Source organism: Vespula pensylvanica, chromosome 2 (assembly GCF_014466175.1).
Source record: "Vespula pensylvanica isolate Volc-1 chromosome 2, ASM1446617v1, whole genome shotgun sequence".
Lineage (NCBI taxonomy): Eukaryota > Metazoa > Arthropoda > Insecta > Hymenoptera > Vespidae > Vespula > Vespula pensylvanica.
Genome location: NC_057686.1, coordinates 13,291,788 through 13,416,093, shown reverse-complemented (window position 1 = coordinate 13,416,093; position 124,306 = coordinate 13,291,788). Strand labels below are relative to the sequence as shown.

Sequence of the window (124,306 nt, the reverse complement as noted above, 5' to 3'; positions counted from 1 at the left end):
CGACGATGTTCGTTCAAAAGTACCGAAGAAAAATTATTCGGCTAATATATCGTTTGTTTTATGTATTTTGATTTCTTTTTTCTTTATCTATTTCTTCCTTTTTCTCTCTTTCGCATTTCAATTCCTCTTTTATTTCGAACTTTTAAGATACCTTGGATTTTACTATTCGAAAGTAAACGCTATTCTCTTTCTCTTTCATCTATCTATCTATTTGTCTTTCTCTCTCTCTCTCTCTCTCTCTCTCTCTCTCTCTCTCTCTCTCTCTCTTTCTCTCTATTTCATTCGCTTAGTTACTCCCACCAATTCGGCCACTTTTAGGGCTTGGTTAGCCAGAGAGCTTCTCGCTTCGGTAACATGATCGCCATTCCTGTCGTTCCATCTCCGAGATTCAGCCAACCCTTTCCAGTCGATCCTCTAGTCGAACTCTCGCAAATAGCCTCTTGTCTGACCGCCTCACTAATGCTAGGGATTTTGAAATGTAATACGTAGGAAATCGGCGCACCACTAATACTCGATACGATTGCCAGAATTCTCTCGGAACGCTAAAGGACGTTTCATTTTCGGCTGTTGAAGCTTATGGAAATCCCATAATACTCTTGCGAAATAATATAATCGTTCCTTTTAATGCATCATGAAATATCTTTTTAGTTTCTAAATGGATTCGATTAAATGTAGGTACGTACAATGAGATATTGATGATGTTAAAAGATCATTGTAAAGGGAGAAGATAAAATATGATTGACCTTCATTCATGGAATTAGTAACATCAAAATCGCATTTCTAAAATCCTCAGCTGGTAGGTATCATCTCAGGCGAATCATTCCTCTCTAAAGATTTCCTTCTTTTACATGAAGGTTGAGGGCAGATGCGCTAAATAGCCGAGAGGGAAAGCAAAGTTCCTTCTGGCTCAACATCGTGAATGTTGCCGGACTGTTGCGGGAGAGCCAGCCGAGATATTTTATGAAGCTCCAAGAGCATGGGTCGATCCTCTTTATGGAACGTAACCCTGCTTTTATTCAACCCTCATTACCAGAACTATCATCTCCGCGAATCAAATTCGCGTTTCTTCGATCTTTTCGAAAGTCTTTTCTTTCCTTCGACCTAATTATCGTTTCAATATTAGATCACTGCTAAAACTTTGTAATAAGAGATAGAGAGATAGAAAGAGAAAGAGACAAATCAAATTTATTGAGTCTGTGAACCAATCTCTCTAAGTGCAAAGATTACAAGGAAGGAATATCAAATTGAAATTAAAATAATAGAAAGTTATGTAAATAACACAATTAAAGTGCTTAGAATTTAATTAGGATCGAGCTTCAAATTAAAATCAAAATTCTTTAAAAAGAAATTATATTTAGATTTATAATAAAACCAGAGCTAGTATTTGTTCAAGGAAAAAATAGAAAAAGAAAAAAAATAGAGAGAGAAAGAGAGAGAGAGAGAGAGAGAGAGAGAGAGAGAGAGAGAGAGAGAGAGAGAGGAGTGAGAAACTAAAACTAGTAGAGTAAATTTGTGTTGGAATGCTGCTTCGTATCCATCTTCTATCTGAAAGTATGTTCATACCGATCGGTCAACTTACTCATAGCTCTAGTTACAGCAACCTCAGCTAAAACGGAATCCCTTTGATCTCACGTTTGATAGCACCAAGGCTAGTTTAAGGACGAAATCCATGCGATTATTATCCACAGTATTGAGAACGTTCTCTTGTTCCTTCGACTTGCTTCGCCATTGTAGAGGCATAGAGAAAACGAGGCCCACGTTATAATATAATTTATGCGTTCATAGATGTAATCGCATTTGAATATTCACAACGATGCGCGTCGCCGGTGCTGGTAACTTTATAATTACCAAATAAATTACCTTTCCTTTAGTCTACTTGCTCTTTATCGTTCTAACGTGTAGAATAGAAAGAGAGAGAATCAGGAGGACAACTCTGGCTCCTTCCTCGAAATGTTGCTCCCTCTTAACCTTCTCAACCTCTCTCCTCTCGTTCTATCCCTTCCACTTCTCTATCCTTACACACCACTGGGAAGGAATTTATTGAAAATTAAGTCTGATTTTATCGCGCGGAAACTTTCCAATTTTCCACGGTTACTTTCGCATTCTATTCTACCGAGCGACGGCTGGAATTACGCGACGAAAGAAGCAGGGCCACGGGTACTGATGTACGAGTCGGCTTCGTTTATTAGACAACGATCAACTGCATCTGAGTGGAAGACAACGCGTGCTGGTTGCTCCTAACTTTTGTCTTTTACCTTCTCTTTGCAGAAGAGTTTTCTGTTCTTACTTCGCCAAACAAAATAAATAAAAGTAATGGTAGTCATTTGAGTTAGGTAAATGTTATGTTCTCATGGATGACAAATCTTAAGAATACGTTAAAGGGAGAGAGAGAGAGAGAGAGAGAGAGAGAGAGAGAGAGAGAGAGAGAGAGAGAGAGAGAGAGAGAGAGGCAGAGAAAGAGAGAAGGTGAAAAAGTCAGAGAAAATGTAATTAAAAGTCGAGTAATTGTTTGATAATTTATCGTCAGATGCTTATCTGTACACTTTCAGATAATACGACTCAAATGAAATACTCTTCCCTTCTCAACTCTTAGTATAATTCGTGACACTCCCTCGCGTTTAGGATAAGGGAGCAAATAAACTTTCGCAGCTAATCTACGACGAGAAGGTGGCTTACGTAGCGATCGTAGATTTGAATTTTCACGAAATATTGCAGGATAGGTTTACGTACGCTCGAGATCTTTATGTCTGCCTTCTAGCAAAAGGACGAATGAACTAACATAAGCCTTACACTCGTACGAAGGGGGCAGTCGTGCGCGTTGTAATCCCACGTGAATGAAACCGTTCACGACTGTTTGCCAAACAGAGATCACGAGAGAGATAGAAAGAGGCAAAGATAGGACATGTTATGTTCGACGATCAAATATATTCACACGCGACGAACATCCCTTCGCCAGTTTGAAAAAAAAATGCATCTGCGCGTAATCACCGGCTTGCTTTTGTCGGCATCCACGTGATGAAAAAAAAAAAGAATTAAAGCTTCGGTCTGTGTAAAATAATCGTCCGGATTTTGCTTTAATCACGTGCCACCGGAAATATGAAATTTAAACCCTATTTATTTCACGAACCGTAGGAATAATGTAAAAAAATAGTAGACTTTCAAAAAAAAAAAAAAAAGAAATGAAAAAGTGAAAATATAATTATAGCCTGTAAAACTTCTGCATTTTCCGAACAGCTAACCGACGATGTAATCAACATGATAGATAATGTCTAAATTCCTGACTTCGTTAATAAGTGATATTGTTTCACGTGCTTAATTAGAGCTAATTAACGTCACTCTATTGTTTTCTCTTTCCTGAAATGTTCGACAATGAACGATACTTTTTACTTGACCAAGTATTCTTACTAATTTATATCGAATTTATAGATCTATTCGTTCCACTCGTTTTATACATTTATTCCATTTTTGAAAAGTAATTTTTGTAATGGTAATCGATCTAATACTTCGCCTTTAATTTCGAACTCGAATAATGAGGTAATCGAAATAATGAGGTCTATCTCAAACTATCGAGTGGAATTCAAAAACTTATGTAGTCCATAAATTCCTTAGTATAGTAGTTAATATCGAAAGCACACCTGTGATATGCCCATATTAATTTTGAAAACTAATTTAGATCCGAGATACCATCGTATGGCAAATATATATGAAAAGTGCACTTATTCGTTGAGGAATATAAAATATAAAGAACTCTAACACTTGTACTTTTAGCAAAAATGTGAAGCTATATTATATATATTAAATACTCTCGCTTTGAAACGGGTGACATGCTTCATTCTTTATAATTGTCTCAAAGTTTATAAAAATCATATCGATGATTTTTTAAGTACTATAGTTTATTTGAATAACTCCTTTGAAAAACGAAGCATTATTAATAGGAAGCATCAAAGCTGTATCGATAAGAGAAAGAGGGAGAGAGAAAAAGAGAAGAGAGAAAAAGAGAAGAGAGAGTGATAGATAGATAGATAGATAGATAGAGAGAGAGAGAGAGAGAGAGAGAGAGAGAGAGAGAGAGAGAAAGAGAGAGAGAGAGAGAGAGAGAGATCCCTTTTTCTAAGAACGAAGGGTGGAAAGGACTTATCTCAATTTCTTCGAATATAGTATCTTTCTTTGGTCTGGTGCGTGGCTGCTACCTATTCGTCTCTCGTAAATATCTAGAAAATCTTCCATCGTCTTCGTCGTCGTCATCTTTCTCGAGGTTTTCGTCGTAAGAAGAATTTCGGAGCTTTTCGTCGGCATCGCTTCTAAAGTCTTTAAAGGTACCATATCCCATTTCTTTTTCTGTTCCTTCTTACGCTAAATCTGCGTGAAAGCGTAAACGTATTTTAGACTTTCAAAAGCCGTCGTTTCTGGATACATACCACTATGAAAGAGAAAGAGAGACACGACAGATATATATATATATATATATATATATATATATATATATATATATATATACAGAGAGAGAGAGAGAGAGAGAGAGAGAGAGGAGGCCACGAGCGGCCAAATCGTTTCCTTTAACGTACGGATCGCTGCAAAGAGATTATCTTGGTAAGCAAGCCATGCGAAGCATTTGATCGTTCGTTCTTCTACTTTCCTCTCTTTCTTTCTTTCTTTCTCTCTGTTCATCCTCCATTTTCTGTAGACATCCGAAGATCTTGACTCGTGCACTTCGCAAAACGAGTTTCGGCCGAAGATCACAGTCTATGGGGAAAAGAGAGAAGGAGGGAAGGAAGAAGAAGAGGAGTCAATGTGGAAGAAGAAGATGATAGCACATCTTTTTCTTTTGCTTTTGATGCAGACGCCACTCCCCTATTTCTCCTTCTCCACCATCCTCATACGATCATTCTTCCATTTTCATTTCCTTTCGAGTACCTACCCCTCTGTGGTAGCATGCAATCGAATATCTTCGGGTCTACTCTCGGAAGGAAGAGATCCTTGAAATTATACGCGGGTTTTGTTAGGGTTGGTCGAGCTCTCTGAGTTCTTCGTGGTTTGCTATCATCGTTCTCGTTAACGTGTCCACGTTATAGCGAATCACAGTGAATGTTAGGCATTATACTAAAACCTAAAACCTACACCGGCAACGCGTAATTACTCTAACAAAGTAACGCTCTTTTTCGTGCCAACGTGTTCCGGTTTTCATCCGATCACTAGAGTGGAAAACCACAGAAACCACCTAGCTGTTCTAGCCTCGTTGCCTACTAGCATTTCTAGGGTTGCTACTATCCTTGCATGCTTCCCTCCGCAGTCCCATTGCTTGACTAGGATCGTGGACTGCCGCAATCCGCTCTTGCGCATAATGCGTGCATTCGACTTGTGTGTGCACCTGTCTATCTGTATATGTATGTATATATGTATGTATATGTATATATATATATATGTATATATATATATATATATATATATATAAACTTCAGAACATCATTCTATCCCTCTTTGCAATCTCTTTACCCTCCTCCACTTCAACCATTCGCTACTTTGTGACTTTGACTTAACGAAGTCGGAGAAAGATCAAGATTAACTTTTCGATTGGTCTCGTAATAGAATCGATCGAGAAACAATCTTCTGCGATCCACGGAAATGGTAATATCATCCAGTCGGGAAGTTCTTCTCATCGTTTAGTTTTTCTTTCTTTTTTATCTCTTTCTCTTTCTCTTATACATACACACACACTCACACACACAATCCCAAAAGGAACGAAATCTTACACGTAAGACAGCTAAAGTACAAGGATATTCGCAGAGATTAGTGACGAGAATGTCGTTCTGAAGTTCTGACTGTTAAGAGGGAAGAACTGGAGAAGAAAGAGAAATAAAGCTTGGTAGTAGGAGTAGAGTTAGTAGGAAGACGATAGAGATGTTAAGATCCGCGATGGAAGCTGACGACACCTGCGGGAGCTTACGGCAGCGAGATCGCTAGACATTTGAAAATCCGATCAAAACAAATGGACTGCGAACATTTTCTCTCTCTCTCTCTCTCTCTCTCTCTCTCTCTCTCTCTCTCTCTCTCTCTCTTACTTACTTTCTCTCACTGTCTTTATCTACTCTTACTTTTTCAAAACTTGAAACTTATATATACATATATATATATATATATATATGCATGTATGTGTCTATGCATATATATATGTACGTTTTCTGAAAATCGTATCTACTAAGCTTCGTTCAGATCCTCGCTAATCTCTTCTTTCCATCAGTCAGCTGATCTGAATATCTCGAAGAATGATCACTCTCTGATCGCAAAGTAATAGCCGTCCTCCAACTTCTACCTCCTATCTGTTTCTCCTCAAATCTACACGTACGAGAGAAACGAGCACATCTATGATAATGATTTGAAAAGTGGAAACGAAGAGATGAGAGAAAGAGAACAAGGGAGAGAGAGAGAGAAAGAGAGAGAGAGAAAGAGAAGAATCGTCGAGAGACTAGACCACGAAGTGTGATAATTACGAATTGAACGAGGAAAGAAACCATTATCACGTTTCCAATGAATTTAAGTACGAAGCTATCCCATACGAGATTTAAAGGGCAATAACTGCTGATACTCTGCTTCGAAATGCTGTGACCCATGAACGTGGGAAAAATTTTTTTCATAGGTTTTATGGAAATTCTTAATCGGTCACGTTCGTTCACCCACATCGCTATTTTCGTGATATTTAAAAAAGTTATTCGACCGACGTTAACTCGATTTCAATTCACGGTGGATGATATGGATGTACGCTTCGTGGAATAACTTTTTATTCATTCATTAAGTGTAGAGTATCAAAGATATGAACAAAATTAAAGGAATCGTGAATTTCTTCACGAATCTACTTAATAAATAAATACGTAAAATCTCGCAACGCTTAAATAAATATCTGAATGGAAATTTAATTTACTTTTTCATTCGTTATACATATATGCAGAATGTGACATAGCCAGTACATAAATTTGCATATAATGAATATCCTTGTTAGTTAGACGTAAAACGACGGCGACGAGTGTAGCCGAAAGGAAGAAGAGTGTCTTACTTTGGCCACGAAGTTTTATTCAAGTATCGAATTAAGATCCTTTTCAAACTCTTCAGCGTGAAATTTTAATTAGACGCTTACGATTATCACGACGCGACGTATGATCCCATGAAATTAACATAATTAGCAAGATTTCATTTCTCGCTCGTGTTACCTTCCAAATAAACGGCCAAACTTGGCGAATGTAGTTTATTAACGCGTCTTCAAAGCATCGTTAACCCTTTCGCTATGGTGTGCTTGTAAAATAATGTATTCTCTGTGGACGAAACGCATCGTTAATAATTTGATGCTAAAGTACGGATCGTTTATGATGTTCGATACACTCTAGGTATCTCCGCGTTCATTTTTCAAGGGCACATATATATGTCGTTCGGAATTAAAAGGTCAATGTCTAACTTCATAGAAGCAATTCACATAAAAGACTGAAATTCCTATCTATATAAAGATGTCTGCCTTTTTATTATTAAGATGCTTGACTTTATGCGAATGCTCGACTTTTATTTTTAAAAATGTTATATTTTTATAGATAGCTATAAAATCATAATAGTGTTAAATTTTTTAAATGTATTTATAATTATCTAAATATAAATAAGAAATAGAAAAAGGTTGATAACTCTGTTAGTAAAGTAGATTCCATTCTTTTTACTAATAAATTGCTCGATCAGTAATAGCAACTTCCTATATTATCAATTAAAACTTAATCGGTAAAGTAAAGTCTCGTTTAGCCGATCAATTGGTAGATTCCTGTTTTATCAATTGATGATAGAAGATTCCGAGCTTACCAACTTAATAAGTAATAGTAAATTGTTATGCTATAAATCCTTGCAAATCCTTTAATGAGCGTTATTTTCATTGATAGATATATAGGAATTTAATATTGTTACTCCAATGATATTTTCATCTTCAATTTTATATCATTGCATGATATAATATCGATTGCTTAGTTACTCGCATTCATTCCAAAATTAAAGCTGGGATGATAAAGATGTTTTTTGTTAGATCTTCTATCTTCGATCTTTTCTAAAAAATAATAATAAATAAGCATTGCTATCATCTGTTGATAAAAAAGTTTCTAATTTCCTTACGGATTTTAATGATATTTTATTGCTGAATCTATGATCGGTCAATAATTACTTTCCAGCTGCCAATACATAATATTTTAAAAGTATTCATTTCTACATCATATAATATTTTTATACATAAATAATTAAAATAAGAAAATATTCTATTCTTTAATCATTTCAATTCTTATTGATGCCAACTTAAAAACCAATTTTATATACGTGAAAGTGGGATATTATTAAAATAATTATACGTTTCATCAAATTCCCAGTTCCATTTTACGCATAATCGAAGCGGAACGATCTCAAACGACATGCTATACCCAGATGACGTGCTTTTTTTGGTATCGATGCTTCTTCCATCGGAGACACTGGAAGCGTATAATTAAAAGCAAACTCCGCCGGGCGAGTTACACGATCAATATATGCCATGCGTAGTACCTTTATTTACTCACATATACAGTGTATTATAAATTAGATACGTATTCGATTTTCGATTAAATAATATGCTTTAATAGGACGTTGAACCAAAAATTTACGGATATTTGGGTCAATGGAATCAGGAGTGCAGTGTGTTTATAAATCACAATGGCGTATTCAACGTTATATTATAAAAAAATTTGCGTTTTCATCGTTTCTCTTTTCTACAGCTCTTTCTTTCTCTCTTTGAAATCTTACAAACTATTTAATTTTAAAATGGAATCCTAAACTTCAAAGTATTTATAATCATATACAATTTTCTATTTAGGATCTATTCCATAGCTATATTTCATCATTTTACTTTCCCGAAGAATATAGTATAGGGCAGTTATAATACCGTGTTTCACAAATAAATGCTGTTTAGTTTAACCGTACCTATTTAGGAGCGTTTACTTATTTATCCTCATTTTTATATCATGAGTTCGTACCAGCATTAAACGAAAATGTTCTATGGAAGAAAGTTTATGATTATTAAAATATATGGATAATGACATTTCACAATAATAACAATGATAATGATCTTGTCCTGTTTTTGTTCATCTCATAATAATCTAGAGGATAACAAATATATAAAATCGAATTAAAACTTCTTAGGAAGGAAGATTCTTCTAGATTGTTATTTGCCATGCTAAAGATTAATTTGCGAATTAACGAGGACCGTAGGTTTTGTGTTATAATCACACATCCTTTGTCGCTTTATTCTCTCTCAGCGTAGAACTCCAGAGAGGTTGCTAATGAAATGGCGCACCAAGCATTAAGAGAGCTTCAGCTCTCGATGACTCTCACAAGTACCGAGTTATCAAAGCTTCTTCTTTCTTAAAGTTTCCTGGCCTCTCAGTCTTTCTAACTAAGTTTTTTATTCTTTCTACTTTTACTCACTTCTATCAAAATAAACATAATAATAATAATAATAATAATAATAATAATAATAATAATAATAATAATAATAATAAAAATAATAATAATAATAGAAAAGTAGAAAAGTTTTGTAAGAGATATTCTTTCCTAACATTCGCTTTCGAAGCATTCGAAGAAAATCTGTCTATTTTACGAGAATCAAATTCGTCACATTCTTCGTCGTAACGAAAAAGAAGAACGGAAATTACTCACACGTTAAGATAACGTCGTATTCCTATGCAAGAATAAAAATGATCTAACATTGTTTTCTATCTTCTGTATTCTCCCGTTGCATTATCTTTTTCGCAATAACCCAAAGAGTTAACGACACAATACTTACTTACGTTTCATCATTCGATGGTGGCTTAACCGAATGCTCGTGCTATCGTTTATTTTTATGTCAAATCCTGACTTGTTTTTATGTCAAATTTGTCGATGAACAGAAAATGGATTCGACGATGTTCTTGTTTTGTTAATCCAAATTGAACGATCGAGGAATATTCAAAAATGAGGATGTACCTAGCTCGACCATTAATCAAGGATTAATATCGATCTTACACCGACTAGGAATATCAGGAGATAGTACGGTCGAATGACGGTCCTTGAATCGATCAGAGGTTCCTCTTAATTAAAAGCCATTGTTCTCTCGATTGAAAGGCGGTTTCAAGCATAAAAACTAATCATAAAGTATCCCCTGATTCCGATCTCCTTATCATTTACATCGAGAAACGTTGAAAATTATCTGGGAAAGAATAGTCTGAGGGAGTAATAGAGATTATGTAGCAACACAGGGATGATTCAGGAAGGTCGATAGTCCCTTCAGACACAGAGAGGTCGAATATTTGATAGAGTTGCGCGCGCCTTGTGCAATGTTTTCAGCATTTTAACCGGCACGCAAACGCACAGTTTCAGTCGACGACGTGCGCTAGCCGCTACAGGGTGTCCTGGAAGAGACTTTCCTGGATTTTCGGCGCATGGCAACACACGCATTCAAGCTTTCAGGTGAGAACATTTATTCTATTGTTTCGACGATTTTTCAAAATAACAAAGAGACATTTTTTTACCGTGAATGTTTTTCTCTTTTTTTTTTTTTTTTTTTTTGAAAAATGTTTCCAATCCTTTTGACTTACTTTTGTTAGCAAAAAAAAAAATATTTCGTATGCACATGTTTGACAAACAAACAAAAATGTGGAAAAAACATTGGCAACTGTACTTATTTTATTAATTATTGTCAATTATATTGATAATTAATGTTAACAAATCATCAACATCGTCGAATGATGTTTGCGAATAGTAATATATATACGCGATATTTACGTGACGGCAGAGGATTGCCGCTGCAAGGTATGTTATATACATTCTTACATTTAACGTCGTCGAATCACTCAAGATGCATCATGCATTTTATTAGAACTTGTGCGTGAATGGAATGATTATGTAGACGATATGTTTTACATCGTCGATACGCGAAGGATCGTTGATTGCACTTCGGATGAGAAAAACAAATCACAGAGGATAGCTACCTTATAAATCACTCATTAAAATCGCCAGTTTAAATATGGATATTTTATTATATGTTTTATTTACGAGAAATGCTTCTTCGAAAGAAAAAAAAAAACATATTTCAAGGTTGTTAATAATTATCTTTCCGTACGGTTCCAATATTTTCGATCGGAAGTGATTTAAATTAATCATGGTATCGACTGATTTAATTTAAATCAATATTATTAGGAATAATAACGGTGCGGCAAAACAATTTACGATTCCATAAAAATACACTATAGATATAGTACGTAACGTGAGTGAAAGGCATAACCTAAATTCTTCATCGCGACGAAAGCATGTTTAGCGTGTGCAGAGCTCGCTTAAAACGCGTTACGTTTGCCATTCCAGACAAAGTTTTATTTGTTGATAATACAAATCGGCGTTAAAATCGTTTTAATTTCGCGGCTCGAAAGAGAGAGATTGCGGTAAAGTGATTTGTATTATTTATTCCTTGATGCACTTCATAATAAAAAGAAATTAAAGAAAAACAGACAGAAGGGCAGGAAAGGATAAAAAAAAAACTGAAGCGAAGAGGAAAACCGCGTAGTTTTTCAAACTTTATGATTGGAAAAACGTTGGGTCACTACCATAAAACGATCAACTTTTTCCATTAGCTTGCTACATACGGATAAGACGTAAGCGAGACAGCTTCAGATGGTCAAAGGATAGTTCATAAGGGGATCATCCTGGAATTGTATCTCGCGCGATTAAGGTCATAGAAGCGCTTTAAAGCTCTTCTCGCTCCGTTATCTCGTTCGGTCCTTAACTTTAGCACCGTCGACGTAACTTTGCGGAAATGCAGCGATGTCTCCTAAATAAATCAATATACTGTACGAGGCACGTACATATATGTATATATACATGCAAATTTATTTTTCGTACTTAATCACAATTTATATATATCATTAATTATTATGCGTACATATATTTTACAGAATTTTATATTACAATTTGTGTTTGCATGCTTCGTAATTTATTAAAAATCGATCTCTATACATGCTCCCATATATATATATATATATATATATATATATATATATATATATTGTATGTAAATGTATATATATTGTCTATGGATATATTTATAAATCACTATGTGTCATTAGAGTTGAGCTAAAAATTAATTATACGAAAATAGCAATAGTAGTGGTCCCAATTTGAATATTACAAAACCGACCAAACAGGTTTTTCGATAGTCACATCAACGGATATAACTTTAATAATAATTCTTCCTTTTTCCTTTATATTTTATTCGATTTATATGAAAAGAAAAAGGACAGTTACAATCTAATTGCAATAGTAATAAAAACGGGTTTGGATTGTCGTTAGATAAAAGGCACATTATTTTCATTGATTATCTTAAAAACATTGCTATCTACATTCGCGTTTATTCAAACGTATCGTGTATGCATTATAGAACGATGTAACATAAAATCCAAATGATTTTATCAAATGCAGTAAGCAATATACATCTATTAAGTTCCGGTGTTATGAGATGGGCAAGAGTGGCAAGAAAATATTTCCGTATATGATATAGTTCCGATCAAAAGTTCGAATTATAAGTCTTGAGTTAACATGATTTTATGAGATTGACGTGATGAGTTTATGATACTTTATCGCGAGATTATTTTTTGTGAAAAAAGAAACGATAATAAGAAAACTTCAATTCGTTGAATAGAATTTATAATATAAGCGTAGATCAAGATGCAATTAACTTTCGTTCAATTTGTCTTTTTCGTCTTTATCGGTCACTTGATCAAGAGTGACTTCGTAAGTGTCGACATAATCGTGCTTTCTATCGCCAAGGCAGGTGGTGAAGCACGTGTCGTGTTTACCGAAGTTCTCACCGTCCTCGATTGTCTCCGGCATCGGCTGATTTACGGTTTCCGGTAGATAAAGAGCTAAGAAGCCAGAGGCCAAGGCTACTAGACCGAACAACGTGGCTGGTACTTTCGGATCTAGAAAATCTAAGAGCATGATCAACGGCGTTAAGGCGCCGCTGAGACGAGCGCACATGGAGCCAATACCAAGGGCCGTGTTCCTCACCACCGTGGGAAATAGTTCGGCTGTGTAATTATAGATCACTGCGAAGGATGCCGCGATACAGGCTTTACCGAACAATACTATAACAGCTGTCGCTGTTGCTCCAGTATTGTCCTCTTTTGGGACGAAAGTTGCGCATATACAGCAAAGTCCGCCGATCAACATGAATGTACTAACTAGACACCTTCTACCGGTACGATCCATCAGGAATATCAACATAATATACGATGGCAGCTCGACGAGGCCGCTCAGGAAGAGCATTAAATAAGGATTGCCTACGAGATTTCCGGAATTCAAAGATAAGCCGTAGTAAACAATCGAATTGGCGAACCAATTGAGGCATACGTTCAAGGTTTTCTTTCGAAGATTCGGAGTTTTCAATAAATCGATTCCGCTATGAGTTTGATCTTCCTCGGAACTTTGCTGTATCTTCGATCTCGAGAGAAATTTTCCGCTATTCAAGTCCACGTTATTCCCGTTCATCTTTAATGCCTTCCTCACGATTTCCACGGCCTCCTTAGTTCGGCCTTGAGCCCATAACCATCTTGGGGATTCATCCATGAGCCACCAGTGTCCTAGCATTAGCGCACTGTGTAGTCCATAAATGATTTGTAACCAGGTTCGATCCTTTATCAGGGCACCCCAAGCAGCGACTAACATAAAACCAGTTGCGAAAGCGAATTGGAACATTATACCGCAGATGGTTCTCTTCGAAGCGCCCACTAGTTCCATCGTCAGTACAAATCCTGTTATGTAAGACCCAGCTGAGCCAAAGACACCGTAGAGGAATCTCACGAGAAGGAAGGTGTAATACTCGTTGACCAAAGCGACCATGGTACCGAGTATCAGTTGCAATACCGCGGAGACGTAGAAGATTATCTTCCTTCCGTATTTATCGGCGAGACTGCCCAAGGTCACGGCACCAATGAACACACCGAACATATACGCCGACTGAGCCATTGCACCCATCCATCTACGCGAACAAACAAAATTCCACTCCATACCACGTGATGATTTGAAATATTCCGTGTCATATGTCCAAGATTCGCATTTCTTCGTCACGTTAAATTCATCCAAATAATTACAAGTGTCCAATGGCTCTGATTCAGTGATCGTGTTAGTTATGTTCGTTACTACCAACGAATCGTTGAATACATCTATAAGAGTGGACTTAATAACTGGTACAACGCATTTGTGAGCAGGTACTGCAGCAACAGTCAATAAAGTTAACATGTGTAATCCGGCAGTCAAAGCTCCAACGATGTGTAAAGAGAATTGCCAGAATTGATATTTTCCAAATTCTCCGAGATGTCCCATTAGCTCCTCCAAATCATTATCAACGCTCGCCATCTCGTTGAAAGTAAAATCGATAGTAAGCGAACCGATCACGGAGAGACGTTTCGAAACCGTCTCCTTCTACTGTTGGCGTATAACTGATCAGCTTGACGAGCTAGAGACTCTATCGAGATATCTTTCTTCTTCTTAAATAAAGAAAAGGACCGCCGTCCTTGTACGCACGTATCGATCACTTTACGTCGTACGTATCGATGATTTTTCTTCGAGTACAACCATTCTACAAAAAAGACATACGTAGATTAATGAGATACAATATACTTCACTTTGAAGAATTTATCTGATTACTTTTTCGTCTTATCGGCTAATGTTGCTTTGGTGAAAAATTGGTGTGTACATTATTATAACATGCTTTTTTATAATAACATGATAATTTATCTGTATACGTACCGAAATATTCCAAAATATTTAACGAGTGTAGTCAATAATTCTATGGTAAAAAAGTACAATAATCGAATCCTTATTAACAGAATGTCAAATAATATGAATATTCAATTCTGAAAAAAAGAAGAAATAATTCGTATTAGCATAAATCTGAGTGTGATTTACCTTTAATATATCTTTCTTTTTATAAATTTTATACAGATATAGATGAGAGACGATTCTTATAAAATATTCTCTAAGCGAATAATTTTTCTATTTATAAAAGTTGAATAAGTGACGAGAATTAATTTTTCGCGGTAATAGATTAAATTTGTATACGCGTAGGAAGTTGATTACGGATACGATTTCGAAAGGCGTATAGCCAATACTGTCTTCGAAGACAGCTGTTTTTACATCTTGATATTAAAATGTAGCGGTAATTGAGGCAGTTCAAGCGTAACAATGTCATGCATTAAAACGAATGCTCGATCGCGAGGTGTGCAAACATTCCTTTCTATTTCATAGCTTGACGATTAAAGAGAAAACGCGCAACGTTCGAACGAGGCATTGAACGAGTTAGATAATCGACGAAAGTTTTTATAGAAACCTGGTTATCGCCGTTTTTTCGTCGAGATACAAAAAAGAGAAGGGAACGAGGAAAAAGATAAAAAGACTACGGGTTCAACGCCCGTCGTCATTGTGTTGTAATACTTTGGTTAGAAGAGATTTTCATTTAATGACAGGCCTCGATTTATTTGAACATAGTTCGTGACACCAAATAGAACGACACCGTCGTGAATCAGCTTGACGAGTGAATTCAAGTAGATCGTTTCGTTGTGAAAATGATTTAGTTGTTATCATTGATAGGTTTCATTGACGTCGTTTAGATAAATAACTCAAGTCGCCTCAACCTCAAAGATGTTTTCTTTTCTCGAAAAACAAAGCAGAGATAAAAAAAATGAATCTGAATGTCTGTTTTTTAAAATATTCGTAGTTTTGAGAAAAGTGTTCGATCGAGTCACTGAATACACTTGAAATTAATTAATACGTCACACTACTATTTATAAGAACGATTATAAATTTGATTCTTATTCAGCTCGCTATCGAAGAGTCGAGGTTAAACGTCCGAACCAGTTTTCTTACACGATCTCGTCCATTTATTCGCTCGATTCAACATTTTTCACGCACTTGGTATTCCTGTCAAACGTGTATACACCGGTAGTAACTCCAATGGTAGCAACGAGTCTCAAGCGAGGTTTACTCCGATCCGTTACTCCGTGGAAGAACGGATGTACATTTACTGATGCACATATTTCTCAAGAGTCTGCAGCAAAACTGGCTTTAAATGTCAATGAACTTATGTTGTAGAGAAGTGGAAAATGTGATGTATACGACTCGTTTGCTGACCTCTTTCTTCCTCAGTTCTTCTCTTTCTGTCTATATTGCGAACAACTGGTTAGTAGTTATACATATTTCTCTATTGTTCCGTACAGTAATTGCCGAGGCAATGATAATTTTGTTTGTCAACGTAAGCGTGCTCATGCATATGTATCATATTTGAACCTACACGCGTGTACGTGATTAGAGAAATTTGATAAACGAACCGCGAAACCGCTAGTCGTCTTAAATAACTCGAACGGTCGACCTTTCTTGATTATTAACATCTTTCAAAATTCGACCTTGACATTAGACATCAGTAATTGCGCTTTTAAACGATGGCTCTTTTCAACTTGATACACGTGCCTGCTGTCAGTTTCACCAGCATAAAACGCTTTGAGCGACGAGATGACTACTGTCAGATAACTCGCGTTCGGCGGGGAGGGACGGCAGGTGCACGAGTGTATTCAATGATTATGTTGCTCGATATAGTTATGCAGAGCGAGTGCGTGCTGCCTCGATATCGGTCATTGCTCGATAATTCGAGATTAACTGAAACGGTTTTTGAATCTTTGCAAAATAAACAATCTACATAAAAGAAATGGAAAATTATCAGAAAACATAATAAAGTTAAAAATATTTGAAAGCTATTTTATTTAGATATTAGAGAGGAAAAGAGAAACTTGCTTTTAAGATAGATCGAGTTCGTGAAATGAAAGTGAAAGTATACGCCGAATGTTTCAGGTTCGAAAATATCGAGGAATGAATCATTTTTAAAATCGTCAGGATTTTCGTCGAAAATACGAGAGAGAAAAGGGAAAAAATCGACAATGGACGTAAAACGTGGCAGGTTGACATTAAGGAGCAACCGTTGTCCGATATTCGTGTAAAATATGTCGTGAGAGCGTCGAAGTTACGATTTTCTGCTTCCATAAAGTCTTCTCATAAACGAGGCGATTATCGCATCGTTGGCAAGGTATATACATATATATATGTATGTATGTGTGTATATATATAGTATATACCTTCGCAAAAGCCCGAAGATGGGCGTCGGACGACGATACTAAGCGGTTATACGTCCATTCGTGCTGAGAGCTCGAAATTGCCAGGATAAAAGAGAACCGAGAGGACATTTAACGGTAAACAATGCGATTCCATTTGCTCCGTTGCTTAGTCGATTCTATTAGTTCAAGGATTTCGATTCTGGACGAGTGGTTCTCATTATTAATTATCCGAATAAAAGAAACTTGCTCGTTTGTTCGCTTTTAGTTAGGTTCTTAACATTGAGAGAAAAGAGAGAACGTTTACAATGTAATAAAAGTTCATTGAAATTAAAACGATCGAAATTGAAGGGTTGGGGAGATGCTTTTAATCGTACTGTTAGGTAAAAGAGAAAAAGTAGATCGATCCCATTAACCGAATTTACGAAGGATCTTTTCTGTTTGCCTTTCTCTTCCTTTCTCTCTCTCTCTCTCTCTCTCTCTCTCTCTCTCTCTCTCTCTCTCTCTCTTTATTTCTATTTTCTTTGTCTCTGTCCCTCGAAAGCCATTAGAACGTTTACTCGATAATTACGAACGCCACAAGGAAAACGTTCCGCATCAACGATAATAGTTTTTTCTCGGAAAGTTATCGTCGATGTGAATCGATGAGATTGAATATTTCTGCCGTTTAAACTTTAAACAGCGAATCGAAAAGTCTGAGTAAATTATTCCGTTTGAAATGGAAGAAGTACGAATGAAGTTTCGAAACGAGTTCTTGCTCATCAGACAAACGATTGAAGGCGAATGAATCAGTCGGTAACGAGAGGACGCTCGTTGTCGTTACGTCGTCGCCGTAGTAATAGTAAGGGAGAAGGGCGGGAAATCGAAGGAATATTGGATTTTTAAAAGGGGGGACCACCTGCAGACTCGCTAACACCAAGCAGAGCCTAGTGATCCAATATGCTTAAATGGATTTCGTCTTTCCTTTTGGTGTATTCGTAGGTAATACACACACACATACACACACATACGTACACATACGCACACACACACACACACACACATACAGATACATAAGTACGTACGTGCGAAGAAGCGCAAACTGTTGTGTGCTGTTCGTCCCGAGCTATCCGGTTTGCCGACTGCCTGGCGCCGGAGAAACACGACTGAGGAAAAACATTTAATGCTACTATCGAATAGCGAAGAGCTCTAAGAACTAGCGAGAACGGGAAGCTTTGGCTCCTACCATCGTGATAAAATGCGGAAACCTTCTTTTTCCTTCCTTTCATACGATTACGTCTCCGTTTCGTATTATTATCGCACCGTTTTATCGAATTCTCGCGATACGATAATGTAGTCATTGGTGAAGAAGAAATGTTCTATTTTATTTCTCTCCGGAAAGAAAAGACGTTTTCATGATGGACGAATAATGACAGACTGATTTATTATTCGGAAGTGAAAAAGAAGAGAGAATTTTACTTACCATGTTTGGGTGTCCCGGATATCACGATGGATTTGTGTGATTGTGTTACGTAAGAAGAAAGAAAATGAAGATGAAGTTAAAAAAGAAGAAGACGAAAGACGTATCGTTAAAAGCTCGACATCGTTCTGCAGACACTTGGAGCTTTCGGAGCTTCGAAGCTTTCGAGCACTCTGGTGAACGATTTTAGTACTGCATTCCAATGTTTCCGAAAGAACAGGAAAGTAGCGCTTTCCGCGGACGAATACTTCCTTGACGAGTTACTTTTCTCTACTAGTTCGACGAAAAACAGCATTTTCTGGATTGTAATTATTTATACTCTGTCACGTATGACCTCTTGTATATATGTACGTATACATATCTGTTTGACGATCGTACGTATTTATCAGTTTATTTATGATATTGTTCTCTTTCTTCAGCTCGTTATCGCGTATATTTATCATTTTGATTTAAAAGCGATCATATTTTAATTTCAAAATAGGAAGGTAGTTCTTGTCCGAATAAAATTATTACATATGAAAAATACATTTAATTTGAATAAAGAAGAAAGAAGCGTTCCGACATAGTAAATATTCTATTTGATCTCTTTCCTGTTTTGTCATCTAAGAGTAAAAGAAAAACGACTAGTTAAATAAACAATGATTCAGTAGAACGCTGAAGTCAAACATAACTCAGTACGGTCAGGTTTATTCGAATTAAGGATTTATACTCTAAGGTAGATAGGATGGTTTGCATATTATGCAAATTCTCAGGTGCAAGATTAGAAAAGAACGATGAAGCAAAAATAATTGAGGAAGTAGGGCTTTGTAGGTTAAATCGAATGCAATCGTGATGAAACATGGATGAATATTTTGAAGATAGATGCCATCGAAGCAAATCTAAATTATTTCACGATTCGTTAAGCCGAACGCGTTCAGCTCGAAAGTACCGTGTGAATACATTAATTACTGCATACCGGTTACTGCACGCACTCCCTACAGAAACGGTATTACGTAGATTTTTATCTCGCTTATCATCGGGAAAATTGAGATGAAAAAATTCTCTTTTAACGGTACGTAAAACTGTTCCGAATACAACCTCTTATCTGCGAAGGTTATAATCGTGTTCTATTAAAATACGTATCAATGAACCGTTTGACGAGAAGCAATAGAGAAAGAAATAAAAGTTCGATTTCTGAAACGGGCTCGTTCCTGAAAGTGATTAGAACCCGTCGGCACACATAGAAGATCGAGTTATTCGTTCAAGGGACGAGTTGACACAAGAGGTAACTCATTCGTCATCCAATTATACGATTTAGTTTACGAGCATATATGAGGCGCAAGGAGGAAGTCAGCGTGCGTGTGCCAAGTGGATAATGATACGAGCTAGTAGCAGATACAAGCTGAGTTTACCGTTTGTCTGGCGGTGAAATAATACCCATAGAGATAATTGATATTTCGTATCTTAATTTTTCTAATCGACTACGGGAGAATTATCTCTCACTTGCAAATCTCGAGAAAAAGGAGATTTTAAGCTTTATCCTTTTCTTTTCGAAAGAATTATGTTTACTCGACACATTGATGCACATATACGAGTGGTTACGTCCGTTTCCCTTCTCGTACGCACGAACGATTGGCGAACGGAATGAATGGTGGTGTTTCGTGTTCGGTAAGGGTACACCACAATGATGGAACTCGATCCGATCGTAATGTGGACGGAACACGTCCGCGTTCCTTTTGGTATCGGATTACACGCGACGAGGATTTTCGAGTCGCCCCTATCCAGATTTCGAGAGCTTCCCGAAGAAATTCGATTACCGTCTTACCCATCGAAACGATAAAAGCGATCCTTTCGCTCTACCCATTCGATATTCTTCGAAATAATTGTTTCGAGAACGCCTCTAGAATAATCGTAGACATCGATTATATACATAATAGAAAAAGCCAGAGAAAAAATTTGGATAATACAATCACGGTCATTACCATAATCGAATTCGTTTCTTCTCTCGCAATTTTCTCTTTCTTTCTCTCTCACTCCTCTGGACGTGTCACAAATTCCTACGAGATTCAATAACGTTGCTCTCCTGCATGACGAGTCGCATATCACAAGTCCTCGCGGCATCAATTGGCTAATTTAAAATGATTATCAGCTAACTTGAACGCACGCTTCTATCTAAACCCCTTAATCCTTCTAATTAAATTATCGAAGGCTTACAATATATTCTTACTTTCCAAGTTTTAAACTAATCATTAATCTTGCAATCATGTTATCATATCTTATCGCTAATATTGTTTATCGCGTAATGAATCTGTCTTTCTGAAACAATTTTATCATTATGAGTATCAGAGAATATATTTTTACAAATATTTTACAAAAAGCTGAATATAATTTCGTATTTGAAAGAATTTCAATAGAATTAGAAAATAGTTTTTAACTCGAAGCTTTCGCACACATTGTTACCGTCGAAATTTTTGAAACGTTTTTAGTTCGAAAAATTTCACGGATCCTTACGATTAAAACTACGAAGGTAATAAATGCAAAAAGATTCAATAGGAATTCTTTTTATATGTATTTTATTAGCATAAATTCATTTACGATTATTATAAAAATTATATCGAACGTAAAGATATACGATATACGAATAAGTACATATATGTATACATATATATATACATTTATTATACGAATGAATGATTATGGATCGAGGATTAGGACGATGTATCGATCCTTCCATCGTCGAAGTAATGACTTAACGCGCAAAATGATTTTTTGCGTATGACAAACATCGTTAATTATACGTGCATACACTGACTCATTCCTTCGTTCATAATAGTTTTTCTCCATAATGTAGGAAAAAATCGTCGTTCGTATTGAGACGCTTTTGTTCACTGGATATACGATGCTTTTATAATGAACTGGCGTCAGACCACAATGAATAATCGAAATTACCTATGACAATAGCGGATTATGAAACAATAAAATATTAAATATTTTCTTGGTACGTAAAATTGATGTATTTATCTATAATTAAATGAAGATTTTAGTCTCCATACGAAAATGATAGATCCTCTTTAAGAATATTCACTAGCTCTCGCTCGAATTGTGACTTTAGCGAAAAATATGGAAAAAAAAAAACTAAAAATATGTTAGGGGAAAATTGTCCTTTCCCTCGATTTATCGTATCGGTGTATATGCTTGGTTTAATATTCTATACCCTTCACATCGCACCATTTGCACGCGTTAATCGAAGAAGTAGCTGACAGCAGGCAATGTATGATCGTCGATTTTTACGAAATAGCTTGCATGAGAACTCAATATATACATATACCGTAACAGTAACGGAACATGCAATTTGTTGAGAGATCAGTTACACATATATTTTTGCATTTTCTTTGTAAAGAAATAAGAAATTATAAGTCAATATCATTCCATAGAAAGGTATAGCAGCTAAACAATGTTCTTCAATATATGACTTGTTTCTTGGTAAATAATTTATTATATATATTAAAAATATATAATTTTTGTATTAGTAAGAAAATCTCTTCGAAGCATAAATACTGATATTAATCTTGCATCCGCCTAAAATAATAAGTTTGTAACAACAAGATAACAATGATATCATCTGAACAAATAGTCAGTCCTTTGATTATAAAAATCAGATAAGAATTGTAACCAAGAAAATTTTTTTGCCTAAACCTTTATAAACGCATTGACCATTGAAAAGTTTTAATGTAATCGTAAGAAAAGAAATTATAATTTTACACATTGCTCGTCGATTTATATTCGGTCACGGTAAATTCATAAGAGGATAATAATTCCGAGACAGACTTGGTGAAATAGAACTAATTGAAATGCAATTAATTTGTCTTTTTAGTGATTATTACAGAACAGAATCAAAGGCAAAGCGACTAACTAGTCGTCGCTTTGTACGAAGTTAAACGTACATCTTCATTGTTTTCGATTCTGTCGATATTATTTAATCAATCGCCGTATATTTGATGAAAATGAAAATCAATGATTTCTCGAGTAATCCCTTTGAAATATTTGCTTTGATTAAATCAGCGAAACGATATGAAATTCCTCTATGATAAAGATATTTTCTATGAAAAATGAACGTTCGAAGGAATTGTTGGAAAGTACAAGGAAAACGTAGAGATTCTTAGTAGTAAAGAATATCGAACGAGATCGTATGCAATATCGCATCCTACAGGAAATCGATCGTAGGGCTTCTTACGGTTATCCGGAAGATGGTACGCAGGTGGAAGGATGCTAGGAACGGAAAGCGATACCGCGATGGGCAAGCAGGAAACTTGGATGGCAAGGAGAGGAAGGAGGAAGAAGTATGAAGCCGGATTACAGCTCCCGTCCTTGGCAGTTGCGCGCGGAGCTTCGAGCCGAGCGGAGGTGTTTTTCGCGTCTGATCCTGATTATCGTTCTCTCGATCATTGAAACGAATTCTTCTTGGACGGAACGAATTCGTGCCAGCCTCTCGTGGGAAGGAAGTGAGTCCTCTATATCGGAGTTCGTTTCCATTTTCGAAACGATCGAAAATCATCGAAATCGTTGTTTAACATTTTCGATCCTTTCGTGGGTCGAGCGAGAAATCCAGTGACTTTATCGTTCTACATTAAATAACGATACTCGTTTCATTCCAACGAAATGCCAACCAGCTTGGAGATTGTGATTCATTTCGAAGTGAAATAATAATTGATTGACTGTATACGATAAACAGTCAATGAATTATTTTAATTGTTCTCGTGTATTTATGTCTTTTCTGTGTTGCCTCGTCGATACACGTATATCTTACTTTCTGTTGTTGACATCGCCGGCAATTTGAAATGTCCTAGGATGATAGAAAAACAAAAGCAGGAAGAGAGGAAAGGAGGAAGTAAAGGAGAATGTTGTGAAGAGAGAGGAAAAAAAGAAGTACATATTACCATAGAATTTCTAGAACGTTGAAACGTCGTTAATTACTCATGAACGTGCATCATCGTCTATAGTATCTATTTATAAAATGACTCGTTTTCTTTACAAGAGATAAAGATGTACGAATCAACATCGTTTTCGCCATTTCGTCGGCTTAGTTCGTTAGCACGTACTCCTGGAAAATAGAGCGCTTATCGTGGAGTTTAACAATAAAATCATACGCATTAAATAGCAATTTCTTGATTAGTCTGTGACGGTATGAGAGCTTACAATATCTAATCTCTTTTCATAGCGCTTAAGTCATTTACTGCTTCTTCTATCGATTGTTGTTAATCAAAGGAAAACATATTTAATCTTCGTTAATCTTGCGTCATAACATTTTAATTTTAACGTTCTGTTAAAAAAATTAAAAAAAATAACTATGTTTTAGCATAGAAAAACATGCGGAACTCAAAACATGAATTAACATGACAACGAGTTGAAGTGCTTAAAGCAACCCAACCGTTTCCACTCTCTCTCTCTCTCTCTCTCTCTCTCTCTCTCTCTCTCTCTCTCTCTCTCTCTCTCTCTCTCTCTCTCTTTCTCTTTCTCTCTCACTCTTTCCTTCTCTATTTCTCTTACCCTATTTCGAATATGCAATCTTTGTTTGGTCGCTTGCAGTAATTTAATTACGCTATGTAATTCTGGCCGGAAGGGACGTTGAAGTTAACGTTAAATTCTCTGGCCAACGTGCGCTTCTCGCTCGACGGTTTTGCATCACGATTCATTCCCGAAAGTAAAGCTTTGAAGGGTTTCGCTTTGAATTGTAAGATCATAGAACGTATCGTTCTTTTAAATGTATCCCTTTGACTCGATGAGAAAACGATTTGCTCTTTTATCGGAAAAACTTTAAGGCCTTGTCGTCGAGTGGAAAATTTTATCGAGAGATACCGTATTTTTCTTTTGACTCGTGATGTAAAGTATCGCGTGCATGCTAGTATACACATAAGTTGATGTTTCCGGAGGATAAAATACCGTGAGAGATCATTAGCGACAAGAATATTGAACCAATAATATAATATTTTTATTCTTTCGATGAAAACTTCGCGATCGATCATAAGTTGTTAAGTAAATCCAGAAGTCAGTTGCATCGTAACTAAATGATCAACATACTTTTATCGATTACTCACGTCTCCGTTCTGTGAATCTCTGACGAATGAAAGCGACGAAGAACGCGAATCCTCCTTTCTTATGTTCCTTATCCTTGACACGTTCTCCGTAGCACGTGAAATTACTCATAATGATTGCTTACCTTAACCTCCTTTAAACGACGATCCAAAAAAGATAGTTTTATCGTCGAACCTTAAGAGTACCAATCAGCTATAATTATTTTTTACTTTTATGAGAAAAAAGAAAAAATACATTAGGTCGTATTGATTGCAAAATAAAATTTTTTCTTTCCTAAAATTTTCCCATTGTTAACGCGAAATAAATCGGGTATATATATATATTATATATATATATATATATATATAAACCTAATTACTACTGTGTTCAAAATTGCATTGTGTAGTTAAGGAAGGAATGACAAATCATCTTTCTCGTTCATAGGTCCACGCATGATATGACTCAGTCTCATGAGGTTTTGGCAATGATGGATGCACACACAACAACATTCGGACGAACGAAAGGCTGCACGATCTCTCGTTGCGGTGCTTTTCTTTTCGCTACCATCTTTCTCATTTCATTAGTGGTGACCGGGCTATTGGTCTATCATTACGCTCCCTGCTTCGAAGAAAAAATTCAATCGTGCGAGGCTCTTCGGGATAGTTTTGGTTTTCAAATTGAGAGGACGCTTCCCGGCAAATCGGCAACCGAAAAGAAAATCAACGTTAGATTACCGAAATCGATCATACCGGATTCTTACGAGTTACGACTAATACCTTTCATATGGGAAGGAAATTTCACTTTCAATGGTGAGGTACGTATACCATCGGTACTCGATTAAATTTACATATCAAAAGGAAAAACGACCCGGACGATCACCTAATACATAACTACGAGAGAAAACGTTAGAAAGGTCTTATGTTTCTTCTCCTTTTCGACTGATGGCGATGTAAATGTATACTATTACGTTCCTATCTTTTCTCCATCAAGATTATAAATTGATGTCGAACGTGTTAGACCCTCCAAAGAATTTTTCTACGTAGAATCCAAAGAGCTTTTTGACCGATCATTTTCCTAAGTTTGAACGTTTTACGACGTATTCCATGGAGACGTCATATTTTTACTTTGTCACGAACGAAGCCAAATCCATAGATAGATGGATAGATAGATAGATGGATGGATGGACGGATATATATCCCTCGATTCGCAAATTCAATTTCAACAGGCAATTGAATTTTCGCTCTCCCATTCGGCTTCGAACATTTCCCTCTACCCCTCCTTTTGTTATCCTCGTCCCTCATTTCTCCTTCTGTTTCTTTCTCTCTCTCTCTCTCTCTCTCTCTCTCTCTCTCTCTTTCCCTCTGCCTCTCTCTCTTTGTCTCTCTCTCTCTTTCTCTGTGTACATTGTAAAAGAAATTGTAATAGTAATGAAGACGAAAATGTGTAAAGTACAATAACTCCAAGGCCCAAAGGTGAAAGTACCTGTTCGAAACTGTCGGCTGGTCGATCACAATTAGAAAGTAAAGAATGTCGGTTCACTTCTCATCCAATAGTGCCAACAGTTATGAAATGAAAAAAGAGAAATGAAAAAAGAGAAGTATTATTGACCATTAGAAAGGCAAAAATTTTTTTCGACAGTTCCTTGGATCTTCTTTGATTCTTTTTTAATATTCGATCGATGATTTTAAAGAAAGAGAGAGAGAGAGAGAGAGAGAGAGAGAGAGAGAGAGAGAGAGAGAGAGAGAGAGAGAGAGAGAGAGAGAGAGTAAGAAAGAGAAGGAAAGTGATCTTATTAACTTATATATTACCGTGAGACCGTCCAAAGTAGGAAGTCTTTTATTGTAAAATCGTTGTGAAATGTTCTCATGTAGCTCAAAGTACTTTACTGAACTTGCTACATTCAATAACAAAAATTACTCCTTTGTCATTAATAATTATATCATTTTAAAACAGATTATGCTCGACTTTTATAATTATATTTAATAGATTTTTAAGCGAACAATATCGTCGATTATTATAAACTTACGCGAATGTTCGATAGTACTAAATTCCAAAAGAAAAAATTTGTATATTTTCAGGTGACTATCGTAGTGAACGTAACGAAAAGCACGAAAAATGTAACGCTTCATGCGATCGATATGAAGATCGACGAGTCCGTTACAAGTATACAAGAATTTTCTCTGACCAATAATAGAACAAAGCCGATCACAATCGTCGAGCAAAAAAACGACACCGAAAGGCAATTTCTTGTGATTAAAACGTCGGACACGTTGAAGGAGGGTAAGCAATACGTGGTGCATCTCAAGTTCGTTGGCCAGCTGAACGACTACCTTCAAGGTTTCTACAGAAGCTCCTATACCATCGGCAATCAAACGAGGTAATTTATACTAATTCCTTTCATTCGTTTCTATCGCAAACGAGTTTTACCTTTCTCCCTTTTCCTTTCTCGACCACTTAAAGGCGATCGATTCGATTAATCTTCGATATGTAAAGTGGTATATATGTAGTATATCGAACACATTGATATGACTCGCTCGATAAGAAACTTTTCTTACTATAATCCTCTCGTAAGATATCGAGTTAATATCATTTCATTCGATTTATACGATCGTTAAATATCTACCAAGATTAACCCTTTTAATATAAATACTCGTAGCAATAATAAAAATTTAATGATTCGAAATGGACGCGAAGAAATCTTCGAGTTACGAAAGGCAATGCTCGATCAGAAGTTTCATCGGTTTCACGTCGCAAATAGTATGCGTATATGTATGTCATACTTTCTCCGGTCGTAAGTAAAGGAGTCGAATGAAAAGGAAAATATCAGGTTCATTGACCTTATTTCTATTCGAAATGATCTCGTAAAAAATTAGTCAACTTCTGAGTTTGCTATAGTGCTATACTATCCTTTAGAATTTTTGAAAGAAGATCGTTTCGTTTTCGTTAAAAGAGTTTTAGCCGGAAGGAAGGAAGAGAAAGATTGCGTTTATTCGTGAAACGTTAAGAACGTCTTTTTCTTTTGATATATGTTTACCGAAGGTTTCATGATCCTTGAATTATAGATGGATTGCCACGACACAATTTCAAGCAACGGACGCTCGCCGTGCCTTTCCCTGTTTCGACGAGCCAGCCATGAAAGCCAAATTCCAAATCAGCATAGGTCGGCCTAGAAACATGACGTCTCTGTCAAATATGCCGAGAAAAGGACAACCCGAGCCAATGTGAGTTTCTTTCAGTTTGATGTTATACTTGGATTATTAGATAATTTATAAAAAGCAAGAAAATCGTTTCATTATTTATTATTGTTATCATTAGTCCTGGTCTTCCTACGTACGAGTGGGATCATTACGAGCAATCCGTACCAATGTCTACTTACTTGGTAGCTTTTATAGTTTCCGACTTCGAAATGTTAAAATCGGAATCTCGAAACTTTAGTGTCTGGGCGCGCAAGGAAGCCCTTAACCAATCTTATTACAGCTTGGATATCGGTCCAAAAATACTTGAATATTATGAGAATTATTTCAAGATAAAGTTCCCTCTTCCAAAAATGGACATGGTCGCGTTACCTGATTTTTCGGCTGGAGCTATGGAGAATTGGGGATTGATCACTTACAGGTAACCGACGTGGAAGTTTTTTTTGGGATATTGGTAATTCCAGAATTCTTTTAATAGTTTCTCTTTAATAGGAGAATCTCCATGATATAGATAATCATTTGGTAAATATGATTATAGAGAAACAGCAATGTTATATCAAGAACGAGTGTCAACGAGTAGCAATTTGCAAAGAGTAGCAACAGTGGTGGCTCACGAATTGGCCCATCAATGGTTTGGAAATTTGGTCACACCAAGTTGGTGGTCGGATCTTTGGCTGAACGAAGGCTTTGCCAGTTACGTCGAGTACATCGGAATGAACGCGGTCAGTTCCCAAAATGAATATATTTTTTTGATTTATTTCGTTGTTACGAAAGATTTCGTTATGATATTTCAGGTAGAACCAACGTGGAAAGTTTTAGAACAATTTGTAGTTAACGACTTGCATTCCGTCTTTGGATTAGACGCTTTACAATCTTCTCATCCTATATCGATAGAAGTTGAACATCCGGATGAGATCAGTGAAATTTTCGATAGAATCTCCTACGAGAAAGGTGCTCGACGATTGAAATACATTGTTCGAAAATTTCAAAAGTGATTACATTAATCATCACATTTACAGGTGCTTCTATACTAAGGATGATGGATCATTTTCTTACAACGGATGTTTTCAAGCGGGGACTCACAAATTATTTAACCGAAAAGTAAGTAAATATTTTCTTAAAGTTATTTGAAATAGAAAGAAAAGCTGAAAAATTCTTATCGATATTCCTTAGAGCTTATCAAAGTGCCGAACAAAATGATTTGTGGAACGCTCTTACAAAACAAGCTCACAAAGATAAGGTTTTGGATCCTTCTATTACGATCCAAGAAATTATGGATACGTGGACCCTTCAAACTGGTTTCCCTGTTGTTACCGTAACGCGAAATTATCTAAATGGTAGTGCCACACTCACACAGGTTGGTTTATTTATTTTTATGGAATCGTAAAGGTTTGTATTAACTTTGATATAATCTTTAGGAACGCTTCATGCTCCAAAATAATACTATGATTACCACGATGGAATCTAAACTACTCTGGTGGATTCCTATTACATACACGAACGAAAATGAATTAAATTTCAATCGAACTCGGCCTAATTATTGGATGAAAGCAGAACAATCGATCATTTTGCCAAATTTGAATGCCACTTCACATCAATGGGTGATTTTCAACGTCTTGGAAACTGGTAATTTTATAACTTTTTCTAACTTAATGCAATATCGATAGAACTTCAATGATAAAAGAGATAAACGAATTTTACAGGTTACTATCGTGTTAATTACGATAAGACGAACTGGCAATTGATCATAAAACAATTGAATAAGGATAACTTTAGGGATATATCAACGATTAATAGAGCTCAGTTGATCGACGATGCTCTTAATTTAGCTAGAGCAGGCAAACTCGATTACGCGATTGCTTTAGACGTTACTTCTTATTTGGCACACGAAAACGAGTATTTACCTTGGAAAGCTGCTCTGACTGCATTAAATTATTTAGACGATATGTTGATAATGCTACCTGGTTACGATAAATTCACAGTATGTAAATAGATATACAAAGTTAATAATTTTTGTCGATTTCTCTTCACCGAATAAATATCTTTAATGAAGTAATTCACTCTTTCAGGTTTACACTTTGAAGCTTTTGGACAATGTATACAAGCAAGTTGGCTTTACGGACAAGCCTGGCGATCCGCAACTAACAGTATTTACGAGGGTAGACGTTCTTAATTGGGCATGTACCTTTGGTCACGATGATTGCGTTGATAACGCAGTTAATCAATTCTACAACTGGCGTAAAATGCCTGATCCAGATACAAATAATCCGTAAGTAATAAACTCCTTGTTTTTTTCCTTTACTTTTTTAAGAAAGTAAAATCATCGTTCTTGAACTTAGAATATCACCAAATTTGAAGAGTGTCGTCTATTGTACCGCTATTCGAGTGGGTAGTCAAGTCGAATGGGAATTCGCCTGGCAAAGATACTTAAATACCAACGTGGGATCCGAGAAGGATTTACTTCTACAAGCCCTTGGATGTAGCCGAGAAGTTTGGATCTTGAGTAGATATTTAGATTGGGCGGTTACAGAGAACTCTGGAATTAGAAAACAAGATGCGACAAGAGTCTTTGGATCCGTAGCTAGAAACATTATTGGTCATCCTTTGGTCTTCAACTACCTCAGAAACAAATGGTCCCGTCTAAGAGAATAGTACGTTTTCGAATTGTCCGTCTTTACAATTTTTGTTTTATCGTCGATAGGATTATTTATTACGACTTTTCATCTTTCTTTTAGTTTCGGTACTTCTTTAACTTTGATAAACAATATCATCAAGTCAGCGACCAGAGGCATCAACACGAAGTCCGAACTTAAAGACGTAAGTCTCTTAATTCCTATTATTTATTTTCATATTATTTTGCGTTTCTAAATAATTTTTATGTTTTTCCTACAGTTAAAAGATTTCATAGCGATGAATAAAGATAAACTTGAGAGTGCGACCAGAACCGTTCAACAGGCTGTAGAGCAGGCTGAAGAAAACATAAAATGGTTAGACAATAATTACGCGACGATCCGCGATTGGTTGCAAAGAAACACGGCGTAATGTGGGTCAAATTATTATTAAAAGTATGATATATCGAATTTCATTCGATACCACGTTTAATATTGTGGATTTGCGAGATACGTTGTTAAATCTTTAGAACTGTAGAACGTTCTAAACATCTCCGCAACTCACATCTCTTTTATTCCGATTAAGCGTATGTTACTCAAAATAAAATTTGTCGAATTAAATAAGTTCGCAAGAGAGTATAATATGTAAGTGTTTTTATATGTATCTGTAAATATGTGCGCGATATTAATATGTATATTATACAAATAATATTTAGAATATACGTCAATGTGGATATGAAAGAGGCTGATGATTTATGGATAATAATGTGAAACATAATGTGAAATAAATAGTAAAACCATGAATGATTGTTGAAAATATATACACAATATATATCATTAGCCAGAGTATTTCTTCCTTCGTCTTTTTATACATCCTTTCGATACAATTCCAGATATTTTTATTTTCACGAATATACAGGTAATTTTATAGACAAATTCGCTGAATAAAGAAAATGGTGAGGATCTATAAATTTGAATAGAATGTATTGTCCTTGAATAACAAATAAATTTTTTATTGTTATTTTAATAGAAATATTTTTTTTTAAAGAAATCGATCTATAAATAACAAATAGTAACAATAAACACTCACGGATTTATTTTATACGTATAGATTTATATATTTATAAAAATAGCCAAGAAGCTAGATTCGATGTTATTATTATGAAACATTCGATTTAATTGTTGTAACATTACTTGGCTTTCGTTCTTTTGGAAATCTCATACAGGGAATTTTCGATATTAAACAAAATTATTTCTATTATCATATAAAAAGTAACATAAAAGACATGATAATAAGAAAAACGATGTTTAAATTTCGAGTCCCTGAATTAGTTTTGGAATGATGGTTGTTTTCAATTTTATGAAACATATCTTCCAATATCATTTGTATACGGAATCTGATACTTGTATTATCTATTATCTTATAGTCTGCTATGTTTACAGCTGCAAGCAGTTTGGTCGAAATTGGTTCAAGATTTTTTTGGTTGTTTTTTACAAAGAATTTAAACTGAAATAAAAGAATTCAAGTTCAGTTTTAAATTTACTATGTAAATAAAATAAGATAAAAACGATGAAAACATATATAAAGAGAATACCTTATCAAGTATATTATTATCTTTAATACGAAGTATGATTTCAATGAATAATTCTGCAACTTCGTCCCAATCACCCAATCTACAATAATACAAAATAAACAAATATCAAGTTATACGAAGTCAAATTTAAGTTCGATCGATCACTTACTCATCATAAATACTCAAATAATGATTCATTATATATTCGTAACATTCTTTCCATCCTTTTTCGCTAGATTTGTATATTGAAGCAAAGGCTCTTGGAATATCTTCTTTTCGTACGTATCCTAATCGATATTCGTTAAAGATGTAACTAAGGTAACTGTTATATATAAATAAAAAAGATGTTATAAAATGATCGATAATATAATAATTTTGTTATTAATTCGAATTATAAAACGATGTCACTTTGAACTTACGTGTTTATAGCATTAGAATTTTCCGTACATCCTAAAGCATCTAAGTATAGAATTTGTTCTGCACGTAGATTCTTCTTTTTATAGGCTGACCATAAATACATCCAAGTATTCTCATTGCCATTTTTTATGATTGTGCAAAGAACTGCAGGTTTGGCATTTGGTGGAATTCTAAATATATATTTTCATGTTTTTTACGTTATATTAATTTATTGTCTATTATATCTCATCGTAAAATATTAAGAAAAAATATTAAGGAAACATAAAAATTGTTATACATACTTTTTAGACTGTACAAAGTACTTATTCGATTGGGAGACGCAAACTTCACCTCCGAATTTACAATTTAACGAAAGTATTAATTCTCTGTTCAACTGGTCTTCCTTATTCAACTTATTAAACTCATCCGAAGTATCATTAAATCCAAGCCTTTTGACATGTTGATCAGTTAAATATAACACATATTTCTTAAAAGCTGTGTTATTTCCCAAATCTCTTATCTGTTCCCAGAGATTATTAATGTTTTTTCCGAACGCTTTCCAAGGTAAATGTGCACTTTCTTCACGCAAATAAAGTGACACTTCAAAAATTGTGGACAACCTTATCTTGTTCTTCTTGGCCAAATAGAAGGTATCGTCAATAATTTGTGCACGATTTATTACATGAATTAAGCCATAATCTTTGCTATTCAAAACATCTATTATTCTATTCATTAACTGAGTATCATATTTTACTCTATAATACCCACTTTGCTGAACATTTATTACGACCCAATTATTTCTCAAATTGGTTTGAATTGAACCTGATTTATTTTTCAACCAATATTGGGACGTAGTATTTTCGAAATTTGGATTGAGCTCGGTAGCCATACTAATGGGAATGTGAAAGTTGACGTTTGTACAAGTGATATACATACAGTTTTCCTACGACAATATATATTTTTAGATGATGTGGGAGGTAAAATGAAAATATTGAAAAAATTTTTACTAAAAATACTATTTTCTCTAATACTTTTCAACTTTTTTCATACCTGAATAAATTGAAGTAATCCTGACGACGAATTTAAATATACAGATACGATGGGATATCCAGATTTACCGATCCATTCATTCATTGTAGTTTCTAAAGAAACGTTTTTCATAAATGGTTGAAACGCTTCCCAAAGTTTACTGGGATTAACTATTCCGTTTTTATTCTTGATGACATAATTGTTAATAGCGGAATAAAAATTTACATTTCCAATGAGCATATGCAGCATACGGATAATGCTAGCGCCTATTGTAACATAAAGATACAACTAGTTAAATAAAAGTATTAAAAATAGGTAAATTTATTTTATATTGAAGCTTACCTTTTTTGTACGAAATTTTATCGAATGATTCCCTTAGATTTCTAGGAGCCGAAACGGGGTGACTTATAAATAATAAATCTTCGAAGTCTAACACATCGTGCATATCATTAACGACAAACATATTTTTAATATCGTTTCTATATATTTCCTGATTTAATATAAATATAATAATATTAAATAAAATCAAATATTTATTTTAATATTGTATAATTTAAATATAGATGATACCTCTGTGATTAACCATTGGAAATATTGGGCTAAACCTTCGTTCAACCAACTATAAGACCACCATTCGCAAGTAACTAAATTTCCAAAATATTCATGAGAAATTACGTGCGACATCGTAGTTAATATAGAATAATATTGCGACAAAGGTACGATATTGGGGTCGTAGAAGAGTTGAGATTCCCTTATAAAAGAAATCAATTATTGCGTGTGCTTTAGATAAATATATTTTAACATTCAATTAATCAATATTTACCTGAATATAAAAAGACCCCAATTTTCCATTGCCCTTACAGGGAAGTTTAGCAGTCCTACTATCTCTACTTTTTCTGATTTTTCCAACAGTGTTATAAGATTTCTAATATTTCTATATAACTTATAAATGGTATACTGTGCTTCATCGCCATATATAATGATATCTTTTCTCGCCCAAACATTAAGTCTTTCTTGCCCGTTTCTAACTGGTCCAAAATCAGAAATAACGAAAGCCAATAAATACGTAGACATGATTCGACTTTCTTTGTAAATATCCCACGTATAGTCCAAGCTAAAAGTAATATTTTCTTTTAAATTGATCTGTTTATCGACAATTACAGGTAAGTTCTATTTTTAACACTTACTCAGTAAAATTCAAGGATCTCTCAAGAGCCGTATTACTTAAACTTTTATATGAATTATGTCGTAAAATGTGAATTTTAAACTTTGCTTTGAAAGCTGGCTCGTCAAAGCAGGGAAATACCATTCTGGCATAATTTGGTTTGAAGTAAGTGGCTAAGTAATTGCTAGAAAAAAAAAAAAACATTAAAATTGCAATTCAGATATTTTCTACAATATTCACAAAATCCGGTGATCAAAATTTCAAGTGTAAAAATTGATAATATTTTTTATACGTACTAGGATTTGCTATACACATCGTTGTACCGATACAAGCCTTTCATTTGTGTATTAATTTCTCCAGTAAAATCCATTTCTACAGTTACTTTTGTTACCTCGATATAGGTTTTTAAGTAAATGATTAGCTTTTGACTTTTATCGAGTTGTACGACATCGAGGATCTCAAAGCGTTTCACATTTTTGTCAGAAGCATCATTAGGAGTTTCATAAACGACGACGTTCGAAATCTGGAGCTTATGGGCATTGAGAACTATTTGGAACGTTGGTTTATCGACTCGAATATTTATTTTAACCGATCCCGTAAAGTTTCTACTTTCTTTTATGGCAATCGAGAGATTGTAATTAAGCGGATAAAGTATTGTTGGTAAACGATTACTATTATTTGGATAAAGTTTCTCCAAATAATATGATATCTGTAGTTTATTCCTTTTATACCAATCCAATTCATAAAGCACGAGATCGTGATATGATTTCAAAAAATTGTTTAACGTTGGTTGTTTCGTTGCGATCAAATCCACCAAATTTGTATACTGGAATAACAATATGTTGGTTTAATTCATTTCAAATTCTACCATAAATAATGATAACATTTGTACCTGTTCATAAAGCTGTTTTGTTGATATTCTTTCCGCGAGTCCACTCATAATACTTTTGATTGCCGACTCATCGTTGTAACTACAATGAAATTTATTTTTTACAAAATTTATATTAGTTAATTAATTAGTAATTAATAAGGTATTCATGAAAAGTTATATGAAAGAGAAATTATATTAAAATAACATACTATTGATAAATATCATCAAAATTCATTTCCATAAACTTCATAACAGTTTCAACACCGGTTAAGGAGTTTTCATAAATGGAAGCGAATACCGCAGTGCTGTCTTTATATTGTATTTCAGAATTCTTCGTTGTTGCTTTAGATAATAACCTTCGAATAAAAAGATACGTCGTTTGTATTAATCTTAAAAATACAAAAAGAAGCAAGTAAGATTATCATAATTATTGTACTTGTTTAATTTATCAGTATTTTCGGAACAACCCAATGCATTAAGAATTACAAGCTTTTCCGACGTGATCGTGGAATTTAAATATGATTGCCAAAGAATATCCCAGCCAACTGATTTTGTAGCCCATACACAATATATAGCAGGTCGATCATTTACTGGTACCCTATATAATTATTAACATGATGATTAATAATTATGGTCATTGCGAGATTATTTCCTATGATTGTTGAATCTCTACTTACTTATGTTTTGGGTTCTTCAAATAAATTAAAGCTACTTCGAGGCAATAACCAATTTTATATTTACAGCTCCACTTATATCTTTCCATTTTTGAAAGATAATACGTATGGGACGAGAAAGTTTCCGATGATATTTTAGCAGTTAAGTCTATACTCATCTGAGTTATTTTCTTGACATGTTTCTGAAAACAACGAAATGCGATTATAAAGTACGTAGACAATAAAAAGAAAGTTAACAAATGCATGACAGGAAATTTACTTTCAAAAGCGCGAAGACTTCTTGTCCCTCGAATTTGTTATGCAAGTACGTCAACCCATTGAAAAATGCTCGCAACGGTAAATAATCGTTTTCGTATTGCAAATATTCTGTTGCTGAGAAAACGAGATCATAATCGACATATCCAGCCCTAGCAAGATTCATGAGATCGTCTATTAACGCGGCGCGATTCACCTTGTGTATCTTCTCGAATTTTCCTGTATTCAAAACGTCGATGATACGCTTCCAATTAGATCTATCATAATTTACACGATAGTAACCTAAAATGTAAATTTTTTACTTAACCGATAGATTAAAATTTTTAATTGGAGCATTGACTATACTTACCAGCTTGTTGAACATTAAAAATTTTCCAACCTACATTGTTGTCCGTCATTACGCGCATTTCAGCATAATTTAGCCAAAATTGTGGTTTCGTATTCTCAAAATTCGAATTTTTTTCGGACGTCCACGTGATCGGTATTTGCCAAATTTTGTCGACGGATTCACCTTTTTCATTTCTTAAGAAAAAGCGCTCTTGAGAAAGAGTCGCCCAACCTGATGAATCGATCGTAACGTTAACGACCGGATATCCAACTTGAGTTGTCCATGAATCCAGAAATTTATTTATTCTTTTTGCTGACGTTTGGTCGGGTAATTGGCTGGAGATAGCCGCATAGAGATCATCTGGTGTTGCTACATTGAATTTGCTAAATAGTTGGAAAGTGATATTAAAATTATAATTATCTTAGAAATTTTAACAAATCAAATATATGTACCGTGCTTCGAGATATTGGCGCAGAGCAGCGTAAAAGACATCACTGCCATAAGTCTTTTCGATCATTCTTATCACACTTGCAGCCTTGGCGTAAGAAATGCTATCGTAAATATTTTTTATTTCTGTAGGGCTTTGAACATTGTAAGTCATAGGATGACTGGATGCTAAAGCGTCGCTTTTAAAGGCAGAGTGAAGCTTGTCGACGACGAATTGCCATTCTAATTCCCATTCAGGTTTTTGCTATGGTATGAAAGGGAAGATTATGCATTTTGAAAACGTAACTATAACGACTGTTTCTCTTCGTATTTCGAATTTACTTACATAAGATATACCGAAGTATTCAAAATATGTAGCGAAGCCCTCGTTTAGCCAAATGTAGTTCCACCAAAGAGGACTCACTAAATTTCCGAACCACTGATGGGCAATTTCATGAGATAGCACAGTAGTTACAGTTTGCTTAACACGGACATTCGATACATTCGAATGAAAAAGCAGTTTGTCTTCTCTAAACGTAATAAGGCCCCAGTTTTCCATAGCACCGTAGGCTAGATCTGATAAAGCTATTATATCGAGTTTGTTCAATGTATAATTATGCTTCAAATGTTGTTCGTAAGTTTTTACAAAAGGTTCCATGAGAGAGAAAGCATAAGAAATTTCATTAAGTGCATTTGGACGGGTCCATGCGATATAATTTTTTTGGTTTATAGTATCATTCATGTAATCGAAATCGGTAATGGCTAATGCCAAAAGATATGTTGACATCAACTTTGTTTCTTCAAAAGTATACCAATATTTTTGAGTATCGCTAAAATCACAGTGTCAATAAAATTGGTCATCAATTGTTAAACATGTCTTACATAAAATTGTATGAAATACTTACGAATAATCTTTGATTCCTATGATCTTGGTATTACTAATAGCGTGATAATCATACGGTACGAGAACATCCACAGAAAAGATAGCTTTCATCGCGGGTTCATCAAAACATGGAAACATTCTTCTAGCTCCAATCGGTGCCAATTGAGTGGCAGCTAACCATCTATCCCAAATAAAAAATTAATATACAGTAAACATGATTTAAACAATGATAAAAATTAATGAGTTATCAATATTAAATGATTTAAAGCGCGTTCAACCTCTTTTTTCCATTTTTGTCGATGTAATAACTCCTGTAAAATCCTCTCATATCTTTATTCAGCTCGCCCGTAAATTGTATAACGATGTTCATTTCCGTTTTATCGTCGAACGTTTGTTCAAGCTTAATCACGAAGAAATCATTCTTGTCTGTATAGTATTTAATAACATTGACTTCCTTGTTACTAACCAAGACGTAAACATTGTATACGGTAATGTTGGAAGTGTGAAGAACAATTTGATTCGTTTTCTTAGTGGTCACCGCCAGAATCTGCACTTTACCACTGAACGTGAAATTGCTTGGGTCGAGGAAAGGTTCCAAAGAAAGAATATATTTCTTCGGAACTACATCTCCCGGTAGACGATATTCATTTCTATTTTGATTGTCTGTAAATTATTTAGAAATAAGTTTTGTTTTTAATTAAATATTACATTAATTATATATATAACAATGTCTTACCAGGCACTTTATTATTATCCTTTATCCATGAAACAATGTGATCAACATTTTTTTTATACCAAATTAATTCGTATTTAGCGAGTTCCAGAGAATTCACCAAAGATTTATAAATCTCCGTAAATTCCGAGTGGTTTTTGATCAAGCGTTCGAACTTGTTTATGAGTTCTTGCGTCGAGAGATATCGCGATGCACCTGACAATATGCTGGCGATCGTATTGTAACCACCATAACTGAGAATTGTAAGATAATAACGTTAACATCACGTTGGATGTTCTTTTTCATAAAAATAAGTATTTGAGTTACGACGAAAAGCTTAATTACTTACTACTCTGCCATTTTATTGTGATTTTTATCGACGAATTCGAGAACGCAGTTCACTCCGATTAAACTCGAACTATAAACGGTCGAAAAAACACTCGTGCTGTCCTGTTTGTGAATTTTGTGTTTTTCGTAAGGTGAAATGGCATATTCGAGATACCTAAAGAATAAAGAAACTTCTAAGAAAATGATCGTTTATCGCTTAAGAGTAAAAAAGGTATCTTGAATCTATCTCACTGTTTCAAAATATCGGTATTGTTGCTGCATCCAAGAGCACTTAGAACAACCAATTGTTCGGATACCACTTTCGAAGTTTTGTAATGATTCCACAAGTAGTTCCAATCGTCGACATTACCATAAAGTACACCCATACAATATGCTGCCGATCTTTGATTCGGTTCAATCCTTCGAACAAAAAGATTCGAACGATTATTACGAATAATAAAACCTATAATAATCGTCAACGAGCCGATATCGACGACCATCTTACCGGGAAGCTGCGTTTATCCAACCACGGAAATATTCCAAAGAACTAACAATGCATTCTTCGTGGCCGAATTTGCAAGCGAGGTCGTTCAATTCTTGTCGTAGCTGTACCGTTAATCGATCATCTTTTTTTCGATCTACATATCCGAGGGTCTGATAAACACCTTCGATGAGCGATAAAACGTGTTTCTATAGAAATCAATTGAAAAAGAGATATTAGTTTCACGTTCGTATTTATAAATTATCTTGTACTATTAGTCAACGAACCTTGTACAAAACGTAATTAACTTCATCACCGGAAAATCGTTGAGTGAGATAATCAAGCGCTCTGAATGCAGCTTTGAAAGGTAAGTAATTTTTCTCTTGTTGAAGATATTCAAGACCGTCGAGAGCCGTTCGATAATCTAATGATCCAGTTCTCGCGAGATTTAACAGATCATCGATGATGCCTGCTCGATTGTATACGTGTATTTTTGTAAAACTATCGCTTTTCAACACATCGATAATTCGATACCACGAAGCATTATCGTAATTTACTCGATAGAATCCTGCAATCAATGAATCGATTAAACTTGCTTTATTCAACAACTAACACATCTGTATTTTACTAACCAGCTTGTTGTATGTTGAACACTATCCAATCCGAATCAGAAACATCAATATTGATCGTTTTTTCTTCATCTTTCATCCAGTGTTTTATCTCGATCGATTTGAAATCTGTTTGCTTTTGCGTAGTATAAGTAATCGGTATCGACCATGTTTCATTTACAAATGTGGATTTGAGATTTCTTAAAAGAAAACGTTTTTGATGTAGCTTTGCTTTACCCTTTTCCATGGTAACTGTTAATACAGGAAATCCTGACTTCTTCGTCCAACTATTCATAATAGTTTCTATATCAATATGCGAAGAGTCGATGACTTTTTGCAACGCTATCCACAAGTTTTTAGGTTCGACGATACCCACGTTTTTGCTAAAAGAAAATTGATCGATCGTGTATATTTAAATAATATGACCGAATTTATAATAATTACTTTGACACTGTCATTATCGTTTTATCCTTACTTCTGACGAATGTATAAGCGTAAAGCCTCATAGAATTTGTCAATACCAACGATGTAACTCATCATACGAATGATGCTGGCCCCTTTGGAATAAGTGATGGAATCTCCACTTCCACTCACTTGCGATTGGTTAATAATTTCTCTTGTCAATGGTAATGATGTTTCTATTCCATCAAAACCCAAGGCAGCTTGATATTGTTCCACTAGGAATTGATCCTCCATACTCCAAGTTTTCTCTATCTACAATTATTTTTATAAAAACAGAGAAAGGAACAAAAATAATTTAAAATCTTACCTGTGCTGTACCGAAATATTGAAAGTATCTGGCGAAACCTTCGCTCAACCATAAGTAACTCCACCAAGATGGAGTAAGCAAATTACCGAACCACATGTGCGTAATCTCGTGAATAATAACAGAAGCTACATTTTGTTGAGAGACTATAGAAGATTCGTTCTCATTATAGAGCAATCGTGATTCTCGATACGTAATCAATCCCCAATTTTCCATAGCTCCTGCCGAAAAATCAGGTACTGCAACCATATCCATCTTCGGTAGTTCATATTGTTGTTGAAACAAATTTGTCATATAGGTCAATGTGTTAGAAGCGATCTTCGAAGCGTAATGAGCTTGATGGATCATATCTGGTCTTGTCCAAACTGCCAGCCTTCCTACTTCAAGGGAATGGAAATCGAATATGGCGAAGGCTACAAGATACGTGGACATAGGAACGGTTGTCTTGAAAGTGTCCAGGTACAAATTTGACGAACTGCAATAGCATTAACAATTTTCGTTACAAAAAGTTAAATGTAAAATATCTATTTTGCATGAAATGAAAATTTATTTTATACATTTGTTTGGTATTTTCCAAAGGCATGTTACTGATGCTGTTAAATTCTTTTGATCGTATTAAACTTATCTTGAATGTCGCTTTGAAACTCGGCTCGTCGAAGCATGGAAAAGCATGCCTCGCGTGTGTCGTTTGGAATTGAGTTATTGCTAACCACCTAAAAAATGTCCATTCTTTAAAAAAATCCCTCTCGTAATGCGACAAACAACGAATTACTCACCGAAGCTTATTGTCGTTGGTCATATAGGAGCTTTTGTAAAATCCAATCATATCGTCTCGAAGAAAACCATAGTAAATGAAATGCAATAGTATTTCATTTCCTACTTTGAGATTTTCTTTCAACTCAATATTATATTTTTCAGTTTTTACATCATAACGTTGTTCCGCGATTTCTAACCATTTATTCTCAGTACTAATCGACGTATTTATATTAAAGAGATTTCCTTGATGAAAAACAATGTATTTGGTAGGTGCATCAACTGTAATGTTGATTTTTACTTCACCGTAGAATGAAAAATTTCCCGTTAGATTAGGAAACAGAATAATTTCATATGAAGTTGGATGCATCGTTGTCGGTAATCGGTAATTTTCGGAAGTAAAGTCATCTTGAATGTTAAATTCATCTAAACGTATTAAAATCGAATTATATAACTTAAAAGGTTTTGTGCTTTACGAATCTTATATATTAAAATTTTATATCACTTAAAGATGTGTTACCTTCTAAAATATCCTTCGTGTGTCCACTTATTAGAAAAATCTCTAGACTTATAAATAAAAATAATATTCGACGGCAGTCCATTGTATTACAGTTTCAGTCTACAAAAAAGCTATATGAAATGAACAATAAAAGTCTATGTAAATACTGTGAGATAATGCCGTTTCTTCTTATCATTAATATGATGGATTTAATTTTTATTAAAAATTCCAAGAGTATCTTCATTAATTACATACCCTGTTGGATAAAGTTCCTAATTGGCATTAGATTTATCTTTAAACTACAATATTCCTGTTTACACTGGTACTACTTTACTGAATTCGTTCGTACACATAATCATCCGTATCACTGATTCATTGTTAAAACGAATAAATACTCAATACGTGAATGTATCTAAAGAATAAAACGTAGTTCTTTTATGGCTCCTGTTTCGAGTTCGAACCTGCCAAGTAAGATAATATATTTTATACTTATCCACAAGTAAATGACTGAATTATTATATCTTCGTTATCTTATCGGGTACTCCAACAATACCGTTATCACTTCTTCAATATATTATTATCATGCAAGAGTAAGTGACTAAAAATATATATACATTTTTTTATTATTCTTTATTTAGAGCGAAGAATGACCACAAACATTTGTTCGTATAACAAATTCAATTTTTTCTCAGGTAAATCAAATAAAATTTCTTCCAATCTATCTAGGACGTTCAGCTATCAAATATGATCGACTTTTCCAAGGCATCTAACTTCCGTTTCTATTGAACGATTTCTTATATTTGCGAGATAATCTAAAATGATTCTTTTGTGTTAATAAATACTTTGCACAAAATATCTCTTGAGATAATTCATTGTTACAAATCTTGCGTATAATTTTTGTGCAAAATTTTGTTCCGTATAAAATTGTGCATTGTCCTTTTAAAGAAAAAATATTAATCGATCGATTAATTATCATTCGCAAAAATCACGACGCAACAATTTGCATGTCATAAATTTCATCGACATTATACAATATTTTTGTAAATAATCTGATTTATGCTGTCACGCATTTAACATATAAATCAGATACAATTATGCGATTTTTTTTAGAAACAATATGTTTTGTATTTTTATATTTTAAGTTTTGCATTATATCTTATCGAAAATTCCCTTCTGTTAAATGTTATCTCCTTTCGTTACCGAGGCATTTCAGATACTTTCAACATTTTTTCACATCCTCTGTGTATCTAGTTAATAACAATGAAAAACGTTTATCGTTTAAAAAATTAAAGATAACGACAAAGTAGGAAAGTTTTACTTATAATATAAACTGTGTAATATAATTGAAATTTTTATAATTTCATTTATTTTGCACATCCGTAAAATGCAAATTTTCTAATTTTTCATCGATATTTTGTAACGAATTTTGCATTTTCATCCACCTAAAAATTTCAGATACATGTTTCTCTGCTTTTTTCAAAACCATTTCCACATCATCTATACTTCGCTTTCCATTCAGTTCGTTCGCTTTTATAAACAATTTTACCTATGTTACGAATATATATAATAATATTATTAAATTAATTCTTTTCTTATAATGATAAATTCAATATTTCTAGAATACCGAACCTTATGAAATTGATCCCAGGAAGTAATTTCACCCACGACATCATCAAGTATCTCATCTGCATCTTCGATTCTATAAAATATCAAATAAAAAACATAAATGTAGAAATGATGTTATCAATTCGCGAAAGAAACTTAATTACCTCGCACTTATTTTTTCCCAATTATCTGCAATAAAATCTATAGTAATGTTTACGTTGTTAATACTGGTGTACATGAGAGAACGGTAAACCTCTACTCGATCATCCTTCAAAATCGGTGAGTCATTGGTTAACGTTAATTTTAGTAATTTCTCAACTAACACGGGATCTTCGATACCACTTAAGTAGCGTAACGTTTGAAAGCTTGGATTACTCGTATACCTCTTGAGAAATTTATTAAATAGTACTTCGTCAGCTTCTCTCATTCCAGTAGTAAATACCCATGTATTTAAATTAGAAGGTATACTGAAAGAATTAATAATTGATATCCCTTCGTGTTAACTACTTAAGTTATAAACTATACATACGGATTTGAATCAGGATCCTCTATATATGCGATCAATTTGGCATTTGCAACCTTCCTACATTCCAAATGTCCAAGATCGCTAGCCAATTCAAGAACTTCGACTCTTTTCAATTTCGTTAAGTGATCATCGTCCGGATGTTCGTCGTAACCCACATTTTGTAAAAGACCATCGATCAATTTTAGAGCGTAAGGCTACGAATACAAATAATTTACTACTATTTAAATCGTTGTATAGATAATTAACCATCATTATGTACTTGCAAAGGATCATGACTCTGCGTTTATATTGCTGTACCTTCAGGAAGACAGCACTGTCCGGAAATGTGAAATAATCTTGAAACGTTCGAAAAGCTCTAAATGCCGAATACCATGGTATATAATCCGTTTCACGCGACAAATATTTTATAATTTCCAAGAAAATGATTGGTTTCAAACGTTTCGTTCGAACCATATAACATGAGTCATCGATAATCTGTGCGCGATTCAAAGGATGAATCTTTAAATAATTTTCCGAATCCAAATATTCAGCGATTTTTTTCCAATTATCCTCGTCGTAATTGACTCGATAATAACCTATTGTTAAAAATTGTGATCTCGATAAATGTCGTTATCTACAATTAAACCTATAAGTTTTTCAAATTTTATCGTATTTATTCATACCAGTTTGTTGCACATTAAGAACGAACCAATCGTTCGCATTAACGTTATCGATCGTCAAATTCTCGTCTTGTGGCTTCAACCAATGCATTGGTAAAGTTGAAGAATAATTTGCTTCGCTTCTGCTTATATAATTGATGGGTATCCACCATTTTCCGTCATCGTTATTATCATCATTGTTATCATCAATTTCATGATCTTCTTCGTCATCGCTATTAAATTGTTTAAAACGTTCTTGCGTTACAATTATGATACCGGTATTACAATCTCGTTTTGCCGTTACGAGAGGGTATCCTTTTTGTTTTACCCACGTATCCATCATTTCTTTGATATCAATTTTTTCAGGATTCATCGTTTCCTCGAATATTTTCCACAGTCGATCAGGTGTAGATGTGCCATACTGGCTAAAAAAAAAGGAATTTTAACTTCTAGAGAGAAGGAAATCTTGAAATAAGGTCGTTAAAAAATGTATTTGCATTTTAAATACGTGATACTGACAATGTATTGAGATACGTTACGATTCCTTTGTGAAATATTTCCTCGGAAATACAATGAGAGAGCATACGTAAAATACACGATCCTATAAAATATTTTATTGTAAAATAGAATGCATTTTAAAAGGAAAATTATTCAATTATTATTTTAAAATCGTATTCATTACCTTTACGACAGGCAATAGCATGAACGCCTAAATAAGGCTCTTGGTAAATACCTTTGAATGATTTTTTATGTTGTACAAATGAATAAAAATCTCCGAAAAGTGCACATGCCTGTTGAACAGCCACTACAAATATCTCTAACACTCTCGATTCTTGGTATATCTAATAGCGAATACGTGTTCAAATATTAGTTTAATTCATGGGGAAAGATAGGAAACTAAAGTTATTCCGTACATGTGTACCTTATCAACAAAGTAATACTGAAAATAGTGAGCAAAAGCTTCATTTAACCATAAATGATCCCACCAGGAAGGACCGACTAGATTTCCAAACCATTGATGAATTAAATCGTGTGTTACGAGTCTAGTTACGGTATCTACATTATACGTATCCGAAGGATCCTCCACATACGTTATATCGTCTTCGCTGATATATATCAAAAACATAGTATATAGTATATATTATTATTAGAATGAAGCTAAGGTAAAGTAATTAACGAAAATAATGTCTAGTAAAAATTATTACTTGTAAACGATGAGACCCCAATTTTCTGAAGATTTACTTGAATGATTAGAAATCAATACATGATCTATCTTTGGTATTGGTTTAATGATACCGGTATAATTTTCAAGCTGAATTTTTATCTTTTCCGTTACTTCATGGATCAATTTGGCGACTTTAGACCAATTTTTTCTACACCAAACGTTGACGGTACCATCATGATTAGAAATCCTTATACTATCGTGTGGTAACAAAACGATGCCTAACAAGTACGTGGACATAATCGGCGTTTTTTGAAAATGCGTCCATACGTTTCCCTTTTCGTCGATCAACGATTGTTTTTCGATTGGCATATTCGAAAGAACTATATATAATGCTTGATGCTTTATGGAAATGGAAAACGTTGCTTTCATATCGGGTTCATCGAAACAGGGAAAAATATAACGTGCAAATGTCGTTTTAAAATTCGTCACGGCGTACTTCCTGAAAAATTTTATTTTTAAAAAGTATCCCATTCTCTCTAATCAATTTCTGTTTCCTTTTTTCACAGTTTTCTCGATAAAATATCAAGGTAACGAGATAAGAGATAAAGATCATTTTGAAAATTACGAAATTTGTTACGTACGTGCAGCTACCTTGTCTTTCATCTGTACAAAATCTCCTATTAAAACCGTGTGTATCATCGTGGATAAAGCCGGTAAACTTGAAGTGAAGCTTGTAACAATCTGGTTGTAAAGCATTTGTAAAACGAACTACGAAAAATTCTTTCTCATAGATGTAATTTTGCTCTATCGGAAATAAACGTTCATTTTGAGAATTCGTCAACATCGTCATAGTTTCATCTATGACGATTTGTTTACAATGCAATGTTATGTCGAACGTTGATTTCCGAACTTCGAGATCAATGCATATTTCACCGTCGATGATTGAAAAGCTTGATGTCAATTTGATATTGTAATGTGTCGGTCGTACAACATCTGGCAGACGATAATTAATTTTCTCCGGCTTGTATCGATCAGCTTTCTGATTATTATTATCAACTGCAAACATCGTGATAGCTGTAAATAAGATAATAAAATTTGCGAAGATTTTTATTGAATTGGCGAATTTTATTACAAAAAGAATGACTGACTTTAATTCCACACTCGTAATTTATATTTTATTGCAATATTGTACGATTTGATTCTTATCCGATTCTGTGAATCGTGACAAATGATTATCGGAAAAAATTTATTTTATCGATAACATATGACTTTTTTCGAATACAAATATATCATCGATGTGATCTCTCACAAAAAGAAAAGATCAAAAAGGAATAATTAAAATAACATGTACAATAGATAGAGAAACTTCGCCAAGCGAATCCAAACAGTTCCCCCGCTATTTAAGTTTACAAGCCCTCGTTTCAAGCTTAAAAATAAAAGCCATGCAGCTCATGAGGCACGCCGATATCAAATAGTGTAAACGATCGTTTTCTCCTACCTTACCAGAGTAGGCAAGTAGGGGCGTGGGCCGTCAGTTGCCCACTTAAGACGTATAGCTTTTAATCTTTACCTCTACATAGAAAATACATATACGAATAAAAACTATAAACTTTGTGTTGAAAGAAGTACCAACGTTGCAAGATCAAATTAAAAAAAAAAAATCTGCTGTTAGAAAATTGACTGATCTCGTAAGAAACTTTCTTGCGATTTCGATCTACCATAAAAAATTGCTCGGATCGTATATCAAACAAATTTCTGTTAAATAATTCAAATATTAAACACGTAAGACGTCTCATTATCGTATAATTATCACATGATATCTGTAATATCTAATTAAATTAAGATAAAGAAGGATATGACTGTTTCCAAAAGATCGATAATGAATGCAGCGTGGTTATCTCTTTTGAATGAGATAAAACACTTGTCATCATGCGTCACCTACCTACCTTTCTTGGGCGTTCTCGCTTTTATACCACGCACTATACACCTCCCGAATAATTACTTTGATATTATAGCTTTTAAATAGAAAGAAAAAGAAAGGTTTGTGATAGGTAGATAGATGATGAAGAAGTAGGAGGACCAGAAAGTTAAGAAGCACACGTAACACGCGTCACCATAAAGTTCGTAGAAATCTCGTTCGATCGCTGTGACGACATTATCACGTGTATTACGAAGCTTCCCGAGCATTGCCGAGTATTCACGATCACGAATGCTTCTTTCATTCATTTCTACCGTAGCCTACCATTCACTTTTCTACACTTCTCTTTTTCTCACATATTCTCTCTCTTTCTCTCTCTCTCTCTCTCTCTCTCTCTTCCCTCTTTCTCTTTCTTTCACTCAGTAAGGACGCACGGCTGACTCATCGATGCATCATATCTATTACAATATTCTATATACTCTTCTTTTTTCGACGATTTCTTCCTATCAAGATGCTCCTTGATCAATGTAGCAAATATTGAATGATACGTAATCAAAATATAACGATGTAAAATTGAGGTAGATAGATATTCGATGGATTTATTTGTCGTAAGATCACTTTACATTAATTGGCTGCAGTTTGAGCGAACTCTTGCAAAATTGGTATAATGTCGTCAATGTGGGTCAACTTCGTTTCAAGATAATATATCATTTCGTTCAGTGACTTCCCTTTAGATGCAAATATAGCTATCATCTATAACAAAATATCATACCTGTTATATGCGTTCTGATATCAATTTCGAATAATAACAACGAAAACAGAAGGAACAGAATTGAAATTAATAAATGTCCGACCTTTTTCAGTTGTTCTCTCGTAGTAATTCTATATGAAATAGAATCAAGAATATCATCTATTCTATCCAATCTGAAAAATAATAAAAAAAATTAGAAGTAATAAACCGTATTAAGTTATCTTTTGTAAACGAAACTCTAAAGAACGTTTGCCATTACTTAGAAGATATTTCATTTGAATTCTTGCTAATGAAATCCACCAGTGTATCGAGGCTGATCTCCGATGTTACCATCATTTGGTGTAATACAACTTCGATATCATACTTAGAAATCGGAGAATCTTCAGAAAAGATCATAACCAAGTAGTTTTCTAGAATAGTCCGGTTCTCCGAGCACGTGAGATATATTAACAATTGTGTTTTTCGATCTTTCACGTAATTATTTAAAACTCCATTCCATATAGACTCGTTCGCATTTCGTAATCCATAACAGAAGACCCAATGTTGTGAATCTGGTGGTATACTACGAAATGTATGAAAATTTTCATCTTTCTAATAGACTTTTATCGGATCACTGAAAATGAATTCTCACATTATCGATTTTGGCTTTTCAAGATATTCAACTAATTGAGCTGTGGCATTTCCGTAACATTCAGGAATGTCGACTTTACAAGCGATGTATTTAATAATCTGTTTCATTCTTTTCGTCCAAGAATCTTCTTCTGGATTATCATTGTAATCCATATCTTTTAATTTATCATTAAGAAGATGTTGTAAATACGGCTGTAATTAAAGAAACATTTCATTAGTTAAACATTTTCATTAGTTACATATTTTCGAACTTGCCTTGAGAATAGCAGCAGTCCTAGGAGTCTGAATGAAATAATCAATCTTTGAAAATAATCGAAACGCAACTCTCCATACTATTGGATCGGTTTCTTGCGACAGATAATTTATTATCATTCTAAAGATAGAGATAGGCATATCCTTTGCCATTACGCTGTTATACGCATCGTCGATTATTTGAATGCGATTTAAAACATGTATATTTTTGTAATCATCGGAATTTAAATAGCGTGCTATTCTCTTCCAGTTCTCTTGATCATATTGCACGCGATAATAACCTATTGAAAATATAAATAGTAATATTACGAGGCACATTTTGTTTGAATTAATATTAGTTTCAAGTTTACCAGTTTGTTGAATATTAACAATAATCCAACCATCCTTAGGCAAACTTTTGATCGTTTTCGTGTCCTCCGATGGATTCAACCAGTGTGTCGGCAAGGTGGATGAAAAATTAGGATTAGTTTGGGTCGCAAAATTCAAAGGGACCCACCATTTGTTATAACACTCTTCATTAGATACATTCCATGATTTATTACTAAATTGTCGCACTTGTACCGTACCGGTATCGTAATCTCGATCCACGACGATCGTAGGATATCCTTCCTGTTCTGTCCAAGTAGCCATCATCGTTTTTATTTCGAAATCCTCGTGTGGCACATTTGATTGGTCCAAAACAATTTGCAAGGATCGCCACAAATCGTCTGGTACGGTAGTCTTGTACATACTGACATGAAAATACAAGATAAACGATTTTGTTCCCGTTTCAATGACATTTTCACCATTGTGTTACGTACTTTTCATAAATATATTTGAGAAGACCGGCTCTGAAGATTTCATCAGAAATACAATGCGACAACATTCGTAAAACAATCGGTGCTGAAAGAAGAGGCCAAAATTTATGTTATTCTTAAAAATATTTGATCAATCAACAAAGTAGACTTACCTTTACGATAAGTAATAATAGAATAGATGTAAGGAATATCAGAAGGGCTGCTAACATTGTTATTCATCGGAGATTGATTTGGACACTTATCTACGTGGAAGGCAATCTCTTGCATAGCTTCTAAGAGAAATTTATCCATCATTCGTGTGTCATTGAAGGCCTGTTCATAGAACAATATACTTTAATAATAAATTGTAAGAGAGAGAAAGGGAGAGAAATCAATAACATAATCGCAATATATTACATCACCTTATCCGTTATATAATATTGAAAATACGCAGCAAAACCCTCGCTCAGCCACATGTATTTCCACCAACGTGGACCAACCAGATTACCAAACCACTGATGCGCCAATTCATGAGCAATTAACATCAGAATCTTATCCATCTGATCCATGGTAGTTTCGTTTTCTTTATACACGAGTAATTCTTCTCTATGAGAAACAAGACACCTCATTTAATTTTTTCAAACGTATTCCTGTATCTTTAGATTTATTTTATATTTAAAATTTTTTAAATATTTCTTACCTATACGTGATAAGACCCCAATTTTCTGTGGCGTGACTGTTATAATCAGGAATAGCAACATGATCGATTTTGGGTACCGTTACAATGTTAGGCATGTATTTGTTCAGTTCATTATCTATTTTCTGAATAAGTTCGAGTAAAAAATGTATCGATGGAATGACTGATTTCCTCGCCCAGATCGTAATGTTCCTCTCGGGTATAGAAATATTTTCGAAGTCGGAGATTACAAAGGCCAAGATATTGGTTGCCATGATCGGAGTTCTTTCGAAACGAGTCCATACTCTATCATTATTCTCGTCAGTAAACGATCGTTCGAATACTGGCATATTTGAAAGGGCCGTATAATTGGCGTGATGTTTCAGGGAAATGTTAAAAGTTGTTTTAAATGCTGGCTCGTCCCAGCAGGGAAAAGCACGACGTGCACTGATAGGTTGAAAGTGAGTTACCGCTAGCCACCTAATCGACATTATACATCGTCAGTTCTTTCATTTATTTCGCGATAAATTAAACTTACGTTGTATCGCCGTTCTCGTTGATGTAAGAGGATCGGTAAAAGCCGTATAAGTCTGTCGAAAGGACGTCAGAGAATTCCAAATGTAAAGTGTACACCGCGGGATCGATGATTTTGTCAAAAACGAATGTTAACATTTCCCTATACGGTTCGTAACGATGCTCCCTCGGTGAAAGTAATTCGCCATTGTCCTTTTTCAAATGACTCTGCGTTTCGTTTATCATAAGATTTTTCCAATTTAGCACTATTAACTTCGTAGGCTCTCGAACCTCGATTTTAATGTCCGTCTCACCGGTAAAATTAAAATCACCCAGCATAATATCCGATTCCAATTTCAAGTCGTAATGTATCGGTATAACGTGCGCTGGTAATCGATAAACGATCGTATCATTTTCAATCGCATCATTCTTATAGTTTGCTGATGGGAAAGAAAATGCTTCGATGGTAACAAGTACGAAGAGTAACTTTATTAACTTTCTTAACATTCTATTCGATCGTTTTCTTAATAAATTTGGGATAGAATTAATTACGGAATTAACGAAAGACTGTTCGGTCATTTAACCTTCTAACAAAACACTGTCTAATCAGTTGGAGAATAGTGCAGAATATGAAAGACGCTTATATGGTAAGTATCGGTATTACCATGAAATGCTATATAAGGGTAGGGATGCTCGTTTTTATGTCGAAGAAAGCATTTATAATTAAATGCATTATTTACGCATATGACCTATAGCCCGTATGACGTACGTGACCATTATACACGCATTGTGTAGACATGTAAATGCATCGTGAAAAGCGAAAAGGAATCGGTATGATATTCTTTAAAATCACACTAAAAGAAAACTGGAAATAATACATTTCAGCAATGTTCTAATTAAAAATTCTCCGTTGCGATGATAAAATTTAAATCTTATTTCAAAAATTAAGGATTGCGATAATTCGAAAAGATTTATATATAAGATAATTAATTTTAAATAGAAATAATTTATAATAAAACTATCATTTAATTCTTTAATACTTAGGCAGAATTTATATTAATTTACAATTGAACTATGCATTCTTTTAATTTATATTTCCTTTACTCTTACGCCATGCACGAAACTCATTAAATATTTGCTCATACCTCGTAAGAATTTTTTCTCTTTCCTTTATAGATTTCGTCATATCCTTTTCTTTATTTTCCAGAAACGATTTTATCTGAAATAGAATAAGTTAACATATCAATATAAACGTTTTTCTTACATCTCGAGATTTACAGACCTCTTGTAACTTATTCTTGTGCGTAGCTGATAATATCATAAACTTAGACAGAGCAGTTTGTAAATTTGAACTGAAAATCATAACAGAGGTTTTTAAAAATAAAAGAGAAAATTGTTTCATCAAAACAAATTGTTTCACAAACTTTACCGAGAATTAAATACGTTCCAATTTTTCATAACGAAATCAGTCATTAAATCTGTCGTATATGATCCTTTGTAAAATAATGATTCAAAAATTTCGCAGTAATCTTCCGTGGTGAAGGACGAATTTTCCGCTATAATCATATTCAAATAATTTTCAATGATAGACATATTTTTGATACAAGCTAAAGAACGTCCAATCAACATAGTGTCGTCCCTGTGTATTTCTAATAACTTATTCCATGTAGATTCGTTTGCATTATTCATTCCGTAACAATAAACCGATTGTTTCAGATCAAACGGATAACTGAAAAATGTTTTTTCGATAATATCATCGATATTCTTCAATCTTTTCGAAAACTTACTCGCTTTCCTCAGAAGACCCCAAAAGTGCTATTAATTCGGTATTGGCTTTCATCATACATCCGATATGATCAAAATGACAAGCCCACTTTCTAACGCTTGTTTTTGTCAATCGAGTTATATAATCATCATCATCATCAAAATCAAAACCCACACTTTCGATAATGTTATTCATTAAATTCAAAATATATGGCTGTAAAAATAACAATCGACAGTTAAGGAATGAAAACGAATGGAAAACGAATAATATTGAAGTTATTAAAAATTTGTACCTTAATAAGTTTGCTACCCTCAGTGGTTTCTAATAAAAATTCTATAGATTCAATAAATATATCGAATATTGGACACCATACGATATAATCCACTTCGCGTGATAAATAATTGGACAACTCTAAGAATGTCGTTAAATTTATCTTCTTCTGAATCAACATGTTATAAGAATCTTGAATGATCTGTGCTCGGTTAATAACGTGTATCTTTTCGTAGTCAGGTGAATTTAGATATTCAGCCAACTTTATCCAATTTGTGTCATCATAATTAACACGATAGTGTCCTAAAAATACATTTATATTAAAATACATATATGCCATAGAAAATTATTTAATTCTTAATAGACTTTAATTTGGATACCAGTTTGTTGTACGTTTAATATTATCCAATCATCGGCATCGATACCGTTGATAGTAATGCTATCATTCTTTGGATCCAACCAGTAAACAGGTAGCGTAGACGAAAAGTTATTATTCGTCCTCGTTGCATAATTTATAGGTATCCACCATCTGTTGCGCTTACTTATATCACTTTCGTCAGTCGAAGTCACATTGTCGGTACTAACGTGATGTTTAACAATTTCTTGAGTGATCGTAACCTCGCCAGTGATATAATTTCTTTTTGCTGTTACAAGAGGATAACTGCTTTGATATATCCAAGTATCCATCATTTCTTTCACACGAAATTTACCGCGTGGTATTTCTGGTGTCTTATCTACACCATTTTGAATTTGATACCATAAGTCGTCGGGTTGAGCGTTGCTATATTGGCTGGAAATAGTTAAGAAAAATCTTATTGAAAAATCCGTTAAACGTAAACGATTAGCATATTTAGATTTTTATTTGTTATAATTTTTATATTGCCATAATTTTTCCACTTACTATTTTTGAAGATAATTAATGAGACTGGTATGAAAAACTTCGTCAGTGACAATGTGCAACAACATACGCAATAATGATGGTGCTATGAACGAAAGAATAAGCAATTTCTTTTGATCATTGGACAACAGACATCTCGTTATTTCGATTACTTACTCTTCATGTATTGTACACTGGAGAAATGATTCTCGATATCCTCAGGTTTGCTCACGTTCCGACCGATGGGGTCGTCGTAGGGATGCACGTCGATTCTAAAGCTATTTTGTTGCATACTTGACGCGAACGATTGCATCAATTTCCAACTTGGAAAGATCTGGAAAACAAGTACGTCACAATCACTATATCTTCTACGACTAATAGAATTTTCCCTGCGCACCTTGTCGGTGATATAATATTGAAAGAACGATGCGAAGCCCTCATTTAACCAAATGTGATCCCACCAAGTAGGACTGACAACATTACCGAACCACTGATGCGTCAATTCGTGACTAATGATCATTGCCGTCCAAGTTTTTTCTATCAGAGAATTTTCATTCGGATCGTATAGGAACTTCTCCTCGCTGAAACGATTGTAAAAAAGAACATTTAACGAAGCACAAAAGATATAGTTGCTCTTATTAATACATATTGAGAGTGGTTACGAGTAAGTTATGAGGCCCCAGTTCTCCATGGCTCCATGAAGAAAATCAGGAATAAGGACATGATCCATTTTTGGTACGCGCACCGAACTGTTCGTATATTCTTCGAGAAGGACAACAGCTTTTTGAACGAATTCATAACCGAAGTTGATCAAAGAAATGACGTCTTTTCTTGACCAAACATTAATCGTACCATCAGCATTCGAAATTTTAACAAAATCTGATACGACAAAAGCTAGGATGTAAGTGGACATCACGGGAGTTCTTTGAAAATGTGTCCAGACCTTTCCATCGTTTTCGTCTATCATCGATCGCTCGTAAGCCGGCATATTCGAGAGGGCTGTGTAGTTCGCTTGATGTTTTATGGAAACGTTGAACGTCGCTTTCAAAGAGGGCTCGTCCCAACATGGAAAAGCTCGTCGAGCGGACGTCGCTTGAAATTGTGTTGTTGCTAGCCATCTATAAAAATATTACATAAAATAAGATTCGATAATAATTAATAAGAATTTCAGAAATCTTTTTAACTCACATTCTTTCGCCATTATCGTTCGTGTAAGAGCTTCTGTAAAATCCCGATAATTTATCGTTGAGAATACCCGTGAACTTGATATGGAACGTGTACAGACCTTCTTGCAAAACTTTCTCGAAACTCATCGTCATGATTTCCGTTGCGTTGACATACGTGAAATCGATCGGTTTGTATTTCTGACCATCTTCCCTTTCTACATACGTCTCAGTTTCATCGAACGTTAATTCTTTAGTGTGGAAATCCAAAGTCTGGGTCACTTTTCGTAGATTAAGATGGATGTTTGTCTCTCCATCAAAGGTGAAGTTATCCTCCTCCAAATACGGTATTAATTTGATATCATAATGTATGGGCACCACGTTGCTACTTAAACGATATGAAGCTTCGGGTAGTTCCTCTTCCATATTTTCATTCTCCTTCGAACTTTCATCTTCGAGAGGAAGAGTCCTTGAATTTCTGGCCAGTAGTAAAAGCAAAGCAAGTAATGCTTTAAGTTTTGTCATCTTTGTAATTAAAAGAATACAAAGTAAATAATAATTTTTATAATTGAATTGAAAATTTTTGTCTACTACACGTATTGTACTAAAAATTTATTGAGAAACATTAATAACATTTCTAAAAGTAAATTGATTTAAAAATATTCCTTGAAATATCACCTTTCAATGCACTATCTGTGGTTCTTATCGAATAAATATTATCTTCTATGCAGTCGGAACTCAATAAGAAAACAAAGCTGTCGTTAGTGGTGGTCTCGTAGTAACTCGTGATAGCTGTAGTTTCCTTATTTACAATTCTCGATGTAACCTTCAACGCGAAAAATAGGAAATAAATGATGTTGTTCCGCATACACTAACCGATTGAATAATTCACAAGTTTGAACCCTGCCCTTTTTTATATAATCTCGCCTGCGCTTATAGATAAGTAACTAAACACAATTGTCTATTAAAATCATATTCATACTTTCATGAATCTTAAACCTTGCTCTATAATGTGATCTATAACGTTTTTACGTATGGTTATAGAATAGTTACGGGATTGTTAATCATAAAATTTATTTATATCCATCATTTCCTTACGAAGCTCATATACACACATATATCAATCGACATATATTTATAAAAATATCTAAAGAATAAAGTTGAGAATTAATTAAATCTGAATAAAATTAATATATTCCTGTAAGTAAAATAATAGTCATTTATTAAGTTAAATAATATAAATATAAATGCTTAACAAGCAGGTATTTACAATCATATTATGGAACTTCGTATACAACGTACATGCATTTATATGTACATATATACACATACCTATATGTGTACATACATATATTATGTCAATGCTTTATATAATAGATATAATTTTATATACCATTTGTTATTAATTTAATTAACTAGATAACTTTGTGCAGGTCTCTTCAGTTTATCTTTTTCAAAATAATTTTCAACATTAATAACTAGTAACATTTTCTTTCTTTACGTATGTATATACAAAAAAGGAATTAAGAAATTAAGAATCAAGAAATGAAAAGTAGCTAAAACGACAATACGTTTCGTATGTAGAATCGGCGAGCACACGATGAAGTGGTGTTTTTATTATCTCTTATATTTCGTGGAAATAATGCAAAAATTAAAAAGATTGTTAACGAAGTCTTACGATTAATAAAGATACAGCTATTAGAGCAATGCTAAAGCTAAGAGAATTAGCACTATTTGGTTTTGAAGTTGGTTTTGAATAATTGTTTTCTTCGAACAACGTCTGAAGGTTTTTATCATTGTATTTGTACCAAAAGTAGTTCCTATTTGCAATATCCAAAATTTCGTTTAATTCGGCCTCCGATGTTGCGTCCTTTAGTTGAGAGATAATATCTTTTAGCTGAAAAAGAGATATAGTATTAATAAATAAATAAATAAATGTTAAATACTCTAAAGACTTTAAAAAGAAGAAAAAATATAATTTTCTAACCATCTTGACATCTTCTTCAATAGCAATTTTCTTTGCAAGATCGGTAAGGTACTTCATTATATTCTCCTTATTGTCACTAGAAAATGAAACATTCGATTAATATATATTTACGTTAGTATCATTTTCTTCTATTTATCTTTTATATAATTCCCTATTGATCTTTTTGAACGACTTACTAGAGTTGCAACTTATTAAGATTCGTGTTAATGAAATTAAGAACAATTTTTGCGCCAATGGCACTGTTGGAGTATACTGTTCGGAAAACTTCCGGGAGGTATCCCTTGAAATTAGAATCTTTCTGAACAGCTATATGGAGAAATTTCTTCAAAATCTCTGGTGATGAGGAACATCCCAAGGATGAAAGATATACTGCCTTCTCTTCAGAATCCGTAGATAGTATATATTTGTTCAATATAGATGACCAACTACTTACGTTGGCTTTCTTTAAGGCCCCACAGAAAATTATTTTTTTCAAATCTCGAGAAATACTGAAAACAATTAGTAATTATGAATTAGATCGTTGAATATTCGGAATCTACAAATTTAATTTTACTGTAGGAAATAAAATATACATACGTATTAACATTTTTAGTTTCTTTTAACCACAGATTGAATTTTTCCGTAGCATGTGTTTTGAAAGGTTCATATTCAGTGTCACAAGCCCATTTTACGGCATCCACCCTGAGAAGCTTTGTTAGATGTGTATCATTTTTATTTTCAAGAAACTTCACAGTGTCCAATAATTTCTTAGTAATAGGATTAACAAATTTCTAAAATATTAAATGACACGGCGTTAAATTTTACTTCAATGAGTAATACAAACCAAAATATTATGTAATATAAAAGTGTACCAAAAATTCGTTGTTTAATTTTGTTCCCCCCAATAGGTTGTTCAACTTCGACAACCCGTTGAATGCTGCCTTCCATACGATGTAATCAGTTTCTTGTTCTAAGTACTTGATTAAATTCAAAGTGATTTTGATGTTCAAAAGATCAGCTTGTGCCAAATTAAAAGCGTCGTCGATCAATTGAGCACGGTTCAAGGGATGTATACGCGTGAAATTACGTTTCATGTAATCAATGATATTGTTCCATGTTTCCTCATCGTAATTGACGCGATAATATCCTTAATAAATATGAGGACATAAAAAAATAGACATAAAGCAAAATTATAATACCAAAAAGAAAAGAAATATTTACACAATTGCTTTTTGTATTATACTCACCGGTTTGTTGCACATTGAAGATAATCCAACTTTCGCTTTCGATATTATTTGTAATTTCTATCGACTTCTGGTCAGGTGTCAACCATAACATAACGGAAGTATCATCGAAATTCCCTTTTTCCTGTTGTACATAGTTCAGAGGAATATACCACTTCGTCTCTTTTTTTACAGGTTCTACCAAATAAAACTGTTTTTGTTCTATGGTGACCTTCTTTTCTTTTTTATCCTTAGTCACCGAAATTACTGGATATCCGGGTTGGGTGACCCAACTTTCAAGAATCTGCTGCAAGGTAACTTTATCTGGAAGAGTCTTCTTGTCTGCGACAAGCTCGAGATATTTGTAAAGTACTTCCGAAGTCACTACATCGCTTTTTCTAAAGTAAAAAATAGGAATTTCTAAATCGCGAATTCTACATTTCTTTTTACGACAATGATAAACATTAATGACTAAATAGACTTAATATACTTACTTAAGGTACTCTTGTAAACCCTCCTGAAACTTTTTCTTTCCAAGAACATGAGAGAACATGTGGATGACAGCAGCGGCTGAAATAAGTCAGTTTCATGTAATAATTAATTGATATAAAATATATTTTTCGATAGATAAATAACTACCTTTGTCGTAAGCAATATTGTCAAATAAATTTTCAATTTCATTTTCATTCTTTTCTTTGCTATTCATAGCTCGTGTCTTTTTTCCATTGGCATCATAAACAAATGCTCTACTTTGAAGAGATAGTACGTTAAATTGATCCATATAACGCCAGTCAGGATTGATCTGTAAAGCATCGTAATATATTATCTTCAACGTTTATCGATGTAATGAAAATTGTTTCTTTATCTTTTTAATCTTGTCAATTCTTTACTTGATCGACGATGAAGTATTGGAAATAAGTGGCAAAACCTTCGTTAAGCCAAATATCTTCCCACCATGCAGGAGTGACTAAATTTCCAAACCATTGATGTGCAAACTCATGAGCGATTATATCCGGTACTCGTTGCTTCTCGATAGTTGTATTTACATCCTTGTCATAGAGAATGGTGGTTTCTCTGTTAATAAAACTCATGAATTAATATTACAAAAAGGATCTTACAAAATATCGACAAAATTTTGCTTTTACTTGCCTGTACGTCACGAGACCCCAGTTTTCCATTGCACCCGGTGATAATAAAGGTAGAGCAATTTGGTCTATCTTTCCAATTGTAGATGAATAATCGATACCAGTATATTTTTCCAATTTTACCAACACTTCCTTACCAACTTCTACAGCGTATTTGGTCATATTTATTGCTTCAGGTCTTGAATAAACTGTTACCTTATCTTTCGGAGTCGATTCAAAATCAGTTATTGCGAATGCTACGAGATAGGTAGACATTTTTGGAGTTCTTTCGAAACTTGTCATTTGTTGATCATCTTCCACTGGGACCGTTTCTCCATTCATATTCGAGATCGCTTTGTATCCCTTATTATATATTATCGAAATATTGAAGGTTGCCTTTAAAGCTGGTTCATCGAAGCACGGGAATACACTTCGTGCACCGATTGGTTCAAAATGTGTTGCAACATACCATCTATATTGAATTGAAAAAATAATGGAATAAAAAATAGAAGCAATTAAAAAACGGTAATAAATTGCAAACATGAATTTAATCAGTCTAATAATGTCTCTTTTTTTTTATTTCTCACCTTATTTTGCCTTCAGAATTTAAGTAAGAGCCCTTATAAAATCCATAATTCTTATCGCTTAGTCTTCCTTCATATTCTAATTTTATAACGTATTTTTGTAACTTACTGAGTTCCTTCGTCGCTTCTAATGTCAGAATATTCGTATTATTTACTTTTTCTATTTTAATATCTATTTTCTTCTTTTCCTTTTCATCAAATAATTCTGTCTTTTTTATGTCCAACGTGAGGAATGATTTGTCAAAATGTAATTGGATGTTTTTCGTATTATTGTATCCACTTATAGTTATATTAACCTCTCCCTGGTATTTGAAATTCTTTTCACTTAAATTCGTTAAGTTTATTTTTAATCGAATGTCATAATGATCTGGTTGAAACTTATTATTCAATTTGTAAATTGTGTTTTCTGCATAATTAGAATTTTCTATATCAATAAAAGGCTTGAAATCCTTAGATTTTTTGCTTTCTTCAGAACTTGATTTACTTTCCTCATACTGGATAACTTCGTTATCCAGGAATGTATTCGGTGATGGATATTCAGCCAAAGTTATTACCACGAATAATGCCAACGGAACTAACACTCTCAAGAAAGCCATTTTGGCAAAAAGTAACGGTTCTTTCTTCTATAATGATCCAGTCTTCTTATTTCTATGATTTAATTAATTAATAATTAATGATATATAATGCGAAAAAAATAGCGAATTTACGAAAAACTTTTGAAAAATAAAATATAAAAGCTTAAGATAAATATATAATGCATATAAGTGATATAAGAAGGGACTCACCTTTAAGATAGACTGGAAATGAAGAGAGTTGTCGTTATGACCCTCGTATCGATGATTGCTTATTGAAAGCCTAATGGCAAAAATCTTCGTGCTTTATAAACCAGTATCGACGTCTCTGTCGTGTAAATTATGTCGATCCCTCTTCTAATCTTATCGTTCTGGTCCTTCGCAGTAAAAGATATTATATTCGTTGAGAGATGATCAGTAAGTGGTCTATTTTTTAGGAAACTCGCAAAAAAGTTCCCAAAAGGTTTCATCAGTGAGATAACGATTAAGCGATAATTCTGATACAAAAAAAATCCGACCAATGAAGAGCGGACGTATAGATAAGCGCGAAGCCCGGTAAGATTCGTTACCTTATCGACGACGTCGTTGAAATAATCATTAAATGTATATGTACAAAATGTTAAAAAGGACGTAATTTTTTACCTTCCTAAATAATAAATTTACCGTTACTTCTGCTTCGCCTATTTTACGTCTAATTATGGACATCCGTAAGAGAATTGTTTTTGCATAACAAATAATAAATGTTTAAAAAGAGTTAATAAAAAAAAAATTAAAAATACGATGGTTACAAATATCTATATAAATTATCGTTGTATACGTTGTCGACACACGATATTCCATGCTATAGTATTAAATTGTATTCTCTGATAACAATCATATACTTTTTTTATCTAAACCAGATTAAAGGCTGGTGTTCGCGTATGTTACTCAGTATCGAAAATTCATTTATCAGGTCTCATTTTAGACGTGATTCAACGAATATCGATGTCATTGCAACAATGACGATCATTAATATCTGTATATGTGTGCGCGTAAGTCTTAAATATTTTCTCTATAAATATAAATAGATAATGCATTGTCAAAGATATAATGCCAGACAAAAATTCAACTTATTTATTACGAACGATCCATTCTGTGTATATATAATAGAAATTCCATTTGTTACAATAGCTTTATCCGCTTTACTAAGTCAATCGATATCAACAAGTAGCGTTTCAACAGAGACTTCGAGTATCTAGTTAAGATGAAGGAGTGGAGAACGTTCAAATCGTTACACTCAAGGATGTACGTATAAATTAAAAGGAAAAAATTCACGAGGAAAAAATACTTTCCAAATATATTTTATTAAAACCTTTTCTATTCCTTGTAAATAAATTCCACAATCATTGAACTATAATAAGATTATCGTATAAAAGTGAAAACTTTTTACAAAATATGTATATACAGTTTACATTCACAAATTAAATCAAACATTTATAGCAATGAGAGGCGCATATTTTCCAACCCACTTAGCATTTTCAATAGCAGAATCAATTGCTTTCTTTGCTGCTTTCGAGGCTGATCCTAGACGTTTTATATTTTGATCGATGAAACGACGAAGCTATAAAAATTAAATGTATACAATTTAATTTGCATTCATTCATTCTTCACAGATATTCATCGTATTCGTGATATTAAGTAAATATTTCATTACCTTGTTTGTCTGTTCCATAGTTGTCATATGCTCTCCTATAGAAATAAACATCTTACCTAAAAAATCGTATCCTTGTCTGTTCGAAAAATAATAATAGTTATTTTATCGATCAAAAATATATCAACATACATTTTAATGCGTATACACGTTCGATACGTACGAATCAATAATGCTTCCGAGATTGTTTTCAACGAATTCTAAAGTATGATCGACGTTTTCTGGATTACCCTTCGTAACAGCAGTAACTATCGAAAATCTGTACTGCTTACGAATTCTCGAATTTCGAGTAATCGATACGTTCAGGTATCTGTCGACAAGTTACCATTTGTGAGTTTTCATTCGTACATACTTACTTGTCGCTATGAAACATACTTATTCAATAAAATAGGATTTCGACTACATCCGAGTGCAGACAGTAAAAGTTCTTGTTCGATATGTAAGTCTGTGTCGAATAATCTTTTCCACATTGTAAGCCAATCCTTGTCATTCCCTGTACGTATGCCAATGCAATAGACGAAACTTTTCAAATCAGGTAATATTCTAAATAAATCGATGAAAAAATATCAATTAAATAAATGAAAACATGCGTTACGTTTAAAATGGATTTATAAATGTTTTTTCTTTCTTACGTTTCATTCGATGACGATATCCACGAATTAAATAATATTTTCGATGTCTCGAGGCAGTGAGCGTTATTGAGCGCGCACGAGGCCGATAATATTATCTCCCGTTGAAGTTTCGTCCGGACGTTATCGGACGAATCCTCCATGAATCCCAATAACTCGTAAATAGGTAAAATCAGATTTTCCGCGTATTTCTAAAAAACAAAATTTACGATAAACCGATTTTTTGTTGAATCTCTTATGAATATCGAAAAAAATATCGACGCCTCTTAACCCTTTTTTTTACCTGGAACGCTGTATGAACCTTCGATACTTTATTCAAGATTCGATTGAGAAACATGAAATTATTAACGGCGGCGAGCCAAGGCTCGTAGTCCGTCTCTCTCTTAAGATACTTGGACAAGTCGAATGGAATCGAATAATCTATATATCCTGCTCTTGCCAGATTAAAAGCATCGTCGAGGAGAGCCGCACGGTTCACCGAGGGAATGGAGATAAACTCCTTTGATCTGAGGTGATCAATAAGCATCTTCCAATTGGTCTCATCGTAATTGACTCGGTAGAATCCGATTTGCTGGACGTTGAAGAGCACCCAATCGGTGTCGCGAAAGTTCGAAATCATCGTCCTCTTATCCCAAGGACATAGCCAGAGCTTCGGCCGAGTCCTTCGAAAATCGATAATAGACGAGCTCGTAGCGAAGGTCAGAGGTATCCACCATGTGTGTTCTTCGTCATTGTCGTTCAGTTTTCTCGTGTTTCGATTAAGATAAAATCGTTCTTGAGATACCAATGCCCAATGTTTTGTATAATTTCGCGTTATCGTTATCAAAGGATATCCCACTTGATTTGCCCAAGATTCGAAAACGTCCTTGACAAATTTACAGTTCTTAGTGCTATTCGATGACGAATCAATAGCTCTTTGCAAATAATTATACAAGTCGTATGGTCTGGCAACTCGATACGACCTAAAATGTTCGTTAAATATTATCATGATTAATTTCGTTCGATCGATTACCAAAACGTTTGCACCTCAATCACGTACATTTCACTTAAATAATGTCGCAATCCTTTCTGAAAGACATTCTCACCAATCGCATGTTTTATCATTCGAATTATGGACGCTCCTATAGAGAAGAATAAGCATTTTATTTCATTGAGATACTTTTGAAATAAAGCTTAGAGTTATAATATAAACCTTTTCTATAAGTAACAAAATCTAGCGTAGCCATGATACTGCTAGGACTTCCGACGTTTTTACCGTTCATGGATCTATTGTGATTCACAGAATCCAAGAGAAGAGTAGGTTGAACGTAATCAACGACAAACATATCCATCATTTTCCATGTTGGTTGTACCAAAGAGAGTCCTAAATATTGGAAATACGAGGCAAAACCCTCTTTTAACCAAGCGACATTCCAAAATTCTGGCGTTACCAAATTCCCGAACCACGTGTGCGAGTATTCATGTGCCATAGTAACCAAGCCATCAACCATTTTTCTCATTGGAATTGTTCCATTCTGAAATAGAACTACCGACTCACGATACGTTATCATACCCCAATTTTCCATAGCGTGAAAATTGAAATCAGCTATGGCAAATTGATCCATTTTTTTAATAGGATTTTCTACTTCCATCCAGTTTTGTAAAGCTGTATAAATTAACCAGCCTTGATTCAAAGCGAGGCTACCGTACGATAGCATGCTGTCTCTCGTCCAGATCTTAAAATCTTTTGAGGATTCTGAAATTTCGACTACATAATCATGTACCGACCATCCGACGAGATACGTCGACATCCGTGGAGTAGTCAGGAACGTTGTCAGACGATAAAATGTATCGCTGCAAATGTTCAAATTAAAGACCATGATTTAAAACATAAAAAAATGTTGTACCCATTGCATGAAATTATACTAACACTTCCTCAATCTTTTCTATATTGGTATTACTAGTGGCCGTTTGATTAGAATAATGACCAATGCTTATTGTAAATGTCGCTTTTAAATGTGGTTCGTCCATGCACGGAAACGCTTGTCGAGCGTATGTAGGTGAGAATTGAGTTATACCAATCCATCTGGAAACAATTGATGCAAATAAATAAAAGCTAATGATAAATAGCATATAATGAACTCACTTCTTTTGTCCATCCACTTCGTAGGAACTTCTATAAAATCCAAACACGTCATCCTGGATTTCTCCCACAAAAGAAAGAACCAAAGTATACCGTCCAACTTCGAAATATTTCATGCATTTGACGATATAGAATTGTCTATTTGTGTCGATATATTGATCGTGAATCAAAATTTTATCGGTTCCTCTGTATAGAAAAGATTTATCCTTATCTATTCTTAGCTTATGAGCATGTAATACTATCGTATTTGTCTTTTCCAATGCGTCGAGCGTTATCCGAACTTCGGCTTCATACAGAAAGTCGTTTGCAGCCAATTTTGTTAATATTCGTAGATCATAAGAAATCGGAACTATATTTTTTGGTAATCTGTATACCGACGCATCATCGATTTCATTCTTTGTTGTATTATTCGCGTTGTTGTTATTCGCGAAATTGAAATCAATTAAAATGATATAAAGAAGAAAACGTAAAATTTTTTTAAAATGTAAACTCATCGTATTTATTTGAAGCAAGTCGATCAAGCATGAATCAAGAAATCATAGAAAGATCGACTTACCGATGATTCGAGAAGATTAATCTACTTCGTCGTGGCTCAATTAGAAATGAAATTTATTTATTGTGCAACGTTTCTTTATCGCGATTCCTCTATCGCGATATCCGAGATTCGGATATCTACTTTGTCATTAATAAAGTTTCATAAAAAGTAGTTTATCGTAAGTTATTGATTGAAGGAATTCAGGACGACTACGAATGGAAACGTTCGTTTCTGATAAAAAGATAAACCAATTGTTTAAAACGAGATCTATGCGAATTGAGATACAGACAACTTCTCGAGGAAATTAACGCTTATGCAAAAGTTCGATTACGTTTCTCGAAAAAAATATAACAAAGTTCTCGTACATATGTACATACCATTAAGTGATTTCAATGAATTACAATACGTTATTATTAACAATTGGAAACTGATGAATTTATAAATAGTTTAATTATATTTATTTTATTCGATCATTCTTCCAGTTCTACAAAAATGTAATACATTCATTTATTTCGTATTAATCTATTATTTTTGGCAAATCAGATAAAATGATAAAATCCGATTATACGAGCGTTCAATTAAGTCATTGCTTTTCGGTTTTGTTATCGAGCAAAGTACAAAGTTTCTTTCATCGTATCGGTAATTTGTTTTTATCAAAAAAACTAAAGTAAAGTTTGTCGCTGGAACGAAAGAATATTTTAAAGAAAGATTTCTATGCCCGTCTTTTATCTGTTAACGAGTCATCTTCGATGACTCTTGCGAAAGATCTTAACTTGTTCTCACATCGTTTCTTTCGAAGTCTCTTACCGAACCTAATCGATGGCTTTCGGAGGTTAACGATGTTGAGGTTTTCGATGCAACTCGCAGAAATTTGCATATAATGGAGACAGAGACGAGCGTGTCGTAGCTTTAGCTTTCACAACCGAGTTTACTTACATTCCACATAGCTCGATATTGGAAGCTCTCTGGCGGACGTGCTACCTTTGCTCACGTGTTCTTATACAACAATGTGCCTTACCTAAGGCGTCGCGTCATCGTCATTGGCCTTTTTACATGAACATCGATCATTATTTTGGATCGTTTACCATTTCAATACGAATAATTGAAATTCTAGATAAGGACGACTAAAATTTGTTTAACCTCTATGTTCGACTGGAAACATTTTTAATTGTATAATAAATCAGACGAAAATGGATCCGAACTAAATATCGATATTTTTCGTCGTTACTTATCGCAATTTTATATATATTACACAATTTTGAGCAAATTCATTATATGAATACGACAGAGATAATCGACCGATAACAACCGACGGATAAAAAACAATTATCTCGCATAAATTGATAATACGGAATTTATAAAGATATATAATAAATGAAATGTAGAATATTAAATTTAGCAATGAATTTTAATCCTTCTAAGATTTTTGTTTTTTTATGAAATAGACACGTTCTGACAATATTTTTAAGAATACACCGTGTATCGAAATTCTGTAGACGAAGATCTTCACGGCAAATGATTCTCTCTTTTTTCGTTCCTTTCTTCTCTTTCTTTTCTCTCTCTCCCCCTCTTTCTCTCTCTCTCTTTCACTCTCTGTCTTTTAGTATCGTATGAGACAATAGAATCCTCTATGGATTGAGACAATGCTGCCAGACTTCAAGATGAATAATTACATGGATTTAACGAGCTAGCGCTACGACTATTTAATGAGTTTGGTTGACTTAATGAGCTGATCCATGTGTATGGACCTACCTCGAATCAAATGCTAAATGAGCTCGTATTTTTTAGTCCGTTGCTAGTACTTAACCGTTTGAATAAAACATAGTCAAACCATTGATATCTTTGCAGGTGTCAATGAATGATTTGTTTAAGAACTTGCTCGAAAGAACGTTTATTTTTTGAGTAGATTCAATCAATCGAGACGTTAATGAGACGAACAAAGAACTCCAAGGAAATTGCAACGATGATTGCTCTGCATAATGAAGAAGTCCTATCATTCCATTATATGGTACTGTAGTTTCATAGCGATATCTATAATCCATGACGGAGCAATCCCACATCGAAAACTTTCGAAGTTTACTCTATCTTACGTAGTCTTTGCACGGAGAATAAAAGAGAGTTCAGTACCTGCACGAATACTCCTTCGAGAAATTTGACTTTAGCGTAACCGCTTTTAACCCTTTAAGCGAATTTTCAGTTAACCACATAATTAACTTATAAGACGTTATAGAACTAAGAAGAATACAAGCACATGATCGAATAGTAATATATATGTTAAAATATTAAGATTAGATAAATAATAAATTAACGGGAGTTCTACTTTAATGTAATATTCAAAACGTAAATATACGTTTATTAAACACGAGTTAATGTATGTATACTGCAAAGAACTGAGTTTTTTTCAAAGAATGGACTTTTCTACGTAAAATATTTAATAAAGAAAACGAGTTATTTCACTTTTCTTTCTTCCCCGTTAACAAAGTTAAATTTTTATTTCTCCTTCGTTTCATTTCTCCCTTGTTTATCTGTAACTCGTATTATTCTCGGAATTCATTTTGAATTTTACAATCTTGATTTATCAATGAACATCTACAATGAACAAATTTATTAAGGAATCGATTAATATCGAAGTTCCTCAAGAAATAACATTCTTGAATATTGAAAATATCACGACGGTCATTGTATTTTTATGTAAAAATCTTTCGTAAAAATAGAAAGACGAATTCGTTTTCAAAATATAACGAAATATCTAACCTTATCTATTATCTTGAAATCATTCATCCGTCGATCGAGAGATCATAACATTTTGTAGCAAAAAATTTCATTAATTTCGTATCACCGAACGAAGACTTTCGATCATATGATATGCTTGAAATAAAAACTCGATTACCAAGAATTACAGTAACATAAATACGAATCAGATAACAGAGTCTTTTACTTAGCGTCACATTGTTCTTTATCATATCGCAAAGTATTTTAAAAATCAATACATTTCAAGCTTGTAGTGAAACCTTGCGTCTCGATTCAATAAAAGACCGATAATTTCTCAGCTAATAACATGGAATTTCATTTTATTTGAAATATAACAAATAGAAAGATCACATAGATATTGGAAGTTTTCTAATTTTCTTCTTTTCTTTCGTAATAGAAACGTAATAATAAAAATGACTTTTCAAATTCGAACATGTTTTTAATCTATAAAAAGAAAAAAAAGAAAGAACATTTAAAACTAAATAATATTTATTATCTATCTATTATCTATCTTATGCAAAATAATAACTACGTGATAGACATATCCCCTCCATAGATATTGATAGAATAGTATGACATCAATTGCCAAAACAAAAAATCTATTGTTCGGACAATCAAAAGAAAGAAAAGAGAGAGAAAGAAAGAAAGAATCTGTCCTTTGATAATATCGTTCTTATCAGTGATGTTTCCTGCAACGATTTCCCGTATTTTCTATGTCTCTTCTCGTTTCTCTCGTGATTTATTCGTCGTCCATTTGCACGGTACAGTATCAGAATATTTTTTACCCCACGGCTCTTTTTATTTCACGGTAGGGCATTGTTTTGAACGAAGAGTGTACGTGTACACACGTACACGCGTACACAGAGTTATACGTACATACCTACGTGAAAGCTTCGTTGTGCCATGACTTGCACATATTTTTACGGCGGCTGCCCTTCGCAATTCTCAAAATCTTCCTTCTTGAAAGCCATCTACTGTAGTCTAAAATCCTATGCATAGTATACACAAGGTAGGTACTTTTATACGACTATATTACCGGTCTTTATTTATCATGCGGAAGATGCACCATGTTGACAAGGAAACTCGGCAATCTCCCTAGAGGAATGCACGTTGCAATGTACACTCTCTAAATACTCGCTTTTTCTTTTTCTTGCTCCATGTACATGGTCCGCAATGTTTAGTTCATCTTTTTTTCCATCCATTTCTCTTTACGATTCTATGCTCGATAGATATTTCGAACATTTTGCATTGACTTCGACCGGTAATATCAGGGACGTGCTGAAGACTTTCTGGACGATGTAGCTAACAAAAAAAAAAAAAAACGAGAAAGACGGAAAGGAGAGGATTCGATCAGTCTCTACAAAGTTTGATTCGAAGACGAAAAAAAGAATGAAATTCGATAGAAATCACGGACAGACAGATTTGAAGAGAAAAACGAGGAGTGTGACAAGTGGTAGTAATGACTGCCGGCATGGTCGAGGCTAAGAGAAATAAAAGGAAAAAGGAAGTCAAACGTTTAGCCAGAACCGAAATCTAATTCAGTCTGGGAAGCAAAGACAGTGAGCGAAACATTGCCTTTGCGCAAACTGCTTGGCTTGCTTGCACATCGACTTCGGTACCACGATAATTTGATTATTGGTTCGTTTGAAAGCCTCGTTTCTCATTTATGGACTCAGTAGTGGTAGTCATAGTCTCTAGGTTCGCAAAGCCTTTTGCTTTATACAATAATATTGGGAAAATTCAATGAAAATTGTATAAATAGATGCAATTCTTTTTTTTACTTTTTGCTCATTCATATCCATTGTGGATACATCACTATGGTTTCGTATTTAATTAATTTATATATATATATATATATATATATATATATATATATAAACATAGGAAAAAGAAATAGAATCATATCGTAACAAACTCAGGCTGGGACATCCAAGTTTAGAATGATATTATTAAAAAGTTTTCACCGATTGTCGCAGTAGCCATTCGTTCGATAAAATTCATTTTCATTTGCGACCCGTTTCTTATTTAATTTACTATAGGAGCGTGGAAATATTGCGACAGAATGCAATTAGCTCGAGCCACTCTCGGAAAATACGAAGAAGCCATGCTGCTAGAAAACTTGATACCTATTCTCTTAGAAATGGTGTTTTGTTTCGAGGCGAGTCGAACGTCGCCATTTCTCTTGATTATATACGAATCGTTTTTACGTTATTATTATTAACCAATCCCTTTCGAGAAGGATCCCTCAGATTCATCGACGCGATCACAAAACGAAATTCCGTTGGTGCCATGGACGGAGTTAAACACACTTTCTCGACGACTTCCTCGTATCTTTATCAACCAAAGAAAAATGAGTAAAAGAGGAGAGAGAGAGAGAAAAAAAGAGAAAGAGAAGGGGAGAGAGAGAAAGAGAGAGAGAGAGAGGGAGAGGGAGAGGGAGAGTACTGGAAGGGAAGGAGTGTACGTACTTTTGAAGGGAGTGGTTTTTGTGTTCGCATGAGTAAATATTAGCGGAGGATGATGAGGGCCCTCCGACCACTTCCTCTTTTCTTTCTCCTCCCTCTTCTCATCCCACCGACACGATGACCACCATCGCACATCTCTATCGATGTCGTCGTCGTCGTCGTCGTCGTTGTCGAGCTCGGTAACATCTCTGCTTCTGCCCGCTTTTCTTTTTTTTTTTTCATTCACCTTCCGTCGCGACGTCATTCCCAAGACCACCGGGCTTCCACTTGTCCTCCTCACGAAAACTCCCTCGGATCTAACCGAAAAGCCAGTCTGATATTAGCTCCATTCAAGCGTGTACTCGCCATCACGATGACGTTCCTTTTATCGGAGGGACTTGAGGACTTTTAAAAATCAGCACTCTTGGATAATTACCTGGCATTTGTCAAGTTTCTCTGTCTCGTTCTCTCCCATTCTCTCTTCAGCTATCATTCCCCGTACGATAAAAATGAAAGCTTCTACGACCGACCTTATGAAAAAAGTTTCATATTCTTTGATATAGCTAATCACATAATAGTCTTAGTAAGACGACCGCTTCGTTAGATTTTCTTTTCGACACGTAGCCAATGAAATCTCGGAGAGTTATAAAAGAAACTGAAACACCGAGGTAAGAGCAGGCAACGAGTTAATTAGGACCACTTCTGTTTCATTAAGAATGGATACACGTGAAGTATGAGGAAATCCGGAGAATAATATCTACGAACGTGAAATGTTTCCACGGTTAGATAAAAATTTGTAAATTTATGAAGATTTACATAATATCATTCTCTCCGACGGATGTTCAACTACTGGTCAGCATATTCTTGATGTTTGTTTTTCAGTCTCGTTGCTACTTACTTATGTGATTTTTTTAAATAGGAACATTTTATATTTCAGAAATAAAGAGGTAAAGAAAACTTCAAAATCTTCTATTAGATTTCACGCGTCTCTTCTTCGTCGATTTCGATCGAGGACCTATTTTCTAGCGCATCGCTTTCGCACATACGAGAAGCCAATAAAATCGAAGCCTAAGAATTTTCGCGAGCTCTTCAAAAGCTTGACTTCTTTAAGCGTATGCACTTACGAGTTCCGCAGATTCTATTAGCGCGAGACATGTCGTTCGGAATATGCAATTCGACATAATATATGTATAGGTACGTATATATGTATATATGTGTATGAAAGTCATCTATACGAGGAAAACGCGGGAAGGAATTTCTGTGCCGAAGGAAATATCGCTGCCACGGATTCAATAGCTCTCTCGCGAATGAACGAACGAATGAATGTTCGCATAAGTGACTACAAATCGACTCTGATTCTCTTACTTGCTCGTCGTCGAAACGAGAGTAACGCCAATAACGAGATAATAAAAATAATAGAGCGAGTGGATAATAAAATTAATCCTGCGAAGAGGTACCTATCTGCTACTTATTTTTACTCATTTTTATGATGGACGTCAATCGCTCGTCCGGAACATAGCTATCTCTCGCATATTTTAACGATATACGCCCGGTTATAAATAATTTCGTTTTACAATAGATAGAACTAAATATCGGCCTGACCTAACTAAAACGCGTGGGGGAGTTGCTTTCGATCTTTACGTCAGTCGTTACGTCATAGTGATTCGTTCAGTAAATCCTTTGCGGAGTTAATTTTGAATAGGCATTCGATCGAAAGAATTTTATGAGTGGAATAAAAACGTAAGAGATTTATGAATAATAGTAAATATTTTTTATTCATGAATCTATTCTTTAATTCGTGAGAGTGTAATCGTATAATTTCATGCTTTAGTTTAAAGCTGCTAAGTACGTTGACACTCTCTCGTATTCGCTCTAAGTATATAAATGTCGCTTGAAACGAGAAAACGGAGACGTTAAAACTTTAATCCGTGGTTCATTGAGCTTAGGGATTGTCTCAACTACCCTATCTAATTAGCAACTTGTATTTCCCATTCTCCCCGACGTTCTCTCTACATCCATTGAAATTCTATAGGCCTATCCATAGCGAAGAAGTTTTCGCGATAACTAACGTTAACTGCTTATCGCTAACTCTCTTTGACGTACGCAGACAAGCGTTTTCACAAGTGCTTTTCATCGCGGTATAAGTAGCTAAATACGAAATCGAATTTTTCCTAGAAAACGAATTTGGAAAAGTTTCAAAAAGTGAAGATGATCGAGAGGAACAGTGTCGAGTATTCGAGCGAGTCAACATCGTAGGATACAAGAGAGTCGAGAATAAAGAGGCGTCATAACATTGGTCCATATTCTTTTTCCAAACGAAAGAAAGAAAAGAAAAATAAAAAAGACAAAAAGAAAAATAGAGAAAAGGAAAGAAGAAATAAAATACATCAAATACATAACTATACCGACATCTGTCTATACAAATATATGTTAAGAAAAGAGAAGTTAGGAAAAGGAATGAAGAAATCCCTGTGTCGATCGGAATCCTTTATTTACAACGGGCTCATTATCGTATGGCGTAGTGAGTGCGAGCGCGTACACTCACTCGCTCGTGAGGAGAGCTCATTGTTAATTCACGTACTCGGACGACTGGAAGACTGCAGGCTTCCAACGATTATGACGAAAACTAGGTGAATTGATAATAACGGCAAGGAAGGGAAACGATTCATCCCCCTTTGGATGGACGCACGTCGAAGGGCGGCTGGCGCTCCTGCGCAAGCGTCCGGTTCGGAACGAGGTTGGCGACGGCTACGACTACGACTACGACTACGACTACGACGACGACGTCGACGTCGACGACGACGGTGGCGACGGTGGCGAAGGCTGGACGACGCTGACGGCGCTCACTTCAATCCTCGCCGCGTGTCCGTCGACCCGGACGACAATCTCGATCTTTTTCTTCTCTTTTTTTCTCTTATTTCTTCGTTTCTTTGTCCTCGTCGTCATTATCATCATCATCCTATTCGTCGCCGAATACGATTCGCGCGTTTTTCATAAAGACGAGAAATATCGGACGATAAGCGACTCGATTAAGAGCCGTGTAATGTTCATTCGTGTGTGTCTTGTGGCACCGATCTCGTCTCGAAAGTCTGATCGTCTATAATAGTTCACGGGCACGTATCCTCGGCGAATACAAGGAGGATCAACGACTTCGGACGATAACAAAAGGACTCTATGACGAAGTTCGCCAACAACGACGACGACGACGACGTTCGATCGTCTCGGACGAGAATCGATGTGATTTATTCTTCCTACCACGCGATAAAGAGAGCGGTGATACTGGCGAGATAACGCGCCAACGGGAGAACGAAGAAGAAGGAGAAGAAGACGACGATGTCGGACAGCGTGATCTCTTGAATTTTGCGCGGACTCTATCCCAATCTTCGAAATCCTTCGGACATTCTTTTTAAGACGATTTTTCTCTTTCTTTCTTCTCTCTCTCTCTCTCTCTCTCTATTTCTTTTTCTTTTATATTCTGTCCTCTTCGAAATTCGAATGACTCGCTCGTTGAAAGTCGCATTTTTAAGTGACAGTGAGGACAGATCGAGGAACTTAGGACGTCCAGCACGTGCACGGACAATGCCTGCCGAACGTCCGTCGTAAGACCGAATGGAACTTTAAGAGCTGAACTTTCACGTGGCCTACTTCGGTAAAGTCCTTCGTGACTGGAGGGCACGCAAGGTGAGCGTCATACTTCGTTACTTGTTGCCGTTACCCTCGCCTTTGCGGCCCCTTTTGACGCGCCGATTACCTGCCACCGAACGTTTTACTCGATATAACCCAGCCGCAAGTAGCACAAGCTAATAGCAGTTATCTAAGTACCTAGTATATATTTTCGAAAACGTGCCAACACCATCGTTCGTGCCGAACTCGACGAAATCTCGTGAAAATTTTCATGCATTGTGAAATCACGTATATCAGTAGATACGAATACTGATCGTCCTTCTGATCGACGGCAATAAGCTGTCCGTGCGATATTCGCGTTACGTCAAAAGGGAGGAATTCAAGGAATGCAAAATTCGAGGAAGATTATTCGACCCTCTTCGTCGAGCGGCGGAATGCGCGACGAAAATTCCGTCGAACAATCGAAAGCCGACCGATACTGACGAAGCGAACAAGTTTCACCCTACCATCGTGCTAAACTCGGTGTAAACGAACTCTAGATCCGTTTATTCCGCTCGACCAGGCGGCGATATATCGAACCGGCCGTGACCGCTCGAGTGAGTCTAGCGCGAGAAAAAGGGGATGATTTCTAACAGAATATAGTAGAAGGCCGATCGCTTTGTTAGATCGCGACAAAATATACGATTTCTTGTCGAGCCTTATCGCTCGTTTCTTTCAGTCAAATCGACGTATACTTTATAACAAATCTACACCCTCAAAGTTACTTGCTACATCGAAGGAAGTAGTACAGTGACGATAAAGTTGACGATAAATCCGTCAAACTCGCTTCCGTAACGTCGATAACGACGAAAGAAATGAATCACGAGGATTTTTAAAAAGTTTTTAGCTATTTTTTTTTTGCGAAGATACCGAAGAAAAAAACATTTCATTTTTAGTAAAATTTACCAACCGAAGAGAATCTTTTACTGTATTATAATTCTACCATAAATTTCTTCCCAATAATCGACTCAATAGAATACATTACGATAATCAATACTTATGTCAAAGCTCCATAAATAAATTATTTCAATCGCATGTTTTTTCTAAGTCATCGTCTAATTCTACATTTATTGTGTCGCTTCTCGACGATCATCGAGGAATCTCGAAGGGCCTAAGTATTTTACCGAACAGGAAATGTCATTAGTGTCACCGAAATTAGAAATCGAAAAAGACATTATTCCGAGTCCAACTACAGGAAATTATACTTTGCTGTTAGATGCGAGCTTATTTTTGAAAATCGATAGCAGTTCGTGAATCCCCTTAAACCCTCACGATCTTTCGCAATATATTCTCCGAATATTCCCCCTATTTTCAATTCTTTACGAACCTCGACACTTTGCGCGAAGTTCTTCGCATTATTATTCCAGTCTGTGTTAACGATTTACTAGCTTTTCGGTTATTCAATAACTTCGTTTCTTTCACTTTCTAACCTTGAATATAGCGCGCCGAACAATATTTCCATAATAATCACTAGATGTTCCATAATCAAATAAAGTAGTATGATTAAAGACAGAAAAGTCAATTATTAAACGAAGAAACATCGTTCTTAATAGAAGCGAGTTTCAAAACTCTAAATGACTATGAATGCGACTATGCAATCAAAAAGTTTACCACGGCGAATCTCTCTCAAATTATGTTAGGAGAACTTCTTGACGATAAGTTGTTGATCTTAAGTGAAGAAAGTACTTGCTATAGTAGTCGTAGATCGAGCCGTTCAGCAATTATGACGTTTCGTTATTCAAGTATAAAAGACGAATCGCGAATAACGTACAATACTATAATTAGCCGTCTATTCTCATACAAATATGATTCTCGGAATCTGATCAACGTTTGTTAATGACGACTGATTCTATCGTATCGCATTAGATTACTTTGACTATTTTAATTCTATTTAATTCCTCGAGAATGTATACTCCTCTGTGAATATTTAAACGATAAACGATAATATTGATGTCCTCTACGAATTTTAATCGAAATAAAAGTTCTAATATTATACCCTGAACTCTTGTAGGTATCCAATTAATGAATGTTCTTTAATTACAAAGTTACAAAGAGAAATACCACCCCTTAACAAGATTTCGATTTCAAGGCTAAAAGACGAAGAGGCGTATGCAAATAGAACGACAGGAATTGGAGGCTCATGTTAGCCGAGCACTCCGAAGCTACGCATAATAATAATTTTAGGTCGAACACAAGCGTCGAAGGATTCTCCTTTATGCGTCCTTCCCGTGGCTCTGAACGTGAGATCAATAAATATCGATTAGTTCATACTTTGTGGATACACAAACATGCACTTGTACACTACGTCATGGCCACTTTGTGCTACGAGGGTCGAAGACTCTAAAGGACACAATATAGAGAAGCATTTTGCACAACAAAAATGGATCGATCGATATAACAATAACGATAATATATCGTAAATATGAAAATTATTGTATAGTCTATCTTTGTAATTTATCTCGAAATACAAGCAAAAATTGCAGCCTGCAAATATTCTCGTTACACATGATTCTTCATTAAAGTGCAAAATTGTCATCACAAAACAGCATTCTTGCAACTATCACTAAAACTCATATAATGAATTTCACACGTTCTACGGTCATATAGAGACGCGTCTTGATATCCTGATATTAAAACGTCAAATGAAGTGGTGCAATATCGTTCCATCGTTGAATTTTATTTTGAATAAAAATGTTCGTCACATATTGAAACATTTTTTTTCTGTAGCGTCGATTGTACGTACCTACGTGCTCGTTACGTCACAAGAATATATAACGAGTACTTTATAGATTGGATCAAATGATAGATTGAACGAACATTTTTTCGGACCATAAGGATTGATGTGTTATTTAAATGAGAGCATAGTAATGGACATCTATTGTTCAATTATTTATGCTAAGTAAATAGAACATCGGTAAGTCTGACTGATGTAACAATAAAATAAAAAAAAATCAAATGGCTTTACTTAGAACAACGTTTTAATAAAATTGTGAAATACATGAATTGATGAAGATTAACAAACATATCGTTATAAAATTCTAATAAGAATTTTCTTTTCCCATTTTCAATCAATGATCGATTTTTAAAAGTCTCGTAAAATCGCGATCGATCGTTAAGTTCAAACGAGACTTCGCGGACGCGCTTCGTTAAGAAGTCCGAAGAAAATAATCACGATTACTATAATATATCACGAGTAGCTAAGCACTTTTCGCGAGACAGCTCGATAAGGAACACGAAAGAAAGGTACACGCTATCGTTCGTGAAACACATTTAATCCAATATAAGAAAACCGTCACGAATACCTTTCGATAAGCGTTTACAACGTTCTAAGATTCTTACAATTTATAAGTCGATAACATTAAAACACCCTTTGATTGTCACATGATTCCAACTCTTATTTCGTTACGCGTTTAGAATTGACTCGTACTTCGTTACGTCAAACCGAATATGATTTACACCGTTGATTTCAAAAGAAATAAAAATATTCTGAATAGAAACTCCGATTGAACGAACGTCGATCAAATTGGAAAGATTTGAAGGTTCGTTTCGTGCATCACGTCACGTCGAGATCGCGATCAAAAAGTAGTCACGTGTCGGCCAACCGATACGCAATCGCGTCATGTTCACCAACGTTTCATTCCACTACGATAATTCTTCCTAATTATAGTATAGAAAGGAAAAGAAATGAAATGTCATTCGAATAGTAGAAAGGATTTAATCCGAGAACTTAAAAAACTGTATACGTGTAGAAGGATTGATGTTGAATCAGAGAAAACCACGAAATTTTTTAATATCATCTGTTTTCTCTTCCACTCTATTTTTATCTCTATTTTTTTACGAATTTCTCTTACTACTTTTACGCGATAATTAAATTAATAAAAAAAAAAAAAAACACGCTGATATCCTTTTTCTTTCGGTCGAGATAGGAATATAACGAGTGCACGCAAGCATACAGACGATTCTATCATGATTACCGAACAAATTTCTGTTCATCATCCGTGACAAGGAGGTTCGGGGAGAGAGATGAGAAGCATCGGATTAACAATGTGCGTACATCCTCCACCTGTCGAGCAGGACGGCTATCGTATTTACAATGTTCCCACCGGTCCATGTAACATCTATAGAAATTCAATATCGACTATAACGTCAAAATACATGTGCGTATGCACGCAAACAGATGCAATTATAAAGCATTCCGTATAGTTCATTTTATAGGGGGGATCAAACGAACAACCGAGTATACGTTTTTAAAAACTGAGAGCGAATAATTTTAACTACAAACAATGGCTGGAGGAAAGAACGAGCATTAACGATCTCTTCTAAAATCTTGTAATTTCAAGTCTAAGCGTACATATGATCGTTAAAAGTCAAGAAAAGAAAGAAAGAAGAAAGTTCTCTTGCCTTTGGTTTTACTTCGTCGTCCCACTTTTCTTCTTATTTCTTATGTTTCCGGTGTTGTCCAAGCAGAAAAGCTTTAACGAAATGCGTAAATCGATATCAAGTGGAAGATCTATAAAAATAAAAGTAACATAAGACTCTGATATATACAGGAAATTAAGATGTTTTTTTTTTTATAGCGATGAGATGCAACATTATTCCATGTCCCATAAAGATTAAAACGATCTTTAAGGTCGCTTATTCGAATTGATAAGCTTTCCGAAGTAAGTGCTCGTTTGTTTTGAGATAAAAAGAAATCTACGTCAAGATAAATCTTCGCTAAAGAGGATGCTTCCGCTTTTATATTAACGATTCTGAAAGTTTTCCTTGAAGGGAAAAAGATTCGTTTTGGTTTAATGTCGAGAAAGAATGATATCTTCTCTCTCTCTCTCTCTCTCTCTCTCTCTCTCTCTCTCTCTCGCTCTCGCTCTCACTCTCTTTCTCTCTCTTTCTCTCTCTTTCGACGATACAAAGCGATGTCAAACGTCGCGGGCTTATGGGAAATCAAGTGTAATTCGCAATTAATTAATTTTCATATCGGAACGCGAAATGGACGAACGAACCAATTACTAAAATGAACGAGAGCGGTTTGATCGATTGAAATTTCAAAAGGGTGAGGTATGTATCCGTACGATTATAAACGGTCCACGGTTATTCTCGAAGAACGAAAGACGAATTGGAGAAAGGATCGTGATTAACGTACGCTTGCTCATGCCAACGGCAAACGAGAGATAGAACCTCATTAAAGTCTCGACGGGTAAAAACGTTCTTTTTCGAGCCGATAGGCTTATCGGAATTTTTTCATCTCCACGGAATTTATTTATGTACTATATATCGACCTAATTTCAAACAGTTTCTTCCATTTCCTCAACGAAGAATATTGAGTCAACCGAATGGAAGCGGTAGTTTCCTTCGCTAAAACTAAATAGAAAGATGCTTTCGTTCGTCGCACGAGTAAATTATTCACAAATCGGTCCCATTGGTTCGTTGGTCTACCTTTAGTAACCATCTTCCTCTTCCTGTTCTTCCTTTTCCAAGATTTTTCCTTCGAGAGGACGACCACCTCGAGAAAAATCGAAACAAACCGACTTGTCATCGGAAATCTACATCGATCGAACACCAATTCCTGATTATTGCCTTCCGCATTGATGATTCAATCATTATCTTGTCTTCTTTTCAACTACGATAGACGCGTTAACTGTACGAAACTGAACAACGTGTTATCGTCCGATTGGATGATCCGTTCGATAGATAGACGATCAATTCGCAATGATTCTTCGCGATGTAAAAATGAAAGTTTTTATTTCTTAATAACACTGATGAATCATAATGTTGGTTTAATTAATATCCTCTGGCACAATGTTTATTAAGGACAATACAATGCGCAGGTTTTATCGCCCGTCGAATCTGCATCTGTTGGCATGCTATCTCATTTTCTTTTTTTCAAACATCGAACGATGAAGTGTCGTATACATATAAATACATATACATATATATATATATATATATCGATTGATATATATATACATATATATATATATATATACACAATATATATATATCGATTTACAGAGATGTTTTGTTGGAATCGCAGACAAATCGATCGTCGGTTCTAGGCTGAAGAGATACCACCAAATCCTCGATGTCTAATCGTTCGTTTCCTGTGTCAATAATCATCGTGAAAACGAAGTTCGATGATTTTCCGAGCGAACGTGAAAACGTGAAAATTCGATAGCGCGTTCGCTTTTCAGTCCCTCGCTCTCACTACATTCTCTAAACGTACAGTACTCTTTTTTACTTTATACTACGATGAGAGTTCCCTTCGTTTCATTTTCACTATCTGTCGCTTTACATGTTCTATATCGGTCGTACGAGTACAGGGTACATGAACATTCACGCACACACGTATAGTAAAGTCACGTTTATGTTCCGTATAAGCTGTATATCGGGGGACTGCCTGTACAGTATCTCCGGGTGAAGAGAAAAAAAAATATGTATATACCGTACGTTTCGCGTTCGGATGAATGAATGCACGAAACAAATGCGATAAGTGGAAATAAAGTACATAGACGTCAATGATAATTATAACGTCAGATCGCTTTCAAAAGCACGTATGTATATAAATAAATTTTATTCTGTTTTAAATCTAACTAGCTGAAGTATCTAGAACATGGAATAGATCAAAATGTTAACTAAAATAATGATCTCTACAGGAATGCTCATTTAAAAAATACACCCCAACGATTTTGAGAGAAAGAGAGATAGAGAGAGCTTATGGTTCACCAACCATGAACAGTTTTAAAAGCTAAGCGACAGATTTAAGTTCTCAAGCAATGGTGTGCACTAATTGGCTACTTCTGTCCTTTTGTTTTACACATGAATTCATACTAGAATTTCCAAGGATGATGAGTACAAACAAGAAGTTAGTAACAACTAGTCTAGTGAAAATTAAAGTGATATCTTGTGTTAAATACAATCTCTTTTCTGAATGACGTTTTCTTAAGACGCGTTGCCACGATTTGAGAAAGAAAAGAAAAGAAATTATTTTAGAAACTCTTCAGATCTACGATTTTCAAATTCTCAAATATTTTATGGAAGTATCGATTATATATCTCTTGTTTTGAAGACTTCTGTCAATAACAGAGACCCGAGCGTTCGTAGACGTAATTCTATGAAGACGTTCTCTGTGAATCTCGCGATGAGAAAAGCTCAACGCCTGAAAGACGGCAATTTACGACGAGCTATTGGAAAAATGGTCGTGAAGAAGAAATATCCTCACTACGAACAATTCTCTATACTTGACATTGTATAACATTCATATACATGTACCTAGAGTAGTGCATAAAACGAGAGAGAAAAAAAAACTGAAGAAAAAAGGAATCGCAAAAACGTTCGAAAAAGATATCGCCGATACGATAAGAGTCGCGTGTTTTATACTATTTCACGTGCTCGTCTATCTGCATGCAAGTATGCGAGTACATACACACATTCTCTCGATGGGAATTCTTCGAAACTCGTGGAGAGAAAAAGAGAGAGAGAGAGAGAGAGAGAGAGAGAGAGAGAGAGAGACTCGCTGGAAATGTACCGATCGATCCGAATGTTTTACACGGACGCATTATATCTCGGTACGTTTCGACTGTTATAAATGCTTAGGACTAAGCGAAAAAAAAAGGGATCAATTCTTCCATCGTCTTTCATTTATCTTGGTTTCATTAGTTTCAACAAACTGAAAGGTCTTCGTGTCAATTGGGAAGGAAACTCGTTAGCGAAGTTGACGTATTAGATGTAACTAGATTTTCAAACCAAAAGAGTTCCAAATTACGATTAATGGTTTTTTAATTCTTCCTATATTATTTGCTGTTTATTAACGCAAATAACAAGTCCTTCCATCGTTTGACCGCAAACAAAGTTTATTTGAAAACTCCTAAGGCAAGTTGTTCGTTCTAGAAAATGCCTTTGTAGAAAGTCGCTTCGTCTTTCAGCAATATCCATGCAAATACGATAAGATTTCTACTTGATGCAACCTAGGAAGCTCATTTCTCTGTTAGCAAGTAATTTCTTTATTACGAAAGAACACGGGCAAGATATTTTTCGCGATAATAACGACAAAGTCGGGATAGTGAGGTAATGAAGTGATAAATATTTTAAAGCTAGAGATCTTCTTATATTGATATATACGTAATACGTTTACCGATTGTTCTCTGAAACGTCAACCTGATCCTGGATAAAATGGATGGAAAATAGAATGCTTCTCTTAAAAGCATCTATATATGTATGTACGTACGTAAGTCGTCAATTCTAGTGTCTCTTCATGCGACTGTTTTTCTTACGGTACGATCGTTAAATAAAAAAACTTGCTCGAACAATACTCCAGAGCTTTTGCTCTTGCAAAAGTTCTCCTTGTTCGACCTTGACTTTGCCTTCCTCGTGAAAAAATTTATTACAGATATTAAGTCGCCTTTGCAACTTAAAGTCAAATGTCGATCGATATACTACCGGCGATAAGTTTTGACGAGCAAACAATGTGTGCAAGGCTAAAGGTCGTTCAGCTAACTGCATAAATTTTCTTTTTTCTTCGATATATTACACGATTTTATCTCGTCAAAGTAATAACTATTAAACTTTCGATTTGGACTCTTTTGCTTTACAGAATGTCCAAGAGATGACTGGACAGTGAGAGAAGGTGCGGTGGCTCTTGAGCTTGCTGTCACCGTGGCTTCTTTTCGACGGAATGGAGGTAAACGGGACTCAAAGTAGCCTGAACGGCACCGAGGCCAATCGTACTACAGCACCAATCTTTACCATTGGCACTGACTTCATTACGCGATGGTGAGTTACCAACCCGATCTCAGCCAATAGTAATTCTTTTTCTTTACCTGCATTTACAAATTACTACTCTTTGCCACGACATACTTTGCATTTTTTATTTCACCTCTTAATATTACCCTAAAGATTATAAATTATACATTCGAAAACAACGTGTTAAAAACGATACAAGCAAAATTTATAACAGTTTATATCGTGAACGGAACGTACGTTCTCATGCATATTATTTTCCATTCTCCATGCAACACTTTCTCCCACGATGCAGAGTACGTATCTCACCTACATTGCGATCCAATGGTTTTTCGTCGAAGGACAAGCCAGGAAATCGTGTCACCGAGAACAGTGACTCTCAACCCAATATTCATCATTGTTTGTTTTTACTTCAAACATAAAAGGGGATAGAACGTATAGAAGTCAAATCATGCATAAATTTTTGCAGGGAAAAATGACGAAGAAATTTATAATTATTATCGTGTAAATTCGGTCGTAATCTCTTTGCTCCTTGAAATCGAAGAAATTCGAAAGAACTAGAAGAAGAAAGAGAGAAAGAAAGAAAGAGAAATCTCTCTTTTGTGATATAATACCTTCGGACGACTTTTTTATATCATAAAACATATCCAAAAGTTTTTTCAATACCATGAAAGACCTCAAATGAAAGTGCCAATTATAAATCGATGTAGAAAGTTCCGTGTCCTTGGACTAACGAGTCTCCACATCACGAATTGTCCCACACACCTTCTTTGCTGTCTCATCGATGGCCCGTTAGGACTACCCTTTCCGACTCACGAAATTCAAGGACTGAAGAACTCAGATATTTCGTCCGATACGTACATACGTATCCTTCAGGTTGTTATGAAGATCAATGATAAAGGTAGACACATTTATATCTCGTAATCGTTCAAGCAAATGACTGATCACAAATCATCGTCATAAATATTGTGCCAACTCACAGTAGAGTTTAAAACGCTCTGGGAAAATATTTTTCCAAGTTCATAATGTCAGACTTCGGCCGATAAAACCAGAGAAACGAAGCGAACACGACTTCGTCGAGCTAACGACGATCGTTTGGTTCGATCGATTTTTCGTTTTTGGATTTTATGCCTTTTAGCCTTTCGCGGGCAAACGCCGACACGAGGAATACTCATTATCGTGGAGCAATAACATCGCCACGATTCGTTCTATTAACGCACCATTATCGTACATCTATGCATTTGGTATTTGTAGGATGTATGTATACATATATGTACACCAAAGTTGGAGGAAATGAACTTTCATAAACGGAAGAGAAAAAAGAAAAGTCTCTCTCTCTCTCCCTCTCTCTCTCTCTCTCTCTTTCCCTCGCGTTGTTGTTTCCTTTCGGCCGGTAGTATTGTCCTTCGAAAGCTATTAATAAGAATCGATCGAACAGGAGCTGTCTCGATAAGCGAAAATTCATTTGTGGCTCCGAATGAAATTCGCCCGATTATCGAGAGATTTGAACTAACAGCTCTACCACTATCGTGATTTCGAAGTTTCTCTTTAATGAAGAACGAGTGGTATAAGTCATTGATATCTCGGACGATCTTTCGACGCGTCTCATCCGATGGATTGGAAACGAATGAGGAATGTTTGATAATAAATTATCTAATACTATATTCGAAAGAACTCATATTATTCCTATATTATGAGCACGTTAAACCCGTATAATTTTCAAGTAATGAACAGTTGCTACTAACTCGGACAGCTGTTGCACAAAGTTTTCCGATAATGCACGCTCGTATTTAGTTACGGTAATTACTATTTAAAGGAATGTAGTTTAAATTGATATATGGGCCGAAAATGTGGAGTGTAAACTGTAAACGAGAGATCAATACATTTCTAAAAGATTGGGAGAGAGAGAGAGAAAGAGGGAGAGAAAGAAAGAGAGAGAGAGACAGAGAGAGAGAGAGACGCAAAAGTCGATCTCGTCGTCCTAAAAACAGTGGTACGCTTTTCAAAGGGCCGACCATCGTGATTTATGGTTTACATCGATCTTTTTCAATCGGGCCGACCGCAACTATTATCACGTGGTACGGTCGTTGATTCGTTGTATTCCCAGTGTACATGGGAATGCAAATTCCCTTACCTCCGAGCAGAGAACTTCCTTTTTATCGATTTACTGTGGGTGCAATTAATCCGTATATATCAAGGAAGAACATCACTGCAACAGAACGAAACTCGTATAGACTAATCTCGGCGAAACAGAATCCTTGACCTACCGCTAGCAATACCAGTGGTAGCTACTATCAGCCTGGAATTTTGCAAAGCTCGCTATGCCGATGAGTATGTAAGTTTCGCTCGGCGTGTTACTCGTTTTAGTGGCTTAGGTACGAGCACGATTAGGTATACGGGCCGATGTCATTTAACAAAATAGAAAACGAATTTCGTGTGAGCGAACGGAATCACGCGATCATAGCTAAGTCGTTGCCGGATGATGTTCCAGCACGCGATCGAGACGAACATTTCGAACTTTTGCGTATTTCTACGACACATCCGTGTCGTTTATCGATTTAATCTGTCTATTCCTTTTTTCCACTTTATCTTTCTCAGCTCTTATACGTATATGTGAATCTCGCGTATATTACTCCTACGAAGCATCACTGTTACTACTGTTAGTGATGCGATTGTTACCACTGCATTACTACTCTGCACATGATCATATTTTCCTTCTCTTCCGTTCCTTTTTCACGGTGTCTTGTTTTCTCCGTTCTCCATATGAAAAGCAAGACGAAGCGTATGAAAAGCTTACTCGTTGAAAAGGCATTCTGCAAAGGAGACGAAGCAACGGCATTCATTGTTTCGTGATGTTAAAAATTAATATGGATGACGAGTATATTAAACAAATTGATCGAGTCTTTGCATATTCGATTGATTTCATTTTTTCTTCACCTTCAATCACGAAAAATCATTGGCTTTTAAAGACGAATCAATGAATCGACGATTCAGTCTATCAAAAATATTCATACTAGATATTGTGGTACTTTCATTTACAATCTATTAAAAAAATAAAAAATTTTATGAACAAACACTAACTTTAACAATTGCATTGCACGCAATCGATGAAAACACACTTGTTGTTTAAATCACGAAATACGAACATTGCTTTTACTTTGCCATTTTTTTATTTTAGCAATATAAACATTCGATTATATCGTTTCGATTATGTCGTATATCGAAACATTCGATAATATGTCGCCGGTTCGATTGCAACGCCTTTTTGAAAAAGAAAAATTTAACGTTATAATATGAAATCAATATTATAATATTATTTATACATAAAATATTCTCGTAAAAATACCATTTTTTTAAATAATTTTTGCGAAGAAAATAAAGCTTTTTCAAAAATTCGAAAAAGCAAGGTTCTAGATTAAACCTTCCTCTTTAAAATGAAACCATGTTCATCAAAATCAAGTCAAGGATTACACCTGTTCTCATTGTTGGTGTAAACCATTATAAAACCAAAAGTGATGAACAACTTTAAACTCCGAAACAATGGCCTCTAAATTTTATTAATGTCAACTAATGTACCAGTATCTGTAGTACATGTTTCAGAGTGTGCTTAACTTCGTGATAACAATACTCCGATCATTTCCATCGCCGTCCATTCTTTATACGCTCTTCGTGTTTTATTATCGTTTAGTACGCGTCACGAAGCGCATAAGCGCGGTAAAAGAAATTTAAAATCGTTTCAAAAAGGAAAGGGAGAGAAACAAAACGTAATGTGGACAAATGAGAGGAAAAAACGCTAGAAATTGTATTATTAAGCATGTATATTGGTATGACACGGTACATATTGATTTTCGAATTTTCAGTTTCCGTGAAGAGGAATTGAGGAGGAAAAGTGTGTTATCTATGTGCCAAAGTGGAGCGCATCGCATTCAAATCGCGCGTTCCCATGCTTCGAAACGGAAATGCATACACTAGGTTCGCCCGCATTCGGCATGCTACTCTCGTCGATGCGCATAGAATTTCTAGGAATATTTAATTTACCTCGGGTATATGGAGAAAAATTCGAGTATTTTAAAAATGCAAAGGAACGAATGGTTTTCACAATATAATGTGTATATATATATATATATATATATATATATATATATGCAGTTATAGAATATCTTCAATGTAGAACAAGATATATAATATAGTATCCTAGTATCCAGAATATTTTCCAAATTCAATCTACTTTTGAATATGCTTAATGTATCGTGTTTTGTGTTACTATATAAATTACAATTTCATGAAACAATTCGATTATTTTATAGATTTTATTAATGACTTATCCATATATAGATATATCCGCTTGTAATTAACTGCATCACTAACAAGGATTAGTAATGATACGTTGCTTTTCGTGTTCTGATCTAAATGTTGGCACAGATGGGCTAAACTTTCGAGATATCGAGGGGTATAGTAATTATGCGCAGTTACCTGCAGAGAGAAGCAGTGTTAATTATTCCACAATTTTCAGCGATATAAACACACTGAGAAACTGTAATTTCACAAAGTGAAATTTAATCAACTGCGGGATATTTGTGCATAAAGAATGAAATATGATTTAATCGTGACCGACGTTTTGTCGTGAATTCGAATAAATGATTTAACGTTTACAAAATTAGGCAGACGCGTTTTCTCGAACGTCAAGAAGTATATCCTCGTATCCTACGATTTTCTTCCTCTCAAGAAGAATTTTCTCTTAAGAGTTACCTTTCCTTTCCAAGAACCTGCGAAATTATACATCGCCTTTAGGTCAACGAGTTTCCAAAGAAAATAGAGTCTGCTGAGTAGGACGAATTTTACTATGCGCTGTTATGTATGCTTAGACGTAGGTACATATCCTACGATAGTATACGAATCCACTTGGTCGAGCAGGTAAATACGCTGATGTGGTGAAACTAACATCCTAAGAATTTAAGATATTCACAAGTGAAATCTTCTACTTCTTTCTTATGAAGGGAGCCGAATTTTCTGATTACTACGCTTCATAAGAAACTGTAAAAAGTAATGAGAATAGACCGAGAGGAGGGATTCGGAGAAACGAGATGAGTGGAATAGTATATCTACGTATAAATATTTCAAGAAAATGGGATTCTCGCAAACTTGATGAAATAATAAAAGAACTGACAACGGGGATTATTGCTTGCGCTGAACATTCGACTTGCCAATTACTCTTGGTCTCGTAATATTTAATATTACAGCTTTGCTAAAAGTATTTCAGATGAGAATTTTCATTGAAATTTACGAAGGAATAAAAATCTTCGCAATATTAAATGATAGAACCCGTAAAGTTCATGAAGTAATGGTACGGTATAATGAAATTTTAATCGTACTAAATACATAAATCTGTTTATTCTTTAAAGATCAATCCATTATTTCACTGTAAAGTAAAAGACGGAATTTGGTGTGAGCACGAGAGACGAAAGAATAATATTTCGACTTATACGCTAACGTTTTTTTTTTTTTCTTTTTACCAGAACTTTTGACCCAGTGCAGTCGACATTTATATATCAAAAGTCACCAGTGTGGAAATCACCGAATATAGGACAAGATATGGCGTATGTACCTACGGTGCATGTTTGTGCACGAAAATTCAGACTATGTGAAAAGTGTACGTAAGCAAAGAGCACTTTGAAGTTCTCCAAAATAGCAAAATCGACCGAGCAAGGCACACTCATTTTTCATTAACTCAATTAGCCCGTGCTCGTACTCGACGACTTTCTGAATGTGTCGTTAGCGTGAACATAACACCGTGACTTTCTTGAATTAACTTTGAAAATGATTCACAAAATCAACTGTGATTAATTACCAAGATTAAATCAATATATCTGCTATATAATTATGCTCGAAAAGTGACAAATGTCTATGAACTTACCGATATATGAAATTACCGAAATACGAAAGCTCGACATTCATCTCCATCTTCCAGTAAATTCTTTCTCCTTCAAATAGCTTTCTCTTATCGATCATACTTAAGATCACTGTATCATTTCCTGAACACTTGTACCCTCTTTTTTCATCCCTCCTTGAAGCTCCCTCATTTCTTTCCTTCCCCTCGGTCAATCTTACCTTGATCGTGTTTCAAAAACCTTCGCCTTCGACGTCGGATCGAGAATGATAAATCTCCGTCGAAACGACCCACGTTTCGGTCGTAACGAAGCCCAAAAGCCGTCGTTTGCAGTTAATGTAAAAGCGAAAAGCTAAGGGAATTCGTGTGAATAATCAAAAAGATGAAATTCCACTTCTTCCTTTTTTTTTTCTTTTTTATCATAGCCGATCTTTACATCGTTTACTTTTCTGATTTGCACGGTTCGACCCATTTTTGGTCTACAAAAGTTCCCTGAACGCTTTGTCTGAAATCTCCTTGACTTTCGGCTTAATAATATACAACGAGCAAGATATCAAAAATGTTAAGATACTTTGGGAATCGATAGCTGCGATGAACTGTGTCTCGAGGCAAAAGAAAGTCTTTTGAAACATATATGCACTTTCAAGGAGCAAAAAAGAAAGAGATAAATTTTTATTAAGATACGAGACCTATTGAAAGGTTCTTTCTAAAAGTGTGTATACTAGTGAGACAAATTTATGAAAGAAATAACGAGACTACTCGTTTAATCATCGAATAAAGCAACTTTCAATATTCCACATGATTTCATCCAATTAAGCAACGCAATCGATCATGAGCAGGAGTTTATAACGAACCTTGGGAAATTTTGGGTAACCACTGCGATCAAGAAGATGCATATTCAAGCTACGTACTAACATGTTCATGAAAGGAATGACCTATTAGATGGAATGTAAATGGTTAAAATTTGAGTAATAATAGTAGTAGACTCATACTACTACTATTACTACTCTCTCTCTCTCTCTCTCTCCCCTTCTGTCTCTCTCTGTCTCTCTTTCTCTCATTTTCGAAAGCTAGTAGATGAGTGTGCCAGACCTTTTCATCTTATAGGAGTAGTAGTAGCAGGCTGGTTAAGAGAAACGTCCTTGCTGCGTTAATTACCACCAAGTCTTTGTGTGACAATAAAGAGGGTGAGCGGTAGCGAGGAAGAATGAAAGCTTTTGCATAAAACGTAGAATCGTTATTGTACACCTGTACATTAAGGGAGGATCGTCAATTGCAAGTGTGCCCACTTCCGGCGCTATCTAATTGTTTTCTCCTTTCATACCCATCAGCAAATAAATTGTGTCAATACCAGACAATTAAATATATGTATATCCAGAACTTATCTTACTGCGATCTCGAATAAAAGAATAATGTTTCGTCGTGATGTAATCGATTTTAAAGTTTCAATAAATATTATCATCATTTGAAATAGACTTTATCACTCATCGAAGTTTCGACAGCGTATACTTTGTCATAGAGTCGTCTATCAATGTCTATAAAAGTGCTTTGCGTAAGAGTGGCACGTTGTTTGCACTGATCGGTCATAGGCAATATCTACTTATTCATTATTGATATTAAAGCAAAAAGGAAACGCGTCGAGTACCGAAAATAAAAATACGGATGGATCTATTTGCTCGAAGATAAGAATAATAAAGAAAGTCTACTGTGAACACCTGGAGATATTGAATATATCAAATGTAACGTCCGACCTTGAACCAGTTACGAAATTCAGGATAATGTAGTGCCTCAGCCGCTAAAGTGTATCTTGCGATCTCTGTTTCGATCGGTCGAGTATGAAACAGCAAAACCCACATACAATTTGATGGCGAATCTTTAGTGTCGTGCTCGAGATAACACGAAATCCGAAATGTCCTCAACGTAATGGAACACGAAAACGTTGCCGGCGAAGCGATCGATCGAACTCTCTCGAGCTCTTTGCGGATTTACGATTGATGATGTAAGTTTTGTTGAAAGTTCGAAAATAAAAAGAAAAAAAAAAAAGAAAAGATAGAAGGAAAAAAAAGAAAAAAGAAGTAGATGAGTTGGATTTTAATCAAGCGTTCGTCCACTTCACCATGATGAAAGGAACGATAGACTTTCTGAAATAACACCGAATGGTGATTATGCAATTTGAGTAGACTCGCTCGAACTGTCAGCCAATGTCATTGGCTCGAATATCGAACAGGGGGTCTCGACGCATCCAGGATGGTTTCAGTGTCACGCCCGAAGCGTTCGTACGCTAGCAGAGTTATTAAACGGGTTCGTTCAATTCCCTCGAGCTATCGAGATTCTCCTCTGGCAGTCTACTACATCACCACAGCTTTACCATCAACGTGCCGGCAACACATTCGCCCCTGTAACGCCTGCTGATATTTATGGAACGCTCCCTGCTCTCCACAGAGGTGTAAATCCGATTTGATCTCCACCTGTATTAAGCTTCAGCTTGATGATCAAGCGAGGATAGGCACGAAGCGTGACGACCTAGCGAACTTGTCTTTTTTTTCACTCTGAATGGAACTCGAATGAATTGCTTTCGTGAAATGGAACAATTTTTCTGCATTCTTTTCAAAAATCTTTCCTTTATTGCTTGACGTCATAGACTTGAAACTAATTTAAATCGAGAGTTAAAGATATATCTCTTTTCTTGATTCATCGTTCGTTAAATTTACTTGATTCGCTCAATACTAAACTCCTCCTTTTCATTCGCTTCTATGTTTATTCACGAAATACCATCATTGCTATCTTCTATGATTCAAGTTCATTTAGATCAAATTCTTTCCGATCATCTGTTTAATGTCAATTCTCCATTGCAACTTTATATCAATTAGTATTGATATAAAAACATTAATTTGTTTGTAATTTCTGAGAAGTTTCTACTATTATACTTTCTTTTTAATCCAGATGAAATTTTATATAATGACTCTTTATAGTCCGATAAAAAGTTTAGACTGCTTAACTTGCGGAAATATTATTTATAAAACAGACTATAAGCCTTTAAATGAGTGAAAGAGAAAGGGAAGGTCAGTGTACGATCGACGTGAAGTACGAAGCGAGAGAGAGGAGTAAATTGCGAAGTTGGTTGATAGCAATGTATTGATTGAGTAATCTCTGTTATATTCAGCGTTCCGTTTTCCGTATCCCGAACCAGCAATTCGGGCATGAAAAAAGTTTTATTTCGTAAATTCCAACGATTTTCGATCTTCCAATGCACGGATGATATCTTAAGCACATTGTTGCATTTTTCCAAATAATCGACAATAGAACCTACCTAGCAGAAAAATTTTTATTTTACACTTCGAATCATAAAACATGACATATGCTCTGAAGAAACATATGATCTGAATGCTTGATATATTACACCGAGAAAAGAAGCACAAAAATATTTTTTAAACCTTAGCTGTCCGTCATATTTGACAGGAAAATATACTATATGTTCACTTACTTTTCATTTACACAATTGTCAAATATTCACTCATCTATTTATTTTAAATAGTAAAACGATTGTACAGATCATATATATAATAACTCATTCATTTTATGTTTTTATTATAAATTCGTAATCAATAATACTTTTTATCATCGCAGATTATACCATAAACTGTGAATGAAAAGTGAAAGACGAAAGACGATTGTTATATCGTTCACATTGAAGTATTAAAAACGTCAAGTTGAAGATTTTAAGTTTGACAGAGTCTGCAGTAATTTTGTGGGGGAAGATCAAAAGTTCTCTGTGCAAAGGCAATGAAACTTCCACACGGACTCCTTTTGCGTTTGTTTCGCTTACCGAATTTCTCGCAAATTTTGGCGGCTCATTGCCAAGCTCTCTGACCGCAGCGATGTTCAATCTCGAAGAATACTTTTGCCAGCCTCTTTTACTTTCATCTCAAGATTCTTGAGATGTGAATGCAGAGGCCCGATCCGCCAGAAGGGATGGAAAAGAGAAACGAAGAAACCGGAGAAAGATGAAGATACACACTGAGAAGAATGGTAAATGCGAGTGCGAACCGCAACCGACAAGGGAATCTACCATTTCACGCAAAAGTCCTGCCTTTTATATTCGCAGCTTCTTTTTCATTTTTTTCTCTATTTTTTTCTTTTTTTTTTTTTTTTTACTTCTTCTTTCTTTCATGCATTTTCTCTTGCATTTCCAACAGTGCGACGATGGTGAGAAGTCTTCATTTATCAAATTGAATCCTCGCTCGAAAGATACGTATGTACGAATACGATTTCTTGATTCTTTTCTTCCTTTTTTTAATACAAAAAGCTTCCTACCTAGTGACGAATGCATTGTTAAGAATTAAATGAATACGGGATTTGTTATAAGAAAAAAAAGAAGATATGCTCGTTTGAATTTGCCTGCTGCAAAAGGAGATGAAATATAAAACGTTAAATCAAATCGATACTTTGCACATTCGAAAACAAACGCCATTGAAAAGCACGGGCGAAAGTTTCATTTAAATATAACTCGGTGATATCGTAAACCGAGCGAATTAGTACAACATTCATAGCTGCAACGAGAAAACGTACTCTACGTTTTTCTTTACGTTTTTTTCTACATTTCTCTCTGCACCGAGAATAGAAAAATACGCGAAGGATTATTGAGTTACAATAAAGCGTTATGAAACGCAAACTCGTGTAGTTCGGGAAAGTTTCATCGAATGTAACTGCATTACTGTGTACGAGATGGAGAGTTCGGTTAGATGAAATAGATACTACAATCCCATCGAAATTATCGACTTTGCGATCGTTTGACTCTTCACAAATACCAGTCGGCAATAAAAGTAAAGAGAGGTCAATGTGAAAAATAATTCTACCTGCTGGTAGTTTCACGTTCTATATATCTGGACAGATATATATCAGATTATATATATATATATATATATATATATATATGTATATATATATACGTATATACATCTATATGTATGTGTATGTATATACATAATCTTGAACTTCTTGATAAAACTCTTTCCACCGACAACGGCCTATTTCGTTGAAGGAATATATTTGAGAATTTAAGGAAACGATGTCACGGAAAGATGCAACGTGAAGAAGAAGCAGGTGGTTCCGATACCGGCCCGAAGCTATGGGTTACGTATTTCACGTGCATAGAAGTATCCTGAAAGGTTCTATCGAGCAAGAAGCAACCAGAAAATAAAAATAAGATTACCCTCGAGGGCTCTCGAAAAGACTTTGAAAATGGAATACTCCTTCGTACTATCAACGCTTACCCTATTCTTCCACTTACTATTTATTAAATGTACGATATTCAAAATGAAAATAAAAAACTAAATGATAAACTAACAACCGTGTTGACTCGATTTACTCGAGAAATATCAATTTCCAATTGGAAACATTGATAGATGGAAAAAAAAAACTCGACAAATAAACAATAAAGAATTAATGATCTCTACGAGAAAAGATTTATCAGCTCTTTTCTTCATTTTCGTCAATGATGCGATGAGAGATTTCATAGGGACATCAATCATACTCTCGGACGTTCCTATCAAAAGTACCTTTCTATACGTTCTATACGTTCGACGATTGCCTACATACTCATGTAAAGTTTTTTCAATCGAACAATCCAAATCCTCCTTCTCTCTTTCTTGTCATTAGTCAAACATCTGCTTTTTCGGTATGGATCGATGAAGATAAAAAATCGTTAGAATTCGAATATCAATTACAAACGGTAAATCGATGATAGATCGACGATCTAAGAAGACAAAGATTTACATTGGAAGACACGAAAACTGTCTCTGTGGGATCTAACACAATGATACTGAAAAGAAGATGGAAAGAAACGAGTTGAAACCACGACTATCCAGTATTCACCGTGCGTCGAAACGATGCTGGTTAGATAGGTACTTGTTGCCTCTTCTCTCTCTCTCTCTCTCTCTCTCTCTCTCTCTCTCTCTCTCTGTCTCTCTCTCTCTCTCTCTTTGCTATGTTGTCGTTACTCCTCTCTCTCTCGTTCTTCCTGTTTCTCTCTCTCTCTCTTTCTCTCTCTCTCTCTCTCTCTCTCTCTCTCTCTCTCTCTCTCTCTCTCTTTCTCTCTTTCTTGTAATTTTACCTCACCGGTTCGTTTCAGTTCTCTCGCTCATCTCTTTCTCTCTCTCTTTTTCTCTTCCGACCACTACCCCTTTTTCACTCCCTCTTCATCCGTCCGTATGATCATGCCATTCCACGGCGATGATCCTCTGCTCGGCGGACTTATATAGCCGCTCCCTTTTGCCACCCTCTTGGCACACATACACCAAGAAGATGGATGTTCTACCCACAGGTTACCACCGGTGAGCCTCATTATAACGATGATGTACCTCTTCGGTGTTGGTAGAAAGGAGCCACATTACGATTGCTTTTCTCCTAGTAGAATATTTCCACGACTATGACAGCATAAAAGATTAAGTTTTAATACCGCTCCGTTTAAAGTCTAAATCTCGAAACTCACCGAAATAAATCGAGCAAGAGATAGTACAAGATTTCCATGTTCGCCGATAAACTCTGATTCATGCATCCGCCACGTTTATCGAACGACGTACTCAATAAACTGATACATTCGTTATACCAATTAAATTTATCCGTGAAACAAACAGAACGATATGTATGTAATCATGGAACTAATACGTCGATAAATAATACACTAATGCAAGAAATAACAATTCTCAAAATTAATGAATATAGATATATAAATATAGAATATATGTTTATATTTATATATATGTACATATAGTACGTACATTTGTACGTATATATTTTTATATACAATCCATGTTGCAAATGCACTGTATATACACTCGTTCTTTCCAAGCAAATTCATGAAAGCTTACACATAGCCGTATTGTACAGGTACTCCTTTAGTAGAGCTTCATTTTTTCATATTCGCCACTCAGCGTTGCCTTCATGTTCATCTCTCCTTGTCTTTCTCTTTTCTATTTCTACTCTTTCAGGCTACTCCTCGTTGAATTCTAATCTCTTTACATCGCACGGTATTCAACTAAAACTGAGTACATTCGTGAAATTCATTCGTTTGGAGAGGACGCTCGTTTTCTTTTTTTCATTCTCTTTTATCCTATACGCATATATATATGCAGAATATAAAAATGCTTCAAACAAATCTCATTATAAGAATAAGATATTTATCATCGGCATTAACGTACTTGATAGAAATCTTTTAAACTTCTATAATGGAAATACAAACAATAGTCCGTTTTAATTATCTCATTATATTATCTCGACCGGACTTTTATCTTTTATTTTGAAAAATAACTCAATGCTTTCACACACATATTCACAAATCTCTTTTCATTTATTCTCCTCGAACACAAAGTCCACGAAATCGTATTACGAACGAACGATTTTGACAGTACGCATATTACAACTCATTAGACAAAACGCTTTTCTTATTCCCTCGGTTAAGGGTTTAGAATCATGGAAACTCATCGAGGACCCTCTTTTTCAACTCCTCATCATCTCCTTTAACGTTAACTTTCTATGAGTTTTCGTTTTGCGATTCTACTCGATTACGCGCTCAGACGTGCGGCCATTTGAACTTTCTCGTTCGAAAGCCAGTCTAATCTACGGTTCGCCTCTCACGACGAGGTAAATAGTAATTCGAAAAGTGGATATACTCATTTCTCTTCATCACTGAACGACTAGCCGCTCCTTCGACCGTTCGATTCATCCTTCAGTCCTTGAGAACATTATTGAAAGTGAAATGAAATATTACGAGAAAAGTCCTATGCCTCAGTGCCTCCTCATAAACGAAGGGTAATTAAAGACGTTGCTTATCGAGACAATTATAGATGGTAAATCCAGCTCTCTCTTTGGGATCCTTTTATGTTAAAGCTGGTAAAACAGAACCCCTATCAATAACGTGGAACGGATAATCGCGAATTATATTACGCTAGAATTTCTCGAAAAAATTCTTTCATTAAAACAAAAATGTATTTTCTTTTTCTCGAATCATCTATGAATCATCGTTCTATTTTTGATGTTGAAAAAATGACGAGAAAATATATAACAGACACATATAGCAGACTCTTCCTGGCTGATAATGATATCAAAAGAAAGCTTAATACGTTATCAGACTTATTTTCAACTCAAATCTAATGAGTAGAAAAGAAGAAAATAAAGGAACTGTTGTGTCTCTTCAACTATTTTTATACGGATTCCCCGGGTTTAGTCTCCGGAGTCTAGAAGATTGAAACAATGGATACTTTCTACTTTCCCGGCTTTTTATACACTCGGCTTCCTAATCTGCCCCGGTAGCTCGCTACGATAATAGCCTCTTTTCCATTATTGTAATAGCGTTACAATGACGTTCACTAATTTCCAAAAGCATAAGTATGAAAGTCAAAGACAAACCATGAAAAAGTAAAAATCGTCGAAAATAACGTATATACATCGACGTAAATTATTCATCAAACTCCAAGCTAACAGATAATCGAAAAGTAAATTGATTAGTAAAAAAATTTATCGTGACTCTTGTACAGCTAGATGTTTGAAAAAAAAGTTTATCAAAAATGTTACTCCATCGTTGGAGTTATTATGAACATGATTAGTTAAAACATGATGGAATAAGTATAACACAAGTAATATTTGAGCAGCTCTAATGTTATAATAAATGATTCAAACGAATGGAAAAGATTGAAACGAGGTTCGAACGAAATCTTTTGAGGCACTGGAATTGGGATCGTCGACTCATATCGTCGCTCACAAAAAGATTCACCCTCTTTAAGGCGCGCGTCGTCGTTTCTTGCCTGGCAGCGACGGAACCGGTATGTGACGGGAGGGATAGATGTGGTTCCATTCATGCTTATTTCAAGCTCATTGTGTGCCCAGTGTATTCAGCCTTTGACTTGCCTCTCGTGTTGCCACTGCAACGACGCTTCATAGAGCACAAGGGAAGACGGTAGAAAAGAAGGAGGTGGAGAAAAGGAGATGGAGAAAAGGAGGTAGGGAAAAGGAGTAGAAGAAGATGGAGGTGTTCGGCCAGGAGTCAGGAAATACCGATGTCACATTTTCTTCGATGTTAGCAAGCATGTACATACCCCTAAGAAAGCAAAAAAGAAAGAAAGTAACGATATTTTCGATACATTCCCGAGAGATCTTCGACGATTCTGTTTTACGAATATTTTAACTTAAAATATTTCTTCACAATTTTCATCGTATCATGTTCATCGTATCGATATTCAACAACAAAATTTCGATCCGATCTCATTCTTTATTTTCCTTTCCGAATGAACGCTTACGCGATTTCGTTTCGTTTTTTCTCCTTTTCTTTTTTTTTTCTTTGTTTCTCTTCTTCCAGGAAGCTGAAAAGGCAACGAGAGCGTCTCTGCAGATACGTGTACAATCAGATTTTGACAGCGGAATGTACTCAGTTGAATGGAACTTGGCCTGATCCCGATGATCCACGCTGGAGTAGCGGTGAATACGGAGAACTTTTGCCCGAATGGTTCCCAACGAATGCAACCAATATTTCGATTCTAGGAAATATAACAACCCCAATGTCACTGGGTAATGTAACTGAGATTAAACAATTCGTTGGATCGTGCGTTTAAATTAATTTAGCGTGAAATAAATCTCTCTTTGTATTTCATCTTTTTACTTTTCCGAAAGCAAATACATTTGTTGACCCATAGAAATGTTCTCATTAATGATATTATCAATTAACAAAACAATATATCATTTTTTTATCAAACAGATATAGCACCGGTTTTACCACCCTTCGAGCTCTGGCAAACGGTCCTGATAGCTATATGTCTTGCGATATGTATACTACTGACAGTGGGTGGTAATATTCTTGTATTATTGGCATTTATCGTCGACAGAGCCATCAGACAGCCGAGCAACTATTTCATTGCGTCGTTAGCTGCCACTGACATGCTCATTGGTAAGACCCTAGTATATGGAATCTAATTTTTCGTAAAATAATTTCTTGGCATTCTTAAAACTCATAAAACTGGATGGAAGTAAAAATGATATCTCGAGGAGCACACTGTCTGTTTTTATTTTGCTTTTTTTTCTCGTTTAATATCGTACATACCTACGTTGGTATAACAGGTTAGTCATAGTGGTAGTAGAAATAGTAGTAGTAAACGATGTGGGTCGGGCGTTATATGTTCCGAAGAACGATTGTTTCATCATACACAGTCACAATAGAACTGATCGAACCTACTATGTCTTCGTTGTTACACAGGTACAGTCTCAATGCCATTCTATACGGTATATGTTCTAATGGGCTATTGGAATCTTGGACCTCTACTCTGCGACCTATGGCTATCCGTAGACTACACAGTTTGTCTGGTGTCACAGTACACGGTCCTCTTGATTACGATCGATCGTTTTTGCTCGGTGAAAATCGCTGCGCAATATCGCAGCTGGCGTACAAAGAATCGTGTCATCTGGATGGTGACTATTACTTGGATCATACCGGCACTTCTCTTCTTCATCAGTATATTCGGTTGGGAACACTTTATCGGCTACAGAGACCTTAATCCGGGACAGTGCGCGGTGCAGTTCCTTAAAGATCCAGTGTTCAATACGGCGCTTATAATCGGTTATTATTGGACGACGCTGATCGTTCTCTTCATTCTCTACGGAGGAATTTATAAAACCGCCTACGACATGCAAAAGAAAAGCGAAATGAAGCAGAGGAAAATGCAATCGATGGTGGCGTTGAGTGCTGGTGCCATGTCCGGGATGGCTGGTCGAGCAGCCGGTATAGGTATGTCAAAGACTCAAAGTACCTTGTTGAGTCAAGATAAGCCAAGAGTGAGCTTGTCGGGTGGTCAAGAAGATAATACGATTGGTGCCGATAGTGGACAAAAGTCGTCTAAAGTTTCGGGATCGGGTGGAACAGAAGATGCTGCGGACAAGGTCACCTGTGCCAGTACAATGCCTACGGAAACAGAAAAGTCTGAACGCTCTAGTAGCCCGGCCTTCGACTCCGACGAAGAAAGTACGGTCGGGCCGTCTCAACAGCTGAGTAATATCAAGAAACGTTCGTCTCTTGCCGGCCTGGTTGTCCAATCCGGGGCGCTTCAAATGTTCGCCACCAACGGTCGATTGAACGGCATCGTACCTGTTAAGATCGAAACAAGCATACCAACCACGAAGAAAATCTTACCGACGACGAGTCCGGTCTGCGAATCTAGCACGATGACTCAGAAAGGCCAAACACTGCCGAAGATACAGGAGCTCAGTCTTCTAGATACCGATAATCCCATCGAGCCAGACAAATCGAGTAGTCAAACGTTAACCCCAGAACAATCACTAAAATCTATCGATGTTTACAGTAGTAAACAAGTGACCACGTCGAACGAAGAAGCAACACCGCTCGTTCAAAGCCGACAACTTTCGCTGAATAGTTCTCAACAAAATATCATACCACCACCCACGCAGTTTCAAAGCAGTCCACCGATAACGGGAAGTCCCTCGACTTCATCGTCCGGTGACAGACCGAAGTCTTTGGTCGTTTCGAGTCATGGTCAAGGTACCTTCGACATTCTAACTGGCCTCGACGGAGCCGACTTGAGGTACATGGATGAAAGTTCGGTCATTCTCCCGAGTCCTTCATACGAAAGCCCACCATCCTCTTTCTCGTGCAGTTTAGCGAACCCTCTTTCGACGGCACCATCATCACCTATTCTCTGTAATGCGGTTTCTACGGCGACTACGACTAGCTTGTTACAAGCCGCGCTCCTCAGAGCAACTCAGCAAGCTGGCGCGAATCAAATGGCTCCATTGAACAAACAGGCTCAACAACAGCAACCTGCGATGTCGAATGCCTCGAGTCAAACGCATCCACCACGTGTCTTCATCACCCAACAAACAAACGCCGCATCTCAAACGTCTCCTACGGTGAGCAAAGTGCATACCGAAGTAACTGTCAAGGCTGAAGACACTAAACGTCAACCAGTTACGTCTGTGATCGGTATCGCGAAGATCGTTGAGTCATCCAATAGTACTACCGAGAGATTTTCTGATCAAGCTACTGAAAGATTCTCCGATCAAGGCACCAAGATCAACAATAATCCACCGCAAAACTCATCGTCAAGTAGTATGGTACCAACGATTTCTGGCACAGACGGACAAGAGACTAAAAAACAATCAAAAAAGAGAGGAACCGAAAATGAGGAAGAAAGCGGCTCTAGAAGAGACTTCGTCAAGACTATCGGCAAACGATTAAAAGCCAAAACTCAGAGAAATCCGACAATGGGACGACAAAAGTCAAGGACTGAAAACAGAGCACGCAAAGCCTTCAGAACGATATCTTTTATTCTTGGAGCTTTTGTTGCCTGTTGGACACCTTATCACATTCTGGCTCTCGTCGAAGGCTTTTGTACGAATCCTCCGTGTACGAATGAACATCTCTTCATGTTCTCCTATTTCTTGTGCTATGCAAACAGTCCAATGAATCCCTTCTGCTATGCTCTGGCCAATCAACAATTTAAGAAAACCTTTACGAGAATACTTAAGGGTGATCTACACATGACGTAAATAAGGCATCGCGTCGAATAGGTAAAGTAGTATGTCTTACCTACTTCTGTTTGAGAATATGGCAAATGCTATAAAAAAAAAAAAAAATTAAATAAAAATTCGACTCTAAGGCCTTCCATAACGCGTATCGAAATATTCCCATCGTAATTGCGGTGAAAACGGACAATAATCTAGTCAAGCGGCGTCTCGTGAAAATAAATCTATGTATTACGAGCTTTGTGTATATAGAAGAAAACATTTTTTGTTGACATCGTTCGACATCTATATTCAGGTGTACATATTGTATATGTGTGAATACTTGTTGAAATTTATGTTACAAAAAAATAGAGAAACATGCTGAAATCGTATCAAGTAACGTAGTTTTTAGAGAAGCAACTATCGTGTCTCGTATCGATTAAAGATAATAATTAATTACACCGTCGATGGGCACTCAATGTAAGCTCGAAAACATCGACTTTGCGGTAAAAGAACGACGATGTGCTTTGAAAGCACAACCGAAAGGAACGGAAGATATAGGTACATAATTACTATTATTTCTCAATGAAGACTGTACAGAAAAGCGTCAATATATTTGCAATGTTCCCTTCGTCGTGCGATTAAATATCTTGAAAAGAGAAAGTACTTTAAACGCGAACCTATTTCGCGAAGCAAATCAATTGACTTTTTCATTCTTAAATACATTTTTTAAAGCGACCTGTCCACTTCTGAAAATAAGATCGATATCCTAATTAGAACGGTGGAAAGCCTCGAGGCGTAGAATGCTTCACGTTAGAATGATAGATTATATTTAACGAGTCTCTTAAATGTACGTTTAATAAGCTTGATTAACAAGAAAATATATCGAACGTTGTTTCGTTCGCCACATGAAAGACAAAAAGTGAAAAAATGCTTGAAATAATTAACATAGAATATTGTACGAACCTTAGTGACGTTCTATACATACGATCTATCTTGATCAATCAGACTTCGAGTCCAAAATGCAAAGACGAAAAATGTCATTCAATGGCTGCATGTATTTACTAGCGGAGGAAGTAAAAAAAAAAAGAAGCTATTAAAAACTTTCGATGACACGCGGCTATTTTTTACGAGCAACGAAATGGGTTAGAGCAGCTCGTTTCGAGAAAATATCGGATGTTCGAGGATTTCATCGTGGAGCCATATTGGATCCAGATACACACTGCCCTGGGGTGGCCTATCGATGCGCAGGCCTTTTTCTCTGACCTTTCTCGAATATAATATTTTACTCGGGACGAGCGATCGTTCGTACTTCGACGCGAGCGATGATTATGCTACTTATTCGATCGTTAATACCGCTTCGAGAAATTTTTTGTTGCTTCTTTAAATTTTTTTTCTTCTTTTTCTTTCTCATTCTACGAGCTTCAAGCCGATCGATCATTTTTATTTTTACAAAATATATAAGATTGATTTATTGAATAGGAGAAGAATTGAAAAGTGTCATGATTATATTCTTTCCTTCCTTCTCTTTTCTTTAATTTTGAAATTCAAATGCTAGCAACTAAAGTGATCTCCTTCCGAAAAGTAAAAGCTAAGATAAACTACGTTGTTATATGTGTAACTGCTTGTATAGATACTTCCAAGGTTCTGTAAAATTCGAGAGATACTTATAATACAGTATGTATATGATGAAGCTTATTTGCTGCTACGCATCGAAATTTAATTAAACAATAATACGAACACGAACGCGAACACAAATGTGTGGATGCATGGATGCGCGGTATGCGCTATAAGCACAATAAGCGCAAAGTTAGCGCAAAGTAAGCTCAAAGTAAGCGTAGATCGATTGATACACGGATACGTGGATTCGTGAATGCACGAATGAATGAATGAATGGATGTACGCATGAATGATATGTGTATGTATGTATATCTGTATACGTATGTATGATTCACACTTTATTGTGATTTCCGTCAATATCATTCCATTCCATACTCCATATTAAGTATTGGAGAAACAAATAATTATCGTTAAGTTATTATATTCTTACCGAGTGGAACGCAATAACAAATTTTTGGCACTTTGGACAATTTCCAAAATTCACTGCCAATGAGCTAAGAGTCATTTCTTCTTTGCGATTACTCTTGAAAAAATTTAACGCACATATTTTCGATGGACGTCACTCTAAGCTGAAAGAAATACTATAACGTGACTTAGATCGCTGTATCGAAAATATCTCATTAAAAAATCGCTTCTTCGTATTCCGTTTCCCACTCGATAAACCTAAAAACAATTCTACTTTACGAATTATCGAATAATAAAATTATCGTTTCTTGTACAAAGATAAATCACACAGGGAATATAACGTCGTCTCGACGTTATGCGATGTAATTAGTATGTGTATAGAAAGAAATATGTATCTACTACGTAGTGTTATCGATAACGGGGCAATATGTAGAGAATAAATAATAGCTATATATAGTATGATTTTAAGATTGTCCTAAGGACGATTCACACGAAATAATAAGCCGCATAAAGCCTATGTATAATATTTCAATTCCGACGATCGAAAAACCCGAGTTTACGTACTTCGTATTATTAATTACGATGATGCTTTTTTTTACATATAAAGCAGATAAATTAGATATTTATTGTAAATGAGAAAATGAAACAAAAAGAAAATAATAGAAAAGAAAAGAAGATGCGCTGTTAACCAAGGAAAAGTGGCACATACTCGATATTAGAAATTATGACTGGAATATCTTAGAAGATTCAACATGTTTCTATTCTTCGCTTAAGAAAGCCTCCATTTCGCGTTCACACTTCTCATTCATCTCGAAACAAATGTTCTCTACCTCAAGACAAGATACATAATAAGGAAGACGAAGAGCTATAAGTCGATTTCGACGCTAAAGCAACTCTGATCGCATATCAAAGAACGGTTAAATATTCGTACGGCAAAAACTATCATTTCTTTATGAATGACTCATTTTTTTTAAATAAAGAGAATGGAGAATTAATAGAAAAAATCGAGAGCAAGAACATTGATCGTTCCACGGCGCATATCTAAGTGGCGATAAACATCGTTAATTCATTTTCCAATTTGGCCTAACGATACGGAAACTTGTTTCCACGCTAATGAACTAAAGTATAACGTAATTAATGAGTTAGCTGCTCGAAAAATACCTTTTATGATACATTCAAAAAAACGAAATTGTACGGTATAAAGTGTATAGAAAATCATTTCAATTGTATTTTATTTAAGATTTAATGATTGAGAGAGACAGTCGATGTTATTATAAATTTGAAAATTGTTCGTGAATTTAGGAACATTTGCAAGTTATCAGTTTGTTAAAGAAAAAAAAAAGAAGAGAGAAAAAAGAAAAATACAGGAAAAAATATGATTATAATAATTACGTTGTAATTTTCTAAATTCTCCTAATTAATACATGGGATCAACAAAGGAAACACATTATCATTAAATTCTAGACAATACCGTTTGCGCGTGCTCTCGCTTGACAATCTCTATTTCACTGACCCTTGAAGGTTATTAATATAATCAACATGTTTTTTACTTAGAGCACTACTTCGTATTTCTGTGTTTATTTCGCGCTTAATTTCTTCGACTATAAATAATAAAATTCTATCATTAATACACATATAGAGCTGTGCACGTGTATAAAATAATCTTGAAGGGTCACGTGTGTAAAAATCAGAACATTTATGTCTATGGCAAACGTAATGTCCTCCGATATAATATATAAATATATATGAGAAAATTAGAATGAAATGTATATGTATTAATGACAAAATGTCATATAAATATAAGATCTGTTGCTTAATTGTGAAAATAAATATTTAGTATCCGATGCGATGTAGTTATCGATGAGAATCTGTGAAATTCAATAAAGAAACCTATTGTCCGAGGGAGCTATATTGTTTGCTTAAAATATGCACGTAATTACGGACGACGTGAAAGTACAATAAAACAACTTTGCGCTCTAAGAATCGAACGATTGTCTTGTAAAAAAAATTGTTAACGATATTAATCATATTCGCCGATTGAACATCTGTCTACAAATATCGACATACCTTTTAAAATAACTGCGCACAAAACTTACTTGTTTCCGTCGTTGGATATCCTTCTTTGCTATTACTGTCCGCAAGCATGTCTACATTTGGATGTCCTTGGAATATCTTCAAGCCAATGTTTATCTAAAGAAAAAGAAAAAAGAAAAAAAAAAGAAGAGAAATGTTTGTCGTACGCAATTACGAATGCTTCATTTCACGTAGGCAAGTCTAATAAAAATTAATGTGAATATAAACGAAAAAACTCGATAATTACCACCATGGCGTAGATAGATGGTTAAAGTAGAAAGAATTTTTTTTTATTTCTAACTCGGTACGCAATTATATGCAAATTTAGACTTAATTGATATGTTTAGACATCGGAGTATGTAAGCAAAGATGCGTATAAAATAAAATAAACTAATAATGTGATATAATTACGCAAATATATTTTCTCATTCGTCCCTATCCTGCACGTTCTTTCGAAGAAAGCGCTGCTTCAAACTATCTTGTAAAAAGATACAAGCGTTCCATCGATTATGTAGATTTCTGCTAACGTCGATAGTGAAAAAATAATGTATCGCCTTTATGTAGATTCTGCTAACGTCGGTAAAGAAGAGATAACGTGTCGCCAAATATTATAACGCAAGAAAATCTTAACTATATATATATATATATGTATACGCTGTTCCTAAGAATATAATTAATCTTATAATACTAAACGAAATTATAATATTAATTGTACAAGCAATTAATTAAAATTATAATTTTTGAAACTAAATAAGTATAAAGATACAGGACGATCTTGAAGAGCTGGTAAGAGAGTTGTTTGTACGAGCGCGTTCGAACTCGTACTATTACGTATATCTCAAAGCTAGCGAACGTTCGGCTCTTTTGTTATTATATATTGAGTTGTTTTTATTGTGTTATTTATTTCGTAACCTTAAAGAGTCGCTTATCGATGAGTCATGCGTGAAACCGACATTACCGACAAAAGTACACAGTGATGTTTCATAACAATATATAATATTCTCTTAAATAATGTTTTTATTATGTTATTTATTTCGGAACCTTAGAACAATTCCTTATCGATGAATCATATGTGTAATCAATATTACCGACAATAGTACACGTATGACTCATGGTATTGATGTTGCATAACAATATATAATATTTCTTTAAATAATTACGAACTAGTATTTAGTTTAATTAATACGATACGTTGATATATGAGAAAAATTAATTTTATAATATTATTTGTAATATTATTTGTTGATATACAAAATACATATCCGTTGGTCAGATGGCAGTCACGTTTTACATAGTAAGTGCTGCCAGTTGGTAGAATTGTAAAGTCTTACGTGGGACAACGTTAGTTTCGTCAGTTTCGTTTTGTCCATGTTTGGATATTCTAAAAAAAGTACGTTTGGTGTTAACTGATCAGTTTTTTGAGATACACGAGTGTGATTATTAAATTAAAATTTAAACATGTCAGAAATATCGTTATCTGAAGGGTCTCAAATGCAACAAATTGATATTTCCAATTTAAATTTCCAACAATTAGTGCATTTGAAGCAGCAAATGGATCAAGAACTTAACGTCTTTCAAGATTCTTTGCACAAATTGAAACTCGCACAAAGTAGATTCCTAGAGTCTGGATCGTGTTTGGAAAAAATTACACCTAAGGTCGAAGGTCAGTCTACAATTTTATCCTTTAATAATGATTAATTAATCGTATATAATTCATTTTTGTAGAATGTACTTTTATAGGTTAGGAAAATTTTTATTCAAAGGATATCTTTTCATTCCAGTTAATTTCTTATAGCTTTTTTTCTATTTTGAAGATCACGTTATAAAGGAAAGTTAGAGAAATTGTATAAATATCATTTATTATGGACATATACCTCATTAAATTACTAAATATTTATTGTGTATTTTATAGGAAAGGAAATACTTGTACCACTTACCGGGTCGATGTATGTTACTGGAAAACTCGCAAACACAAGTAATGTATTAGTTGATATAGGGACTGGCTATTACGCGCAAAAGAGCATACAAGATGCAAAGGAATATTTCAAAGGAAGAGTAGAATATGTTACTGAACAAATGGAAAAGATTCAGCAAGTTGGTTTAGAGAAAAGTAAAATTAGAGATGCAACAGTAAGCATAATTGAAATGAAAATTCAGAATCCAATGTAAAAAGAAATCATAGAGCATAAATAGGCTGAATGATAACAAAGAAAAGTTTTGTTTCTGGGTATGCTGTTACAAAATTTTTTCAATTTTCAAAATTTATATTAATTTATATTTTATTACACATTAAGGGAGACAAGAACATTTTGAGCTCCTGTAATATTAAGTCTCTTTGTAAGCTTCATGTCACTGTCTTTGCCAATTCAAATATATTCTCATTCACTTGATCGTAATTGTAATTATTATTTCTATGTAGATATACTTCTTGTCTTAAATATTCTATGTCACTCGTGCAGAAATTAATTTTCTCTATCTTTTACAAGATAATTATTTTATACTTTACCTTTCTGTGATCCACACAAAGAAATGTGGTAATAATAAAAATAACTGTACTTTTCCAAATAAATAAATTATTTTTCTTTTCTATTCCTTGATATTATTCATGGTAGATACATCATAATTTATACAGGACAAGATACACATATAGAAAAATCGGGTATAACATAGGAAAGATGAAACAGCGAAGTAACGAAGGTGAATCATTTATTCATTTTTCATTGAAATAAAACCTCGTTTATGAACGATAACAGTTTTTGCCCTACAAACGTGATGGGTCACATTGTATTGGCTACAACGGTACAGAGAAGGTATCAAAATCATTGTCGGAGGATAAAAAACATCATATAATGTGTTCGAAAAAAGTTTTCGATATTTTAGCGCGACGTATCGTTGATCCTAATATATTATAATACGACATTATTCGGATTACAAAGTCGTTTCATGTGACGACGAGATGACGCATGTCGCATACACGTAGATATTTTACTAAATTTTTTTTATCCTATTTACACGAATAACATACGTTCGATACTTATTTTAACGAAAAACTCTCTCTCCCCTTTTCTCTTTCTCTCTCTCTCTCTCTCTCTCTCTCTCTCTCTCTCTCTCTCTCTCTCTCTCTCTCTTTTCTCCTTTTTTCTTTTCTCCTTCTTTTCGTATTAATATTCTCGAAATTTTACAAACAATTTTATTCTCTTCCTCTCCGACACAGTAGTATGCATAGATCCAGTCGATGTTCACAGATGTTATCTCAGATTGCACAGCAGCAAGGTAGTCAGTACACCTGTGCAAAACCACTCCTCGACGCGTCTCGCTGCATTACCTAAAACAAAAAGATATCAAATGTAAATGCAAGTAGATATACACGACAAAGCCTGCTGCAATAACGAATCGTTGCTACAAGACCTCATTTATTTTTTTCTATTTCTAAGGTTACATAGCATCGATTGATTTATAATCGAGTAGCAAGTGGTATGTATGGAACATAATCGTATTAGGAGCGATCCACTAATGTTATAGCGATTAACATTACCGTACCGATGTAAGAAGATTCACGAGTTCCCAGTACGGAAGCCAATATCGGTCGTTCCTCCTTTAAAAGGACTTCGGCCTTCTTTTGATAGAGATGAAAGACGTTGGCGTTACAAACGACCTGCAGTTTGCCGTTGCTGAAGGTATTCGAAGCAATTTCAAAGTCCAAGCCTGCTATAGCCATGTGATGATTGTCGATGAATTTGTCCGTGATGTTCATTATGAAGGACGAGTTTACCTTCGAAAGAAATGAGTATAGATATCAGTTCAAATATAAAGATTAACTTATGGGATAGCAAGAAACTAATTGGTTGAAAATTCAGAGATACGACCTTTGTATTATCATTGCAAGTCTTATGATGGAGAAATGAGGATAATGAAGGATACGCAAGAAGGATGGAAAATTATCCTTACTATTTCCTGCCACTCATTTACGCGGTAACGCCTCCTTCGAGAGTCGTAAATAATTTGCAATGCATTCGGTTATAACTATAATATTTATCGGATTCTTAAAGCGGCCATAAAACGTTTCAGATTACTCGGTTGCATCGAAGTGAGAGTTCCGGATTAAATGAAGTCTGTCAGAATCCATCGATATGGTGCATCACGTACGGGCAGTTTATAATTTCCTGAACGGCATTGCACGGCTTTGCTTTGCTACCCGTATAACGGTTCTTTTCTTTTAACGCATTCGAATATCACAATACCCTTCATTGATGTTTTCAATCGAAGTTCTACAGTATATATATACACGCGAAATACTCATTGTAATTTGCAACTTCGTAATTTAATATCCGTGAACGTTTATGCCTCGACGATTATCTTTGAACAAGTGGATCGACTAAAAACTTTTTAATTAATACTTATAATTATACTTTTTATATTTTTGATATTTGACTTTCGTTCTCGTATATATCTCGATAAAAAAAAATGGAAGACGCGTACACGCTTGAAAAGTAAAATCGAATCGGATACGATTTTCAGGATGGCATTCTCTATCGTAAAATTCTTTTTTATTCTCTTGAATACGTACGATACTCTACCGACATCGCCTTTATATAGGCATACTTCACATTGAAACGCACTTTATACGAGACTTCCGAAACATTCGATTCGACGTAAAATTCACGAGCGGCTATAAAACTTCCACTCTAGAAGTGCAACGCTCGTGGAAAAGAGACTCACATACAGAAGCCTCATAATAGCGTCTGAATATGATCGTAAGCCCATTTTTTTCTTTGATTTTCTATGTGACTATGATAATACAGTATGAATTTTAATTTAGCGAAATCTTCGACCAACATTTTTAAAGAAATTTCTTGCTATAAAATATATGTGATATTTAAAATTACGAGACGATCGACTCCGTAAAAGTAATATGCTTACATAATGTATAACGGTACGTTCAGCGCGTAAGATTTAGCCGATGCGCGAACATTGATTTTAAAGCAAATCTCTAAAATTAGTTTTAGAGTTAATACTTAAGTCGAATTCTTGATATAAATGTAAATAATTCACGTATTTGCGTTTGTCTTGCCATTGTTATCAAGGCGTGTTTTACGGTATCGAATATTCGAAAAAAATCACTTTTCCGATAAAAATTAAAAACGATTTTTTGAAACGAACACGTAGTGGGTATCATCACTTCAATAAAAAATCGAATATTATACAATATTGAATCGAGAGCGGAAAAATTGAATGTGGTATGATCCGAACGCATTCATTTTTATTTCCCATTAATTAGCGTTTAATCGAGATTCAATGAATATAGTATTGTCAAGTAGTTTTATCAGAAGCCGACAAAGACCTAACAGATTTATGTTTACACGAATAACTCGACAACGTGACACGAATTTATTTCCCGTTCACTTTTGTAATTTTCAAATTCGTGCCTGTATAAATCCGCATTAAAATTCAACGTGCTTCAACCTCGATCCACTTTTATCTAGCCATTAAATTAAAAGCTTCATATATTTAGCGCCGGCTGAACATAATAGAGTGATAAAGCGTATCAATGAATAATTAACGCGGCTCGTAAGGGGGTGCGGCTAAATCGATCGGATAGGAAGTTTTAAAAGAGTGCGAGAGATTGCTTATTTATGCTCGTTGTAAAATATCGTTAAAAAAGTTGACGTGATCGAAACCGATCGTCGTCGTTACCAACCTGATTTCCATTGACGGTCCACGTTATATTGGCTGGAGGATTTCCTGAAGGCACGGTACAATTGCCTCTTACCGTGTCACCGACCGCGTATCTTTGTTTCTCTACGTTCACTTCCGGATCACCTTTTGGGAGACCTAAAATTCAAAGAGCGTTCATCATAACGGGTATCGATAGAAGAAGAAACTTTTTCTTGGGTGTAACGACCTTCTACATCTTTGACCATTGTTACGTTTCTATTCTTCTCCGTTTTTTTCTCTCCTTTATTTTTCTTTCTCTTTCGTTCGTTGCCAGTAGCGACAAAAAGCGAGTCGGTACTAATAAGGTGTCGCGACGAAGTCGCTGGGTCAGGATCATTGTTCGCCACGTTGAAAAGCAATCCTTATAGAAAAATTCGAACGATGCTTTTTACGGCACTTAATGACTTCGAGCGCGGTCAACGGAGAAACGTAACGAGAACTTTCACGGTTTCCTTGACGCAATTCTTTGACTTTGTTCGTCACCGATGTTGAAGGAGGTTCGACGGAATTCGAGGAAGAGAGAAAGAGAGAGAGAGAGAGAGGGAGAGAGAGGGAGAGAGGAAAGGATAGAACCTGGATTACCTCTACATCGTCGCATCGTATGAAACTCATCGAAATGTCAGGGCAGCGAAGATTGAAAATGAAAATCGATTCCGCGATATATCGTTTGACGTTACAAGCTCTTCTCCTTGGTCGGAGCAACGCACACGTGACTAATAAATTATATGCGAACAGGCAAAAGAATCGTTATAGTAAGCACCGTGGAAGGCAGTAAATTCTCTTCCCTTCTTTCTTTCTCTTTTATCTTTATCTTTCTCTCTTTCGCTCTTTCTCTTTCCTTCTTATTCTCTCAAAGCGAAATGCATCGAGCGCACGGCGATCCAGTAAACTGTCCGAGAATTGTTTCGCTTCTCGTGCACGACTTCCGCCTCGACCGACCGGTCCTTCCTCGCGATCCTTCCAACTTTCAAGGACACGGCCACGAAGGATATTACCATTTTCAATGTGTCGCAGATCTCAACATTGCTTCGTGAGAACACGCCAAAGGAGATATAAAAGCTTTCATACCGAGGAATAAAAAAAATTGAAGAAAAGTGTAAAGGGGAAGGGATCCTCGAGGATAGCTCGATCTTCAGGATCGAGCTTTTACGAGCGATCCGTGATCGGAAAGAAGAGGCAATCACCTCGGCCCTTCAAAGAAGGATCGCTACTTGTACTTGCCCGTCGTTAGGTCGACGCTCGCCGAGAATACAAGGGAAGAGCTATGGGAACGAGCTTACCGATTCTTCCCTTCCTTCTCTGTCCTTCTCTCCTTTGCTAAACTCCATCTCTTTCTCCTCCTGTTTGTCAACCTTTTCTCGCCTAACTGCGTTTTAATTGATCGCGATTACGGTGACAATGCCGCTCGCCATGTAGTATAATTAATGGCGGTAATGAAAGCCGCTCGTGAAACCGTCGAAAGACGGCTCTGTACGAAGAAGAAAAGAAGGAGAGAAAAATCAAAATAACGGCTAGCAAGTCTTCCTTTCGATTATTCTCATAGACCACCACGTAGGAGAATGTTAACGGCTCGCGAAAGAGTTTTAATTGAATTTTTACGATGTCGTTCGTTGAGGGAAAGATGAATGCGTTGAAGAAAGAGAAAATAAGTGAGAAAGAAAAAGAACTGTTTTCGAGCCACCAATCTCCGAAGTTTCCAACGAAAAAGTTTCGAGTTTTTCTATTATTCGATTAAAGAGTGATTATCAAAGGAGTTGAATTCGATTGAATAATTCAGTGTTGAAAATAAAAGATCGGAAAACGACAGGTGAGTATCGTTACAAACGAACGAAACGTCAAATGCACTCGGTGGTTGCTCTTTTTCATTCGTATTTCCTCTTTCCTTTTTTCCTTCCTACGTATTGGACACTCTAGAAATTTGGTATACGGTTTGCGGTTACCTCTCATCAGATGCAAGATACGTTTCTGGCGATACTCACTGGCCACGTGCATGTAATCAAAAACCATTAGGGTATTAAAGGACGGAAAGTCCTCGGAAACTTCGCAACGATATTTTCCGGAATTACTCGGCTGGACATCCTTCAGAATCACGTAGTTGGCGTTGCTCCGATTCGTCTGAAACATCGATCAGTACAAAATTGAAAACACATGTATCTACTGGTACTCGAGGACAATTTTTTATCAAAGAGAGGAAATAACGGACCAAATAATAACGCAAATGAGAGAGAGAGAGAGAGAGAGAGAGAGAGAGAGAGAGAGAGAGAGAGAGAGAGAGAGAGAGAGAGAGAGAGAGAGAGAGAGAGGAAGAACGAGAGAGAAAGAAAGAGAGTAAAAAGAGAAAGTAACGTCGGTTGAAATTTTCAGTTAATTTAACAGGAGAGACCACGGGATTGACCGAGCGAGCACAGCCGGCAAGTGCCATTTATTGCAAATCGATCGCACTTACTCGTCCGCTTTGACATCCTCGCGGCGTTCGCTCGTCCGCGACAAACAATAGCTCGCAACAACGATTAATTATATGTTGCCGGTGGCAGAGCGCGATATAAATCACACAATCAATTTTCCTCCCGTTCTCGCGGCTTGGTCTTGGCACATACACCAATCGTAAGCCGTTTGAGAGGACCGATCCTCGTTCATCCCTTCTCTTTCTCTCTCTCTCTCTCTCTCTCTCTCTCTCTTCCTCTCGCATGCTTATGTCCTTCCTTTTGCTTCTTTTCCATCGAGTAGAACCAAAAGTATGTATTCCATAGAGACGATTTAAAGTTGAAAAGCTTTCGCTATATCTATTGATACGCCATAGCGACGAGAGTTCCACCTGATTCCGTTCGAATACGCTTACTACGTTTTACGAACTTTCGACGTTCGCGTTATTTTCGTTTTACGCTCGTAAAACTGTAGGATAAAGTTTCGTGCCAGCATCGAGCGAAACACTCACAGTGATATATTCGTTTAACAAAATAGCACGAATTCATGGGGAATATTTGTCTCTTTAGTTTCTCTCTCCCTATACTATCTATACGATTGTATGTACGACGGCTCTTCCAATGCGTATCGCGATTTATCGAGTCGAGGGTGGTCGCTCGTTTGGTAGGTTCTTTCCGCTGGTGAAATCTAATTGGAAAAGCATTGCATGAGCGAGAGGGAAAAAGTAAGTAAATAGCAACACACGGCAGGCCGTGTTCTCTGCAAAGGTTTTAAACTGTTTTTAATTTGGCGTTGTTTTTTCATTCGGTCGTATGTTTACCTCGATTCCGTGTAAAAGATCGATCTCGTTCAACACACGCGTGACACACGTAATAGTTTGTGGTCTTATTATTATTTAATTTTGGATGTGATATCGATTTTAAATCTCTTTATAAATGAAAATCGAACGTGGAAAGAACACAGAGAGGAATGTTTCGAAATAATTATTTAGCTTTTTGTTTTATTGAAAAGACTCTCGTTAATACGTTGCTCGTATGTCGTCATCGTTGTCCTCGTCATTCTCGTCGTGACGTTATACCGGAACAATCGATTAAACGTATACCGGAGTTGAGCGAGTCTGTATACGAGAACGCGAGACAAAAGAAAGTTCGATGTTTGATGAAACTCGCTGGAATATAATCTGAGTTTTCCTCGACTCGCAATTATTGTTCACCGGGTTCAAATATAATATAAGACGTGATTCGTCAACGCGAGTTCCGACCAAGCTTATTATTTTGTTTTAATAACAAGAACGTCCGTCTGAAAAAATAATTTCTATCGTACTTATATACGTCTCGTAGTTTGCCTTGCATACTAATTACACTAATTACCGTCGAATCTAGTTCTGTTACTAGCTAAATATTGATTATTAGAGATACACCTAACCACAAGCATACGATCGATATAATCTAATCTCTCTCGCTCTCAAGAACGTTTCGATGTTACAAAATTCTTACCACAACTTTAGCACCGAGATCTCCAAAAACTTCGATCGGTGGATCCTCTTTCGGAACGTATCGAAAAAATTCCTGTCCCTTGTACCATTTCACCGCGTAAAGGATGTCCGTTTCCAAATCGTACCTGCAGCTCATGTTGACCGTCGTGCCAGCTGCGACTGCTAACGGTACATCGATCGACACATTTGTCAATCCACGAACACCTGAAAATGAAAACCGACGGGATCCCAATAAAAAAATGTACGTATCGCACAATGCGTGCCTTTGTTGTGAGAAAGCTCGAAGACAAAGTTCTCTCAGCGAGAAGAACCGTAACGTAAAAGTTAATGTCGACTAAAGTCTGACTCGTGCGAGAGAAACCAACTTGCCCTGACGTATTTAGCCGACGATAAGTTAAATGGACGGACAGGTGTTTAAACAACTTCACGCATAATCCTGACAATGTCAGCATCTGCGCGTAGGCGTTCTAAGGATTACTTTTTCTCACGAGAGTAATGCAAGTCGCGTGGAGCAAAGTAAAAGAGATGGTACGTGCAGCGACGTAAGCGTCAACGCATTTCACGTATTTTTCATCGAATCTAGAGCTTTGATTAGTTTCGGCAATATTTTGTATTAAAAAGATATAAAAAAGAAGAACAAGAAAGAAAAAATATAACAAATCTGTTTCGAGCGAGATACCGAGAAATACGAAATTTTACTTTCTTATTCTTTTGCAAAGGAAAGGGATAATTGGGGAGGGTTTGATTGTCGGATCGTACAAGTTTTCATTGGTAGCCACGCCAATGAGATAGAACGCGTGCAAGGAAGATACGAGAACACCGTCGAATACCAAACACTCTCTTATCGACTGCTACGATGTGAAAATTCGCGTCTCTCGGCGTTCTCCTCACGAACAGAGCGTGGAAAAATCTCTTCAACGTATGGGCTCCTCCTGTTCGTGGATCGTCGATCTCGCAGGATCGATATACGAGAGCTGGATCTACGGGGACAGGATAACGCGTGGATTTAATCGTTAATGAAGCCACATTTTCCTTTTTTTGTCTCTCACTCACTCATTCTGAGATACCTATATTTTCGAACGTTCGATTATTCAGGGCATTAACGACTCGACGGTTTTCGATGGCGATCAAGCGACAGCCGGATAATTAATGTCGTCGAATAATTTATTGAATAATCCAGCAAACGGAATGCCGTAAATCTACGGGCGGAGCCGTCAGCATGCTCGAATATCGACAGGTATGAGAGAAGCTTTCGATCTTCGCCCATCAACTTAATACTATTACCGTATTTCCAGCGATAACGCGGTGGATTTATTAGCACCGATAGCCTGACTTTGGGTCGATGTCGGACTCGATTCACCGATAAATCTTTTTGTTTAATTAATTTTTATGGGAAATATAATTCAAGCCAGTGACATGCGTACATTCACGTTACTATCCGATTCGTTTCTTTCTATTCTTTTCCTTTTTTTTTTCTTTTTTTAAAGCTTGCGGCGAAGGCGAAAGAACGAAATCGATAGAATCGATGCTGATACTCGTTTCCACGGTGAAGGGTAGGCAGTAGAGGCGGAGGTTGACGAAGTTCGAGGCCGAAGAAAATTAGAATAATGGTGAGTGCCTAATTAGAAGATACTTCTCGTTAATTGGGACGTCCGACGTCGGTGAGTTTCAACATCGCCTCTACGCGTAAGTATAATCGGTCGTTTCGAAGCGAGGACGTAGGCCGGCTGCCGGATAGCTCGCTTCGCAGATCGTACCATCGAGATTTAAATACCTTCGCCTTCGCTAATCACCGCGCTAATCCTTAATTACCGCGTTTGCTTGGCCGCTTGCAGAAGCGCGAGCATAGTCGAGGATCGTGCGATTGTTATTCGCATCGTGGCTTAGCGAAGCACACCTTCCGTTTTTGGAAGGCGAAACCTTGCCATAAATAACACCAGGGGCCAGACAATGCCAGCGCATAAACTACCTGGGTACATTCTACGTGCGCTCGCTCGTGCGCTCACGCGTGCGTTACAACTACTCGCCCTTAAATTATCGCGAGAATAATAGGCCGCGAGATGTTAGATACGAAATGGTTCCACCTGTCTCCCCTCCGCCATACTCGCACCCTACTTCTACCATCTCTTACAGATATAAATGTAGACGTTAAATAGAGATCGCGAGCGTTCCTTTATCTTCTCGCGAGACGACGTTGTTGCGCACGAGAGCGGAGGCTTTCTAATTGCAAAAAGCTTTTCGATTGTAAGTATGCATTCGGTTGATTCATAAATAAGCGTCATTATAAGCAAGAAGTTTATTCGAATGAAACAACATTTATTTATAACCCGATGTAATACATATATCGTTCTTTCAACTTCATTTTCTTACGATCTTTCATCCCATTGATACTCTCCTCTATGGCTTTCTCGTTTAATCAACTTTAACGATATTATTAAACGATATTATTACGAATAAAAAATCGACTGAAAAATAATACTGTGTCCTAATTATGGTTTTAATAGTATTCCATTGTACACGAAATTGAATTATTTCCTTTGTAGGTATTTGTGTTTAAAATAACGTTATATTCGTTAAATACTTAAACGAGGACAATACCTCTTAGAGGTTCTGTGCCACACAGGTCTAAGAGAAGACGAATGCAGAGAGAAGGAGTTAATGGAAGGAAGCGTTCTGTTTTCTGTACAATAATCCTCGGGAAACGGTAAATCATGTTTCATCTCCAGGTTTACATCTTGTCTGCGCGACGGATTCTCCAGTAGTCTAGAGGAATATTTGAATAGTACTTCCACCCCGTATAAACACCGCAGGCATATCCATTGCTTGGAATTCGCTGTGAGAGCGATAAATATCTCAAGGAAAACACACTCGACTAAGGGTTCGTTTCACTTGTCTTGAAGCGGAAGACGATCGGTAATAGAGGTAGATTGAAAATGAAGTAGAAAAGGTTTGTTGGTATTCGATATAGTCTCTCGTTGACTGCGCTATAATTACAATACTACCGAGCGGCGAAAAAATTCTTTTGTTTTTCGTATTCGAACTTACAAGATATCCCGTGGAGCCTTAATCATGGCTTAATCGCTTATATATTTGCAGAAGGAAAATTCAAAGTGGATGGAGTGTTCTAAAATACCTTTCGACTATTATGCATATCCTTAGCAAAATCCCCTACGGCCGCGAACCCGGAAAAGCCAAAGGCGTAAAGAGCCCGTACTCTGAAATGAGATCCCTTTCTTCCTTCGAAACTCAACTAAATGAAAAACTCTACTACAGCTCCGATCCCTAGAAGCTTTTATTGTTTTCATGAAAAAGGAGGGAATGAAAGAAATGAGAGGGGAGAAAAGGGGGAGAGAGAGAGAGAGAGAGAAAGAGAAAATAAAGACATTGAATATTCTTTTTACAAAGCTTTCACCTGGCATTCGATAGAGGCAACGTTTTACTTGATTCATTCGAGTATCGTCATCGACTTTTATTCTTTTCCATTTTTCTCTCGATTTCGTCTTATATCCATTTGTTAAAAATCAACCTCGGGAATTTATTAATAATTTTCATTTCTGGTTTTACTCGTGCATTAATCATCGAGAAAAAAAATTCGTGATATTCGTTGATGTCTATCACATTTTTTATTCTCCCCTAGCTATATGTAGATAAGTAAACAAATGTGAGTTAGAGGTACATTCAGTCGCTTGCAACGAAGTTCGCCCGAGGCGTACAATACGATTTTTTAATCTCACGGATGGAAATGTTAGCGTCGACGCGTCGACGAACCAGTCACGCTGTGCCGAATACTCGTTCGCATTTAATTTCGAATGGAAATCGCGGTATCACAAAGGTAGCTGATTAATATTCCTATCTCTTCAAAAGCTATCTCGGTTTCGTTTACTCTTTCTTCTCTTTTTTTTTCCTTTTTATTTTTATCAAAATGAAGCTTCATCGTTGGAATTTCGTCGTGGTTCGAAAGAGCGATCAGTCAGCGTGTTCAGTGAAATAGAGAAGAAAAGAAATCGAAAGAATGAGAAGTAGGAAAATACTTTGGAAACGTTCTCCAACTTCTTTCATACGGTAAGGCAGGTATCTGTGAAACTTGATAACAAAACGTATAGCCAGTGAGATTCTGTATCAACGGCATATAAGTAGTACGTAAGGAGAGTGAAAAGGATCCTTTTTGGATCATAGAGAGGTCGCCGATCGATTCGGTCGAATGATGCTTCCTTAACGTCATATAATCGAGTCCACGTTGCCGGCAGCCCGTTCGTTCCTTCTCCTCTATTGAAATCTTTTACAATAGATCCACCGAGAAATCCTTTTCTTCGTTTTTTTTCTGTTACCGTTCGAAGAATTCCGGAACGTGTCGCTTTCCTTTGCGTTGCGATATCCATGCTATGCTTCCGCCCGTTTCGGCTCATAAACCCTTTAACGGAGAAACTCCTCTGTAAATAATTAGCTCTTTGTAATACGTCTACCGCATTCAAAATGTATCTTAGAGTATCATTTCCAAAGTTACAAATTTGAAATAAAAAGTAAATGAAGAAACAAACAAAAAATAAGAAAAGAAAAAAAAACAAAAAAAGTATTAACGTCCCTTCGCGACATCGAACCAAGCAAACGAATTGCAAATATTTTCTGAAGATATTCGATCGATGCGTAAAAATCGTCGTATGAACGAACTTGGAGCATACATCGGCACGTAGATAGTTACACGAAAACAGGAGTTTCTGAGAATTCGCAAGATGATCGACGATGCTTTTGAGAAACCTCAACGGCGAAATCATGGACCAAGGAAAGAAGAATTACGAGGAGAATTCTTCGGATGATGAAATCTAGATTCGAGCTTTGCGGCCTCTGTGTCTGTCTTGTCCTCTTCTCTTTCTCTTTCTCTCTCTCTCTTTCTTTCTCTCTCCCTCTCTCTGTCTTTCCCTCCTTCTTTCTCTTTTCTCTCGACTATGTGGACGCTCGAGGAATTCGTTTCTCTCGGGGTCGCTCGAGACTCTCCACTCGTCTTTCCACCGCTTGAACCGACTCCTTTTCCACGGTATACTTCCGCGAGAGTGAGAGAGAGAGAGAGAGAGAGAGAGAGAGAGAGAGAGAGAGAAAGAAAGAAAAAGAGAGAGAGAGAGAGAGAGAGAGAAAGAAAGAAAGAGTAACTCAACGGGAGAGAATGCAAGAAGTTAAAGTATCGCAGCGGGGGAGGATGAGGGATGGAAAGAGTTTGCGTGCTCGGACGCAATGGCTTTAGCCGCTCGTCTTACCGAGATATTCCCAAAGAAAAATGGTATATTACCTCCATTACTACAACGCACTACGATAAACTTATCCAGTCAAGCATTCCAAGAACCCTCTCACAGAGATTTAAGCTACTCTTGTGGAAATAGTTTTGCGTATCCAAGCCCACGAATTCGGCTTTGTCATCGCATTTCTGAAAGCTTACAGCTTACGATGAGAGATTCTCTTGAATTTTGCGTAAGCTTGCGGTTAAGGTATGCAATCAGTGATGAAGTATCTCTCTCTCTCTCTCTCTCTCTCTCTCTCTCTCTCTCTTTTTCTCTCTTTCTCTCCCGTTATCTCTCAATCTTTTTTCGTCTTTTTTTGTATAAGTCGAAGCGAGTAATCGCTTTCATGGTGGTCTCCCTTTTCAGATAATAATAAAAAACAGCAGAAAAAAGTAATTTGCTATAGTTCATCGTTGTCCTTATTACTTCTACCTTTTTTACTCTTATCACATCGTAGCCAGAGAAAATACGGAGTTGATTGGTTTTTTCGATATGTAAGAATAAACAAGGCACATCCTTGAAAGATTAAAAAAATGTAATAGGAAAACGATCGTAGTGTTAATTTATAGAAAAACTATTGTATAATTTTTTTGAGATTGCGATGCTCGTGATCCTTTCTGTTTTGCTATTATCTGTAGGAACGCGTGCGAGCGAGATCATCCCCCGAAGAAGCTATGAATGAAGCTTAACTTTGGAAGTATGTTCGGCATGTTTGCGTACGGCTGTGATTTACTCGCTTCTCGAGGGCATAGCTCGATATTCGCCTTTAGCCATCTGTGGGGATGATAGTGGCTGCAATGTCGACGTTGCTAGAGGTAATGGCGATGGTGGTAGTGGTGGCAAAGGTTCCGCTAGTGTCGGTGATATACTCCGAAAGATAGAGAAGGGGTTAAATTTTGTCGGTTTCCAAGACTGAGAAGGTTGAGTCGTGTTCATCGATATAATACCTCCGAGAAATCCCAATATATCGCGAATCGTCTTAGAAGCTTCTATGTAATACGGCTACCCTCGGGCCAAGCGTAATCTTCAACAAACTTCGTTCCAATCGGTACGGAACGGATACAACTACTACGAGATAAGACGTAGAGACGTGCCACGTGAACTTTCTATTATTCCATTTTGATTTAATATTACAGAATCAACACAGCTTGACTTCGAGTAAGATTAATCGATTTTTACAAAGTTATTAGAAAAACGTAAAAGAAATGTAAAAGCTTCGGCGTCTTTTATTATCAGTTAATTATAATTCCGATTGATACTTATTAAAAGTAAGTATTTATATAAATTTATTTATCTTTATTTCGAAAGTCACGATACTCGTGACAATGGGGGGGAGACCGGTATTGGTCGGATCCGATGTAATTCCAAGATTACATATCTCTATATCACTGTATCTTTCTAACTCGGTGGTAAAGTCTGTCCCTGTATACGACGTCTAACGGCGTCAAAGTATCGCACGATAGATAGATAGATAGAAATAATTCTGAGTACGATAAGAATCGTGTCTTGATGATTCTCGTTTGCTCGTTAAACGAATCGATTAATATCGAATCTCTCTATCTTATTCTTTAGTTAGTTCTCTTTTTACTAAGCTATTACATCTACGTATGTAATACAACTTCGTAAGGTAGATATTACGGAAGAGGATAGATATAGAGGGAGAACGGAATGTAATAAAAAGAACGATGCATATCCTCGTTGATGCGCGCACGATGTTATGAGGAAGAGAGCGCAACAACAATAGACATACGTTATGCCGAGTTCGCGACTAAGAGTGGGGACAAGGTGCAATCCCCTTACACGTTCGTCGAGAGAGTTTCTATCCAACAATGAACTTATATTCTCATGATTTCAAGCGACTCTCTTCCTACATACACGATCCTTCGAGTATACTTAGCAAAAACGCTAGTCCTTTTCCGATTGATTCAACCACCGACTCCAGCTACGAAAGATGAAATCTTTTTCGAAGATGGAACGCGATCGTCCTAAAAAGTTCCAAGAACATTTTATTTCCACGTGGAGAAGTTACAACGAGAAGCATGTGAATAAGATGATTTTATTTTCATTTTTTTCAATTTCGAGAAAATGAACGAGAAGAAATTGTTTCTTTTTTCAATAATATTAAGTAAACAAATAAACAAATAAATAAATAAATAAATAAATAAATAAATAAATAAATCTTCACCTAAAAACGGTGAAAAGAAAATCGTCGTTTCTTGTTTGGCAGCGAGCGTGCACGCGAACCGAATCAAAATGGTCGTTCAATCAGGAACTTAATCTCTTTATTTCGTTCGGCAGAACAACGTAACGGGTAGCGAGCAATAAAAGCAAAAGATAATTCGACGTTATCCGATTTCGTAACGGTTAGCCGTAATTCTTTCTAGCGCCGAGCTTTGAACGAAATCCTTGGCTGACCAGCAACGACGGATCAATTCATTATCGGAAATCTGATTACGGATGCGAGGTTGTGGAAAAGAGATTCGGCTGTGGAAAAGCCCATCGCCACGTTTGCGTTTTCCGTTGTGTACGAAAGCTGTTTCCGAGAGAAAGAGAGCAAAAAAATAGCGACGGGATGACTACGAGTTACGAAATATACGATGGGGTGGAAGGAGAGAAGCAAAGAAGAAAAGACGCCGAATAAAGTCGAACGAGATGGACCAACGAACGAGAAGAAAGGGGAAGAGAATCTACCGAATATGGAACGCGTCCTCACGAATTGGAAAAACAAGAGCATAAAAGGATAAAAGACGACGTAGTCTTCTTCCTTGAATAAAAAGAAAAAGAAAAGGAAAAGAGAGAGAAAGAGAGAAAAAGAATAAAACCATATAGCGAGCTACACGATATTTCCATACGATGCGATAATCCGCGAGATATTGTTACGGAGGTTCCTTCAATTTTCACAGACGCATTCGAGCAATAATAACAGCAATATTATTACTTACTAGAGATACATTCGAGAAAGCGTAAAAATCAAGAGAGAGAGACGAACTTTATCCGATAGATATAGATTTTCCGTAAGACATGAAAGTTTTAATAAGTTCAAAGGCGAAAGAATCACAGCCATTTCGTTTGGCCGAATAGGTAAATTTTGCGGTTCATTCGGGTATCAATGAACCGTGATGTGGCG

At 35.6% G+C, this 124,306-nt stretch overlaps 9 protein-coding genes and 1 long non-coding RNA gene across 26 annotated transcripts in view; 4 read left to right on the top strand and 6 right to left on the bottom strand.

Moving 5' to 3' along the window:
- The first annotated feature begins 10,470 nt into the window (after positions 1-10,470).
- On the top strand, positions 10,471-31,321 carry LOC122626899 (aminopeptidase N). Of its 4 annotated transcripts, none has more exons than XM_043807443.1 (15): positions 10,471-10,488; positions 25,123-25,492; positions 26,757-27,055; positions 27,741-27,899; positions 27,994-28,293; positions 28,411-28,594; positions 28,667-28,823; positions 28,892-28,973; positions 29,046-29,229; positions 29,291-29,498; positions 29,576-29,853; positions 29,942-30,141; positions 30,212-30,523; positions 30,608-30,689; positions 30,765-31,321. In XM_043807443.1, exons 2-15 carry the CDS (start codon positions 25,136-25,138, stop codon positions 30,912-30,914), a joined length of 2,952 nt encoding a protein of 983 aa, XP_043663378.1. In that variant the 5' UTR covers positions 10,471-10,488; positions 25,123-25,135; the 3' UTR covers positions 30,915-31,321. The 4 variants fall into 4 exon arrangements, with proteins under 4 accessions (XP_043663378.1, XP_043663375.1, XP_043663376.1 ...); XM_043807440.1 differs by lacking the exon at positions 10,471-10,488 and adding an exon at positions 22,934-23,127; XM_043807441.1 differs by lacking the exon at positions 10,471-10,488 and adding an exon at positions 22,977-23,108.
- On the bottom strand, positions 12,698-18,897 carry LOC122626901 (organic cation transporter protein). Of its 6 annotated transcripts, none has more exons than XM_043807456.1 (3): positions 18,631-18,897; positions 14,818-14,924; positions 12,698-14,647 (listed from the first exon to the last, which is right to left on the bottom strand). In XM_043807456.1, the coding sequence occupies exon 3, from the start codon at positions 14,422-14,424 to the stop codon at positions 12,742-12,744; it is 1,683 nt and encodes a 560-aa protein (XP_043663391.1). In that variant the 5' UTR covers positions 14,425-14,647; positions 14,818-14,924; positions 18,631-18,897; the 3' UTR covers positions 12,698-12,741. The 6 variants fall into 6 exon arrangements, with proteins under 6 accessions (XP_043663391.1, XP_043663389.1, XP_043663387.1 ...); XM_043807454.1 differs by lacking the exon at positions 18,631-18,897 and adding an exon at positions 18,233-18,597; XM_043807452.1 differs by lacking the exon at positions 18,631-18,897 and adding an exon at positions 15,502-16,341.
- Positions 31,322-31,574: 253 nt separating the features above from the next.
- On the bottom strand, positions 31,575-42,977 carry LOC122626897 (putative aminopeptidase-2). 2 transcript variants are annotated; one of them, XM_043807438.1, is made up of 34 exons: positions 42,843-42,977; positions 42,484-42,689; positions 42,250-42,359; positions 41,753-42,155; positions 41,534-41,689; positions 40,980-41,451; positions 40,686-40,924; positions 40,235-40,593; positions 39,890-40,170; positions 39,627-39,811; positions 39,374-39,541; positions 39,144-39,296; positions 38,819-39,048; positions 38,361-38,745; positions 38,105-38,263; positions 37,546-38,029; positions 37,226-37,464; positions 36,795-37,156; positions 36,450-36,727; positions 36,194-36,372; positions 35,953-36,114; positions 35,726-35,872; positions 35,538-35,616; positions 34,942-35,471; positions 34,668-34,829; positions 34,304-34,594; positions 34,051-34,231; positions 33,823-33,973; positions 33,502-33,746; positions 32,754-33,394; positions 32,475-32,642; positions 32,225-32,377; positions 32,077-32,155; positions 31,575-31,988 (listed from the first exon to the last, which is right to left on the bottom strand). In XM_043807438.1, exons 3-34 carry the CDS (start codon positions 42,329-42,331, stop codon positions 31,743-31,745), a joined length of 8,049 nt encoding a protein of 2,682 aa, XP_043663373.1. In that variant the 5' UTR covers positions 42,332-42,359; positions 42,484-42,689; positions 42,843-42,977; the 3' UTR covers positions 31,575-31,742. The 2 variants fall into 2 exon arrangements, with proteins under 2 accessions (XP_043663373.1, XP_043663374.1); XM_043807439.1 differs by lacking the exons at positions 31,575-31,988; positions 32,077-32,155; positions 32,225-32,377; positions 32,475-32,642; positions 32,754-33,394 and having other exon boundaries at positions 33,725-33,768.
- LOC122626900 (aminopeptidase N-like) lies at positions 42,840-48,521 on the bottom strand. 5 transcript variants are annotated; one of them, XM_043807446.1, is made up of 13 exons: positions 48,105-48,521; positions 47,661-47,734; positions 46,804-47,236; positions 46,203-46,661; positions 45,920-46,103; positions 45,680-45,839; positions 45,517-45,598; positions 45,022-45,422; positions 44,657-44,934; positions 44,363-44,553; positions 43,998-44,300; positions 43,858-43,927; positions 42,840-43,774 (listed from the first exon to the last, which is right to left on the bottom strand). In XM_043807446.1, exons 3-13 carry the CDS (start codon positions 47,226-47,228, stop codon positions 43,589-43,591), a joined length of 2,739 nt encoding a protein of 912 aa, XP_043663381.1. In that variant the 5' UTR covers positions 47,229-47,236; positions 47,661-47,734; positions 48,105-48,521; the 3' UTR covers positions 42,840-43,588. The 5 variants fall into 5 exon arrangements, with proteins under 5 accessions (XP_043663381.1, XP_043663385.1, XP_043663382.1 ...); XM_043807450.1 differs by having other exon boundaries at positions 42,840-43,040; XM_043807447.1 differs by having other exon boundaries at positions 47,666-47,734.
- A 132-nt stretch (positions 48,522-48,653) lies between these two features.
- Positions 48,654-56,887, bottom strand: LOC122627380. The gene is made up of 22 exons (XM_043808472.1): positions 55,779-56,887; positions 55,253-55,708; positions 54,988-55,171; positions 54,768-54,924; positions 54,615-54,696; positions 54,094-54,503; positions 53,736-54,016; positions 53,466-53,656; positions 53,108-53,407; positions 52,961-53,030; positions 52,765-52,897; positions 51,704-52,256; positions 51,190-51,645; positions 50,912-51,095; positions 50,663-50,822; positions 50,514-50,595; positions 50,064-50,443; positions 49,717-49,994; positions 49,463-49,653; positions 49,091-49,393; positions 48,935-49,004; positions 48,654-48,833 (listed from the first exon to the last, which is right to left on the bottom strand). The coding sequence occupies exons 1-22, from the start codon at positions 56,276-56,278 to the stop codon at positions 48,705-48,707; spliced, it is 5,550 nt and encodes a 1,849-aa protein (XP_043664407.1). The 5' UTR covers positions 56,279-56,887; the 3' UTR covers positions 48,654-48,704.
- Positions 56,888-56,954: 67 nt separating this feature from the next.
- On the bottom strand, positions 56,955-66,088 carry LOC122627379 (the record flags this gene model as incomplete). Its single annotated transcript, XM_043808471.1, has 23 exons — positions 56,955-57,650; positions 57,741-57,816; positions 57,917-58,228; positions 58,317-58,510; positions 58,592-58,866; positions 58,967-59,403; positions 59,437-59,512; positions 59,582-59,744; positions 59,833-60,016; positions 60,092-60,538; positions 60,654-60,810; positions 60,931-61,273; positions 61,436-61,505; positions 62,689-62,822; positions 62,916-62,991; positions 63,076-63,222; positions 63,288-63,455; positions 63,545-63,732; positions 63,825-64,503; positions 64,581-64,662; positions 64,734-65,374; positions 65,451-65,606; positions 65,667-66,088. Coding segments are annotated over 23 exons (5,661 nt in total), but the record flags the coding sequence as incomplete, so codon positions are not given.
- Positions 66,089-74,078: 7,990 nt separating this feature from the next.
- Positions 74,079-106,682, top strand: LOC122637757 (muscarinic acetylcholine receptor M5). 3 transcript variants are annotated; one of them, XM_043830101.1, is made up of 5 exons: positions 74,079-75,074; positions 83,644-83,822; positions 99,029-99,237; positions 99,425-99,613; positions 99,920-106,682. In XM_043830101.1, the coding sequence occupies exons 2-5, from the start codon at positions 83,725-83,727 to the stop codon at positions 102,220-102,222; spliced, it is 2,799 nt and encodes a 932-aa protein (XP_043686036.1). In that variant the 5' UTR covers positions 74,079-75,074; positions 83,644-83,724; the 3' UTR covers positions 102,223-106,682. The 3 variants fall into 3 exon arrangements, with proteins under 3 accessions (XP_043686036.1, XP_043686037.1, XP_043686038.1); XM_043830102.1 differs by lacking the exon at positions 74,079-75,074 and adding an exon at positions 82,598-82,618; XM_043830103.1 differs by lacking the exon at positions 74,079-75,074 and adding an exon at positions 83,254-83,273.
- On the top strand, positions 93,146-95,022 carry LOC122637758. The gene is made up of 2 exons (XR_006329296.1): positions 93,146-93,705; positions 94,739-95,022. It is a non-coding gene; the product is annotated as an uncharacterized LOC122637758 (long non-coding RNA).
- Positions 106,683-107,613: 931 nt separating the features above from the next.
- Positions 107,614-108,665, top strand: LOC122638041 (prefoldin subunit 5). Its single transcript, XM_043830661.1, has 2 exons — positions 107,614-107,938; positions 108,188-108,665. Exons 1-2 carry the CDS (start codon positions 107,734-107,736, stop codon positions 108,442-108,444), a joined length of 462 nt encoding a protein of 153 aa, XP_043686596.1. The 5' UTR covers positions 107,614-107,733; the 3' UTR covers positions 108,445-108,665.
- A 299-nt stretch (positions 108,666-108,964) lies between these two features.
- The window catches only part of LOC122626906, a 30,973-nt gene continuing 15,631 nt past the window's right edge, over positions 108,965-124,306 (bottom strand). For both annotated transcript variants that reach the window (XM_043807481.1, XM_043807480.1), the window contains 5 exons: positions 115,911-116,113; positions 113,970-114,105; positions 111,974-112,107; positions 109,816-110,047; positions 108,965-109,600 (listed from right to left, as the gene is read on the bottom strand). In XM_043807481.1, the coding sequence (XP_043663416.1) occupies positions 109,524-109,600; positions 109,816-110,047; positions 111,974-112,107; positions 113,970-114,105; positions 115,911-116,113 (782 nt within the window). In that variant the 3' untranslated portion in view covers positions 108,965-109,523. The remainder of the gene's footprint in view (positions 109,601-109,815; positions 110,048-111,973; positions 112,108-113,969; positions 114,106-115,910; positions 116,114-124,306) is intronic.

Bases quoted from the DNA above. Each gene is read 5' to 3' on its own strand.
- LOC122626901 (XM_043807456.1), bottom strand. From the start codon at position 14,424: ATGGCGAGCGTTGATAATGATTTGGAGGAGCTAATGGGACATCTCGGA.
- LOC122626899 (XM_043807440.1), top strand. From the start codon at position 22,949: ATGAAGCCGGATTACAGCTCCCGTCCTTGGCAGTTGCGCGCGGAGCTT. The intron at 28,974-29,045 runs GTAAGTAAATAT...GATATTCCTTAG, and splicing joins ACAAATTATTTAACCGAAAA to AGCTTATCAAAGTGCCGAAC. The intron at 29,854-29,941 runs GTATGTAAATAG...TCACTCTTTCAG, and splicing joins CTGGTTACGATAAATTCACA to GTTTACACTTTGAAGCTTTT.
- LOC122626897 (XM_043807438.1), bottom strand. From the start codon at position 42,331: ATGGACTGCCGTCGAATATTATTTTTATTTATAAGTCTAGAGATTTTT. The intron at 39,542-39,626 runs GTAAGATGGTCG...TTTTGTTCGAAG, and splicing joins TGGATAAACGCAGCTTCCCG to GATTGAACCGAATCAAAGAT. The intron at 32,378-32,474 runs GTAAGTTCAAAG...TATATATAACAG, and splicing joins AATTCTAATGCTATAAACAC to TTACCTTAGTTACATCTTTA.
- LOC122626900 (XM_043807446.1), bottom strand. From the start codon at position 47,228: ATGTTTGCAGTTGATAATAATAATCAGAAAGCTGATCGATACAAGCCG. The intron at 46,662-46,803 runs GTACGTAACAAA...AAAATTTTTCAG, and splicing joins GAAAGACAAGGTAGCTGCAC to GAAGTACGCCGTGACGAATT. The intron at 44,554-44,656 runs GTACAGCAATAT...TTGTATTCGTAG, and splicing joins ACAGTGCTGTCTTCCTGAAG to CCTTACGCTCTAAAATTGAT.
- LOC122627380 (XM_043808472.1), bottom strand. From the start codon at position 56,278: ATGACAAAACTTAAAGCATTACTTGCTTTGCTTTTACTACTGGCCAGA. The intron at 54,017-54,093 runs GTATCCAAATTA...ATGTATTTTTAG, and splicing joins ATTAAACGTACAACAAACTG to GACACTATCGTGTTAATTAT. The intron at 50,596-50,662 runs GTAAGTCTACTT...CTCTTCTTTCAG, and splicing joins TATTATTACTTATCGTAAAG to CACCGATTGTTTTACGAATG.
- LOC122637757 (XM_043830101.1), top strand. From the start codon at position 83,725: ATGGAGGTAAACGGGACTCAAAGTAGCCTGAACGGCACCGAGGCCAAT. The intron at 83,823-99,028 runs GTGAGTTACCAA...CTCTTCTTCCAG, and splicing joins ACTGACTTCATTACGCGATG to GAAGCTGAAAAGGCAACGAG. The intron at 99,238-99,424 runs GTAATGTAACTG...TTTATCAAACAG, and splicing joins AACAACCCCAATGTCACTGG to ATATAGCACCGGTTTTACCA.
- LOC122638041 (XM_043830661.1), top strand. From the start codon at position 107,734: ATGTCAGAAATATCGTTATCTGAAGGGTCTCAAATGCAACAAATTGAT. The intron at 107,939-108,187 runs GTCAGTCTACAA...TGTATTTTATAG, and splicing joins AATTACACCTAAGGTCGAAG to GAAAGGAAATACTTGTACCA.